Source organism: Neomonachus schauinslandi, chromosome 1 (genome assembly GCF_002201575.2).
Source record: "Neomonachus schauinslandi chromosome 1, ASM220157v2, whole genome shotgun sequence".
NCBI classification, from domain to species: Eukaryota; Metazoa; Chordata; class Mammalia; order Carnivora; family Phocidae; genus Neomonachus; species Neomonachus schauinslandi.
In genome coordinates, this window is record NC_058403.1 from 55920055 (window position 1) to 56062959 (window position 142905).

The 142905-nt window shown below is 37.1% G+C and overlaps 1 protein-coding gene across 1 annotated transcript; it reads left to right on the forward strand.

Annotated features, from left to right (window-relative positions):
* The first annotated feature begins 6384 nt into the window (after nt 1–6384).
* NECTIN3 (nectin cell adhesion molecule 3) lies at nt 6385–119757 on the forward strand. Its single transcript, XM_021692470.1, has 9 exons — nt 6385–6544; nt 48033–48374; nt 55516–55812; nt 58576–58693; nt 65251–65402; nt 82961–83099; nt 85273–85354; nt 118754–118816; nt 119578–119757. The coding sequence occupies exons 1-9, from the start codon at nt 6385–6387 to the stop codon at nt 119755–119757; spliced, it is 1533 nt and encodes a 510-aa protein (XP_021548145.1).
* Nucleotides 119758–142905: the final 23148 nt, after the last annotated feature.

The following is a 142905-nucleotide window of genomic DNA, read 5'->3' on the forward strand; positions in this document are numbered from 1 at the left end:
GCCTCCAAAGTTACCTCCATTACTACCTGTTAGCTAGCCACGTATACTCAGGCCACTGCAGGAATAGACAATTTTGTCTTAAAATGGTAAAATTCTTCTGAATTCATTTTCTCCTTTCCATCCACTTACCGCTGCTTGAGTTCAGACTTTCATTTGCTCTGCTCCTCACAACAACTTCCTTCTGGAATTTCTACTTATTTTTCCCAAGCCCCCTGAGAATCCATCCATCCGGCCTCACTTTCATACACCTGATTTTTCTAGAAAACCTAATGCTGTCATTGTCCTACTCAAAGTTCTTCGATTGTTCCTATGATCTACCAGATACAATCTAAACTTTTTTATAAGACCTCAAAACTCCCTGCCTATCTAACTTCATTTTTTACTCTTCCAGTTCCCCTTTGCAGGTTACCCTCTAGCAGCACAGTAATACTTGTGGTTTCTAAAACACATCATACCCTGTTATGCCTCCATATCCTTCCATCTCCTATTCCCTCTGTTGCTTTTATGCCATCTGTATGGAGAATTCCTAGTCATTCTTTAGGACTATTCAGATGAGATTGGGCACGTTCAGGGTGGTGTGGCCATAAACCTATAGGACTATTCAAATGTGATCTTTGCTTTTAGGGCTTTCCAGTCTCTTGCAGGCAGACCTGGGAGTTCCCTGCTCTCTCCTATAGTGTATATCCCTCCATTGCTTATAAGAACACTGTTACTGGTATTTGGGGTCAGGACTTGGTTTTCATCCCCAATACCTAACACATTGTAGTTCAATCATCTTTGCTAAATTAGCCTACCCTTTCACCTGACCTTCCATAATGCAATGGCATAGCTCTTCTTTCTGCCTCAATACCAGTTCCTTGAACTGTATTCTTTGGAACTCTGGTGATTCTACAGAAGAGTTGTATATTATAGAAGTAGGCTTTAGATAGCTATGTGAAATGTATGTTTGCTTTTACTGTAGGTTTAGGAGAGAAGTCCATTTCTTCTTTTCCCAAATAATCCTCTTATCTTTTAGTTCCATAATGATTCTCAAGTGCAAGCAAGTTCTGTGAAAGAAATAAATCACCTAAATCACCTAAAATTGGAAATTTCTATTTGTTTTCACCATAATCTAAAGAACACCACCAACAACAAAAGCAAGTCATATGTATATATGACTAAAACTCCAACGTAATTACCACCAAATTTACTTTTACTCAAACCCACCCCACTTAACCTGGATTATTGCCAATGAAATAGAACAAATTTTGTCCATTACCTTATTGTTTTTATTTACATTAATTAACAGATTGACATTGGCTCTGTTATTTTAAACAGTTTGACTTAGAGAAAAGTAACCGTTACAAGGGAAAGTTTTGGGAAATAGTCACTGAAGAAACAGACCACCAATTAAGGCCCAGTCAGGAACACAGGAAGCATACTATAGTACTGAGGGAATTTAATAATAGGGTATTGTTACACAGGGGTTTGGAGGGAGTCTCCACACCAAAAAGAGGAACACTGAGGTAATCCAGCAATGTAAACTATAAGGAGCCATTATCATCTTTAGAGTGGGGTAAACAAAGAGAAAAGTTTGGGTTATTAGAGCTCAGAAGCTCAGAGGTTAGGGTCCCTGCTGAGCGAGGGCTCAAACCTCTGAGAAGTGGGCACAGCCTGGCCAGTGCTGGTACCTCTGCGGAGATAGGAGGAGTCTGGTTCTTAGAATGTAAAAGTGGGAGGCTGGAGCCAACTGCTGTTGACAATGGAAAGGGCTGTTACTGCTGATGGGATGCTGGTAGGAGCAGGAAGCAAACAGAAAGGATCAAGTCTCTTTGCCGCTACTCCTGCCTTCCACCATCCCTCCAGGGACTTCTACTGATAGAACTCACCAGGAAGCCAGCTGGTAAAGGAAAGAGAGTTTGCAGAGCCCCAAACCCAGTATTACAAACGTGGAGTGTGGAAATGTCAATACGGATTAGAGAGAGGAGAGATTAATAAACAGCACTAGGAGTAATTAGAGTGTTGTTTTTTTTTTTAATTATTTGAGAGAGAGAGAGAGAGAAAAAGAGAGAACAAGCAGGGGGTGGGGGAGGGGAAGAGGGAGAAGTAGACTCCTTGCTGAGCAGGGAGCCCAACACAGGGCTCAATCCCAGGACCCTGGGATCATGACCTGAGCCGAAGGCAGACGTTTAACCAACTGAGCCACCCAGGTCCCCCTAAATAGAAAGTCTTAAGCAATGGTCAGCTAATCATCTTCCAGCTTAAATAACTCAATATGATCATATGCTCAAGGCCTTAAAAAATTAATAAATTAATATTCTTCTGTTGACTTCGTGATTAGACACACACTTGAGTATGCTATGTCACTATAGTTATCACTTAGTCATCCGGTCTGGGACTTACATGGCAGATGCTGTTCTGGGCGGTTGGGTTTCAACAGTGAAAAAATAGATAGGTCCCCGCCCACCCTCATGGAACTTTCATTCTAGTGAAGGGAAAACAGACAATAAATAAAAACACAACGTGTCAGATGGTGAGTACAATTAATAAAGCCAAGTCAAGGGGGATAGGAATTGGGGGTAGGGGAGCTCTTTATATGGGGTCGTGATATAAGACCTCAATAATAGAGTGAAACTTGAGCAAAGATCCAAAGGAAATATGAGGGAGAAATCAGTATGAATATATAGGGGGAATCTTTTTAGTAGAAAATGGTTGCATTTGATAAATGTGAGACTGGTGAAGATTTTGCAAGTGGGTGGACTTTTTTGTGGGTTTGCAGTTTGATTTTAACTATTTGCATACTTTTGCTTTAGAAGACTGTGATTCTAGTAGAGTGACATCAACTTATTATCAAATATAGTACCAAGTTCAAACATTCCACAAAGCATTGCTCATCTCTTCCACTGAGGGAAAAGCTATACTTCTTCACGCAGCAGGTTATAAAAAATTCGCTGATGGTAAGGGGAATGAGCTGAGTACATAATGGCCCACCTTCACTATAAAGTACTTTCTTTGTTTCAGAGTCAGCTATGAAATTATTATAATAGTCTCAAACCTTTAATTTGGATTATTTGAGTAAATGTAAAATGCCCAGTACTGTACATAATTACTTCTTTGTTAAGATGTCAACCTTTGTTTTTTAGTTAAGAGTTAATGAACCTCGATAATTAGCCAACAGTCTTTGAGGCAGAAAGTGGGATGGACACCATCAGTACTCTTAACCCAAAACAATGAAATCATCGTTGGCAGTAGGATCTGTTGCCTTTTGTTCAGATAATCTTCTTCTTGGAAAATACATGCATATTTTGGATTTAATGGTGCCAGAAATATTAATAAGTTAGCTATAATTATTCCTGAACCCGTTTGTCACTCAAACAATAAAAGTGAACTTATCTATAAAGTTAGACAACTAAAATGGTATAAAACACAGTAATACTTTCATGATAAAGGTTTTTTTTTTTAAGTCAACAGTAATTCTGGCCCTTGAAAGAAAATGAACTGTATCATATAAAATCTCATTCTGTAGCTAGTAATACTTTCCAATAGGAAGGCTTGGGGTGAGTATGTCTTCATTTGAGAACAATGTAATTTAAGACTGGACACTTAGAAAGTAGAAATTTGAGTTACCTCAGCAAATTTGTTTTTAACGTTAAAAGGAATCTTGGGAGGTCAGTGGTGCCCAGTGGAAGGCAAGAACTTGGATCAGGCAGGAAAACCACCCACATGTGGCTTGTAGTATTTTCAATTAACCTCTCTGCCTAGGTTCCTCTCCTTGTCAGGTGGGAATAATAGTAATTGCTACCTTCCATGGGAAGTAAGCCTGTGCTTTGACATCTCTGGCCAAAGATGCTATATCAACACAAATGATTAATATTAGGACATAATGCATGTATGCACATAAAACACCAGCATAGTGCTCTTTTAATGCTTATATAATATCTATAAATACTGCTCTTCCATGCTCTCTCTTCACTTTAGGTCAGAGAAGAATAATCATAGCATGTCACTAATCCAATTTCTCAAAATATGGAGGAAATACATTTTTTAAAGCTCCATATCATCCTTTTGAGAAGCACTAAACCTGCTAATCCCTCCTGGTCTCTGTAGCAATTGCACAATGGCCCCCCATATTAAGCCTTTGGCACCTTTTCAAATGTTAGCTAAATTACTTTTTCTGGAAACTGGAACCATCAGGGGAAGGCCAGGGGAATGAAACTGGCTAGCGATATTAAAATTTTGGTTGTTTAATATTTAACTGGCTCTCAACAACGTGTTGAAGTGCTATCTAAACAGATAATTAGCTAGTCGCTGCACAGTGGGCTTTATCTAAATTTAGCAGTGAAATTAGGTTTAGAGAATGAGAAAATAGGAAAAGAAATTTTCTCAAGGGAAACGGTGGTGTCAGCACAGCTGAGGAATGTCACAATAGCTACATTTCGTCAATTATGATCATCATCAGGGGATCTCCGGGAGAGACGCAGGACAAGGTTTATTCATAAGTGCATCCTGAGGATAGGCGATGGAAAAGAGTGGCCGCAGGAGACAGGCTGGATGAGAGACAGAGATAGAAAGAGAGAAAAAGAAGAACAGAGGATGGAGGAAGAGAGGTACTAAGCCGAGCGCTGGGAGACAGGATGGGAGGCGGAAGTTGAGAAAGAAAAAAGAGCGGTAGGCAGGGGTAGAATGGTGTGTAGCTTTGGAGGTGAGTAAAACACTGTAAACCAGGGCTGGGGGGGGAGGCTAGTGATGGAAGGGGTGTGATCTTGGCGGCAGGCAAGCATTAGTTTAGCTGCGACAGGCGGCTAAATCCTTGTTCGACTTTCCTTCTTATTGTGAGCACATTTCTGGCTATCTGGTGGAGATGCCAGGACCTACATAAAATTGTGTCCGGACTGAGGACGTGTGTCCTCTGCCTCCAGTCCCTCTCGGGACAGTCCAAACTGTCCTCCGCCCCTGCAGAACCGCCAGTGGCTGTGGCTTCAAGGTCAGGCCACCAGGGCTGTGGGTGGCGGGCGGATGAAGAGAGCAGGGCGCGTAGCCACCTGGGGTGAGGGAGGGTCGTGGTGGATCCCAGACCTCTTACCGGCAAATGCTTAACACTTCCCGAGGTTGCTTTACCGCGATCAGTTCAGAGGAAAACAGGCAATGAAAATAAAATTACACGTGCGAACATGCAAATGAAACAAAACCAAAGAAAAACACCACCGCACTCGAGGCACTCCGATGGGGGAAATCCATGGCCTCCTGTTACCAGTTGCCCGGCGAGGACAGCGGACAGCTCGGCGGCCGGAGAAGCAAGGGCGAAAAAGCAAACCTTCTGGGGCCCCTCTTCTCGCCTGCCTCCGTTGACCCTTCCACCAAGTCGCCCTCCCAAGAGAAAGGAGCAAGAAAAATGCCTGTGCAAACAAGCCTCGGAGGGCTGGGGGAAGTGGAGCTGGAAAGAAGGGAGGAATTCGGAGAGCGCCGCTGTCCCGGGAAGCAGGAAGGAGAGTCTCTCCTTTCAGCCCCCGGCGTCCCCGGCGAAGAGGGAGATGCCTAGTTCTGCAGGCTATGTACAGCCTCCTAGACAGGGACCTTTAGCGTGGGCAACGGAAGGGCAGCCCCATCCTGCCTTCCCCTCCTAACTCCCCCCCCTCCTGTCCCGGCTCCCCGCCAGAGGGAGAGCGCGGCCCGGGCGAGGCGAGCAGCCAGCACGATTGTCCCGCCGCCCTCCGCCTCCGTCTGCGCCCGGGCCGCGGTGGACCCGCGAGGGGCGGAGTGGGCGAGACCATTGGAAACGTTGGGAAGGGGGGAACGAGGCGGGGACAAGGCAGGAACGAGGGGCGGGGCCTACTAACCTATTCCAGATTTCCCTGTCCTTTTGAAAGCCCTGCTTTGGGAGAAACCCGTTATCAAAGTGGAGAGAAGAGATTTTTTTTTTTTTTGAAGTGGGAGGAGCGTGTGCAGGAGGGCGGGGTGGGAGGAGACGCTGCATGCAGTCCGCGATCAGACGGGAGCTGGAGTTGTGCGGGGAGGGCGGGCGAGTCCTAGCGCCGGCTCTGAGGGTCCGCTTCCTCTCCCCCTCCCGTGCGGGGCGGGGTGGTGCGTTCCGAGTTCCCAGGAGTTCGAGGCGGGCGGGTGCCTGGGGGAGGGGAGTGGCGGCGGCGGCGGCGGCGGGCGGCTCCCGCCTCAGCCTCGGCAGTGGCGTCGGCGACGGCGGAGTCGAGGCAGCCGTGAGCGCTCCGCTCAGTGTCAGCCGGCGGCGACGGCTCAAGAACTGGGAATTGGGGACCCGTGCGCCGGACCTTCCGCCGTCGCCGCCGCGTCGCGGCCGCTGCTGCCGCCGCCCAGAGCCTAAGGCGCCGGGGCCGGGGGAGTCGGGGGGGGGGGGGCGGGGGGGCCCGGGGGCCGGGGGGGGGGGGGGGGATGGCGCGGACCCCGGGGCCGGCCCCGCTGTGTCCCGGAGGCGGCAAAGCACAACTTTCCTCCGCTTCTCCCCCCGGGGCCGGACTCCTGCTGCCGCCCCCGACGCCACCACCGCTACTGCTGCTGCTCTTCCCGCTGCTGCTCTTCTCCCGGCTCTGTGGTAGGTGAACCTCGGCGTCCGGCGCGGGCTGAGGGAGGCGCGACCTAGGGTCCCGGCGCCGTGGCCGGCCGGCGCGGGCCGCTCTCCGAGGCGGCGAGGCAGTTGTGCTTGGCGGTTGGCTGCGCGAGCGGGTGCTGCGGACTTTGGCTGGAAACTTTTCGCCGCGCCCGGGGCGAGGCCGGGGAAGGGCCGGGGCCAGCGGGTGCAGCGCCGGCCGCCCGCTCCGTTCCCCTCCCCCGCTCACCGCGCCGTTGCCCGACGCCGAGTGCTGGGTGCGTTGGGAGCTCCTCAGTGTTTGCTCCGGGGACCGTTACCTCCTCTCTCTTTCGCGGAGGAAGCCGAGAGCGCGGACTTCTGGGCTGGGGCGAAGGTGCCTGGCTGCACGGTACTGCCTCCTTTCCCTCCCTCCCTCTCGCCGTGAAACTTGAGCTCTGAGCCCGGATACCTTTTGGGACCAGAGCCCGACGGATGAAACCTTTGGCTCCCAACTCCTCATCGCCTTCCACCCTGGAGAAGGCACCATGTTAGCCCACCCTACAGCATCCCCTGCAGTCAGTTTTCTGCGATCGCCCGGCCCGGTTCTGCCCTCGCAGCCTCTGGGTCGCGTTGCATTGAGCCCGTCGCTGCCTTCCAGTTTGTGGGACGTCTCTCACACTGTCCATGTTTATTTTAGAGAACCCTGTTTGTCTTCGGGACTTCGATTTATGTGTTAAATACCTGATTGCATCTACTGTGCCCTGGCTGTTCTGATCAAAACAAACCCCACGCCTCTTCCCGTCTCTTTCTTCCCTCGTTTTGTGTTACAGCTTTCCTGTCACATTTGGGAGTTAGTCTCTTTGTAGATTCTGTTCCTAGGTATCGGAGACTAGAAGTACACTTGTTAAGGATAGTGTTAAAAAAAAAAATCTGATCTCTCTTAAGGATCGTGTAAAAAAATCTGATCTCACGCAAGAGAGATGGACGTAAGTGATCATTAGTGGAAGGCGGTGATTTGGGAAAGTAAGGTCACCAGTCTTTGGGGATTAGCTCTGTGTGTCTTTTGATAATACTGAAATACTGCAGGAAGTTATTCATTTCTAAGACACTTACTTGGTGAGGAAGGTGGAGAAGCAAAAACTTAACGCTTGCTAAAGATTGGTTTACCCAAGACATTTTTATTGGCACATTAAGGCTGCTGTTGGATCTGTGTTTAATGAAATCATAAATGAAACCAGAAGTTTCATCAGTATTTATTGAAAGGAGAGATGTGTGCAGATTTCTCGGATGGTGTGATTTAGAAGAAAGAGCGTCCTGTTCGAGGAGGTGTGTCAGGGTAGTTGGTTATGAGGGAGGCAGAGTTTTCAAGAGATTGAGTGCCCCTTATAGGCTGAGAATTTCCTCTACCAGTTCACCACCACGTTTCAAGCATTGTAATGAAAGTTTCTGATTTACAGAGTATAGTCTGATAAACTGCTTGTTATCTAATCTACATTGTTTCTGTAGCTCCACTCCCCAGCTGTTTGGTTCCACAACACAGTTCTTAATGCTGTTACCTCTTTAAATTGATTTAAGATTCTAGGTTGAATTTGTGTACTGTTCTTTTCCATTAGGGAGGATTGTGGATTACAGTTGGGTGGGAGAAAAGTTGGAGGGGGTGTTAACAGTTTACTAGCCTGATTTAGATTGTGTTAAGGACCCAGTGAATAGTACTTGTATCTCCAATAAAGGCTTATCTAGCTAGGCGAAGCCTTATAGAAGACTGAAACTGGGTGGTATGTGCGGATAATCAAGGATATAGAATTTGAGTAATAATTTCATAGTGCTTGTACAAGTGAAGTGTTGATTACTTTTGAAGGAATGCATTGGTTTTCATGTGGAAGAAGAAAGGAGCTTTTTTTTTTTTTTTAAACTCTTCAGTAATGTCCTATCGGAGGGGCTATGATATTTTTACTTTAGGTCCTAAAAATTCACGTAAAACAGGCAAATGGATTGTGATTTAGAGCAGGTGTAAATTGAAGTTTTTAGAGTCAATTCTGCTTGTAGTTGTAGGGACAGGCACTAGCTTTGTGTTACTCTGTGCCCTGTTCTTTTAAAAAGCTTCCTTTTCTGGCTTATAGTGTTAATAACACCCTAATTTGTGAACCCTTATGACAAGTTTTTTTTTCCATCAACCTCTCTCTGTTTTAGACAGTCTTTGAGTAGGGCACAGTTGTCCTGACTTACGGATGTTTAATAAGTATGGAAGTAGAATTTTCTTCATGTAACCTGTTTGTTGATCTGACATTCATAGTACTACTGACAAGGTTTTATGTGTACTGTTGTTTGAGTAGTCAGTTTTAGAGTTGAAAAGATTTTTAGGCTTTAAAGAGATGATTATCTGATTTGTTAATCAGAATCCTTTACTTGTTCAACATTTACGGATATTTTTTCCTTTTTGCTCTTATTTTTGATACGCTGCTTATGTAAATTTAGCACGACCTTAGCTATGCTTAATATCTGCAGTATCATTTATTAGTGCAAGGTAATTTTTATACCATGTTCATTTGCTTAAAAAAAAAAAAGAAAACCCTTGCAAATGGTAGACTTGATACTCTGAAAGCTGTAAAAAATGACATCATTTATGTTGTTTGGCGGGTGTACACTGTCTTATATGAAGAACTGAACTTTTAAAATGTTTACAAACTGTCGAGTTTTTTGCTTTTTGAAGCCTAAGAAATTCTTAGGTATAAAGGTCAAGGGGACTAGATTTGCAATACCATGTGACTTCGTAAATCTCATTTATTTAAAGCTCATTATTTGGGAATTCCGTATATATTTTTTTAACTGAAGTAGAGTTAACACACGATGTTATATTAGTTTCAGCCATATTTTTCTATGATGGCAATAATTAATTCATAGGTGGTTAGATTTATCTCACTTTCCTTCCACCATTTTTCTTGAAAGGTAGAGAATACTACCTGGGATATGGTATCAATGAAGGAAGGAGAAGGTAAAGGCTTCTTGACCTTTGTCAATTCCTATTTGAAACTAGGATTCTATGACTTTGCATTTTCATCAAGGTTTTATCTGAGGAAGAATGTTAGAAGGTGATAAAAAAGAAGATCTAATATTATATTGAACCTTGAACAGCACTTAATAGTACTTTCTGTATTCCGGCACTTGTTAGGCACGTGGGGACATAAAACATGAGTATGGCAGAGTCCTGGCTTCAAGGAACTTACAGCATTGTGATGATAGACATGAAAGAAATAGTTGTTCATAGGACAGTGCAGTGTTTATGATAGAGATCTGTATGAGGTACTGTGGGGTTGCCCAGAAGAGGGATACCTAACTCATTAGGTAAAGATTCATGAATGTGAACTGAGGAAAAAAAAAAAGAGAATTACTTTTTAAAATATCAGTTGAGGGGCACCTAGGTGGTTCAGTTGGTTGAGCATCCGACTCTTGATTTCAGCTCAGGTCATGGATCTCAGGGTCCTGGGTTCTAGCGGATTCTGCTTCTCTCCCTCTCCTTCTGCCCCCGCCTCTCAAATAAATAAATAAATCTTTAAAAAAAAGTAAAAAATCAGTTGAGTCAGATCTTATTGAGATTAGGCATTGTGGTAGGTGGTACAAGTTTGCTTTCTCTGTCTCTGCTCTTTATGGTTTAGATACTAAATAGGCAGTTTGATTCTGAAAAAAGGCTGTCACTTACTAGCTTTTGAATCCTTGGCAAGCTGTTTAACCTCAGTAAACTTAAGGTTTTTCATCTTTAAAAAAAAAAAGATGTTATCACCTTGCCTATAGAGTTGTTGAGAGGATTAAATCAAAGCATAAAACAGGGTGCGTGGAATATAATGAACATTCAAATGTTAGCATTTATTAGATTGCACCTTATAAACTAACCTGCCTAGTGTTTGTCATTCTTAAATTCTACTCTGGATGTCTTGAATAATTGGGTTTTCAAGGTAATTGACTTACTCTATTTGCACTTTACATCTTTATTTTGAGTGTATAATGCAGTCAGTGTTCTTCAAATATTTGTTAAATTTACTTCAGATAAATATTCAGAAGACCAATTTTGAGAATATTAGGATACAGTGAAATTAACTAACTTGTGTAATTGTATGGAACCAAGTTGAATCTTCCCTTGGTGATGTAGAATGCCTTTTAAGATTGGCAGTTCCATAAGGTTGCTTGGAATGTTAGTGTTCATACTGAAAATGTAGAGTTGGAGAAAAGTGTCACAATTAAGTTTATCAAGTTATCAGATTGGGGCCTATAATACACACTGCCTATATAAATCTTTCTGCATCCTAAACAGATATAATTGGAAAGTGAACCAAATTTAGAAGCAAGCTAAAAGACCCAAATCTTTCATTCTTGCATTTAGCTATAGCATCAGAAATAGGAATTGGAAAAAGCTGGGCAATTATATATTTGTGTGTGCATGTATGTGTTTACAGTCTTGCCCTGTTTATTTCACCTATGCTTCCATATATTTATATATGTTTAATTTAGTGATTCAGCAACTCTGATGTACACTTTGTATCAGTGCAGTAAGAAGTAAAACTTATGGCTTATTGCCTATTATTTCAAAATTACTGAAAAGAAGCTGGATGGGATACCCTTTTTAAAAAATAGAGTATTTTGACATTTTGTAATTTGGCCCTTTAAAATTAGAGAGTAAATAACATTTTTATAGCATATTCTATACTCTGTTAAGGTGCTCATAACAATTCATAGTAAAGACAAACTAGTTTGTGAAAGATGTGACATTTAATTAATAATGGCTATTAATATATAAATTTAGGATAAAATCAAATAATCCTTAAGTTAGTAATGGGATGACTACTAGATGATTTTATGTACCAGGCATTCAGATCCAAAAATCTAAGTACGATAAATGTCATACTTTTGATTACCTTTTGTATTTTTATCTAAAATTATTTAAAATCTTGAATATCATTTCCTGAATATTATAAAACTTAAGATTTCTATTTTTATATAGGTTCTGACATATTTAATCATTTATTTAAATAAAATTTGTTGTGAATCTTTATCAAGGATGAGCTTTAAGTTTTACCCTAAATGACTCACTTATTATACCATAGGTCATTAATTTAAAATTTTAGTGAGAGCTGCCCCTTATGAGTTTAGGTACAGCCATTTTGCAAGTACTGTAGTTATTTTAGAAAGGATATTGTATTGCAGATTTATTCTGAATTTTACATATTCTCTCTAATATAGCATCTAGGGAGATTGTTTTTCTTGCAATTCCCCAACAGTCGTCTGCTAATTAAGATGAGTAGGAAAAAACTCCCTGTTGTATCGTGAGTAGATATTCATAAACTGGAGTTTTAGGCATGTGTGAAAATATGCCAGCTTATAACTGGATTAAGTGGCTAAGATTGGCAGTATGCTTTTCAGTACTTTTTTAGGTGTAAGATAGTAAATTATACATGTGGCTCTATAGATAGGAAAGTTTTAAAAACTTTGATTTTAATGGTTAAAAAGAATCAAAGTTATTTTAAATAGGTTGGCTTTGCACTGAGTGGAGGCTTTTTAGGCTCTCAGGTTATTCAGGGTTATTCAGAAGAAATAAAGGTGGGGGGACTATAAATCACTGTTCTCAGCTGGCCAGGGTCAGCAGAAGTAGGGCGTGCAGGTGCATTCATATCTTAGTTACTAGGAAATCTTCTTGAAACAACATTCTGGGCCCCACTGTGGACTTCCTGGATTGACAATTTTTGCAAGAGGGGTGGATATGGAGCCTGGGAATTGGGGCCATTTGTATTTTGAGAGACATCTTCAGATGATTCTTTCTTTCCTTGATGAATGCTATTTATTATATTTTAATTTATGATTTGACCAGATGTCAATATATTCCACTTGTTTTGTGCACTCATGTTTCAGAAGTGCTTGGCATGTAGTAGGCACTCAAATTTCTTTATTTCAAGATTTTAACAGCAAAATCAAATTTAATCTAATCCAGCACTGTCCAACAGAAATATAATGAGCCATATACATAATTTTAAGTTATTCTGATACCACATTAAAAATAATAAAAGGAACAGGTGAAATTAACCTTAATAATATATTTTATTTAACACAACATAACCAAAATATCACTTCATCATGCAATTTGATATTAAAAAGTTGAGATGTTTTACATTTTCTTTCCTAGTAAGTCTTTGAAATTTGGTGTGTATTTTATACTTACCAATCGTTATTTAAACTAGCTATATTTCATGTGCTCAGTAGTCAGTTGTGGCTGGAGGCTACCATATTGGTCAGTGCAGGTCTAAACCATACATGTCTCTGAAGTAGGTTGTGCCCTTTTTTGGTCCTTACTTACAAGGCCTAAAATGACATTGCTTTTCCTGCCTGTCAACTCAAATTCTGAAGTACCTGGTTTAAGGTTAATTTTCTCTGTGAAGCCTTCTATGACCACTTCTTGCCTAAAGTGAGCAAATTCTTTGTAAAGTAATTAGTCTTTGTAATTGTTATGTAGTATTTAATTATAAGTTGTTTTGTGATATGTGCTCTTTGCCTAAAGATCTTGCCTCAGGCTTCATTGTATGTATCATAACACATATCACAGAATAAACAAATTATTTTTCAAACTATATAGATTTTAACATTTGCTTTTTTTTTCCTGTTTAAGAAACTGACCAAATTTGCTATACTGTAAATGGCATCAAGAGAATACTTGGTTTATGATTTCATCTTTCATGTTGAAATGAAATAATAGAATAATAGCTATACTAAGTAACTATGAAACTTTTCTGAACTTGATTTTATTTCTTATCTGATCCTAGGTATCTTTTATTCCTTAGTCCTTGGATGCCTGCCCTCTTCGGTGTTTAATAATGTGACATGCAGTCATTAGAGGGAAAAACATGCACACTCTATTCACTTTTTTTTTTTTTTTTTTTTCATGTTTTTAGGTTTAGAGCAATGTTTGCCAAAGTGTTTCTGTGGAACTTAAGTCTCAGAAGATATGTTTCTGGGAGAAAGTACCATGGTGAAGTAGACTTGGGAATGGGAAAAACTAACCATATAACCCCCTCATGTAAAGTTAGTTTGTTAATAGTCTAAGAAATTCTTCCATAAGATATCCTGTTTTACAAATTAAATTTTTTTGTGTAATATCTGTTAATGTTGAAGAAACTATATTTTACAAAACACACTAGAAAATCTATCCTTAGAGAGATTTGTGTATTTGATATTATTCCTATTTTGACATTCCTATTCCTACCTTCCAAGATAGGGGCAATGTATGTATGTGTGTGTGTGTGTGTGTGTATATATGTGTATATGTATAATGTATATGTGTGTATATTTATTTATATTTATATAAATTTATTATATATTATTATGTATAAAACTAGAAGAGGTTGTTAGGTTTTAAAGATGTTGCTTGATGAGGTAGTTCTTTATTGGTTTTTCTTTTTTCTAAAAATTCCTTTTGCTTTCTTTAGTTCTGTCTCTCTATTCACCATTGTCTTATCCATTTTAAATCTGAGATGTTTGCAAAATCGACCTAGGAGGAATGCAATTTTTTTTTCCTTTGGTATTGCAAAATCAGTTGTGTATTATTTATCCCAGGACATATGTAGTTTAAGCAGCTTCTGTGTGACATGCCTCACTTTATATATAACATATCTCACTCTGGGTTTGAATTTTTGAAATAAGTTGGGTAAATTTAAGATAGCCAATTGTTTTGTAATGGAAATATGTCAATGCTGTTATTGGGAAGGACATGAAAAAACCAGGAGGCAATTACAAAAATAGGTGCATACAGTGAGGACTCCAACTCAGTGTTGAGAACATTGTATAAAATGAAGAGTGTACTCGACTTTTCTAATGGCTTCAATTTAGAGGAAAAACAAAAATATTAATGAAATGTTAGTATTGCTAAACTCTGGCAAGACCATTTTCATATAGTAATTATTTCTGTGTGTTATCCACGATAAACATTATTGTCATTAAAATATTTTAGGCCACTGTTTTTGAAATTTATTAATATGATTTCTAGTTTAGTCATAGCTGTTGCGGGCTAGATTAAGATTCATTTCACAAGTGTCCTGTCATTATGAACTCCAAATTCCCTTCTAATTTGATTTAGATTAGAGATAATCATTCATGGCTATAAGTTCAATTTAATATTGACTGAGTCACACCATTAAACTGTCTAGGTTTTAAATCTGCTTAGAGATACCCTGGTTCATTTATTTTAAATGCAAAATTTTAAAAAAGCTTCTCTGTTTACTTTTTACTGAAGAGATTCAAGTGGAAGAAGGTACTTAGCTACAGTTCTATCCTTCTCATTAAGGGCACAGGGCTAGAACATCATAGCATTTTTCACTAAACCATGAGTCTGCATATGTTAATGGCTCTAGCAGCTGCTCTAAATCTCTGATTTCTGCTTGTTAAAACTTAAAAGAGATTTAAAAAAATTACCACAAAGAAAAGCCTTGAGTAACATGTGCAAGTAATGCAGTTGTATCAACTTTTATAGTAGTTTCACCATCCTTGTAAGCATTGTAACTATCTGATTATAAATATAATTATAAGCATATGATTGTTTTATGATACAGTTTTGGCTAATTCATATTAAAACCAGAATGAACTTTAATATTAAAGTATAATGGTAGGAACTCCTATTCTCTTTCAAGTTGTTACCTTCTGTTTGTTGTACACGAGTGCGATGTCAGAGATTTATTATTTTTTTCTTTGAAAACTGGTATAGCTCCTGTGGTTGCCTGACTGATTTTGAATAACAAAAAGAAGGCATATCAAGGCTAGAATGAATAACACTAATGATGACATCTATCCTTAGCAAGAAATAAGACTGTTTAGACTATTGACATTCTTTTCTGTATTTAAGATAGATTATTTTTACACTTTTTAATGAAAAAGTATTTCAACTTTTAGATTCATAAGAATTAGCAATTATGGTGGCTATTTTGAAGCCATGCATTATTGTTCATCAAAAACTTATTTTTCATATTGTATATAAAAGGATCTGGACATTGACACAGTTTTGTTATATTTATAACTGCTAGTGAAAATGTTTAAATACATAAGTAGTTGGTGAAATTTGTATAGAGGATGCAGAAATGTCTCTTGCCTTCTAAAAACTTTAATCCTAACAACATCTGTTAAAATAAAAAAATCTGAAATTGCCTAAGAAATATACGTAGCTTTCTTTGGGGATACTACTGTTGCTTTGCTGCCCTCTACAGTCATCTAAAATAGTCACTCTAGATTTTTCTTCCAGCAGATGATTAAAATACTTACTTGACATGTGAACTTTAAATTTCAGGAGTGGATTGAGTAATATTTACTGTTAAAATATAATGTTTAGTCACAATAGTTGATCCATACCTGTAATGCAAAAAATAAAGGACTTAGAAATTAGAGCAGGGGATAGAGAGGGGACTATTGAGCATCAATCAGGAAATAGGTAATATAGCACCAACCGACTGCTAGGTAGTTTAGAGGATACCTCAGTCAAATAAGATATGGTGGTTGGTGCCAAGTTTATAAACCCATTAGTAAGACTAACTGCATGCTAAAATATAAACAAAGATATTTGTAAAAAACATTGCAAGTAGTATGATACAACCTTAAAAAAAGATTAGTAGGGCCTAGAAGAGTCAAGGAAAGCTAATTAGAGGAGATGAAACTTCTGAGCTCTGTCTTCAAGAATGGATTAAGTTCGGACAAATAAAACAGGGTTATTTCAAACAGGGAAAAGAATATTAAAACACAAAGCATCTGTTACACAGAAAGGACTATGTATGCAAGGGGCTTTGGACTCTTTCTTAATAAATGTAAAACTTAATTGTTAGGAGATTTGGAATTAGAAGTGTGTGTGTGTGTGTGTGTGTGTGTGTGTGTGTGTTAAATCCAGTTACTTAGCCTCTCTGCCTGTTTCACTCCCTATAAAGGTGGCTAAATCATTTACAGAGTTGCTGTGAAAATTAAATGAAATCCTTATTAAACTGCAATAAAGTGTTTTGTAAATACAACTAACAATAATGCAAGGGAAAATGAATTGTCTTATATTAGAAATATAAGAGTATTGTGGGATTATAGAAGAAGGAGCAGTTTTATTGGCAATGGAGGAAGACTTAATAGAAGATCTAATTCTGTAGCTGAACCTTTCAGGAAGAATTTAGATTTCCATTTGCGAGGAAAAGTCAAAGAAAAGGGGCATTCCAGGCTGAAAAAAAATCACTGGACTGAGAACTCTGTGGAAGGAATGTTTCCATGTGGTTCAAGCATGAGCTTTTTGTAGGGAAGTCATGGATTTTTAAATATTTTGCTGATGCTGAGGAGAGTAGACTTTGTATGGTAGGCAGTGAGGAGCTTTTGAAGCCAGGTAACTAACTACTGAATCTTTCTGTGATTTGAGGATATTGTATAGCTCTGACAGCAATGTATAAGATATATTGGAGATATGAGAGACAAAAGGGAAAACCGTTGCAATTGTCCATGGAAAACAAGGTTGTGGAGACAAATGACAATTTGGCAAAAGGCTTGAATGGAGAGATGGATCTGAGCAGAATACCTGGTGTTTGGATATCATAGTGGGTGAAGAAGGAAGAGTTGGATATGTACTTAATGCTTGTCTTTTGAATGGCTAGAAAAGGATAGTAAAAGGATTGATTTAGTCCCGTAACTTATTCAGAGGCATTTAAATTGTGGTGCCTCAGGGATATATTTTAGAGCTGTAGTTGGAAATTTATTATGAGATGGTGGGGGTAGTATGTGGAATTGGGAATTATTGGGATTGAGGTATTTGGAATAGATGAATTGTTTGAGGCAGAGGGGGAGGAGGGGGGAGGAAAAAGGGAGAAGAGAAGGAAGAAGAGAGGAAAGGGAAGTGGGTAGGGGACTGGGAACATTTTTCAAGATTGCGGTATTTTAATTGCATAAGAAGGGGGAGGGAGGTTAATCTAGAAAAAAAATTACTTGATAAATAGACCAAAATATTTAGTAGTTAAGAGGAGTCCACCGATGACTCAGTAATTTAGTAAAAGTGGTTAGAAGTCAAATTCCAAAAAATCAACAAATGAGGGGATAGTTAAGAAGTAGTAGGGTAGGGCCTACTCTTGGGAAAGATGGAAAAGAGAATGAGTAATTTGAAGGGGAAGAATAATGTATCAGTTGTTATGGGCTGAATGTTTGTCATCCCAAAATTGATACGTTGAAGCCCTAACTCCCAATGTGATGGTATTAGAAAGGGTTCTTTGGGAGGTAATTAGATTTAGATGAGGTTCTTGAGGTTAGACCCCCATAATGAGATTAGTGGCCTTATAAGCAGAGGAAGAGACATCAGAGTTTCCTTTCTACATTATGTTGTGGATACAGTAAGAAGTCAGCCATCTGTAAGCCAGGAAGAGAGTTTTCACCAGAACTAATCATGCTAGCACCCTGATCTTGGATTTCCTATCCTCTGAACTATGAGAAATGTTTGCTGTTTAAGTTACCTAGTCTGTGGTATTTTGTTATAGCAGCCTGAGTTGACTAAGACATCAGTCAAGGTTCTGAATTACAAATATTAGAAATTTAACTTTCATTAAAAGGAAGTCTTTTGAGGGATATCAGGTGGTTCAGGTATGGAAATTAAGACCAAAGGAGGCTAGGCATCTAGAACCATATCCAGAACTACAGCCAAGATAATGTCAAGGGGCAGTCTGTCAAGGTCATTGCTTTTTGCTTCTTGAGACACTGGATGTTATAGCTTTGCCTCTTAGACTGGCATTGCTGTTCTTAGAAACCGGAAATTGTTATCATAGCACAGGGGAATATACTTTCTAATGGTGTCACTACAAAAAGTTGAAGAGAAGCTTTTTTTAAAAAAATGATGTATAGTTGACATATACAGTATTCTTTTTTTAATTTTATTTTATTATGTTATATTAATCACCATACATTATATCATTAGTTTTTGATGTAGTGTTCCATGATTCATTGTTTGCGTATAACACCCAGTGCTCCATGCAGAACGTGCCCTCCTTAATATACCCATCACCAGGCTAGCCCATCCCCCCACCCCCTCCCCTCTAGAACCCTCAGTTTGTTTCTCAGAGTCCATAGTCTCTCATGGTTCATCTCCCCCTCTGATTTCATTTTTCCCTTCCTACTATTTTTTTTTTTAACATATAATGTATTATTTGTTTCAGAGGTACAGGTCTGTGATTCAACAGTCTTACACAATTCACAGCATATACAGTATTCTATTAGTTTCAGATGTACAACATAGTGACTCGACAATTCTATACATTATTAGGCTATGTTTACCACAGTAGGTATAGTTACCATTTGTCACCCTGCAATGTTATTATAATAGTATTGACTTTTTTATTCCCTATGCTGTAGTTATCCCCATGACTTATTTTATAACTGGAAGTTTATACCTCTTATCTCCTTTACCTGTTTCACCCATCCCTCCCACCCCCTACTGTCTGGCAACCACCAGTTTGTTCTCTGTATTTGTGATTCTATTTGTTTCTTCATTTTTTTTAGATTTTATATATAAGTGGAATCATATGGTATTTGTCTTCTTTGTCTGACATATTTTACTTAGCATAGTACTCTCTAGGTCCATCCATGTTGTCACAAATGGCGAGATCTCATTCTTTTTTATGGCTGAATAATATTCCATTGTTGTGTGTGTGTGTGTGTGTGTGTGTGTGTGTGTGTGTGTGTGTGTGTATACATATGTACCACACCTTCTTTATCCATTCATCTACTGATGGACACTCAGGTTGCTTCCTTAACAACTGCAGTAAATTTAGTGTTTTTGTTTTCTTTGGGTAAATACCCCGTAGTGGAATTACTGAATCATGGTATTTCTATTTTTAACTTTTTAAGGAACCTCTGTACTGTTTTCCACAAGAGTTTCACCAGTTTACATTCCCACCAGCAGTGCTATATAGTTCCTTTTCTCCACGTCCTTGCCAACACTTGTTATATCTCCACTTTGTGATACTAGCCATTCTGACAGGTGTAAGGAGATACAGCTCATTGTGGTTTTGATTTGCATTTTCCTGATGATTAATGATGTTGAGTATCTTTTCATGTGTCTTTTGGCCCTCTATATCTTCTTTGGAAAAAAGTGTGTTCAGGTTGTCTGCCCATTTTTAATTGGATTATTTGTTTTGGTCCTGAGTTGTGTAAGTTCTTTACATATTTTGAATATTAACCTCTTACAAGATACATGATTTGTAAATATCTGCTCCCACGCAGTTAAGTAGTCTTTCTGTTTTGTTGATGGTTTTCTTAGCTGTGCAAAAGTTTTTTATTTGGGTGTTGTCCTAATAAGGTTTATTTTTGCTTTTTTGTTTCCTTTGAGGAGACATATCTAGAAAAATGTTGCTAAGGCCAGTGTCCGATAGATTACTGCCTCTGTCTTATTTAAGGAGTTGTATGGTTTCAGGTCTAACATTTAGGTCGTTAAATCCATTTTATTTTTGTGTATGCTGTAAGAAAATGGTCCAGTTTCATTTTTTTTTTTTTTTGCATGTGGGTGTTCTGTTTTTTCAACATCCTTTATTGAAGAGACTTTTTTCCCCCCTGTTATAACTCTTGTCTCCTTTGTCATAGATTAATGACCATGTAAGTGTGGGGCTATTTTGGGGCTCTCTATCCTGTTCTGTTAATCTATATGTCTGTTTTTGTGCCAGTACTATACTTTTTTAATTAATACAGCTTTTGTAGTCTATCTTGAAATCTGAGATTTCAATACCTCAAGCTTTGTTCTTTTTAAGATTGCTTTGGCTATTCAAGGTCTTTTATGGTTCTATACAAGTTTTAGGATTTTTTATTCTAGTTCTATGAAAAATACTGTTTTTTTTAAAATAGAGATTGCATTGAATCTGTAGATTGCTTTGGGTGGTATGGACATTTTAACAATACTAATTTTTCCAATTTATGAGCATGGTATAGCTTTTCATGTATTTTTGTGTTATCTTCACTTTCATCACTGTATGTCAGTTTTCAGAGCACAGGTCTTTCATCTCTTTGATTAAATTTATTCCTAGGTATTTTATTCTTTTTGAAGCAATTATAAATGGGATTGTTTCCTTAATTTCTCTTAAAATCTTTTTTAGTTTTTATGATGATATTTGTCTGTCTTTGATGAGGCGGGGGGGTGGGGCACAGTGGGAGAAGCACACTGATAATGGTAAGGTCCAGGAACAGAAAGTAAGTAGAAAGATAAGATCACAGATGAGAGAGGGTAGCCTTAGAAATGATGAGCAGTTCTTCTTTCTACTAGATAGGGGATAATAAAATGATGGGTGAAGATACAGAGAGACATGTCAAGGTCTAAGAAAGGGAGGTTGTGGCAAGGCTTGGATCTTTATGATATAAGTGATATATTTTGAGAATAAATGAGTGTAGGGTAATATGGGACTTCATAGTAGAATTTTTGGGGCAAAAATGGAATAAGATATTAACTAAGAATGAATAAAATAATGGGTATTTGAAAGCATGAGTTGGCATAACGTGACCTTGTAAAATACAATGGTGTGGAGGTATTGATAAGTTTATGTTGGTGGTTAGTATTTAATTGAGCAGTGTCTACTAGAATTATTCTAGGTACTGAGAAAAACTAGCTGGTAAAGAATAGAACGTGGGGGTGCCTGGGTGGCTCAGCTGGTTAAGCGTCTGCCTTCGGCTCAGGTATGATCTCACAGTCCTGGGATCGAGCCCCACATTAGGCTCCCTGCTCAGCGGGGAGTCTGCTTCTCCCTCTCCCTCTGTCACTCCCCCTGCTTGTGCTCTCTTGCTCTCAAATAAAATCTTTAAAAAAATGTGTTTTTGAGGACCAATTGTGTTTATGTATTGAAAAAAGTAGAATAGAGCCAGACTGCCAAGCACCTTTTGAATATGATGTAATAGAGTGTTACTGAAAGTTTGGGAACAGAAAAAATGACACAGGAAAGTAGTATTTAAGCAATACTTATCATAAGTGGGATAGTCTAGTTGTGGAGTTATTAAGGCCTGAATTAGGATGGCAGTGGTAGAAATGAAAGGGAAAAGTTTAAAAACAATAGATAATTAAAAGGCAAAATATCTTTTGATGATCCCAGTATATGAGGAGTGCATTTGGAGTTTGTGTATTAGATAGATGGGAGAATAGTGTAAATATTGCTGAAAGGGAGGTTGAGGTAAGAATTAAGATATTACATGGAAGGGTATATTAGTTTCCTAGGGCTGCCACAACAAAATATCACAAACTGGGTGGCTTACAACAACAGAAATTTATTCTCTCACAGTTCTGGAGGCTAGAAAGTCTGAAATCAAAATGTCAGAAGGACCACATTCCCTCTGAGACTCTGGGTAGAACTCTTTGTTGTCTCATCCTAGCTTCTGATGGTGGCCATCAGTCTGTAGCTTTCCTTGGGTTGCATTACTACAATCTCTTCCTCTAGTGTCATATGGCATTTCTGTCATGGCGTTTTCCTTTTTGTATAAAGATAGCAGTCACATTGGATTAAGCCTACCCTCCTCCAGTATGACCTTATCTTAACTTACATTTTGATTACATATGCAAAGACCGTATTTCCAAGGTCTTTGGAATCTTGGTTCCTAAAGTCACATTCACACGTACTTGGAATTAAGGGTTTCGTTGTATCTTAAGGGGAACACAACTCAACTCATAACAAAGGGGTAATGATTTTGGTTTTGATTGTGTTAACTGAGATTTTGAGGCTTGATTTGAATCAAAGTACCAAGTAAACACAGCATTAGAAGACGTGAGGTATGAGTTAGTTTGAACAAGGCTGGAGACATAGATTCATGAATTATTAAAACTTTTTATTGACATACATACAGAAAAGTATTCATGCTAAGTGTGCAGTTGGATGAACTGTTGCAAAGTGAGCATGTCCATGAAACCATCACCCTGGTCAAGAAATAAATCTTTACTGGCACTCCAGAAGCCCCCTCACACTTTCACACTCTTTCCAATCACAAATCTCTCTGTCTTCCTTAGTAATAACCACAATTCTGACTTCTAACGCCATAAATTAGTTTTATCTGTTTTTGAGCTTTATATATAATACTTTTTTGTTGACGTTGTGAAATTCATTCATCTTGTTAGATGTAGCATTTTTTTAACACTGCTGTGCAGTATTCTGTCCATCACTGATCCATAATTTATCAGTTTTAATGTTGGGCAGACGTTTGGGTTGTGTTCACTTTGAGGCTTTTATGAACAGTACTGCTATGAACATCACCGTACTTCTCTTTTAGTGGTGGAATTTCTGGCTCATTTTGTGCATGTTTTTGTTGAATAAGTTCTCAAAGAATACCAATTTATACTTCCTATCAGTAGCTTATAAATTTCAGTTCCTTCACATCTTCACCAGCCCTTTGTAATGTCAGTATTTTTTTTGTAACCATTCTGAGCAGTATGCAATGGTATAACATTGTGATTGTAATTGGTATTTCCCTGATGGCTGGGATCTAAGGATTATGGGCCATTTGAATATCCTTTTGTGAAGTGTCTCTTAATTCTTTTTCCATTTTATTCAGTTGTATTGTCTTTGTCTTCTTATGGATTTGTTGGAATTGTTTATGTATGCTAGGTTTGAACCCTTATATGTATTGCAAATTTCTCCTATTCTGGCCTTTTCATTCTATTAATGGTGTCTGTAGATGAACAGAAGTTCCTTAATAATTATCCAGGTAGTCAAAACCAATCTTTGTCTTTGTAATTAATTCCTTGCCTTATTTACAAAATCTTTTTCTAGTGCATCATCATGAAAACATTTTTCCCCAGGGATCTTTATCATTTTGCCTTTGCTATGATTCATCCAGAGTTTGTTTTTGTGATTATGAAGTAGGGCCCATATTTTTTCTTCATTTACTATCCAGTTGACCATCACCATTTATGGAAGAGAGCTTCTGCTCTGCCGTGCTGCCTTTATAATAAATCAAGTAACTGCCCGTGCCTGGGTGCCCGTGCCTGGGTTTATTTTTGGACTCTCTTTGTTCTGTTGGTCCACTTTGCTATCTTGGCATAAATGTCACAATATCTCATTATAGATTTATGATATATCCTGGTATTGGGTAGAGGAAGTCCACCTACTTGTTCAAGTTTAATGTGGCTAGTCTTTGTCCTTTTCCTTTCTATATACATTTTAGTAGCAGTTTATCAATTGCCACAAAAAACCTGCAGGGATTTTTTTATTGTGAGTGCATTAAATCTATAGAATTAATGTGGGGCTAAATTGACATCTTTATAAAATACTGAATCTTTCAATCTGTGAATCTGGTTTATCTTGCCATTGACTGAGGTTTTCTTTACTTTTTTTCCCCCATAAAACTTTCTAGTTTTTTCTGTGTGTAGCGATCTTGCATAACTATAAATTTTTTATTAAATTTAATCTAAGTTATTCCTTTTTTTCAGATTTTATTTATTCAGAGAGAGAGAGCGAGTGAATGAACATGAGTGGGGGTGGAGCAGGGATGGGGGGAGAGAGAGAATCTTAAGCAGACTCTGCCCTAAGTGCAGAGCCCTTGAGGGACCTGAGATCATGACCTAAACTGAAATCCAGTCAGTCGCTTTACCAACTGAGCCACCCGGGTGCCCCTAATCCAAGTTATTAAAGATTTCAAATTATTTGTTTTTTGATGTTATTATTATAAATCATATTTTAAAATATTACTCATTATTTGCAGGCATATAAAAATCTGATGATTTAGATATCATGACCTTATATCCAGAGACCTGTTAACTTCATTTATTTCTAATACTTTGTCGAATCTTTTCGATTCTCCATCTACACAGTCATGCCATCTGTGAAAAAAGAAAGCCTTATTTCTCTCCAATCCCTTTATTTTTGTTTTTCTTTTCCTTTGTTTATTGCTCTGGCTAGGACCTCCACTTTGATGTTGAATTAAAAGTGGTGATCACAGGCATCGTTGTCTCATTCCTAATCTCAGAGTTAAAAAAAAAAAAAAAGTGTTCAACATTTCATAATTAAGTATGATGTTCTTTGTAGTTTTTTTTTTAATAGAATCCTTATCAGATTAGGAAATTTTCTATTCCTAATTTGCTAAGAAATTTTATCATGAATGGTGTTTAATTTTATCAAGTACTATATCTTAATTTTGAGGTGATTGGATGATTTTTCCCCCTTTTTTAATAATGTGTTGAATTCCATTTTTTAAAAATGTTAAACCATCTTTGTGTTTCTGGAATAATCACAGTTTGGTTTTGATGAATATATCTCTTATTATATCACTGGATTCAGTTTACTGTTATTTTCTTGATTTTCCTTTCTTCATCTATATTTATCCATTGTCTTGGAATATTCCTTTCTTATGATCTTGCCAAGTTTTGGTATCAAGGTTATGCTGGGCTCAAAAAAAACTGAGTAGTATTGCATCTTTTTCTATCCTGTGTATGAATTTAAGATTGGTACTATTTTTCTCTTTAACTGTTTGATGGAATTAATAGGTAAAGCCATCTGAGCCTGGAGTATTTTTTTATGGGAAGGGTTTTTGGTTATAGGTTCAATTTCTTAATAATTATGGTACTACTTAGATTTTCTTTATTCTGTGTCACTTAGGACCCATTCTGTTTTTGTAGGTATTTGTCAATTTCGTGCTTTTAAATCTAATGACATGAAGCTTTTTTTATAATGTCCTTTTATTACCTTTTTTTTTTTTTAATATCTGAAGGATCTGCAGTGATGATCCCCTTTTCATTCCTTATATTTATAATTTGTGTCAGCTTGGTTTTTGGATCAGTCTTGCAGGGAGTTTTATCAATTTTATTAGACCTACCAAAGAACTCGCCTTTGATTCATGATTGATCCTCTCTGTTTTATGTTGTTGTTGTTGTTTTCTGTTTCACTATTTTCTTCTACTTTTTTTGGAGAGTTTATTTCCTGTTCCTTTTCTATTTCTTGAAATGAATGGATATTGATTTGCAGCCTTTCTCTTTTTCTTATATATACATTTGAGCCTATTTTTTTCCCTTTAGTCATGACTTTGTCTGCATTGTGTGCAGATAAATGTAAAAAAATTTCCATGTGATCTTTTTTGGAGTCTTGGATTATTTTGAAAATTATTATTGGGGTGTCTGGGTAGCTCATTGGTTGAGCATCCAACTCTTGGTTGCAGCTCAGGCCATGATCTCAAGGTTGTGAGATCGAGCCCCGTGCCAGGCCCCACGTCAGGCTCCACACTCAGCTTGGAGTCTGCTTGAGAAATTCTCTCCATCTCCCTTCCCCTCTGCCCCTCCCCCTGCTGTGTGGGCACTTGTGCTCTCTCTCTCTTTCTGAAATAAATAAAACCTTAAAAAAAAAGAAAATTATTACTTAACTAAACATATGAAGATATTTTAGTGACCTTAGTTTTTGATTTTTAGCTTAATTACATTGTGTCAAAGAACTTGTGTCTGATTTCAGTCTTTGGGCGCAACATTAGGTCAATGTTGACAATTCCATGTATACTTGAAAAGACTGTACATTGCCCTTCTTCAGTTAATTGTTTTCTCTGTGTGTTATATATCAATTAGGTCAAGTTGGTTGCATTGTTCAATCTTTATCTCTTTTGATTTTTTCTCTACTTTTTCAGTTAATTACTGAGGGGTCTTAAAATGATATTCCATGATGTGGATTTGTCTTTTTTTTATTTTGATTCTCTGAAGTTTTGCTGTGTATACTTTGAGGCTGAATTATCAAGTACAGTTAAATTTGGAATTGTTTTGGCTCCTGGCCCTTTTATCATTAAATAGCCCACTATCTCTCGCAATACTTCTTTCCTTAAAGTCTACTTTGTCTGATTTTAGTATAGCTACGTTAGGTATATTTTGGTTAGTGTTTGCATTTTATCTTTTCCCCAACCTTTACTTTCAACCTTTCTGTGCTCTTAAATTTAAGGCATGTCCCTTGTAAACAGCATGTAATTTTTAAATCGAAGCTGCTAAGCTTTGTCTTTTATTTGGCATATTTATTTATAATTAATTATCACTTACATATTTGGGCTTAAATGTTATGTTACATTTTAATTTCTACTTGTGCATATGTTCTTTGCTTTATTCATTTATTCATTGCTTTTCTTTCTTTACTTTTCTTTCTGTTTTCCCCCTTATTAAATTGTTAGTATTGTAGTTTTTTGCTGTTCATTCAATGGCTACTTTAGAGATTATAAAAGACATTCTTGACTTTATTAAAGTTCGATATAAATTAGTATGTATATTATTCCTTTTTAGACAATACAGGAGACTGTCAAACCCTTCAACTCTAGCCTTATTCTGCTATTAATGCTAGCATCTGTGTCTGTGTATGTATATCCTATAAGACATTAATGTTTTATACAGTAAATATTTCGTTTTTGCAGTATGTTTACCTTTTCTATAGTTCTTTCTCTCTGCATCTTGTTTCTGCCTGGAATCCTTTTCTTCTGCCTAAAGAACATCCTTTGTATTTTCTTTAGTGAGAATCTGCTGATTAATTTCTTTCTTTTTCTTTTTTGCCTGAAATTTCTCTACTTTCTTTTAAAATGTATAACAGCTTTATTGATATAGTTTGCATACCATATACTTCACTAATTTAAAGTGCATAATTCATGGTTTTTAGTATATTTAGAGCTGTTCAACCATAATCAGTCAATTTTAGAATATTTTCATCACTGTCTGCTCCCCCCAAAGCAGTCATTCTCCCATTTCCCCTCTCCTCTCTCAGTACTAGGCAATCATTAATATACTTTGTTTTTATAGATTTACTTATTCTGTACATTTCATGTAGATGTTATATAATATGTAGTCTTATATGTCTGATTTATTTCATTTAGCATAACGATTTGAAGGTTCATCCATATACATATATCGGTACTTCATTCTTTTTTATTGCCACATAATCCGTTGTGTGGATATATCACATTTATTCATCAGTTGATGGACATTTGCATTATTTATGCTTTTTGGCTCTTATGAATAGTGTTGCTGTATACATTCATGTATTAGTTTTTGTGTGGACGTATATTTTTATTTCACTTGGGTATTTACCTAGGATTGGAACTGTGGTAACCGTAACCTTTGAGGAATTACCAGTTTGTTTTCCAGAGTGGCTGTACTGTTACACATTCCTACTAGCATTGTAGGGGGCTTTTCCAGGTCCTTAACAAACACTTATTATTTGGCTTTTTTTTTTTTTTTTTTAGGTTTTTTTTTTTTCACTTGAGAGAGAGCAAGTACAAGCGGGGGGAGGGGGAGAGGGAAAGGGACAAGCAGACTCCCTGCTGAGTACAGAGCCAAGAGGCAGGCTTGATCCCAGGACCCTGAGATTATGACCTGAGCCCAAGTCATTCGCTTAACCAACTGAGCCACCCATGCATCCCTATCTGACTTTTTGATTGTAGCCATCATAGTGGGTGTGAGGTGGTATGTCATTGTTGTTTTAATTTGCATTTTCCTGATGGCTAATGATGTTCACCTTTAAGATGTGCTTATTGGCCATTTGTGTATCTTCTTTCAAGACATGTCTGTTTAGGTCCTTTGCTCATTTTTCAATTGGATTATTTGTAATTTTACTATTGAGTTATAAGAGTTCTTTTTCTATTCTAGATACAAATACTTTTGATCTATGACCTGCAACTTTTTTCTTCCAATCTGTAGGCTGTATTTTTACACTCTTGATGTTGTTCACTTAAACACAGAAGTTTTTGTTTTTAATTAAGTCCAGTTTATCTCCTTTTTTATCCTTTTGTTGCTTGTGCTTTCAGTGTCCTATCTAACTAAAAAGGTTTTGCCTAACATAAGTTCATGAAAATTTGCTACTATATTATAGGAGTTTTATAGTTTCACTCTTACATTTATGTCTATGATCTGTTTTGGATTAATTTTTATGTATGCTGTGACGTTTTTTATGTGGGTATTCAGTTGTCCCAGGACTGTTTGTTGAAAGATTATTCTTTGCCCATTGAATTATACAGGCACCTTTGTTGAAAATCAATTGACCTTAAGTGTAATAAACTTGTCACTGGACTCTCCATACTATTCCATTGATTTCTGTGTCTATCTTACACTAGTTTCACACAGTTTTGATTACTGTATACAGTTTTGCCACATGTTTTTCATTACTATATAGTTTTGCATAGTCTTGAAATTTAGAAGGTGTTAGTCTTCCAACTTTGTTCCTTTTTTTTTTGGTTTGGATATCCCTACTCACTTTAATTTCCATATGCATTTAAGGTAACCTTATCAGTTTCAGCAGTGATGCCAGAAACTACACAATAGGTTAATCAGGGAGAGTTTGACTTAAAGAATTATTAACTTTGATTAAAAAAAAAAAAAAAGCAAAAAAACCCCATACAATATAAGGAGACTGTGTGGTATGGGAAGGCTGTGAGGGAGTGTACCCAAGGAAGGACAAACTTGGAAGGGGCTCAGACTTTGTTGAGAAAGTATAGTTCAGGCCACCTGATAGTAGAGAAGGCTGGAGGTTGTCTGGAATTATTAGGCAAGGAATAAGCTATTTTCTGGGAGTAAAAGTGGTGGAGTGTGTAGTGGGATTTCTGGTGCTAGTGGGGGAGTAGACTTCTGAGAACATTTGGCTGCATGGAGTCTGGTTTCTGTGTTATGAAGACTGAGGAATGGTTATTGCCTGGCTGAGGCTGCAATTTGTAGGGGGACTGAGTCTGGACACATGGCTGGGGCTGGCTTTTCCCAATATCCTCACATCCATGCTGCTCACTCCTAGTCTGCATTGGACATAGTAGGAGAGCCTCTCCCTGCAGAGTTCCTATAGTGCCATGTTCTGAGAAAGCTTAACACCATATTTACATGAAAGGAGAAGTGCTTAAAGCAATTCCATTTATCAGAGAGCATATATGGATGGTGCATTTGGAGTTGACAGACAATAAATTGGATAACACATTCGTCTCCATAGTGTAAAGGCACTTTAAAGGTATATGAGATTAGAAGCTAAATATTATGTGTTTTGTTGTCCTCTTAAGCCAATTGAAATGGAACATGTCTATATGAACTATCCATTCATGTAAATAAAACATTTTAATTTAAATATTTAGAAAGTATATGGAATGTAGAAACAACATAAATATAATTTTTAAAATTTCTACTAGTCTGTTTTTTTGAATGTTGTAATTTGCATTAATTTCTGACTTATGTGAGATACTTATTCTGCAGATGCTGATTTACTGCTTTAACGTATCAAATTTTGACAGTTATCATATTTCATCAAATATAAGAGGTCATTGATTAAGAGATACACTGATTTTATAGACCATTAAGAAGAAAACAACCTATGACAGTACTTTCCTATCAACCTGGAATTTTTATTTTATGGGTATTGACTTATTTTTATTTATTGGACTTTTATTTCATACTTACCAGTATTCATAGATTTTTAGAAATCATCATAACTTATGTGCATCCATGAAAAGCAAAATGTAAGTGGAAAAATGGTTAAGGTATTTCTAGTCTTCAAATTCAGACTCCTTCTTTATATTGTTTTTGCCTCTGTGCTGTGAAGAGCTCTTTGATGCAGTCTTTCTTAAAAGATGTGTTTGTAGCATAGGGAATATAGTTAATGGTATTTTGATAACTTTATATGATGACAGCTGGTAACATTTACCATGGTGAGCATTTTGTAAGGTATGCAATTGTCAAATGACTATGTTGTATACCTGAAAGTAATATATTATTGTATGTCAATAATACTTCAAAAAAAAAAAAAAGATGTGTTGTAGAGTTACAAGACCACCCTTAGATTCAGTAATTCTCTAAGATTTCTAGGACTCAGCATATATTTGTACTCAAGGTTATGATTTATTACAGTAAAAGCTCCCACACTAAACAAAAGGTCACAATGCAAAGTCTGGGGAAAATCAGGCACAAGCTTCCAGAGCCCTCTCCCAGTGGAGTTGAACAGCATATACTTAGTTCCCCCAGGAATGACTTGTAACAACATGTCTTGTTGCTAGCCATGGAAGTTCATTAGAGACTCCATGAACAGAATTTTATTGGAGATTGATCATGTAGGCCTAGCACATATCCAAATTCCAGATTCTTAGAAGGAAAGTAGGTGTTTGTCATAAACCTATTGTTTGTACAGAACAATTTAGGCACAGTGAGCCACTATTACCAATTAATGGTGAGAACTTTACTCAGATCTTTTAAGTTACCCACCATTAGCCAAAGGCCATCCTTGCATGAAGGCCTTTTTAAGGATACCAGTTTAGGCTCACTATGTTAACTCTTTATTGCACAGAAGTACATTGTCTCAGATTTTTCTTACAAGCCTCTAATATCCATTCTGCAAGTTTTCATTCTAGTGCTATCCTCATCTTACTAAAAAGATACAGTGGAACATATAATTCTTGCTTTAAAGGTCATAGGTCATAGGGTTGCCTATCATCAGTCATGCCACCAGGAATAATAACCAAGTTTGCATATACATAGGCCACTTGTGACCCAGTTTTAGAGGTGGAAAAGATCTGCATCTTGGAGACAGTGGAAAAAAAGTGACCTAAAAATGGCTTTTTTTTTTTGAGATTGCTTGCTATATTGAATGGTATATTAAAGAGCTTAACTAGATTCAAAGGATAGTGAATATTTTCATTGAGATGGTTTTTATGGAAATTAGGATGGAAGAGATTATGGTGGGTGGTAGGATTATAGTACAAATCGTGGGAGTCTAGTTTTGTCCATCTTTTGACAATGCAGAAGAAGGGCCAAATCGCCAAACAGTGCTGAAAATGACTCTAGACATATAGTCTGGTAATATTCAGCCCCCTTACTTTTTCCATTTTCTTTCCCCTTCAACAGTTTTACATGTGTAAGATTGGAGCTGCTCTGATAGAAGTTCTAAGCACTGTCCTTTGTAATTTTCCCCCATAAGTCTTTTCTGTTTGCATCTGTATTCTCACTACTCTTGTTCTGGGCATTTATGTCTCATGCTTAGTTTAGTGCAGTGGCCTCCTATTATAGTTTCCTAGGGCTGCCATAACGAATTATCATAAACTTGGCTTAAAACAAAGATTTATTCTTTCATAGTTGTGGACAATAGAAGACCATGCTACAAGTGTCTACAGGGCCACATTCCCTCCAGAAAGCTCTAGGGGAGATTCTGTTCCTTCCTTCTCCCAGCTTCTGGTGGTCACAGACATTCCTTGGCTGCATAACTCCAGTCTCTGCCTCAGTTTTAACATGGTCTTTGCCACTCTTTTCCATGTTTGTTACTTAAAAGGACACTTGTCACTGGATTTAGGGCCTACTTGGGTAATCCAGGATGTTCTCATCCTGAGATTTTTAATTATATCTGCAGAGACCCCTTTTCCAAATAAGGTCATAATCAGAGTTTTATACTCCTAATTGCTCTTTCTGTATCTGTGCTTTTTTTTCCCCCACTATAACAAGTGAACTTCTGCTAGATGAATTTCCTAGCTTATTTTTTGGCTTCCTAAACCTTCACTCTATGATGTTACTTCTTTTTTTCCTTCTGCTTGTTTACACTTTCTCTGATTTGGCTTTAAGCTTCTGAAGAGTAAGGAATGTTCCTCCTTGTCCTTCCTCAGCATTAAGCCTGGTCAATACAGGTAGCTGTTAAATAAGTGTTAATGAACAAAATGGATGCACACATAAACTGAATTAAGAATTTGCCTTTCTGGCTTCATCTCTGTTATTTTTTAATTTTTTATTTTTATCAGTACCTGGATTTTTTCTGGTTTCCCAGACTCTCCTTGCATTTTCTGTTTCTGTGAATCTCTTTATTTTTGTTTTTCTATAGTGCCTTCTCTCTGCTTGGAAAAACTCCCCTTGCCTAAGATGCAGCTTAAATTCCACTATTCTTCCACAAATCTACTGAAATAAAATTAGAATTACTAGTTTATGCTTAGCTAAAAGAAAATTTCACTTTTTCGATGGAGCTTTTCTCACTGTACACATGTCTCTCATTCCTTCTCCCAAGTTACTATACATTGGCACCCTTGACTGGGGTGACTCTCATAAATGTGATATATCCCATTTTGTCTCGGAATGCCTAGGTAACTGTTATTCTGGCATAATTATCAATAATGCTCTTTCACTTCCCGTTCACTGTAAAAAATTTATGTTTTGGCTAGGATAACAAATTATATGGTCACTCTACCCATAATATTCATTGCCTTAGAAGCATTATTTTCTCGTCTAAATTCTTAGCTCTTGGGAATCTCGGGGTATACTGTTTTCTACCTGATAGTACCTAGTACTTAATATTCAGTGAATGAAACTCAGTAAATATTTTAACTCTTACTATGTGCCATACCTACTGTATTTTGGTCCATATTAGCTCACTTCCTTTTTCAATCTAGATTTGTCTTATAATATCGAATCCTTTTCCCCAATATTTTTCACTTACACCAGCCTTGTAAAACCTTAACTCTAAATCAGTATAGCTGTACAGATGTTTTATGCTTACCTCTCAGCTACTAGAGGTGCTTGGGGGGCATACAGATTGGTGCCACTATAGAATTAGGTGTTAGCTTTAACTGGATCTAAAACAATTCTAGCAGAGTTTCCTTTGGTGCTGTATGTTTTGAATTTTTTGAAAAAATTTAGCGAAATCTTGTTAATTAGGTGATAATAGTCCCATTTTATAGGTGATAAAACAGGCTGTCAAGTACCCAGGGTCATACTGATAAAAATTTAGACATCTGTGTGTTCTTGAATCTAGGTTAGTCTGGCTCCAAAGTTCTTGCTTTTTCGTTCCACCCTCTCATCGTTCACAATTTAAGTCTCATTCTCAGTTCTGAGAAGTACTGTACTACTGAACCATAGGCTCCACATAATTGTTTAGAGATGTCTCTTAAAACAATAAATTTGAGATTTCTGGATTATTAATGCATGTTGTATAAATGTGTGTATACATTTTTACTTGGGTCTGGCTGTCCTTTATGAGAATTGATAATAGATCAGTGTCTTTGAAGCACCTGTTCTTTACAATGTCTACTTCATCTGAGAGTACATTTCATAGGTCTTCTGTTTTTATGTATCACTTATAAGGTTAAAGTAAATTAAAGGATCAGAAATAAATTCATTAGTATGGTTAAAAAACAATTCTTTTGGTTGAAAAATTGCTTAATATTATAAATTTTACTGCTGGAATAGCAGTAAAGCTTAATATAATTACTATAGTATTTGGGGAAATAAATGTTATTAGGATTAAAACTCATAATTTCATTGGTGTTTAAAACTTGCCACAATTTCACAGGTTGCAATGGGATTGAAAGAGCAAATTCTTAGTAATTGTTAGGAAAATCCATTCTCCCAAGAGCGTTTCACCTCTAGTAGGAGTAGTACGGACTTAAGAACTTAGCCCCCCCCCCTTTTATTTTGAAAATCACTGAGCTTTTGAATGTCCCCATTAATAGCCTTTCTAGATATTCTTTCTGTAAAACATTTAGAATTTATTTATAATGTGCTCAGCATGATGGAGTTGGAAAGATTACTTTTTGAAGCCAGAAGGCTTCTGGTCTCTCTTTTGCCACTAGCTATATGTTAAGGGCAAATCACCTCAAATGTCTCTCTAAAATGAGATTAGATTAGATGTTCTCTGAATTCTCTTCCAGATCTAAGATTTTGTGCTTCTGTTCTGAAAATATGAAGAAACTGTGCTTTTAAGCATAAAGTAAACTTAACTAAAGAGAACCTTTATTTATGTTGGTTAAATCAAGATATTTTCTTTATTTGAAATTGAAAGGTGTGATTGAGAATAGATGGTGGAAACAACATTTTAGAGCATTTTGTAAAGGCTGAAATTACTACTTAAAGGTAAGATGATATGATACAATGGGATAAAATTTATAGTTAGTGTTAATATATGGAAATATTGTAGTAGAACGTTTGCCATCTCTTGCACCCGTTATTCCCTGTGTTTGGTTACATGTAAATCATTATAACTCTTTTTGGCTGATTTTTTTGTTGAGTTTTATAGAAAACTCAGACCTGTAGTTAGAAGTTTTATTAAACTTCCATTCTAGAACTGTACCTCATGAAACAAATGTTATATAGCTGTACTCGAACTGTAGTCATTGGCCACATGTGGCAATTGAGCTATTCTAGGAATTGTTAAACACTGTGCCAAAGCATAATTAGAAGTTTTAATTTTAGTTTAGTTCTCTACTCTGTCATTTCTGATTACTGCCCTTTACTCATTTTGGATTCAGCCTTCCCTCTCGTCTTATTTTCTGTATTTTGGCCTAATACTGGATCTTTGATTAACCTGCATTGGTATACCTAGCCTATGAAAATCTTGGTTTTCAAGGCACAGCTTAAATTCCACCTGTTGCAAAGCTTTCCCTGATTCTACTATGGCAGATGGCACTGTCTCTTATTGTTTGTATGACCTTGGGTAAGTTTTTTTTTTCTTGATGTGTCATATGGGGAAAAAAATTACCTCTCTACCTCACAATGTGCTTTTTTTGTGGGGAGGGATAGGGTGTGGGGATCAAATGAAATGGTTAAATGAAAATCTAATAAAATGGTATGTAAAAACTGACAATTTTCAGGAATGTACAACTGTAAGGTGATGAGACATCTTATAAATGTGAAAACTAAGTCTCAGAGAAATTGACTTCCCTACCATCTCACATTATCCACCTCACTTTGCTTAGAACTTTAATTCCTACAATCTTTATCTACATTGGTTTCTATAACCCTTTATTTGATCGTATTTCCTTTTCTTCTTTTCTTGACGAGCTGAAAGTCTATGTATGGCCTATCATTGAACTCACTTCTTTGTACCATCAGCCCCTTGTTCATCTTTTATCTGTGCTAGCCTGGTAAAACTCTCAACCTAGGTTAAATCTTACATACTATTTGCCTTTTCCATGCCTCCACTCAGGCAGCTGCATTGATTCTTGGTACTACCCTGAAATATACGTTTTCCTAGTCAGTGGTTCTTTTTTCTACTCTTAAAAAAATTATTGAGGACTACAGTGAGCTTTTGTTAGTGTGGATCTTATCTGCCAGTATTTACTTGATTAAAAATTAAAACAGTAATTTTTTTTTTAAAGATTTTATTTATTTATTCATGAGAGACAGAGAGAGAGAGGCAGAGGGAGAAGCAGGCTCCCAAGGAGCAGAGAGCCCGATGCGGGACTCGATCCCAGGACCCTGGGATCATGACCTGAGCCAAAGGCAGACGCTTAACCATCTGAGCCACCCAGGCGCCCCAAACTGAGTAATTTTTAAATGCTTTAATTCCTTCAAAAATAATCATTATATGTTAACAAATATTTTTATGAAAATAAGTATTTTCTATTAAAAATAATGATGTGGTATACTTCTTTATTTTGCAAATGTTTTTAACATCTATCTTAGTAACAACTGGATTTTCATACCTGCTTCTGTATTTAACCTGCTGAATAACATATGTTCTGGAATATCCACTGTATACTTATGACAGAAGGGAATGAAAAAGATGGTTACCTAGAACGACTGTGACCTTAGTTTTGATTTTATTAACCACCTTAAAAGGTCTTGGGGACTCTCAAGAGTCACACTTTGAATACTACTATGTTCCGTCTACTCTTCCCCCACAGCTATTTTATACCTTATGTCTTTTTAAGCCTCTAGACATCCTCTCTTATTCTCACATGAAATCCTTGCTTTCTATTTTAAAGAGCAAACACAAGTAGTTAGAAAAGAACTTTCACTACCATACGTACCCATCTGTAAAGGTAGACTGCAAGCTACAACTGAGGTACAATCAATGGCTAACGATATCCCTCAAGAGTCCTGTCCCACACTGTGTTTTCTCAAAGATATCACTTTTAACAACTGTGCCTTTTCTTGTCTCATATATTTTCCTTTTCAGTCATTTCAGTCAGCATGAAAATATGTTATAATATTTCTCATTAAGAAAAGACTTTCCGTGATGCATAATCTCTCTTGAGCTACTGTCTGATCTCTTTGTCTTTATAGTAAAAATCATCTTGAGTTATCTATATACAAAATGTTCTCGCATTCTTCTCCTAGTCTCATTTTTATATAAAACAGTTTTATTAGGTGTAAATGACATATAATAAGCTGCACTACTTAAGGTTTACAATTTGATAAGTTTTAACAAAGATGTTGCCTGTTAAAACATCACTACAGTGAAGATATTGAATATTATCTATCTCTCCCAAAAGTTTCCTTGTATTGTCTGTGAATCATCCATCCCATCCTTTCCTATCCACCTTCCCCTAAGCAAGCACCTACCTGCTTTTTGTCATTGTAGTTTGCATTTTCTGGAGTTTTATATAAATGGAATTATATTTTATGTACTCTTGCTTTCTTCTTTCAGCATAATTACTTTGAAATTTAACCATATTGTCGCATGTATCAGTTTATTTCCTTTTATTGTGAGTAGTATTTGGTTATATAAGTATTCCTTTTTAAAATTTTTAATAGACTTCACTTTTTAAGAGCAGTTTCAGCTCATAGCAAAATTGAATGGACAGAGAGTTCCCATATGCCCTCTAGTCACCCTTCCCCTCAGCAACCCCCATCAGCATCTTCTACCAGAGTGATACATTTGTTGAAATTGATGAACTACTTTGACACTTCATCATCATCACCCAAAGGCCATAGTTTACATTAGGGCTTATTCTTAGTATTGTGCATTCCATGGGTTTTGACAATTGCATGACATGGATTCACCATTATAGTATTATGCAGAGTAATTTTACTGCCCTAAAAATTCTTGATATTTTACAGCTGTTCATTTCCCCCTTCCCTCCAACTCCTGGCAACCACTGATCTTTTTACGGTCTCCATAGTTTAGCCTTTTCCAACATATCACATAATTGGAATCATTCAGTATATGGCCTTTACAGATTGGCTTTTTTTTAACTATATACTTTTTAAAGTTCCTCCATGTCTTTTTGTGGCTTGATACCTCATTTCTTTTTAGTGCTGGATAATATTCCATTGTCTGAATGTACCACAGTTTATTCATTCATCCCCTGAAGGACACCTTGGTTGCTTCCAAATTTTGGCAATTCTTAATAAAGCTGCCATAAACATCCATTTGTAGGTTTGTTTGTACATAGAGGTAAGTTTTCTACTTGTTTGGGTAAATACAAAGGAACACAGTTGCTGGTTTATAGCATAAGAGTATATCTAGTTTTCTAAGAAACTGCCAAACTGTCTTCCATAGTGGCTGTACCATTTTTCATTTCCACCAGTAATGAACGGTAGTTCCTGTTGCTCCATGTCTTTGTAAGCATTTGGTATTGGCAGTGTTTGGATTTTAGCCATTTTAATAGGTGTGTGGTGATATCTAATTGTTGTTTTAATTTGCAATTACTTAATAATATGATGCTGAGCATCTTTTCATAAGTTTCTTTGCCATTGATACCGCTTTGGTAATGTGTCTGTTAAAGTCTTTGGCTCATTTTTTAATTGGGTTGTTTCTTTTCTTACTGTTGAGTTTTAAAAGTTCTGTATGTATTTTGGGTATTAGCCCTTTATTAGGATATTTCTTTTGCAAACATATGTATTCTCCCAGTCTGTGGCCTGTCTTCTCATTCTCTTGATAGTGTTGTTTGCAGAGCAGAAATTTTTATTTTGATGATGTCCAGCTTGTCCATTATTTCTTGGATCATATCTTTGGTGTCGTGTCTAAAAAATGATCACCATCCCCAACATCATCTAGGTTTCTTCCTGTGTTATCTTCTAGGAATTTTATAGTTTTGCATTTTACATTTACATTTGTGATCCATTTTGAGTTAATTTTTGTGAAGGGTGTAAGGTTGGTCTAGATTCATATTTTTCCATGTGGATGTCCAGTTGTTCCAGCACCATTTCCTGAAAATATTCTCTTTGCTCTATTATGTTGCCTTTGCTCCTTTGTTAGAATCTATTGATTATAGTCATCTACTTCTGGGCTCTCTATTCTGTTTTAATTGATCTGTTTGTCTGTTCTTTCATCAGTGCCACACTTTCTTGGTTACTATAGCTTTATACTAAGTCTTGAAGTCATGTGGTGATAGTCCTCTGATTTTGTTCTTCTTTTTCAATGTTGTGTGGGCTATTCTGGGTCTTCCATTTCTCCCAAGAATCAGTGTGTTGATGTCCACAAAGTAACTTGCTGGGATTTTGCCTAGGACTATGTTGAATGTATAGATCAAGTGGGAAGAACTGACATCTTGACAATATTGAGTCTTCCTATCCATGAACATGGAATATGTTTACATTTACTTAGTTCTTTGATAACTTTGGTCAGTTTTGTAGTTTTCCTCACGTAGATCTTGTACATATTTTGTTAAGATTTATATCCAGGGGTGCCTGGGTGGCTCATTCGTTAAGCGTCTGCCGTCGGCTCAGGTCATGATCCCAGGGTCCTGGGATCTAGCCCCGCATTGGGCTACCTGCTCCATGGGGAGCCTGCTTCTCCCTCCCCCACTCCCCCTGCTTGTGTTCCCTCTGTCGCTGTGTCTCGCTCTGTCAAATAAATAAATAAAAATCTTAAAAAAAAAGATATATATCCAGATATTTCATTTTGGGGGTACTAATGTAAATGATACTGTGTTTTTAATTTGAAATTATACTTTTCATTGTTAGCATATAGGAAAATGATTGTATCCTACAGCTTTGCTATAACCGCTTATTAGTTTGAAGAGGGTTTTTATTTTTTTTGGTCATTTCTTTCTGATTTTCTATGTAGACAATCATGTCATCTGTGAACAAAGTTTTATTTCTTCTTTCCTAATCACTATATGTTTCATTTCCCTTTCTTCTAACATTAGCTAGAATTTCTAGTATAATGCTGAAAAGCTACAACGGAGGGGGGGCATCCTTGCCTTGTTCCTGATCTTACTGGGAAAGCAGCTAGTTTCTCACCATTAGTATAACGTTAACTGTAGATTTTTAAAAAGTAAGTGTTCTTTTTCAAGTTGAAGATGATCCCCTCTGTTCCTATTTGGGTTTTCCCCTTTGTTGCTGAATAATATTTTATTGTATGGCTGTGCTACAATGTGTTTCTTCATTCACTTGTTAATGGACATTTGGGTTGGTTCCAGTTTTTGGCTGTTAAAAATAAAAGTTGCTGTGGGAGCACCTGGGTAGCTCAATTGGTTAAGCATCTGCCTTCAATTTAGGTCATGATCCCAGGGTCCTGGGATTGAGCCCCACATCAGTCTCCCTGCCCAGCAGGGAGTCTGCTTCTCCATTCTCCCTCTACCCCACTCATGCTCTCTCCCTCCTTCACTCTCTGTCTCAAATAAATAAATAAAATCTTAAAAAATAAATAAAGTTGCTGTGAACATTTGTGTACAGGTCTTTGTATAGACACATGTTTTCCTTTCTAATGAGTGAAGACACAAGAATGAAATGGGTGAATGATATGGTGCTTGTATATTTAACTTTTAAGAAACTGCTGGTGTGTTCCAGTGTGATTGTACCATTTTGCAGTTCAGCCAGCAATGAAGAGCTCCAGTTCCTCCACATTCTCTCTAACATTTGGTATTTCAGTCTTTTTGATTTTAGCCTCTCTAATGGATGAGTAGTGGTATCTTATTGTGGTCTTAATTTGCATTTCTCTAATGATGTTGAGCACCTATTCATGTACTATTGGGTGATGTGTCTGTTCAGATCTTTTGCTCATTTTTTTTATTGGCTTGTTTGTTTTCTTTTTATGAAGTTTTAAGAGGTCTTCATGTATTTTGCATTCGAGTTCTTTATCAGATATAAATCCTTTATCAGATATGTTCTGCAAAGTTTTTTTCCCCATTAAATGGCTTGTCTTAAGAGTGTGTTTTGAAGAGTAGAAAATTTTTTATGAAATCCACCAATTGAGGGCGCCTGGGTGGCTCAGTTGGTTAAGCGACTGCTTTCGGCTCAGGTCATGATCCTGGAGTCCCTGGATCGAGTCCCGCATCGGGCTCCCTGCTCGGCAGGGAGCCTGCTTCTCCCTCTGACCCTCCCCCCTCTCATGTGCTCTCTCTCTCTCATTCTCTCTGTCTCAAATAAATAAATAAAATCTTTAAAAAAAAAAAAATCCACCAATTGTGCTTTTGGGTAACATACCTAAGAAATATTTGCCAACCTAAAGTCACAAAAATTTACATTTGCACGTCCATGTGAATTTTAAGAAAAAAAAACTTGTGACTTTTTAAAAAAATCTGCTTGGATTCAGATTGGGATTGTGTTTAATCAGTAGCTCAATTTAGAAAAAATTAATATTTTAAGAATATTGAGTTCTAACCTATGAGAAAAGTTTATCTTTCCATTTATTTAGGTCTTTAATTTCTCTTAGCAAATTTTGTAGTTTTAACTGTAGGTTTTTCATACCTTTTGTCAGATCTGTACCCATTTCATCTTTTTTTTCTTTTGATGTTATTTTATAACAGCAGTGTTTTAAATTTTTTTTCCCCAATTTTTCACTGTTAACACATGGAAATAAAATTGATATTGATCTTAGGTGCTATATAAGAACTACTGTCCTTGCTAAATACCCTTGTTGTAGTAGCTTTCTTGTAGAAAATCCATCAGATTTTTCACACAGATGATTGTTTTCTGCAAATACATTTTTTTCCCCCCTAATCTAGATGCCTTTTATTTCTTTTTCTTCTTGATTGTACAGTGTTGGATAGAACTCAGGGAGATTTCTTGGCTGTTAGATTCTCTCTCCCTATGTTAAGGGCTTGGAATTCATGCCAGGTGGTAAGCTGAGGCCAATTACTGGGCTTACCTTGTATGTTTACTGTCCCTCAGGATCAATATTCTTTGTTGCCTGTTGATTGTTGTCTTGAAATGGTGGTTTCAAGAAGGAGGGGGGTAAATCCCTTTACTGCTCCTTGTCTACAAGCAGAGGTCTCTGTACTATTATAAATCTATTCCAGTCAGGCATTTATCCTCACCACTCACTAAGACAGTTGCTAAATTCATTGGTTACTTCCTGGTTCTTCTTTTTTGGCCAGTTGGTAATATTTGGAATAACTGATCACTCTCTCTTTCAAGGTGCTTGCTTCACTAACAGTGCAGGATTCTTCTTTCTTCCCTGACTAGTCTTTGTCATCTTTTTTTGAATTCTACTCAACTTCCAAATCTTTAAATGTTTGAATGCACCATGGATGCTTGGTCTGAATGCTGTTATAATACTTTGTAGGTGGTTTCATTCAGTCTCATGACTTTATATACCTTTTATGTGATGATTGGTCTAAATTTATATCTTCAGTCTCTCACTTTCTCCAGAAAGTTATATTCTTATATCTTATAACAGCGTATTCTTATATAGCCAGCTGCTTATTCAACAGTACGCATTTGGTTGTGAAATAGGCAAGTCCAAAACTACTTCTGAATTCCTGTCTACCTCTAACCCTTAAAAATGTTCCGCTTGCTAGTTCTCATTTTGGTAAATGGCCAACTCTTTTCGTTTCACTTGCTCAGGTCAAAAACTTTGGAGTAATTTTGGCTTCTCTATTTCTCTCAGACCCAGTTTTTTTGTTCCACCAGCAATCCTGTTTTGTTTTGCTGTTTTTTTTGTTTTTGTTTTACAATACAGTATATCCAGAATCTGACTACTGCTTACCACTACCACTTTGATTATCCTGATTCAAATCCCATCTTCTCTCTCCTGCATCAAAAAAAGCTATGCTAGTGCCCTTAAAAAAGCTACGGTGGTACCCTAAACCAATCACTGTTACCTCCATAGTTCTTACTATCTGATATCTTTTTATTTTAATTCTTTCTCTCCAATTAGAATGTAAACTGCATAAAGACAGGGGCAGCTGTTCAGTACTATACCCAGTACTTAGAACAGTACCTGGTACAAAAGCGTGTACCTAATTCATACTGATAAATGAATGGTCTTGGGTTTTCTCCATCATTTTTAGTATGTAATCCAGTTTCTTCTTTAGGCTGTAGGACCTCCTGTGATCTCAGAGTTAATTTTTCTAATTAAAACATGACAAGAAGTTAGAGATTCTCTCATATTCTAATAGTATTTGAGTTTGCCATTATAGTTAGTCCTTACATTATATTATTTAATTCACTTGGCTTCACTCTTCTGTGCTTATTTCTGTTTTGAGTGTTGTTTGGGGATGTTGTTGAAAAGACTTTTTTATATTTTTAAAGCTCATGTGACTTAAACACTTAAAACAATTCAAATTAATTTTTGAATGTGCTAGTGATAAATCTGATTCATCTAAAATTTAAGTATGCCGAAATTATTGAGAATACCTAGACACTGTGATTTTGCTAGTTTCTTGAAAATGTATACTACTTCAGTTGTTGCTTTAAAAATTAGTCTAAATTTGAGGAGTCTGAAAGGGTCCATACCTTAGAGATTTTTGGAGGTTTTATTTGTATTTGGACATAGAGTACAGTAAAGTTTGATTTGTAGAATATTTGCGTATACCTATTTTGTAGATCGTAACGTTTGAAAGATCCTGGGACCTAAAATGTCCAAGATGCCTGCCGTTTCCATAGTTTGAAAATGAGATATGGTTAAAAAAATAATAACAAAGTACCAAAAAAGGTAGTATTAAAGATAGATTTGTGATAACTTCTATTACTTTTTGGTTCATTGTTGGTAGTGGGAGAGGTAGGAAAGTGAACTGTTGTCACTTTATACTTGCATTTCAGACACTTCAATGTGCTCTCTAATATGAATGTCAATCATTTTGTTTTTGTTTTTAAATAACCCATAGAAGTTATCATACACGAATCATTACATTTTATTTTTCTGTCACAATTCCTTTTGAATATTTTCAAATGATTTGTGTTCTCTGTACGCTCTAAAACCTGACTGACTGTTCAAATATACATGAAAAATCCAGACAGTTTTATTTTCATGGTTCTAGTGTTTTCATGGGAGCTACAGGTAGGAAGAAAACACTCATTTCTCTCTCTTTCTCTCTAAAAGGATGATAAGGTCAATTAATTAGTTAATGGTACAAATGGAATGTTTTTCTTTGGCCTCTAGAGTGTATAGTAGCCAGGAACGCCTTCTGACAATGTCAGGTAGGGTCTTGCCAGATATGAAAAGTTCAAGTCTTTGCTGTTCCTTAGCCTCTTTATATTCTAGACTTATATCACTCTTAATGAAGAACTTACTTCAGGGGCGCATGGGTGGCTCAGTCGTTAAGCGTCTGCCTTCGGCTCAGGTCATGATCCCAGGGTCCTGGGATCAAGTCCCGCATCGGGCTCCCTGCTCCGCGGGAAGCCTGCCTCTCCCTCTCCCACTCCCCCTGCTTGTGTTCCTGCTCTCGCTCTCTCTCTCTGTCAAATAAATAAATAAAATCTTAAAAAAAAAAAAAAAAAGAACTTCAAATAATTTAGGTCTTTAGAAACAAACATTTATGTTTCTCCAGGATACACTTCTGCTCTCCTGTCAAAGTCCACTTAATATGGGGAAGTGGGGGGAAGGGGTAGTCTCAGTGTTTGGGAGACCTTGATAAGTGAGGCATTCGAATAGTGACTTTGGTCTAAGAAGCATGGTGGAGAATCTGTTTCTCCACAGTTTTAAGATTCCATGGGGGAAAATCTTACTTAGAAGTGGTTTTTAACTTTTGGGTTTTGTCTAGGATTGGAAATGTATTATACACTTGTTTACAGGCAACAGAAACTCACTTTGGCTGACTAAAACACAAAAAGGGAGATACATTATTAGAAGCTCATGGAATCTAAGGGAGAGCCAAACTATCAAAACTTGCTCAGAGCTTTAAGGATTGAAACAACAGAAAATTGTGCCAAAGTTTACTTTTGCAAAAACTACCCAGAATAATTTTGTAGAAAAATTGGAAAGTAAAAATTACTCATTATCTCCTAGATACTAAAACAAAAGATGAAAAAGTAAAACCTGATAGTTATGTTAATACTTATGAGTAAAATTAAACACTTACTAAAAAATAGCCATTTGTAGTTTTTTTAATCTACTCAAGCTCTTTACTAGGGGGTCAGTTTTCCTGGTCAAATCTATCAACCCTTTTCTAGGTGGTTTTTCTATCTTTTCTTTTATGCTGAGAGTGGCTTTCCCTATTTAAATATTGTAGAGTGTATTTAAATAATGTAAATATGTTTTTGAGTCAGTGGATTCATTTTTTCTTTTTCCTTTCTCCCAATACATCCCCCTTCAGTAATGGTGGCTCACTAGGCCATACTTCTTACCAGTTGTAAGGAGTTAGGATTTAGCACTATCCCTCCCAGGTTATTTTGATACTTAATGTCTTAGATCAGATTGCTGTAACAAAGCACTATAGACTGGGTGGCTTAAACAACAGATATTTATTTCGCACAGTTCTGGAGGCTGAGCAGTCCAAGATCAAGGTGTGAGCAGATTCAGTTCCTGGTGAGGACCCTCTTCTTGACTTGTAGATAGCCACCTTCTTGCTTTGTCCTCACATGGTAGAAAGAGAGAGAGCTTGTCTTTCTTCCTTTTCTCATATGAACACTAATGTCACCATAGGGGCTCTACCCTCATGACCTCATAAACCTGATTACCACACAAGGGCCCCATCTACAGACATTATCACTTTAGAGATTAGGGCTGTAATATAAAAATTTGGGGAAGTGCAAATACTCAGTCCATAACACCTTATCCTATCTCTTTTCCATTTCTACCTGAGGAGGATTTAATTGTTTATTTTTATTTTTAATTTGCTTTTATTATGAACATTACTTATAAATGATTTTGACATCAAAGAGGAACACAAAGTAAAAACTGAAAGTTCTTTCCTTAATCCTCAGTATCACACTCTCTAGGAGTAACTAACATTATTTGCCAGAATATACAAAGTTATTGTCAGTATATGTGCAGGCATATGTGCCTGTTTTTTACATTTTGATCTTCAGTCCTTGTGTGTGTGTGTATGTGTGTGTGCGTGTGCGCGTGCACGCACTTAGTGTGAAGCGGGGATCTATTTCCAAGTATTTAGCTCTTCTCCTTTCAGCATCTTGACGAATTTGCTATTTCCCCACTCATACAAAATACTTTGTTGTATATCAGTATTTTTTTTGTGTGTGTGTGTGTGTGTGTGTATATATAGGTCAGTTTGTGTACTTTAAATTGTTTTCAGATACTAATAGTAAGCTTTTTATTATTTTTATTTTAGCATTTCCCCTCCCTCCTACTGGGCCATTGTTGTTTTTGAAATATTTCTTAGCTATTGTCACTAGTCTAGTTTCAAGAATTTTTATCAGAGATTTCACTGCAGTTGCTTTGAAATTTGTGTGATATGGGGCGATATGATGTCTAAATAGTATTAAGTTTTCCTACAGGAACATGACATATCTTACATTTATTCAAGTCAGTTGCTCAGGTTTATAGTTCTTTACAACTTTATTCATGGGCATTTGAAATATTAATGTTTTACAAATATTGTCTTCTCTATAATAAATTTGTAAAGGTTATCACCTATCCTAACATGCTGATTATATATTTTGGATATATTTTGCATGTTTTATATGCACCCATATTATTTGTTCTAATAGCCTTTTTAGATTTTTCAGGTAATAGGTTTTTCAAATAATAATTCTGTCTGTTCCTTTCTAATGCTTTACCTTCCCTGTTTCTTTCTTTCTTTCTTTTTTACCTCATTGCACTGGAATTTCCATTGTCAGTTGAACAGTGATAATGATACTGCACCATTTTGTCTTGATCTTTTTTTAATAGCAATGCCCCCTTTTTCTATTTTAGTGTTGTGGTGATGGCCACTGATTTGAAAATAATCTACTCTATTATTAAGAATCCTTCTTTTCTCAGTTGTTAGAGTTTTCTAAAAAATCAGATAATGAATGCTAAACTTTATAAAATGCCTTTTCAGCATCAAATGAGAAAGTCATTGTGAGCTTTCAGTGTGATAAATAGTTTAAAAATATCCTTACAGTCTTGGAATATCCTACTTTGTCATTGTGTCTTTTTCTTTAAACACAAAGCTGGGTATTATTTCATAATATGTGAAAATTTTAATATTCATAAATTGTCCTTTGTATATTTTTGGTTTAGTACTAGGCTTATGATAGCTTGCTAAAATACATTACAGTACTTATAAAATGTATATGTCTTGGATTAATTTTAAAAGCTTAGTAATTATCTACACTTGAAAGCATGATAGAACACAATGGTAAATTTTGAGAACTTGATACTTTTTTGGGACAATGGTTAAAAAAACCTTTTTCTTCCATAACTGTTAAGTATAGTCAGTGTGAATTGTCTATCCTTTTTTGTTTTGTTTTGTTTTTATGATTATTTTTTTATTTTTATTTTTTTTTATTATGTTATCCTTTTTTGTAATACATCTTCAGTCATTTCCTAGATGGTACAGTTTGCTCTCTTGTTTGTTTACTTACTATTTTTTAATTCATTTACAATTTGGATGGTATAGTTTGTCTATTTCTTTATATTTTACTTATACATTTATGGTTTTTTTCTCCCAAAAAGGGCTGGTGGAAATAATAATTTGTAAAGTTTTTGTTGTTGTTTAGATCTCCTTGAACATGTTTAAACACATTTTTCTTGGTTATTTTTAAAGTGATACCCTCTACATTTTTGTATTTAAGAATATTAATAAGACATAACTTTAAATTTCAAAGATGATATTTATACAATGTATTGTTTTTACAGTTTCCATGTTTGAGTGTTTATATTGATTTACTTCTGAATTTGAATATTTATTTTGTCAGGAGACATGTGAGTCATAAACTCTCCAAGGGCTTATATATATGTTCCAATATACTTGTCACTGAGCAGCATCTTGCTTGACTTTAGTATTTATAAATATTAGTCTTATTTGTCCTAAAATAATTTAGATTTGGCCCAAGGAAGTCAGTATTACAGGGGAGAAGTTTGATGTCATTTCATTTTAACTTTTGCTCGTGGGATTTTATTCTTCATCCACGAAATAGGAAAAAAAAATTGATTTCACATTTACATAAATGTTTTTTAAATTAATGCTTTCTGGTAGTTGGTCTGTCTTAAATGAAGTTTTTTATAGAGCTTCTTGATAGAGGAACCCTCCAGAAGATACTTTAGTATTATATTTGGTTTGACAGATCCTTCATGTATTAGTGATCTACTGTGAAGTAATAAATTACCCTAAAGTTCAGTGGCTTTAAAACGACATGCATTTATTATCCCTCTTTGTGTCAGAAATTCATGCATGGCTCAGCTAGTTTCTTTGCCTAAGAGTCTTTCACAAGACTGCAGTCAAGGTGTCAGTTAGGGCTGGGATCTCTTCTGGAGGCTTGACTGGGGAATAATCTCCTTCCAAGCTTATTCTTGGTCCAATCTAGTGCTTTTTCCACTGCGACACATATTGGCAGGTATTTGATTTATCTGAGAGTCACTCTTTGGGTCTAACATTCAGCCCTGGGAACATCTGCCTCTTTTGAGTCCTTCCTATTATTTAGTCATAAATGTATGTTTGTATGTGAATGTGCATGGACACGCAGGTGAGCACCTATAGAAGGGCTTGTGGGAGGGACAGAGGGAAAGAAGAAGGGAGGGAGAATGATATATGTTAGTATAACTTTTTTCTATTTTAAGAACTATTTTTTCCCCCATAGGTGCCTTAGCTGGGCCAATTATTGTGGAGCCACATGTCACAGCAGTATGGGGAAAGAATGTTTCACTGAAGTGTTTAATTGAAGTAAATGAAACTATAACACAAATTTCATGGGAGAAGATCCATGGCAAAAGTTCACAGACTGTTGCAGTTCATCATCCTCAGTATGGATTCTCTGTTCAAGGAGAGTATCAGGGAAGAGTCTTATTTAAAAACTATTCACTTAATGATGCAACAATTACTCTACATAACATAGGATTCTCTGATTCTGGAAAATACATATGCAAAGCTGTTACATTCCCGCTTGGAAATGCTCAGTCCTCTACAACTGTAACTGTATTAGGTAGGTATGCTTGAATTGTATATTTTGGTGGTAGTGGCAAGGATTATAGGAAAAGTTTTTTCAAGATTTTAAAGTAATTGTATATATATAAATCTAGATTTGAAATAATTCAAATGTGATTTTTCAAGTTTTGTCTTAAAAATCTGTGATTCTCGGCTGTCTCAATTTAAACAAAATTTTGTATCTACCTACCTATCTATATAATGCTATGTGGTTCTTAGTTATTTTACTTTCTTCATGAAAAATTGTTTTTTATTTATAATCCTAAGTGCTCAGTGTTTTTGACATTTTTAGTATTCTTTCTCAAAATTTCAAACCTTCCTTTTTAAATAACCTTTTCCATTTATTTAAATGACTTGTTTTAGAGCCATTGATAAACTTCATGTTTGTTTCTGAAATGAAATTTTATTTCTGCTACTGTGCATTTCATAGCTGTTAAATCTTGGGCCATTGCTCATAATTATGGAGCAATTATTATTCTTGTATTTAACTGCCATTTATCTGCTTTTTCCTATCTGATAACAGTTAGAATTTATGGTGGAATTTAAAATGAGCTTATCAGCATTAAGATAGCCACTTGCAGTGAAAGGTATACCAATTTGGAAATACTGGCTTGTACTTTTAGAATAATAGAGTAAAGATTAATAGCAACCTTAGCCATTTCCACTCACAGTAGGACTCCTTTAATGGGCAGTCTGCTCTGCATCTACCTGTTTGTCTGTTGGGGACTTGGTTGGATCTGCTGATAGCTCCCCTCCCTAACCCTCCTTCACTCTCCTCCTGGGTGTTACACTCCAGTAAAAAGCCCTTTGTGCTCCTCACTTGGTCTTAGTTTCTGCTTCCCGAGCAGTGAACAAGTTCACAGCCCCTAAGATTTAAAGGCATCATTTCAGGGTCTCTGACATGCAGGAGAGCCGTTTCGTCCAGCTCTGTCAGATATTTTTTCATGTTGAAAGATACTATTTAAAAATAGAAATAAAATTACATATTTGAGGACTTCATATGTTTATGACACTGCCCGAACAGCTGTGGGAAAATATAACTCATGTTTATGGAATTGATACTTTTGAGAAACATTTTGATGAGAAGGCAAGGCATAAAATAAATATCTGAAAAATCAAGTGCAGGCCATCAGGGTAAAAAAGGTCACAAAAGAAGTTCATTGGCTAGAAAATAATAGTTTGTGTGTGGAAAAGGGAACCCATGGGAGTAAAGGCTTTTTTTGCCATAAATTTTAGTAATTCCCCCTAAATTAATACAGTACTCAGTGGTTTAAAACTTAAGACTGTTTATAGTACAAGACTACTCATGATTTTACCCATGCCTATGTCTCTAGCTTCATGTATTTCATCTCTTGCTCCACTTTTCCTAATAACACAAATTTAATAATCATGATGAACTATTTGCAGTTCTGGTAATACCTGTTTATGTTTTACATGTGTTTTTCTTTCTTCTTGGATTGCTTTCTTTTTCTTCCTGTCTCTCTTCCTACATTCTTGTATTTAACTGCTATTTATCAAACCTCAGCCTTTTAGAAGCCATTGTTGAAATATATACCCACTTGCAGTTTGATGTTTTTTTTTTTCTTTTTTCTTTTTTGGCTCTTTTGCCATTGTATCTTGAACTTAGCTATTGCTGCAGTTACCATACTATTTGTTGTGTGTTTTCTCCATTATAAACACATGGTGGACTGCAACTCTCTACTTCAAAATTTAACTGTATCTCTCTCAGGCCTACAAGAGTTCCTAGTATTTAGCAGTCATACACCATTTAAGTGTTATTTAAGTAGGGTGTAGGAATGGATTGGTGAAACTTAGTAGTCTACAAAAGTCCTTGGATTTTGGGCAGGTTTGGGGTAAGCAAAAGGGAAGTAAGTATAGGGAGAATAAATGAGCCAGTGCAGGGAGGCAGAAAACAACATACATTAGGGCAGAGTTCTTTTTAGCGTCAGCATTGTTGACATTTTGGGCTGGAATTCTTTGTTGTAGTGAGCTGTCATGTCCATTGTAGACTCTTTGGTAGCATCCATGACCTCTACCCACCAGATGCTAGTAGCAGTTATGACAGCTTAGAATGTCTCCAGACATTGCCAGGTGTCCTCTGGAAGAGGAGGGGAGAGATCACTCATTGTTGAGAACCTTCATTAATGGAACCACTGAATAATTTGTTGATTGTTCAGAGGATTTATATAAAGTACCAGAATTGAAGGCTAGAAAGGTTGAGTAGGACTGCATTAAAGTAACTTGAATGTTATGATAGGGAATTTGAGCTTTGTATTACTAAGAAATGCCAAGTTGGTGTAAGGTGTAAGGTCAGGTCTTTTACCCTCAGACTCTTGCTATGTGAAGTGTGGTTGCTGAACCAGCAGCATTGGCAGCACTTGGGAGTTTGTTAGAAATACAGAATTTCAGGCTCCTCCCAAACTTACTGAATGATAAGTCTACGTTTTAGCAGGATTTCTAAGTGATTTGTATGCAGAATAAAGTTTGAGAAACACTGCTTTGATCACCTTCTCACCTTGCTTGGAGGGATATTTAAGTCATAGTAGATGAGATTCAGGGAGTAATGTGATAAAAGTTGTGATTTATGAAGATTAGTCTGGTGTTTTTGATGGATTTAAATGAAGTCCTAAAATCATAATCCCTCAGTCATGTGGCCATGAAAGCTTGAAATTAATTTTCTGATTTCTGCCACTTGAGGGAAGAAGGGAGCTATTACAAAGGAATAGCTGTCAAGACTTCGTAACTGATTGGATACAAGAAACAAAGGAGGTTTGAACATAAACAGGTTTTGAACCTTGGTGATTGAGTAAATTGTGTTATTAATTCCAATGGACGTGTCTGAATGAAAACCAGGTGTTGGGACTGGGAGGCTAAGATTGGGAGGCATTTGCTTTATTGAGTTTGAGGATATATAGGCAGACAACACCAGGCAGGTGGTTAGAAACTGTGGAGTCAGGCCTTGTATCAAAATTGAAGAAAATTAGAGATCATGTAGATAGTAGTGTGTATCAGATAAAAATTTCTAAGGGAGATGCAAACAGTAATTGAAGGCCCAGAACCCAGTATTTATTAGGGCAAAGGTTAGAAGAAATAGAGATGAAGAGCTCAACGAGAGCTTTGAGAAAAACTCAGGCAAAATACTACTACTTGTAACAGGAGAAGATAAAAGTTTTAAGATTATTCTAGCAGTTTTTTTTCCACAGTGAGTATTAAGCCCTATAGAACATGATTTGAATAACCATTTTTTCAGTTTTCCTAAGAATGGTGCACAGCTCGTATTCTAAATGTACAGCCCAGATGACAATTCATTACTTAGAACAGGTACCTTAAGGCATTAGTACTTAATTCTTTTGGAACTGAATGTGAAGAACTGTGTCAAAGTTTGAATTTCTACCAAATTAGTCAAAGAGAATGGCAGACAAAAATATTAAGCCTGTAGATTACATGGTAACATTAGAGTTTCAGTGGAGTGGTATTAATAGAAACCAAATTAAGGGAATGTGATCTAACAAAAAAGCTTTGGGAAAATTTAGCAACAAATGCCCCACAGTAGAACAGTTGTTTTGCAATTGCTTACTTCTCTTGATGGGATACTTTATAGTTGTTAAAATTATGGTTAAGAGAAGTGTTGCTGCCTGAGGAGAAGACCCAAAAAATTGTAGGTATGCCAAGAAAATGATAATAACTGCATTAGGATATTGTCGTTGTGGGTAATTTTTCCCCATTTTCCCAATTTTTAGAAATACTGCTTTTGCAGTAAAAATATAGACTTCCACTATATGTTGGCTAACTGAACATAATTTAAAAAAAAATAGACTTCCCTTGCTGTGGATGATGGAATACAGGGACTGGATTTACCCTCTCTCTAAGAACAAGAAACCAGGCAAATAAGAAACAGTTTTTAGTCATTGGACAATAAGCAGTGTAGGATTATGATCCCTGAAAGAAGGAAAACAAACAAGGTGAGTCGCTATAATGTTCTAGCTTCCTCCTTAGGCAATTTCCAGGCTCAGTGACAAGGATTTGAAGCAGAGAATGATGGTGTCAGGGAGTAAAAGAGACATACTGGAATTCAGGGAGCACAGGTGATTCGAATTCGTGGAGCAGAAATACTGGAAAGCAGAGAGCATCAGAGAGTGTGTGTTTTAGAGATCTACAGAAGGACCCTCTGAAGTCTTTGGGTTAGTACTGATCTGTGTCCATGGGAGAGGAAACTTTTGAGGTTTGGGGAAAGAACCAGCAGAAAGCATTAGATCTAAGTAACAATCCTGGTGTTCACACAGGGCTGGGAAAACCATGTTCCCTCCATTCAAGTACACGGCATTGGTAGCATCTTAAGAGGAAGCAACAGCAAAACTGCTAGACAGGGAAGGTTATAGAGAAGTTAACTAAAATATTGAAATATATGAGAAAAGTAACTTTAGAAAGCAAATAAAGTCTACAACCAGATTGATTCCCTTCAGAAGAAACAGAAATAACGTAACTTAAAATTGACTTTAAAAGTTTCTCTTAATGATGGCATAAGTTGTTCAGACCAACTCTCCCATGGGAGTGAAATATAAAATACCATCGAAAGCTTCAAGGAAGTAAGAACATAGTGAGAAATATAAGTAGATCAAAATCTAGGAGTAGGTAAAAACAGAAATAAGCCTAGCACTGAAAGTTGCATTCAACCTGAGGACTTTTGATAATTGAGAAGGAACACCTGAGATGCTAAGCTGCGATTTTGAAAGCCTTGAGAAGACAGAGACAAATTTCTAAGTGTAGTTCCGCTCAAGATGGGGGATGTCTAATAACTCTTCTCTTATTCACCTGGTATCCAAAGGCTTACATTTTTGGAATAGTAGGAAACTAGAAATAAACCAGCCTTCTTATAGACTTACAGGTGTATAATGACCTAAGTGGTTTGATCTTAAATTCAGGAGATCCTGGACTGGTTAGTGATTTCGGGAGTTTGGCAGAAGAAAACTCAGATCTTTTCTAGAGGAAAAGTATCTTTATTCTAGACCTCACATTATTTCTACCTTAGTTATTCAAACACAGGCATATAGTCTCCTTCAATCCGCAGGTATACAAGTAAGGAAGACCTCACAAGGAGCAGCCAGCACAAATAAGACAACAGAAACAGACATGCAAAGATATAGGATATTGGAATTATCAGATACAGACTATTAAACAGCATCATTTAACATTTGAAGAGATAAGTCAATCTATAAAATTTCTGCAGGAAACTATAAAAAAATCACATAGTAATTGGCCTTAAAGTATCGAAGTAATTTTTAGTGTATAAAAGCAGTTAAAAATAAAAGAAATTAAAAACTGATCAATTTTAGTACATTTGAATTAAAAACTTCTGCTCATCAAAACACACCATTGGGCAAAAAGATAAGCCCTAAACTGGTAGAGAGGATATTTTTACCACATGTCATTTAAAAAAGGGCTCTCCTTCCAAATCAATAAGAAAAAGCAGTTGGCTTTAATAGGCATTTTGCAGAAGAAATTCCAAATGGCCTAAACATGGAAAGACCTTTAACCTCATTCATAATATGAGAAATTAAAAAATACAGTCGCGACAATACGCCATTATATATAAGGTGGACAGACAATGAGAAGTCAGACAGTATAAACTGTGGTGCGTGTCTGAACTGATAGGATCTCTAAGATTGGGAGTAAATTGTTACTTTGGAAAGCCTTTTGGCATTATCTCGTAAAGTTGAAATTAAAGAGTAGTAGCAATTCCACTCCAAGGGACAAACTAGAGAAACACCCGTACAAATATACCACGATACACCAATGAGAACGTGTCTTGTAAAATTGTTTATACTCAACAGGAAATAGCACCAATGTCCAATGGTAAATAAACTGTATAGCAGTTGATAATTTATAGAATTGCGTGGAAATTTAAATGATTTAAAAATTAAAAGTAAAAAGAACCCCGAATTCCAAAATAATAAATTAAGTCTGATTATTCTCAAATAAATTAATCTCAGGAGCACAAAGTTGAGTCAAAGAAAAATGCATATAGTTCAATACCATTCATGTAAAGTTCAGAAACAGGTAAAATGCCATTGTTGTTTAGCTTCGTAGTTGTTGCTTGTAGACCTGTCATGGAAAGTAAGCAAAAATTTATTTCCAAAGTCAGTATAATGATTTCATACTAGGGCAGGTAGGTGTTAAGATCAAGAAGCATGTTGAGTGACCTGGAAGGTACTAATGTTTTTCATTAAGATGTGTGTTGTTTACAATATAAAGTATTCATTACATGTGTTGTATGTACTTTCCCCTTTGTTATTTTACAATAATACATCTTATACAATACATAAGGAAATACATAAGGAAAATATTAGTATCTCGAGTAGATTATGAAACAAAAAATAGTTAGACACAAATCAAGAACAGATGGCATTGAAAACCGGTTGGAAACTTTGGAAATAAGTAAGTTATTGAGATAAAAACTTAATATACAGAATAAACTGTAGGCTTGAGACAATTTATGAGGTGAGACTGAGGAATTTATGTAGAAAGAAGCACATGAAATTTGCTGGAAAATATGAAGAGATAGGTAGGATATATGGAAAGTAGATTGAAAGGTCTAAACATTAAGGTTACTTTCACTTGCTAAGGACCTTTCTTATACTAGAATAAGATAATGGGATACACATTCTAATAAATGTAACTATTATTGACATTACATTTAACAGTGTAGGTTCCATACTGGTAACTTAATTTATATTTTCTATAAGCATTTTTGCTGCAAAATGAAGCACTGTGTCTTAAAACTACATCTTTTCCCCTTTCAGAGTAATATTTAAAATCTCATAATGAAAATTATCCAATTTACAGGAATTTTTCATATACTAACTTTGGGGCAAACTCATCGGTCCCTATAAAGAAAAATCGTACCTCTCCTAGGGAGAACCTTCTTTAAGGGTTTCGAGTCTTGCTGAGCTTCTTATTTGTCTTGCCTCATGATCTTCTCTTCCAAGAATCCAGCTGATGTTGGGATTACTTAAAAGCGTATGTGTAGATTTTATATGCATTTGCCTCTAAGTTTATGAAATATGGCTAGATACGGCTTGGAAAGATGTAAATATATTCTTCTCTGAAATGTGACTAATTATTTTTTAAAATTTGAACAGTTGAGCCCACTGTGAGCCTGATAAAAGGGCCAGATTCTTTAATTGATGGAGGAAATGAAACAGTAGCAGCCATCTGTATCGCAGCCACTGGAAAACCAGTTGCACATATTGACTGGGAAGGTGATCTTGGTGAAATGGAATCCACTACAACTTCTTTTCCAAATGAAACGGCAACAATTGTCAGCCAGTACAAGCTGTTTCCAACCAGATTTGCTAGAGGAAGGCGGATTACCTGTGTTGTAAAACATCCAGCCTTGGAAAAGGACATCCGATATTCTTTCATATTAGATATACAGTGTAAGTAAACAATAACATTTGCTTTTTAAGCATGTCATGCATTTTATTTTAACTTTCTCCCTGTGACATAATTCTATGTCAGACTTGTTAGTTTGAATATTTAATATTCAGATATTCTTACATCTTTTCCTTATTGACTTTTTTTTCTTAATTTTTAAAAATACCTTCATGGAAATTTCGTTTAACCAGAACATTTTTATTAGTTTGTAAAGATGGACAGTGACTTTAAAGTCGCTCTCCAACCTAAAATTATTTAGCCTTCTCCTTTTTAGATCTTAAAAATAGGCTGGACTTAAGCAAATTGTGGAAATTTATACCTCAAAATGTGCAATACTTAGAGACAAACAACTACTTTGCCAGTTCGATTAATTTATTACTCAGTTTTATTCATGCTACCCATGATGTTTTCAGCAAGAATCTTTTACTGCCTAGATGCATATTAATTAGTTTGAAAATCTTTGTTTTTCCAGGACTGTTTCTCATCTGATTTTACTGTTCATGTTGTAAGATTCTCATATAGTAAGACAGTATTTTAAAGACATCATTGGGATAATAACCATTGTAGATAAGGTTCAAAGCTTGGCCCATCTCCTATTTTTCTTTTTTTGTTAAGGGTTGCTCCCTTGTGTGTAAAGTTTGTATGTGTATATACGTATGTGTATATACTTTTTCCTATACGTTAGCTCAGTTGTTGACACATTCTTTGTGTTGCATTTAAAAATTTTGAGCAGAAGAAAAAGTGATAATGCACGTAACTTAAAACAAGGATAATGAAAATTAATAGGTTTTTAAAAGGCGTTACAGTTTTTGTTCTTAGTGTTTTATTTTTTGATACGACATACATGGAATTTTAAATTGCACATATTCGTTACGCTTGATGTAATGGTTTCTAAAACTAATTCTAAGAATCTTTTTCAACATTTATAGGGTTGAACTTGGGAAGTTATCTTACGTGAATGTTACTACCATTTTATTCTTGAGTGCAGATACCTTCTTTTCACTTCTCTGGAGAATCCAATTAAAATTTCTCTTTTTCCTTTTCCTACCTTACTTTCACAGACTCTTAACTTTTTCCTTTTTCTTGTAAAATTCAGATCCCAATTGTAAGTACTATTAATATTTTTCTTAAATATAATGTCCTTCCTTGTATCTAGTAATTGACTGAAATTTTCTTCATTTGTATTATGTACATTATGCTTTTTTGGTTGTTTGATTGAATGCAATCCTAAATATATAAAAATATTTCTTTTAATGTAAGACTTATATAATTATGGCTTAGATTTATTGCCTTGCTCCTAAAATATTCTTAGAGTACTCATGATTTTTTTCCTCTTTGTAATTGGGACCTATAAAACATGTGAATAAAGTTTAAGGAGATAAAATCTTATATCCAAAGTTCAGATCTCAAAATTTAGAGGTTTTCTTTGGGGATACCTTACCTTAATACCTATTCCCTCCTCCTATTAAAAGAAATTAAACTCACAGATCTCTCTACTGTTCTTTCAGCAACATTTTTTAGTACCAATTGTAAGTTACAAAAATGTTAATTCTTGTCATTTATGAGGCAGGCATTTCTTTCTTAAAATTACTAAGGTAATTAATTGTACTTTAGTGTAAGTTTAATTTTTTACTACTCTTTTTTGTAAACATTGCTTGATAATAGATCAAGCTTACCTGACAGAATTGAACTGATCTGGTCTCTAACTTCCCATCTGATCCTGTACTCTTTATCTAGTTTACTGTGGTAACTCACAGGAGGGTCCCTGTACTATGCATAAGTGACGTTTCCTTAGGGAAGCTTTCATGACCTTCCTCACCCTCATCCCCAGTCTAAATTAGGTTCTTCTTCTCTATATCATCCTGTTCTTTTCCTTCTTGCTCTCATAACAGGTTTTAGTTTAATACTTTTAAAATATTCTCTTCCTTATTAAAAACTATGGGAAAATAAATTTTACGAATACAGAGTCTGTATTTATACCAAATGCCTAAAACAGTGCCTGCCACTTATTAGGAGTTAAACAATATGATGTTGAATGAATGATTCGTATTGGATTGTATGGTGTAAATGCATAAATTTATATTGCTGGTAAATATGGATAATTGCTTATTTAACTAACTATATTGCACATATACCAAAAGACGTTTGGGTGCATTGAATGGTTAAAATTTAATGTTTTAGAACAGTTGAGGCCACAGATAACTTACTTTAGTTGTAGTTATAGCCTTAGAAAGTTTGTGTCACATCTCTCCTTACCCATAGAATATTAATTAATTGTAATACAGGGAATCTAATCTCTGTAATTGACTTTGTATCTCTCAGGAGATACTTTGTTTCCGATTAAACATTTCTTGAAGACAGTTTTATATGGTGACTTGGAACTTAAATGCCATGTCTCATCAAATTAAATAGTATAATGTATTTCCTTTGTTCATAAATCTACACTTCTCATAATAGGACTCTTATATTTTGTTCTTGGTGATTATATGTTTGTGAATATCCTTATATTCAGTGTCCATAATAACTAGAACTGTACTTGGTATAGTTACCTAGTGTTTGGGTACTCATTGTCCATTCATGCACTTATTCTTTCAGTCAACTAATATTTATTAACTACTGTCTTCCACAATGGTTATGTATATTGACAGAAGGAAAAATGATTTCTGTTCTTCTGAAGTTTAGTCATTATGTTAATGCTTTGTCATTACATGTTGCATTTATCATTAACAAAAGATAATTTGTACTGTTATGCATTTATTTTATAGATGCTCCAGAAGTTTCGGTAACAGGCTATGATGGGAATTGGTTTGTAGGAAGAAAAGGTGTTAATCTCAAGTGTAATGCTGATGCAAATCCACCACCCTTCAAATCTGTGTGGAGCAGGTAATAATATCACATACTTCTAAAGGGAAATTATTTAGTGAAAAGCATTCTTTTTTTTTTAATTTAATTCAATTATGTTATGTTAATCACCATACAATACATCATTAGTTTTTGATGTAGTGATCCACGATCCATTGTTTGCGTATAACATCCAGTGCTCCATGTAGTACATGCCCTCCTTAATACCCATCACCGGGCTAGCCCATCCCCCCACCCCATCCCCTCTAAAACCCTCAGTTTGTTTCTCGGAGTCCATAGTCTCTCATGGTTCGTCTCCCCCTCCAATTTCCCCCCCCCCTTCATTTTTCCCTTCCTTCTCCTAATGTCCTCCATGCTATTCCTTATTTCCACAAATAAGGGAAACCATATAATTGACTTTCTCTGCTTGACTTATTTCACTTAGCATAATCTCCTCCAGTCCCATCCATGTTGATGTAAAAGTTGGGGATTCATCCTTTCTGATGGCGGAGTAATTTTCCATTGTATATATGGACCACATTTTCTTTATCCATTCATCTCTTGAGGAGCATCTGGACTCTTTCCACTGTTTGGCTATTGCAGACATTGCTGCTATGAACATTGGGGTGCATATGGCCCTTCTTTTCACTACATCTGTGGCTTTGTGGTAAATACCCAGTAGTGCGATTGCTGGGTCATAGGGTAGCTCTATTTTTAATTTTTTGAGGAACCTCCACACTGTTTTCTGAAGTGTCTGTACCAACTTGCATTCCCACCAACAGCGTAAGAGGGTTCCCCTTTCTCCACAACCTCTCCAACATCTGTTGTTTCTTGCCTTGCCAGTTTTTGCCATTCTAATTGATGTAAGGTGGTATCTCAGTGTGGTTTTGATTTGAATTTCCCTGATGGCTAATGATGATGAACATTTTTTCATGTGTCTGTTAGCTATTTGTGGGTCTTTGGAGAAGTGTCTGTTCATGTCTTCTGCCCATTTTTTGACTTGATTATTTGTTTTTTGGATGTTGAGTTTGAGAAGTTCTTTATAGATCTTGGAAATCAGCGCTTTGTCTGTAGTGTCATTTGCAAATATCTTCTCCCATTCTGTGGGTTGCCTCTTTGTTTTGTTGACTGTTTCCTTTGCTGTGCAGAAGCTTTTTATCTTGATGAAGTCCCAAAAGTTCATTTTTGCTTTTGTTTCACTAGCCTTTGGAGATGTATCTTGGAAGAAGTTGCTGTGGGCGATGTCAAAGAGGTTACTGCCTATGTTCTCCTCTAGGATTTTGATGGTTTCCTGTCTCGTATTGAGGTCTTTCATCCATTTTGAGTTTATCTTTGTGTATGGTGTTAGAGAATGGTCGAGTTTCATTCTTCTGCATGTGGCTGTCCAATTTTCCCAGCACCATTTATTGAAGAGACTGTCTTTTTTCCATTGCATATTTTTTCCTGCTTTGTTGAAGATTATTTGACCATAGAGTTGAGGGTCCATATCTGGGTCTCTATTCTGTTCCATTGGTCTTTGTGTCTGTTTTTGTGCCAGTATCATGCTGTCTTGGTGATCACTGCTTTGTAATAATAGCTTGAAATCTGACATCGTGATGCCCCCAGCTTTGTTTTTGTTTTTCCACATTTCCTTGGCGATTTGGGGGCTTTTCTGATTCCATACAAATTTTAGGATTGTTTGTTCCAGCACTTTGAAAAATGTCATTGGAATTTTGATTGGGATGGCGTTGAAGGTATAGACTGCTCTGGGCAGCATAGACATTTTAACAATGTTTATTCTTCCGACCCATGAGCATGGAATGTTTTTCCATCTTTTTGTGTCATCTTCAATTTCTTTCATGAGTGTTCTGTAGTTCCTAGAGTATAGATCCTTTACCTCTTTGGTTAGGTTTATTCCGAGGTATCTTATGGTTTTTGGTGCTATTGTAAATGGAATTGTTTCTCTAATTTCTCTTTCTGCAGTTGCATTGTTAATGTATAAGAAAGCAACTGATTTCTGTGCATTGATTTTGAATCCTGCCACATTACTGAATTGCTGTATGAGTTCTAGTAATTTGGGGGTGGAGTCTTGGATTTTCCACATAAAGTATCATGTCATCTGCGAAGAGAGAGAGTTTGACTTCTTCTTTGCCAATTTGAATACCTTTTATTTCTTTTTGTTGTCTGATTGCTGTTGCTAGGACTTCTAGTACTATGTTGAACAGTAGTGGTGAGAGTGGGCATCCTTGTCGTGTTCCTGATCTTAAGGGAAAGGCTCTCAGCTTTTCCCCATTGAGGATGATACTCGCTGTGGGATTTTCATAGATGGATTTTATGAACTTGAGGAATGTTCCCTCTATCCCTATATGAAGAGTTTTAATCAGGAAAGGATGATGTATTTTGTCAAATGCTTTTTCCATATCAGTTGAGAGGACCATATGGTTCTTCTCTCTCCTCTTACTGTGTTCTATCACATTGATTTGCGAATGTTGAACCACCCTTGTATCCCAGAGACAAATCCCACTTGATGATCCTTTTAATGTACTGTTGGATCCTATTAGCAGGATTTTGTTGAGAATTTTGGAATCTATATTCTTTAGGGATATTGGTCTGAAATTCTCCTTTTTGATGGGGTCTTTGCCTGGTTTGGGGATTAAGGTAATGCTGGCCTCATAGAATGAGTCTGGAGGCTTTCCTTCTGTTTCTGTTTTTTGAAACAGCTTCAGGAGAATAGGTATTATTTCTTCTTTGAATATTTGGTAGAATTCCCCAGGGAATCCATCAGGCCCCGGACTCTTGTTTTTTGGGAGGTTTTTGATCACTGCTTCAATCTCATTACTGGTTATTGGCCTATTCAGGTTGTCAATTTCCTCCTTTTTTAGTCTTGGTAGTTTATAGGTTTCCAGTAAGGCATCCATTTCTTCCAGGTTGCTTAATTTATTGGCATATAGTTGTTGATAATAATTTCTAATAATTGTTTCTATTTTCTTGGTGTTAGTCATGATCTCTCCCCTTTCATTCATAATTTTATTAATTTGGGTCCTGTCTCTTTTCTTTTGGCTAAGTCTGGCCAGTGGTTTATCAGTCTTATTAATTCTTTCAAAGAACCAGCTTCTGGTTTCGTTGATCTGCCTCCCTATGACAGGTAAATATTATTTACTGCCAGTAGTATACTGGAATTCTGTTTTCTTGTGTCTAAGATCTTTGTTTTCCCTAAGCCTAATAATTCTTAGCCTCAAAGAATATCCTTAATTCTCTTTATCTGTAAAATTTCAAACTGTTATACTAAGGTTTTCATTTGTATTTCTTAGTATTTGGGGCCCGCCTTTAGTCTTGAGACTTGTATCTATCAACTGTGTATAATTTTGTCATTTTTTTTATCATTTCCCCTCTTTTTTTAATTTGCTTTTACTAGACCTCCTATTTATTGTGTACTAAACATGCTTTCTTATTTTTCAAACAGTTTTTTGTTTTGTTTTGTTTTTCCTAGGAAATTTCCTTGACTTTTTTCCCCATTGACTTAATTGATTTAAAACATTTTTGGGGCATGCATATTTTTAATTTCTTTTTTTAAGATTTATTTAGGGGGGTAGGGGGAGGGGCTGAGGGGGAGAGAGAGAGAGAGAGAGAATCCTCAGGCAGACTCCCGCAGAGCCCAGTCCCAGGACACGAACATCATGGCCTGAGTCAAAATCAAGAGTTGGCAACTTAACTGATTGAGCCACCCAGGAGCCCCCATACTTTTAATTTCTAAGAGCATTTTCTTATTTCTCTTTCATTTCATTGCATTTTTTCTTATTTTATGGATGTAATGTTTTGTTTCTTCCTAGGAACACAGTACTAAAGTTATTTCCTCTTCAGAGAGTTTTTACTGCTTCTTATTGTCTCTTCTTCCTTTGTTTTTTTTGTTTGGTTTTTTATTTTGTAGATATTCCTTAATTTTCTCAGTTGTCCAGTCATTTCACGGTGATGCATTAAAATATTAAAATGTATTAAAATTCTGAGTGGAAACTCTGTCTTTATAGTGGGGACTACTCATTAGTAGATACCATTTAGAATTATCAGGTAGAGAGTTATTTCCCTGGGGAAGCTTCAGATGTCACTCAGGAGGAGTGGAAGTCCTCTTTGGTGGCCATTCAGTTTATTTATTGAATTAACCTTCATTCTTCTTTTTAAAACATAAATGCCTAGTATTTGTACAAAGTTGAGAGGAGTCTATTTTTTCAACTTTCAACTAATGTCCATAATTCTAGCCCTCTGCTTCACTCTGGTCTTCTGTAGTAGTACAGTGAGTCAGACTCCAAATCTTGGGTTCCTTGGACCAAATTGGCTGCATTCCCATTCATACGCCTCTTGGAAGCACTTCTTCAGCCCAACGTGGAGCTTTTCATCCTTGGCACTGTTGACATGTTGAGCTGGATAAACCTTTGTTGGGGGAGGCAATCCTATGAATTGCAGGATGTTTAGCAGCATCCCTGGCCTCATACCCCATTGTGAAAACCAAAAATGTCTCCAGACTTGCATGTTGTCTCCTGGAGACAAAATCACTCTTGACTGAGAAACAGTGGCTCATAGCATATATTGTTTCCTCAGTCTGTTTTCTGTCTTCTAAAAGTTTGTTGAAACATCTTATCTGATGAATTCTGCCTCCTGTTCTCTTTCTCTTAGTGGGTTTTTAATAGCTTTTAATTCCTTTACTCTTGTTTTAGGTGGGATTTTGTGGGAGTAAGGAAACAGTGTATTTGGTCAATCTGTTGTCTTTAAGCAAAGATGCAGTTTTTAAAGTAGAGAAGGTTTTTTTCATTTACATTTTCTTAAAAGTGGGAAGCAGTCATTGGTTAAGATGTGTGATATGTTATTTCTAAAAGTCATACAATTTCAAGTTCCCTTCCTAGTATCTGTACTTGGAAATGTCTTTTTGAATAAGACATCTAACCTCTCTAATCCTTTGTTTCCTCACTGATAATAGTAAATTATAGAGTTGTAAGGGTAGAGACAATGAATATAAACCAGGTAACATAGGTAAAAGAGTATATAGAAGGTGCTTAGCATGTCATTTGCTGTGAGTTTAATGTGATATTTAGGTTTTTTTTTTTGACTGTGGCTTGTTTGAATAAGCAACTTTAAAGGATTATAAGCCATTTTTATATTTCTCAGAATTAAAGGGATTAGAATTTGGGCCTCAAAATGTAGAGAGATAATTGGTATTTATATACTCCATATTCATTCTCATCCTCCTAGAAGTTCATCTTTTGAAAGTCGGTGCTTGTACAAATGTTCTTATCAAAGTTTTTTAGAAGGTTGGGTGTTTTTGTTTTTTAAACCATGTAAGAATATTACCTTTTTCTTCAATGTAAATTGAAGTTCCTGCACTGTAAAAGATTTTATTGACTGTTCTTCCACCTACGACCTTTAGATTTGCAGAACAAAATCATTCCTCCTATTGTCCAGTGTTGGTTTTGTTTCTTTCTACCTTTTTATTATTTTTTGTTCTTATTCTCTTCGTAATTAGTTGTCAGTCTTCTGTGTACTTAGATCATTGAAAGCAAATACAGTATCTTATTTACTTCTGTATCTCAGCAACACCAGCAGAGCAGAGTATGGTTAATATTAAGCTCCTGGCAATTAAATAATGGATGGCTGAGTGAATGAATAAATGAACCTTTTGAAAATCTGCTTAGCTCAAACTGTAATAGTTGAGTGCCTGGTTTACTTGACTTTTTGTTCCCCTAAAAAATAATGGGCTTTAAAAATAATTTCAAAATAAATGCCTCTTGGTGTGTTTTTTGGTACCCTAAGGTTGGCAGTATGATGCATAACAGTATACTTAGTTCCTTTGCAATGAATGGCTTTAGAGTTGTCATAGTGGGATTTTATTCCTATTGTGGTTTATAGTAATGCATACACTAGACCTCTTAGCCAAATTAGTATAGACACCATTTTTAAAAATTGTTAATTGGTGCAGAATGGCACGTTGGTTTTTACCGTCACAGATGCCCACTTTACAAATGAGATTATTTTATAAGAAGACCCTTTTTGATGCTTTAGAAACTGTCTTTGAATGGGGCACAGTATAGATTTGCTCAGTATGAATTGAATATGTTAAATATTTAATATGTTACATAAAAGTATTTAAATATGTTATGGAAGGTGCTAAAACATTATCATGTACTTAAGTGGCTTTTATCTTAAATTTCTTAAAAAATTTGTAGATATATCATGAATAGATCTATTCACTGAGAGTTATTTTTAATTCTTTTGATACTGTAGGTCTTCAAATAATATATTTTTCTAGTTTTCCAGTTTTCTGAATATAATTCTTTAAAATCACCTAATTTTTTTTCTTTCCTTCCCTCCCGTTCTAATATGCTGGCCTTCTTGCACTTATGTCAATTGCTATTTTGAAAAAATGGGTATTCTTAATGGATTTTATCAATTACTTCATTCTTATTGAAATGAAAATTCATATCTTACATATTTCCATTTCATAGTGAATTCTACCTAAGGAATGCCAGTTCTTGAATCACTAACATCTCAAAAGTATAATATTTTATTTAAATAGCTATCAATGAATAAAGTCTGAAGCTGCTTAAAATAATTTCATGCTTTTTAAAATCTAGGTTGGATGGACAGTGGCCTGATGGTTTATTGGCTTCAGACAATACTCTTCATTTTGTCCATCCCTTGACTTTCAATTATTCTGGTGTTTATGTCTGTAAAGTGACCAATTCCCTTGGTCAAAGAAGTGATCAAAAGGTCATCTACATTTCAGGTAAGTTACTATCTACTCGCAAAATGAGTTACTTAAATTATTCCTATAACAACAGTCATAATAACACTGTGTTCTAGTTGTAATTTATATTTGCTAATATACAGATTCCTCACTGTGAGGTTTTCCAAATAATCAAAATGAAATATAATAAAGTAACCCTACCTGAACCACATATGTAAAGTGGTGTTACTTTACTTGAATAAATGTCAAAATGTCTGTGTAGCAAGCTTATATACATTTTAATTAAGATCTTTGCTTATAGTTAATTTTTCAGTTACATAGTATTAAGTATTCCTTTTATAGGTAGTGTGTACTTTTCTAGGTTCTCTCATTTTTACACCCGAGAGCAAACACTGGGTTGGTTTGTGTGTTTTTTTGGTGGCTACTCTTGACACAGGTGTCTCATAAATAAAATGGGATATTGACTTTGATGACCTGGGTTATTAAATAACATAGTTTGTCACTCGATATGGAACTATATCATACTGAGTTACTGAGAGTGAAGTAGGAATGCTACTGAAAATGTTCTAATGAAATAAAATTTAAGATGTTTCTTATTGTCAGTCCTTAAGCCACTAAGAACTTACCATTAGTTTTGCTATGAATGTTTTATTAATTTGAGTATATAAATTCGGTACTCACAAAATACATTTAGAGCTAAAAATATATTTTTCGTGGGTGTGGCTATAAATAACAAATTATCAATGTAATGCTCATTTATAAAAATTATATAAAATATTTTGAGCATCTACTTACTGACTACAAGAATATAGCAATCTTCATGTCTAAACAATGGAAAATTAAAGGAAAAAGGAAGAGAACCTTGAGAAAAGCAGGTTTGTATGGCAATTATGTAATTATGTAAAACTGAATAGTTAGATTTTTAGAGAAATTTTAAGCTTGCTTTCATGTTATATTCTTTGTATGATCACTCAATCTAAGAACAGTCCCCCATATTATGTTCTCATGGCATTTCCCACAATTTGTAGTTGTATACTTACTTGTGTACTTTTTATCCATCCTCATATTTAAGCAATTTATGTTTGCTTCATTTACCGTTGAATACTCAGTACTTACTTAGTGCCTGGCACATGATAGGGATGATGCAAATATATTTTTGCATGAATCTCACAAGAAGCTTAGAGCTGTGTACATCCCTAGCCAGCCCTTTCTGCCAGTAGCAGTGCTTTGGTGGAAATCAGAATGAGATTAAATATTAGTCTATTAGTCTCCCTTTCTTCCCTTAAATGTCTCTCCCTTTCCTTTTCCTTTTCCTTTTCCTTTTCCCTTACTTCTTGGATCTTAAAGCCACAGGGAATGTATATTTAGAATGTAGTTACCTAAGGATGCTTACTTTTTGTTTCTGTTGTACAAAATTTGGTGTGGGATATTACTTGTAAATCTCAGGCTCAATGTATTATTATGTAATCATTTAAATATCAAGGCTCAATTTGGGCATTCTTATATATACTGATTCTGTTGATGATATCCTAAATTTATTATATCTTTTGGCATTCTGGATCCTTTTCCCAGTATTTTCGACTTATGTGTCCAACTGCCTATTAAAATCACTAACTCTGTGTAGAGGTATAATAAGCATTTATGGGTTAACATTCAAAACCGAGGTCCTGATTTTTCTTCTGCCCCTTGCCACCATACCTCTTCCTCCAACAGTTTCCCTCCTTTCTGTCATTGGTAACTCCATCCTTATATTTGCTCAGGGTTTAATCCCTGATGCTTATTCTTGATTTCAGTTGTTCTCTCATAACCCATCCAATCCATCAATAAATCCATGGCAGCTCTTCCATTACGTTATATGTAGAACCTTACTATTTTTCCACTTCTGCTGTGAGTATTCTGACCCAAGCCATCAGCAACCCTTACTTCATTATTAAAAGAGCCATTTAATCTTCCTACTTTTAATTTATCCTCAAAAGAGCAGCCAGAATGATCCTTGTAAAGGGCATGTCAGATCAGGTCACTTCTTTCCTGCAGACCTTTCACGAACTTCTCATTTGACCCACAATGAAAACCAATTCTTGCAACGACTTACAACGGTCTATACATGCTCTGGTCCTAGATGACCTCATCTCTTATTATATCCCTTGCTCACTTGGCCTTGTTGCTGGCTTCCTTGCTGTTCTTTGAACATAACAGGAACATTGCTACCTCAGAGTCCTTGACTTGCTGTTTCTCCAGCTGGAAAGCTCTTCAGATATCCTTATAGCTCTTTCCCTCACTTCCTTTAGGTCTTTGCTCAAGTTTCACTTTCATGACTATAATTAAAATTGAAAATTGAGACTTCTCTTTTCTAATCCCTTTACTCCTGTCTCCTTTTCTGCCTTATTTTTCTTTACAGTATTTATGGCCACACACCATCTACATGTTTTATTTATATGCTTTTCTGTTTATACTTCTACTAGAACATAAGTCCTTTCATCTGCTTTAATCACTACTGTATTTCCACCATCTGCAGTAATGTTTGGCATGTGATAGGTGTTCAGTAAACTTTTCTTGCATGAATGAAAATATTTGAGAAGAAAACAATCAGGAAAGAATTAAAAATCTAGAATGTGCTTTTATATAGCTTTATTTTCTTTGACAAGGGAAATAACGTAACACTGGTGATAAACTTCACGCATTGTTTGATCAACCTCTACTAAGTCCTAAAAGAGGAAATAAAATTTTGAGTAAATATGAAAAAATCAGTTAATTACCACTAAGTGATTCAGAAAGATAGCATTATATAAGATGATTTTCTTTAAGTAATCATTAGAATTAGACTTTACCTTTCTATCCAGCGTCTTTAATGTTTAATACAGTACACTACGTTGAGTTTAGTTATCCCTGAGAGCTTCTTGGAGGACATGAAATATCCTAGATATAATAACTGCCTTTCCAGAATGACTAGTAAATCCTAGTAGGCTTTTATCAGAACGAAAGGCTATAATTCACCCAGAGTAAACAATCAAGCTGTTGATCTTTTTTATTGTAAATTATATGTACCCTTTTTCCTCTAGAAAATTTTTTTTACCTCAGTATTAAAATTGATAAAAAAAATTTAGGAAATGATTTTTAAAAATATTTCTAAAGTGAATGCATCTTATGACTGGAGACTAAAAGATCTACTCAGAACAGAGTTAGCAACTCTGTTTGAGGGAAACTATAATTTTATTCTACATTTTTTCCACATTGGTAAGTGTGAGATTTGGACAAAAGGTGATTGATCCAAGATTACAATATTCAACTTCAATTACTAGTCATGGAGGTACAGTGAATCTTTGTCCATTACTAAATGACTGCTGCAAATTGTGATTTTTCTAGTTGTTCTTGGTGTGTTTTCCCCTGATATTTTGTACTTTTCTTTGAGAGTAGAGGAACAAATTTTTATATATCATGTAAGTTCTCCCATGCCTAAAATTCAAAGTATATTCCTGTGCAAATCTTGAATTTTGAATCCTATTGATTTTAGGAATTAGGTGTAATATTTGGCATAAGAATCCACACTTAATTAGGAAACTATAAAATTCATAGATTTTGGTTATGTAAGTAATTCATATGAAGTCTAAAAGAAAAAAATCAATTCATTTATTTTTTTAATATATTAGGCTAAAATACACTTTATAGCTACAAATGCCTTACTGGACTATTTGTTTTCCTGTTTGACAGAACTCATTAATTTGAAAAAAAAAAAAAACTTCATTTGGTTGTAGAGAACTCACAGTGTCTACCAGTTCATTACATTCATTACATACTGATTTATTACACATTCTGCAAATAATATCAAAAAACAGTGAAGAAATAAGGAATGCTGTGGGAAAGGATTTTAAATTATGATAAGTAACTATTAGTGATTACAAAATAGTCCATTTGATTCCTTATGCAAATTCTTACTCTCAGTGTAATTATTTTGGAGTGGGGCAAGAATTCGGAAATGTGAATAAATATCTTGTGTGCATTGTCCTATATATGTGCATTGCTTAAAATACAAAATAATTATTAACAATAGCCCCTCTTCCATGGAATCATATTAATAGTGAGGCTATGCTATCTTTATCTGGTTGAGGAGGAGATGGCAGGTTAAAAAATTTCTAAACCACTGACAAAATTATATAAGATTTTAAAATAGGGACTTTTTTTTGTTTGGTTTGTTTTTGTTTTTGTTTTGTTGGTTACTCTTTTTTTTAGTTAGATTTTCTGAAAGTTAAATCTGAGTTAATTAGTGGCCATCCCTCTGTGTTTACATAAAGAACATTGCAAGTAGAAATAAAAAATACCAATGTGTTTTTTTTTTTAAGGGATACTTGATAAAAATAATGAGTTCTATATCTTATACTGGGTGAGCGTTCAGGGGCATACACTGTTTTGAGAAAAATAGCATTCGATTAAGAGCTGTCAAAAAGTTTTAAAATCTTATGTGCACAAAAATGTGTGAATTACAAATAATTATTTAGGTGATTTGTACTTAACGTTTAAACATGCTGATGCCAGTTTATTGTAATTTTTTTCCTTTGGAAATCATTGTAAAGATAACATTTAATAATTATTTAAAACTTTTCCATTAGTCCTACCACCTCAGAAAATACATGGGTTGTCTTACAGATGATATATTTTTATTTCTTTAGTATCCTGGTTCTCTGAAGTTGCATTCTATGATAGGCTTTACTACTTTTATACTAGAAATGATCCTACAATTCCACAATTTTTTTTAAGATGGAATTTGTTCAGCTAGTGAATAATATGTTCTTACAAATTAAAACCCTTCCTTGATTCTACATATAATATGATAACTAATATTCACTTCAAAGTACTTGGCAGGATTGCCTGTTATATTGGTTTAAATTCATAGGAAATTAGTTATACTGTACTTGTTAAATTTTATATTGTACTTGCTAAATTTTTACCACATTCTGTACATATGGCATTCCGTGATGAAACCTGTTTCAGTAAGTATTTTTCTTTAGCTTGTAATTTTAGAATAACTTACCCCATGTAGATTTAGCATTTTTCTAACAATCATTTTTTAAAAGCTCTATCAGTACCACTCATTTAAAAATTAATTATAGGAAATTACCATTCGGGTCATTTATTTTTATCAAAGAAGAAATTCAAGATTTTTTAACTCATCCTTTCTTCAACTCTAGAGTTTTGTGTAACATGACCTACAAATACCACTTAATTGATAATTAACCAATCTTTAATTTTTACTATTTATGTTTAGTTGCTTTTTAATATTAATGGCTATTTACTCTGTAATCTAATGGCAATACACAGGATCATCTGCATCTAATATTTAAGTATTATTAGAATGTTCTCTCTAAAATATTAGCTACTCTTTGAGACTCCATACTAAAGCAATGTGACACTAAATTTTGCAGATACAGTTGAAATTCTTCAACTTCCTAAATGTTCAGATATCTTACCCATGGGATATAGACATGGTGATGACATTTTTATAACACTTGGTAACATGTTTTTACTTTGTCTTTGTCTGTTAGTCTCATTTGATAATATAGCCCATTTGGCTAACACAGTTTAAACATACGCTTTTTATTTTAAATTACTAAATAATGGTATGTACTACATATGTCCTTTCTAAAAATTGAAGAGTTCTCTTTACTTAAGGAAAATATTTTTGAGAGAATTATTAAACCAACAGCTTATACTATGGCCACTTAACAAGAATCTATAGTTTTTCATTCTTTTAAAGATAAGTTCAGATCTTATAAAAGTAAATGAAATTAGGTAAAGGTGTATATTAAGAAAACATTAATTTTTTTTTATTCTTTCATTTTATTTCTTTGTTCTTCTGGCTAAGAAAATGTATATTTGGATTACTTAATCTTTTTGTCTGATAATTCTTAAGCCAGCTGTGTATAGGACACTTAAGTAATGCTCTTCATTAAAAAAAAGAAAAAAAAAAAAGTATTCCTTGAAGTACAATACCATGCTTAAACTTGGAATAGAATAATTTAGGATTTACACCATAGGTAATTTTTCATTCCTTTTACTTCATTGGTAACTGGCTAAATGTCAGTTTTGTTATTTTTTAAAAATACATAATACCACTACATTCTGATCTTAAGAATGAAAAACTATTGTTACTATGAATATATATTCATTAACTGTGCTGTCTTTTCAACTTGCCGCTGAATCAGCCTGCATTGACATTCTTTGCCTTTCTGTGTCTTGTCTATCTTTACTGTTTCCATTAGATCCTCCTACTACTACCACCCTTCAGCCTACAGTTCAGTGGCAGCCCTCAACAGCTGACATCGAGGATCTAGCAACAGAACCAAAAAAGTTGCCCTTCCCATTGTCAACTTTGGCAACAATTAAGGATGACACAATTGGCACAATCATTGCTAGTGTAGTGGGTGGGGCTCTCTTCATAGTACTTGTAAGTGTTTTGGCTGGAATATTCTGCTATAGGAGAAGACGGACGTTTCGTGGAGACTACTTTGCCAAGAACTACATTCCGCCATCAGATATGCAAAAAGAATCACAAATAGATGTTCTTCAACAAGATGAGCTTGATTCCTACCCAGACAGTGTGAAAAAAGAAAATAAAAATCCAGTGAACAATCTAATACGGAAAGACTATTTAGAAGAGCCTGAAAAAATGCAGTGGAACAATGTAGAAAATCTCAGTAGGTTTGAAAGACCAATGGATTATTATGAAGATCTAAAAATGGGAATGAAGTTCGTCAGCGATGAACATTACGACGACAATGAAGATGACTTAGTTTCACACGTAGATGGTTCGGTAATTTCCAGGAGGGAGTGGTATGTTTAGCAACCACTAAATGTGACTTATCTATGTACAATGTTTCATTCATACTAGTTGATCATTTTCAGATTGTTCATACTTTTTCTTGAGGAAGAATAAGCTTTTTCAACTTGATTTTCAAGCTTACTTTTTATATTCTAATTTGACAAATGAAAATGTAAAATCTGGGTTCAATGTATCTGAGCTGCTTTACAATTTTTTTTTTCAATGCTGTACTACTGTCTCAAGATTTAAATTTTAATGCAGAGTACTTTATTGGTCTGAGGCACACAGGTAAGAAGAAATGTCAACATTAAATGTATGACTTTTTTGGTACAGAAATTAAAAAGAAAAAAAAAAAGGAAACTACCTTGGCATTGTGTATTAAATGTTTACCTAAGACTATAATCTCAAGTATAATGTTTGTTAAACATATACCTCTCAAAATTTATCACCACTAAATGATACTGCATCAAAATTGACTATAAAACTAATTCAAGAAATGTTTATATATATTTTTAGTATACAAAAAAATATTCAGCCTGATGAAACACCTTTCCTTTTCAAACATTATTTTCTAAGTTTCTATACAAATGGAATCTTTACCTCTGCATTTTAATGAGCCTTGCCATAATTACTGTAGAGTGGCTTTTCAAAGATATTTTGTTGCACTAAAACTGTGGTAGTAAACTCAGTGAACATGATGTGTGGAAGAGCATAATTAGCTGGTCAGTATTTTTGTCCAAAATACATACAAGAGTTATAATAAAAACATGCCTTTTAAACATAATTATTACAATTTTTTTCATCTCTGGAGGACAATTCTTAAATGTTGTATAAACATGGATTTTGGTATGTTAAGTGGCATAGTTTTGTTTGAATGCTTTATGTCCTAAATATAAGAATAATAATGAAAAGATGGTATGCATTTAATAAAGTTCAGAGAGGGCATTTCAGTATATGGAACAACGTGGGTAAACTAGCATTGGAGTACTGGTTTTCAGAAATGAGGCATGTCAGCCAAGAAACTATACAAAAAATTTTTTAGCCCATCTTGTTTTAGTCATCTAATAGTGATGTTGTTCAAACGGGTAAATATATAGAAAAATTAGTACAAACTTGTAAATTTGAGGTTTAATGAGAAAAGTCTGAATTATAGAACCAGTCGCTAACACTTGCTAATAGATATTGGCAAACCATCCTCCTTTTCCTCCTAAATGTATGTATTTGTTTCAAGGTTTTTGTTTTTCCAATTAAAACTGGAAACATCATAAGGTTTTATGTTTTGTTTTTGTTTTTTGCATAATTCATTAAGTATATTCTTTCCAGAAATCATGTATCTTTTGAAAAAGAAATGTTATCTAAATCTTCAAATGTGGATCTTCTTTGTGAGGTAATTAAATTGCTTCTACGGTAGAGTCCTATAAAATTGTAATAATGACAACTATTTTGAAGCCCGAAGAATATGTTTATTCTGTTGATGATTCATTTGAAAAAGGACTGTGTAGAATTGCCTTAGGTGTTTTGCCAGGGAATTGAAGTGGAAGTTAGTAGGAAAATCATAAATAAATTATTTTGTTAATAAAAAGGCAAAGTAGGTACTTTTTTTTTACCCCCCAACCACCCAAATCCTGATGATTCTCATCAAATCTAAAGGAATGTTTTATAAGGCAAAGTTCTAACATGTTCATAGAATTTTGCAAGTAGTCAAGGCCTTATTCTAAACGATTATAACAATTTCCTTTCTTTGAACTAGCAGTATTTTGTGGAAATTAGGAGCCTATTTTATTTCTCTTCCCAAACATTCACACACTTAGTCTAAAACTATAATATATCAGCTAAGGATACAGGTAAGCTAACTGATACATTGTTAAGACTATCTGGCTTTAATATACTTAACCACTGATATACAAATATTAAGACTGTTTGGTCCAAGTCATTGGAAGCAAAACTTTATTGGTAATACCCTGTGATTGAAGTAGAGTTTATGTTTTAATTTAAATACCAGCACTAATATGGCCACAAGAAAGATGGATCTAAAATTCTTGCCATGGAAGATGTGAATTTGTGGCTTTTTGTTCACAATTTCATCTTTAGAGCAATGGTTTGAAATGCTACATGAATCTGAGCAGGATAATCACTGTATAAATCTCAACTTGAGTATTATTTGAAGGAAGTTAGCAATGTATTTTAAGAACTGCATTTCAAAAATATAAATACTTAGTGATTAAGACCTTCCTTTATATTGTGGCCATTATGTGTTTAGGGTGGGCTTTTTTGTTTTTGTTTGTTTGTTTTGTTTTGTTTTTTGATGGCAGAGGGGAGAGGTTGACATGGAAAACTACAAGTGAGTGATACATTCTGTATCCTTAAACTAAATCATTTGGCAAACTAAAAGATTTCAAAATTGTAAGAATCTGATACTAGTTAAGACTTTTTGAAGCATTGCACTGCTGTTTATTAGAACTTTGTTTACTGTACATATAAACTTATTTGTGAACATGAATAGTCATTAAACATTTTTGTTAAATTAATTTTTTAATATCCGTGATATACACAACTAATTGATAGGTACATATGAAAATCCTTTTCTTTTTCTGGAAAAGATGGAAGAATGTTTTATTTTGACCATGTTCATTTTTGTTTCTTTATTCTTTGAACTGACTTTTCATTTTTGTATTCACTTTAGGGTTTTCTTTCACACTGGTTAAAATATTTCAGTAATGCAGGGATGATGAATGCAACTTTTATTTTTTCCTGCCATTTTTATTAAAATATATTAAAACTTTAATAGGCTAGGGGTTAACTTTAAAAGTGACATTTGAGTAATACATTATAGTTGAAATATTTAGTATTTTACCATGTGCCTAAAAGGTTTCTATTTGATAAGTCTAACATTTAAAGAAACCATTAAGGTTTTTTTTCAGTAGTAAGTATTGCTTCTGATAGCCATATATAGGAACATTTTCTAAAGATAACCCTAGCTAAATGTGTAGCAGAAGGGCTTGTAGGAAGTACAATGTATGAGTGCAAAAATTGAGATAAATATAACAATTTTATATGTGAAAACATCTGATTTGAGTTTAATTTTGTTTTTGATAAATACTAAAGGTATATGAATAAGAAGTTATGAATGTGTGGAGGTATGATCAGTGTAAAATATAAGAAAGGAAAAAATGGTACACATATTGAATTTTTAATTCTAATAGAGGAATGATATACAGATTTAATTGTTCTTTCTGTTTACTTGTTAATTGGAAATGTATCATCCCTAAGAATCTCCTTTTTCAAATTTTTGGTGTATTGGGTTTGGATTTAACTTTAATTTGTACTAGTGGTATTTTTTACCAAGTTATTTATCAGGTGGTAGCCCTAATAGCCATGCAACAAATCTTTAAATAAAAGTTTTTTAAAAATTCTTTAGAGGCATATTTCTATAACAAACCTATGTCTCTGTATTACCTTCTTTGTCCTCGTTATGTTATTTGATGGAGTGTGTGTGTGTGTGTGTGTGTGTGTGTTGTATGTATAACCTAGTTCTTATATTTTAATTAAGTTTTTGTGGGAATTTGAAATCTATTTTATTTCTCTTACCAAATAAGACTCTATCAGGTTAAGGATACAGTTAAATAAAGTTTGAGAGAGCATCTAAGTTTGTAGGTTAGCCATTATAGAATTTGCTTTTAATTGACCATTTAATTCCTATTTCCTATCTACACATTATGAATAGCATTCTCCACAATCATGAATTATCTGTTTCTCTAGTCTTAGCAGTTAAAACAAATTTTGAATGTTTTTGCTGTTGTGAGTTTGACATAAGTTAAATTATATATATTGGCTTTCATTTGGATGAACATATTTCACGAAATATTTTGTAAGTTGGCATTTAGTGTTTTTCACTTATAAACGTTATAATGGCTTTCTTTATAAATGCCATTGTTTCTAATTGTAATTACCTCCGTGTTTTCTATCTCTGATGTTTAAAATTATACTTGTTTTCCTAAACTTTATCTTAAAGCAAGCAGCAGTTTTTTTGTTTGTTTTTGTTTTTAAATAGCATACAGTTTGACTGGATTAAGCTTGGTTTCCCTCTTGTTATACCAATGGAAATTCATGCATGAAAGAATATCTGGAATAGTGTACATGGCATATCACCTTTTCTATGTTCTGAAAAATGCTTTCTGTTTAATATTTGTTTTCTCCTATTCCAGTAAGCTGCAAGTTTTTTTGTTTTTGTTTGGTTTGGTTTGGTTTGGAACCTATGTACTTTGAGTTGAGTAGTGATAGGTTTGCTTACAAAAGCTTTCACTGTATATATCCTTAGGGGTCATTTTCTTGAACCTTGATGATAGTTATTTTATCATGTTCATTTCAATTTATGAGGCTAAAACTTGATTCAATTTTGGGTTGTCCTAGTTCACTTACCTTTTCTGCTGTTCTGGCTGGATGCTATGGGTGAAGCAGAGTGAAAGTGAGTTTAGTAGGATAAGTTTATAATCTTAAAAACTTGAAAGAATAATTCAAGGCCCCATTTCCCTACATGTATAATATTTCTATAGAGATATGATATCTAATTTCACAGTTTCATTTATGAGAAATATCTCAGGAAGCACCTAGTCTTAAAGGGACAGCGTGATCTAAAAGCCAGAGGTAACTAAATCTAGAAGGCTGGCCTCCCTTTAAAAAAAAAACAAAACACTGTATTTTGGGAAATTATGCAAAAGTAGGATAGAATAATGAAATGAACCTTCATGTACCTCCTTCAATTATTATCAATTCATGGTCAATCTTGTTCCATTTAAACTCTTACCCACATAATACCTCCTGCCATTAATTCATCTATAAATGTATCAACACACAGCTCTAAAAGAGAAGGAACATTTAGGAAAAGTAACCACAAATTTATTATTACACAAAAAATTAATCTGCAGTTTTATTTAGTATCTGAATGTAATCCATATATTGTATCTTTCAATCTATATATTCTCTGTGAGGCACTCCCCTCCTCCCTTGATTTTTGCCTTGTGATTTATTTGTTGAGGAAATGGCTTCATGTGTGTCCTGCAGTTTCCTGGTTTGGATTGTGCCAGTTGTACCTCTCTATTTTCTGTAAATTGTCAGGTCTGGAAACTTTATAAGGTTAAGGTTTAATTTGGGGTGGGGGGCAGTTACTTAAGTGGTGGTATCTTCTGTCGGAGGGCACATCATACCTGCTTTTCTTTTGATATTAAGCAGTCATTAGATGCTCAAAGCCTAGATCTAAGCGGGAACCTACTTAATGTCTAGATTTGTTAACTGTTTTTCTTACCATACCATGTGCTTTGATGTCTGAATAATTACGTCCATGCTGCTTTTACCTGAGCTTTCCTTTCCACCCTTTTCCATATTCAAGGTCCAGCTCAAACCATATGATTGTTCATTTGTTTTGTTTTTTTTTATCTTGGTTTTAGACTTTTGATTCAGTGATTCAGGGATTTGATTCCATATTCAGTATATTTTGATATATGGTTTTTATTTTGATACTTAGTAGCTAAAATGCTACCTCTCAAAAACAAGTAGATTTAAGTGGAAGAAGTACACTGTTGGGGACCTTAACAGTTTTAATCCCAACTACTGTTTTTAGAGCTAGTCTCCTGTTCAGAATGTTTGGTTTTTTCAATGTTTTGCTAATCAAATAACCTCACCCCTCATATTACCTACTACTTTAGCACAGTATGTGTCTAGTGTGAGGTTTATCATTAATAAGAGTGAATGTAAACCTTTATCTTATTTTATTTGGTCTTCTAATGTGTTTCAGTTTTTTTGGTTGACCCATCACATCTGATTATATGGCTATGGTTTTACTTCATAATGTAACTGATCAAGTTTATGCATTAAGAGTTAGATATTTGCATTGCTGTTTTGGGGGGGTTTTGTCACTGTCTGCATCTTCATTATTGGTGTTCTCTTCATTCTGCCAGTTCCTTGCAGGAATGACATCTACTGGGAATAAATGTTTACTAATATATAACATGGATTAGCACCATACCCTCATTTGGTCTATGTGTCAGATGTTCACCTGTCACCCAGGGCACCCATGTCATGCCTCCTTTACATTCTTGACCTCTCGTTAAATCGAGGGTGGTTACTAGTTCACTCATGAGCTCTCATATATCACAGTGGGTCACAGTATGCTGACTGTGCTGAGAGGGAACAACCACATGTCTATTGGATTTCGTTCTGGAACTATCCCACCCCACACTTCCCACAGGATTTTGTGGGTGCTTTGTGTAGCACGTGAACTCCTGACATTTGGACAAAGTGGGGCTACAAGTGCCAGTCCACATATTAATGTGCTAGTACACATGTATTTTGTAATTATCACTTATCCTAAAAAAAAAAAAAAAGGACAGGATAAATGATGATAATCCCTATGTTGGAAAATATACATGTATGGATTCTGTGACCCCACTTTGGGGATTTTGCTCTCTACGGTGAAGATAGGGACTATGTAAAATTCATCCTTGCCTTCTTGGCACTTAGCACGTGCCTGACACATATTAGGTTACTATTGAGAATTTGTTGAATGAGATGCTGACAACGTTGTTCTGACCCAGAGAGAGGACTTTTATTAAAAGTAGTGAGATAAATATTTGGATGGATATAAAGAACTAGATATATTGAAAAGGTAAGCATTAAAGAGGCTATTGAAAAATAAAAATAAGATATATTCATGGGGAAAATCTGTAATACAGTGATAGATATGGGAGCAAATAGAAGTTTGTAGATAATTCACATTAATGTGTGAATCATGTGATGACATCACTGAAGTTTTGGTGAAGGGAATGAAATAATGAAACAATGTTTCAATTAATTGTTAGGACCTAGTGTTTGAATGTAAGTGTGAAAAGTGCCTGTAGATTTCTGTACCCACCCATTTTAAGTGGTTTTAGCAAATAGCTCTATTTTACTGTATAGAGTAGAATTTCTTTTTCAAATCTTGTGAGATGTGAATTAGGTGAACACATGTTCGAAAGCTTTCACATATTTTTTATTCATATGTATCAGTAATAAAGACAAACTTAAATTCAGTTTAGTAGTTATATGTATATTTTTTCAAAAAGTAATGAAATTTCTTCTATCTATATTGTTTCTTTTGGTATGATGTGTTAACAGATTTTTGAACGTTTTCGCCTTGAGGCATAGGCATGATACTTCTGGTTATGGGCTGTAAGTTTTTTGTTGTATTGGGGAGTGCTATTTCTTTTGTTTTTGTGGATGAGTTTCCAATATATGTGGGTTGATATAGATGCCATGATAATAGGAAGCTATTCTTTTGAGATACACATACAGCAATCCTTTAATGTCAAATATTTTAACGCTTTTGTCTTATTTTCTACTGATTGTAAGCCTATTGTTAAGATTTAGTAGGCCATTTCCTTGGGTGATAGTAATGTTGCTTCATATCAGTCACTCAGTAAATTAGCTGAATGTTTGAGAATGCCAAATTTTTATACATTTGCTTTTTTTCTATTTTGTTACAGAGTCTGTGTAGATTATGTGGGCAGATGTGGAGGAGACAGTGTTAGAACTAAATTCTCAATTTTCATTAAAATTCTTTTTGAATGCAAGAAATTTCAGCCCTTCCTTCCATACTAGTGTTCATCACCTGTTAATACCCTTAAATATATTCTTTAGTTTTTTTGTCAATTAGTAGAAAAATCAGAAAGGGAAATATGAAATGTATCCCATATATGTATTTAACATAGTCAGTTTACCTATATAGAATATCCAATTGGTAAATGGATTCATACCCAGCTTTTCTTTCAATTGCTCTTTTCAGCACTTGCTAGACTGTTCTGATACTAAGAAGAGGTATACAAAAAAGAAAAGATAATTATGAATAAAGAATGAATGGAACCCGGTGAAATAAGTATGCCCAATTAAGACAGAAGGAAGAGTTATGGTCAACATGCAGTCAACTCTGTTACAGAGTCCTAGAGCTAGGAATTATAAGGCTAATGGGACAGAAGTAGATAAGTAGACTGTAACTTAAATGTTTAAAAATAGTGTCTATTTGGACTTGAGAATTACTTAAGAATATGAAAAATAGTGTATAGAGTTGGGAATTACTTTAGGGTATGAAAAGTATGTGATTATGTTTTATTACAAGCACTATCAAATTTAATATCTTTGCTAAGATTAACTGAAAGGTTTTCTTGGAGGTGTGCAGTTTGATGAATATATAATGACCTGTACATTGAAAATCTTACATTCAAAGAGTAACCTGAGTTTTTCAAAAATAATTTTGGAAGTATTACTATACATATGGTATTAACTTTGTCCTTACCATCAAGATAACCCTCAAATTTGAATTCAGTACTCTTGGGCAAAAATGATAGGGCTGCTTTTTATCCTTTAGCAAAATCAAGATTTCCTTTAAAGGGAAACCTTTAGAATAATTAGTGTGGCATAAGTAGCGTATTTGACATGTTGGGATTTTTTATTTGTGCCACTGACAATGTATATGGCCTTGGTCACATAACCTCAGGCACGTAACCTTAATAGGTTTCAAATGACCTATTGTTAAAGACTGAATACAAAGCTATAATTTATACAGTGGGAAAAGTGATAGTGTAGAGTAGAAATTATTCCTAGGTCATTCCAAATCTTTAAACATTTACAAGAGCAGAATAATATTTGACTGGCTTGGATTTCAGAGCTTTCCTCGTATAGCACATATTCAAATGGAGATAGTGGGGATTAGAGAAATGAGCAGTAATAGGAAGATAAACTAGGCATGTATTAGCAAATAAGGGTAAGATCCCGAATGAGTAAGCTGGTTATATTGCTTAAAATAATTGTATTATCTAAGGACATCCGGGTGGCTCAGTCGGTTAAGTGTCCTACTCTGATCTCAACTCAGGTCTTGGTCTCAGGGTCATGAGTTCAAGCCCCGCATTGGGCTCCACTCCATGGCGCCTATTTAAAAAAAAAAAAAAAGTGTATCTTACTATTTTTAGATTCTTTTTTTTTTTTTTTTAAAGATTTTATTTATTTATTTGAGAGAGAGAGAATGAGAGACAGCATGAGAGGGAGGAGGGTCAGAGGGAGAAGCAGACTCCCTGCTGAGCAGGAAGCCCGATGCGGGACTCGATCCCAGGACTCCAGGATCATGACCTGAGCCGAAGGCAGTCGCTTAACCAACTGAGCCACCCAGGCGCCCCTATTTTTAGATTCTAACCAGTGTTTGAAAGGTTACTGAAATGGGTTACTTATACTGGCGTAAGGTTCTTAGTGTAGAATGAGACTAATAAAATGACTCATTAATAAACAGGATTGATAGTTTGCTAAGGAAATTTTTATAATTGAGAAAAAAGTAAAACATTTTTTAAGCAATCTAAAACACCATGCAACTCACATTTTAATAGAAACAGAGTTGGAAAATACTTCTAAATATATATTTATATAGAAATACGATGGTAAGTTGGTGAAACATATTTCAAAACTGATAGTGCTTTAATTTCCTTTAAATTTGCCATGTCTGGTTCCAGCGGTCATTGCAGTTATTTAGAAGTTTATGTGAATGTCCATTTAAGTGAAAGCTAAGAGTTCTTCGTTTCCAAGTGGGGGCCCAAAAGGAGAGTCTACATTAGGTATTGCAAAAACCATTTTCTCCCAACAAGGGCATAATGGTGAGGGTTTCTAGCCTACCCCAGCTAGCTTTATTTTACTCTTTGTTCTGTACTAGTTGTTGATTGAATGAGCTTGGGCAGAATATTTAACTTTAGAACTGCAGTATTTTCATTTTTACAATATTATCTTAAACATCTTATTGGTTAGAAAATAAAACAAAATTGTGTATATTGATGGTACTTGGTTGTTACTCAAAAAGTTTAATGTCGCTGAAATTATCAAAATACTTACACATAAGGATTGATTGTACTGTCATATCCAAATATTTATACTTGAAAATACATAGATACAATAGTTTTAGGTAAATTCCCTTATTTGAATGTTCATAAAGTAGACTGACTTAATTTTTCAGGATCGTATGAAGTGATAATTGCTAAATATGTTTTTAAAATCCTTAACAAAATTTATGGTGCAGGCTGGGAAAGAGAAATTGGTATTTAGAAATTATGTAGTATGTTTACAGCCAAGGGATAGGGATGATTTTCCATTTAATTTTGTACTAAAGACACTATCTTCAGTGTACTTTGTATTAAATGTTCATGAATTAAGGGAAATTATCTGCAACAAGTGCTGTTTTTATAATACCTCTATTTAAAAACATATACAGTGTCATTTTTGACTGTATTTATTAGATCTGGGGTATTTTTTATGTCTTTGGTTTGCCCCTTCTTGAAACCCTTTGGTTTCCTTAATAGAATTTCTTTTATATCTTACTAGTATAAAAATGGTAAATGTGTATATTGTTGGTTAACTCAAAGAATAATGAAAAAAATTGTTTTATCTTTTAGAGTAAGAATTTAAAATAGTTTTCATCCTTTTCTCCTCCAGACATTCTTTGCCCATAGAAAATAGATTCACTTGTTGCTATCTGACTGGGAATATTATTTTCATAGCTTGAAAAAAAGCAAAGCTGAAGTGCTAAGGTGACATCTTGGCAAGGAAGAAGGGTCTTAGCATAATCCTACAAAAAGTAATGAATCCAATTAGGGGTTCTCTAAGCTTGCTGTTGGGTAACATGCTTCAATCAGTCTTTGAACATTTTAGAAATTAGGGTATGCAAATTTAAGAACTTTTAAAAAATTGTTTGAAAGGCCTAATTTTTGTTGCTTTACAGATGTCCCATTTAAGCAGACCTCTTCCGTAGCCGTAGCTGGAGCTGTAATCGGAGCTGTTCTTGCTCTCTTCATCATTGCTGTCTTTGTGATTGTCCTGCTGACTCCTCGAAAAAAGAGACCATCCTATCTTGACAAAGTGTAAGTAACTTTTTTGCTCATGTTCAACATTCAGTATGAGTCAGTCTTTATCTTTATAGCTACTTGTGTAAAATGTCTGAGGGATGGGAGTAAAGACACAGATCTTTGTGAGATGACCATGGTTGCATCAGAATGTACTGTTTTGGTAAATAGTGTCAAGGAGCCGTTGGAGACAAATACATTAGACACCTTTTTCACCTACAAATACATTGGACATCTTTCCAGATGATAACGTAATGACACTTTATTTTGTCCTGCCTTGTGAATAAAAATGCAGGCCTTTGATGGAGTGTGGTTGAAAGAGAGATTCAAAATAGCTTAGAAGTTTAATTGCTTCTCCAGATTGTATATGCCAGTCTTATGTCTAGATAGATCTTATTAATGTTCAACTGCCAAGAATTATCAAATAAAGTTTTAAAGCTTTTTTCCTTAAACAATTTTGGTTTTGGTGAGTTACAAAATGTGCAACTTTTTTATTTAAAGAGAAAGCAGTATTTTGGGCCTAGTCATTGAGCCAGAATGTTAAAGCATAAATTGCACTTCGCTGTAGAATCAAAAGACCAATGTCCCAATTCACTGAATTCCATCAACAGCTTTGTTGCTTCATCTGTGAAATGTGAATAATATTTTTCCTATTTACCTTCCATGGTTGTGATGAGTAGAATAAGATGTTGCTTATGAACTGTGGCGTTTTATACAAATGGCATTATTTCTTATGTAGTTACTAATATTTTTATATCAGGACATGAGGCTGTCTCTCAAAGAATATATTTCTTCTGTCTTCATAAATGCCTTGTATATGTCTCTGCCTCTCTAATCTGGCACAGGTATAGCATAGATCTTCTTAGATTAAAGACAACTGAGTGTTAGTCTCAGCTCTATCATGATCAAAGTAGTGGTGTGATCCTGAACAAGTCACATCACCTCCATGGGCCTGTTTTCTCACCCAAATGACTGATGGAACCTTGGAGCTATAAATTTGCTGTGATTTTCATTAGATGAAGGGAAATAATTACCTTTAAATAAGAACTGCAAAGTACCTTTTCAATGCAACACCTGTAACACTGATTCTTTAATATTTATAGTTAAAATATTTATATGTAGTAATAATCTGTATAGTTCTTTACTATTTCAGGAGTAGCATGTGGCTAACTTCATTTTAGTTTCCAAGTTATCTCAGGCTTTTCTATAATTTCAAAAACATAATTTACTAGTAGGCTAAATAATTACATCCATGTAACCATTTTATTTGTTATTTGAATTCTGTTCATTTAAAATTATTATTTCATGCCCACATTGAAAAGTTATTAGGCCACAGAGAATTTGTAATTACTTTGGCCTTTATAGATTTCATTCTTTTTATTTTTTAATATAGGTAACATTTCTGTTTGATTTAGTCATCACATGTATTGAAAATTAGTTATCTTTGAACTTCAAAAGTATGAGAATATATAAAAAAATTGTTCTCTAAAATTCAGAGCCACCAGATATACTTAATTTTATTTTTATTATAACAGCAATACTTAAATACATGAAAATATGTTTTTTAAAAGTTTATTAGGTTATTTTGGCAAAAATAAATGTATTCCCTGAGGATGTAATGGCCTCTTTATTTCATGTGACAAGATTTATAATGGTCTTTAGATTGAAAAATCTTAATTTGCATGATGGATATTCTAAGAGTAACCATGGGTTTTGAAAATTAGTTTGGAAGTATTTCCAAAAAGCAGTATAATTTTTTTTCATTATCATTTTAAGATATGGTTTTTTAAATTACTTTTATGACACGTTGCCTTCCATTGCACACGTTTGACTATCTTTAAAATGATGGTAGGCATAGTCAGATGGAAAAATGTGTAATACTGAAGTAAATTGGTTATGTACTAGGTTACTTAATAATTTTCAGAAAAATGCTTCCATTTGAGTTACTTCTTTAAATGAATCAATTAGATTGGTTTTAAACATTGGAAGTTTAAAACCAGGTTTTTTTTTTTCCCCCATCTGTGATAGGTTAATGGAAATATAAGAACTCAGTGTGTACACTAATATAAATATTAGTGTGAGGTTCTCAAAACTTAAGAGAACCTTGTTTTCCCCCTTTTTCTTTCTTTTCTTTCTTTCTTTTTTTTCTTGCTAAATGTTGCAGTCACATTTATTAACATTTTTAATGCAGGATCGACCTTCCACCCACACATAAACCACCTCCCATGTATGAGGAACGATCCCCACCCTTGCCTCAAAAAGATCTATATCAGGTATGTGTTCATGGTTATACTTAAAATAAAATGAAATAAAAAATAGTAAGCAGTGTATTTTATTTGAGTATTATCTAGTCATTATACATTAAATGTTGCATAATAACACATAATCATTTCTCTGAAACACTTAAAGGATCAAACTTTGTCGACAAATTGGTAAGAAAAGATGTGATAGCCAGTGTGGATGGAACAAAGTAACACTGTATTAAGAGTAGAGATTTTTACTAAAAATTTATGGCCAAAGACTTACTGTTAATATAGTTTTATTGACATATAGACTCATTGTAAAATATGCATTTTTATATAAAATAAAAGAAAAATTGAATGCCTTTGGTAGGGTGTGTTTCTTTTCAGTATACTCAAGGTCTAAATTTTAGCATTCTTTATTTAGCAGCAAAAGGTTTATATTCCAGTTTAAAATTCTGGGTACGAATATTGGTCCTCATATTACATTTATGATAACTTTTAAATTTTCTTTTGGAATTAGTTTGTAATAATTCATGTGAAGGTATTGATTAAATGCTTCTATCTCATGTTCTGTACCTAGATTAATATGCTCTCTTAGGGAAAGTTGAAACCATCAGAATATTTGAATACTTTTACTCGTAGCATTAGTAGTTTCGTTTTTCCATGTAACCTTTTGGGGCTCTGACCCTATATTGGATTTGTTTGTTTGTTTGTTTTTACCTGTGGGAATATTCTATAGTATTTTCCTCCAAAGATATGTTTCGTATCTTCAGCTCAAATAAGGCAAATTATTTGCCCACCAATTAATTTAATTTGGTGGGAAAACTCCAAGGGAATATATGTGTTAAGATGTTGTTAGCTGGGCGCCTGGGTGGCTCAGTTGGTTAAGCGACTGCCTTCGGCTCAGGTCATGATCCTGGAGTCCCAGGATCGAGTCCCGCATCGGGCTCCCTGCTCTGCGGGGAGTCTGCTTCTCCCTCTGACCCTCCTCCCTCTCATGCTCTCTGTCTCTCATTCTCTCTCTCTCAAATAAATAAATAAAATCTTAAAAAAAAAAAAAAAAGATGTTGTTAGCTGCTATATCTTAGTTGACCAGATAGTCTCCTGCCTGAGAACGGGGCGGGGAGGAACATTCGTTCCCTGGCTTTCGCAGTCATTGCCAGGGGTCACCTGCTCTGTTGTCTTAACAGAAGCTGGTGTCTGAGGGGTGAGACGTGCCATCTTTTCAGACCCCTTGTTTTCACAGAAAGAGTGTAGCCTCACATCTCTCTTGGCAAATAAATGAACTTGACAAGTAGTGTGGAATGTCAACAAAATATTTAGCTAGAGCTGTTGTTAACTGCTGCAGAAAGAAAGCTGTCTTCCTCCCTCCACAAAGCTAGTAATTAATCAGAGGATTTCTAGGTTTAGTTTTGGGCATTCTCTTAGAATGTTGTTGGTAATTTTCTAGGACGACCCTAACTGTGTATAATTTCATTCCTGTCTATAAAACCAACTGACTATATAACTTACTATTTAATATCTTCAAATTAAATATTTATAAAAGCTTATGAATCGGGGGAAAATTATTTGGTTTTGATCATCATCTGTCCTTGGTTTTCGTTTAAAAAATATGATTGCTATATATGTATTTAGCTACCAAATAAACACAAAAGGAAGATTTTTCTTGGGTGATTTGAGTTGACAGTGCTAGAAACTACAATTTTTAGAATCCTTAGAGTTAGGGAAGGCTTCCTGGCTTTTGGAGGTAGGAGTTATGATGCGTGTGATGCAATTACTCAGTTGTTGATTAGAGTAATTTGATTTATAGTAAATTGCATACTCAAAAGCATAAACCTGGGTAGAAATAAGAGCCATATGGAAAAGTAATGAAAAGTTTAGAAAGAAAATTGGTGGGAGAGCACCTGCAATGAGTAACAAACATTAGACTTGGAAATCAGAGACCATTTAGTAACATTGTGACTTTTTCCTCATCTTGAAATTAGGTGAAAAATGTGATTGTTTTTCTCTTCTAGCTATAAAACTGGTTTTATAAAATATTGCTGAGGGTTAGCTATTTGCTGTCATTTTGCTTAAGAGAGTCAGAACTTGAGTTGGAGATGAAATAATTCCTAATTCTATAAAGCTTTTAAGAATAAGTTAGGCTAGGGGCGCCTGGGTGGCTCAGTCGTTAAGCGTCTGCCTTTGGCTCAGGTCATGGTCCCAGGGTCCTGGGATCAAGCCCCGCATTGGGCTCCCTGCTCTGCGGGAAGCCTGCTTCTCCCTCTCCCACTCCCGCTGCTTGTGTTCCCTCTCTCGCTGTATCTCTCTCTGTCAAATAAATAAAATCTTTAAAAAAAAAAAAATAAGTTAGGCTAGGGGTGCCTAGGTGGCTCAGTCATTTAAGTGCCTGACTCTTGATTTAGGCTCAGGTTATGATCTTAGGGTCATGATCTCAGGATCGTGAGATCAAACCCTGCTTCAGGCTCTGCCCTGGGCTTGGAGCCTGCTTAAAATTTTCTCTCTCCCCTGCGCCTCCAACGGCTCGCATGGGCGCACTTGCGCATGGGCGCACTTGCGCACGCAATCTCCCTCAAAAAAAAAAAATAGGCTAAAATCATTATCCATCAGTGAGATAATTTGTTATAATTCATGCATTATAATGTCATGTGTGATCTCAAAATGTAAAATACACAGAACTGTGTCTCGGTTACCAAGAAATATGTAAGTGTGTCATTACCATCTGATTAGGTTTGTGCAGTGATAGCATGTTGTAATACTAAATGCCTTTGTAATGTTCCACTTCACTAGGTAACTTGTCACCTTTAAAGTGATGTGGTAATTCCTGCTTGAAGTCATTAGCCCTCAGCCTTCCTAGATAACTAGGTCACAAGGCCATGCTCCCAAATGCCTACATGGCTTTAAGGAACAGAGTCCCACTTGTTCTACCCATCAGTGTTCTACCCTTGGGAAGCCACAGAAGGAAGCACTTCCTCACTACCCACATTTGTCCACCTTGTATGATTATTGCTTTTTGTGGTAATGGTGCCAACACTCATCCCTGAGAAGTTTTCTTCTCAGTGTAAATTAGGAGAATGAGGCCTGGTACTGTGAGGAGGCAGTTTGCTTGAATGGGAGCTATTACCATACTGCAGAGAAGATGCATGGAGGCATGCATATAAGTGTGAGGGAAATAAAAAGGAATGTCTTGCCTGAAGGCAAAGGTTAATTAAGAAATACCACCCGCTTGTCATGTATTAGGTAATCTACGAAAGTTGAGTCTTCATTTAGGAAACAAATATTAACTTAATGACATTAAAGTATATTTTACCTTTTTGTTACGTTGATTAACATTATATAGGTAATCCGTAAGTATATTTTTGGAACAACAAAAAAAATCAGAAACTACAGAAATTTATAGTCAACTGTGAAAGCCCTTTTTCATTGCTCCATCACCAAATACATAATTTCCTTCTCCAGCAATCACCACTTTTATGAATTTAAATATTCTCCCACACTTTTTTCCATGAATTTATGTTCATGTGTATATCATCCATATTTACATCTGCAAATATTTTTTTAACACAAATGTGATCATAGAATACATATTGTTCTAGAAATTGCTTTCCCACTCTTATAGACCAGTATTTTTCAGACTGGCCAGTGTTGCTTACAGTTTAGTGGGTTTCTTTATCTCATTCAGCTTCAAATCCAGTACAAAATACTGAACACTGATATAAAATTTCTTTGTATTACAATTTTGGGCAACAATTTCCATTTTATGAATAATGCTGTATTTTAGCCTTGTATTGGGAGAGTTGTATACTCTGATGTGAAAAAATATTTCCCAAATCAACAATCATTTTCAGGAAAAATATACATAACAAATAGAGTTTGATGTCTGATATGGAAAAAATCTGGATGTAAATGTAGATCTTTTAGAATACTCTGGTTCAGTCTAAAATAGCATTTATTCTTGGAAAGTCAGGGCTAGTAGATTCCATGAAGTAGATACCGTTACTTGACTTTACTGAGGATCATAGCAGGAATTTCAGTCAAGCAGTAATACTGTAGGGAGTGTGGCTCTTGAAGTTATTTGCACAATGCTGACATATTATTAAAAGCTTTCTAATCTCTTGAAATATCATGAGATTTTTTTCCTCCTTGGTAATCACATACGCAAAAGTAACCATATGTCAGTGGATTTTTGGTAACTTAAAAAGTTTTTAGCAACCTGGAAAATGTTTTATGAACAGTATTTCAGGTGTTGGAATACACAGATCAGTTTTCAAGATTTCAAACACTTGGTTTGTATATGTAAATATATGTGTGTGTATTAATATTCTGTGTGATTAGATTGGATATATGCATAAAGTGCTTGTGTGCTTGAATTCCAAGCTGAAATTAGGTGCCTTTTTGTGGAACACCATTTTTACTTAAAAGAATGACTAACAAACTGTGCCATTCAGGCTTGAATAATTTGCAGACATTTTCTCACAAATCAATGAACTGAACCTGTCACTCAAGGCAAATAACTGACAGTGTTTGTTGCCAATGAAAAAAACTTAAGGTTCCACGTAAAAATTATAATTTCTATAAAACCTGTATCTACAATCATGGGATTGACATTGGTGGGGAAATTAGTAAATATTTTTTTTATATTGAATAACAAAAAGTACCAATGTTTGGAATAATCAAGCTTGCTTCTTTTGACTCGGATATTAAAAGGATTTGCAGGGCGCCTGGGTGGCTCAGTCGTTAAGCGTCTGCCTTCGGCTCAGGTCATGATCCCAGGGTCCTGGGATCGAGTCCCACATCGGGCTCGCTGCTCGACAGGAAGCCTGCTTCTCCCTCTCCCACTCCCACTCCCCCTGCTTGTGTTCCTGCTCTCGCTGTCTCTCTCTCTGTCAAATAAATAAATACAAAATCTTTAAAAAAAAAAATTGTTTGTGAAATCAGAATTTCCCAAGCTAGCTGAGGATAGTTCCAGGAATTTGAGGGAACAGGGAAGATATCAGAATTTATATACAGTGTTACCTCATCCTTCTGCCTGTGTAATACCTAGAAAATTTATTTTAAACAGGAATTTTATAGTCAGTCTATCATTGTTTTTGAGCAAGATATGTAACAAGATCTCAGCCTGTAATATCATTTCCAAAGAATTATCACTATTAATTCATAATAACTGGAAATGAATCTCAACTTTTTAATGTTATCACCAAAATATTTTTAAAGTACCTCATAAACCATGTTAAAGTCTGAAGCATTAACTCAGATGTAATGCTAAACTTTGGGGAAACAAACTTTTAATGGCTCAATGCTACTTGCAACCCAGGTAGAAAGGTATTATCGTAACCATTAATTTACTTAAATTGTGTTTTTTTCCTTGGTTTATGAAGAATTAAATTTAGACTATTCATACTTGAGATACAATCAGAACATGAAATCTTGAGTGGTTTATTTGAGACCTGTGTTAAATTCATATTGCCATCAGGGAACTATAAGTCTTAATTAGGGGTGACTCTTGATTGACTCATGGGTAAGTAAAAGTAAAAGAACTATTGAAATTAAATGCATTAAGCTGAGTACAGTGAAATTTCCTCCCAAATTTTAGAGGACCTAATAGTTGCCTTTATATAAAAGGTCATGATTTCCTTTATTGGAAGTGATTCCTTTTTTTTTTTAAAGATTTTATTTATTTATGAGAGAGAGAGAGCACACGAGTAGGGGGAGAGGGGCGGAGGGAGAGGGAAACAGACTCCCCACCGAGCAGGGAGCTCCAGGTGGGACTCGATCCCAAGACCCTGGGATCATGACCTGAGCCAAAGGCAGATGCTTGACCAACTGAGCCACCCAGGCACCCTGGAAGTGATTCCTCCTTAGGTAAAGAAGTTTGGACAGAGAACTGAATTATTTTAAATGTTCAGAACAAAGCAACTAAATTGTTTTCAGAGAATAGACTTTTTCATTATTTGTGAATTAAATTTTACATGGACATTATCAATCTAATTTTACTTTGAATTTGGCTACTTAGTCTTGATTTTAGTCCTGGCCAATTGTTGTTTGGTTTTGGTTTTTTTGTTTGTTTGTTTGTTTTTTTTCCTTGAAGTTTTATTGACAAGTTACAAGAAATGGGTAAAGGCTCCGTATGGACTTTTGAGAGAATAATGTAAATAATATATTACCTAAGTTAAATGTTATCCCTATGTCTAAACTTACAATGTTCATTCATTCATTCAGTGAATTATAGTAAGCATTGCTGAGTGACTTTTTCCCCCTTTTTTTAAGACTCTTCCTTTAGAGTAGATTCAATTACGGAGTCCATGGTTAAATCAAGCTGACTTAAATGGAGAGTCGTTTTAGGCAGCTACCTTCATATTGTGAAGTGTGCAATGCCAGTGGGGTCTTGATGCCCACCCCAGTGCTTGATTTCCCAGCAGAGAATAGTAATAGAGATTAATAATAGAAAATAGAGATTAATAATAGAAAATTAATAGAAATAATAGAAAATTGACATGAAAATACTATGAGGAGACTCTCTCAGGCTATTGATTATTATCAAAACTCTCCTAGGTATTGGCATAGCAATCTTTTATCCCAGCATTTCCAGGAAGGTCTTTATTTCACATATTTGTGCCCTAATATTAGTTAATATATAAGTGCACCTACCCCAATTTTGAGACTTCTGTTTGAGAGATCTCCCTAGTACATCTGACTTCTGTTATTCCCATGCCTTTACCCCAGTTCTTTAATAGCCTCCTTCTCCATTTCTGATTATTAAACTTCAAAGTGCTTTCTTCCCATAGTCAAAATGGCTCTTACATCTCAGCCTCCTCTAAAAAATCTTCCTAAGCTGATAAGAAGAATATTTAATTTAGAATAAAATGTACCAGTGTGAACTATGGTAAAAGTACTTGTATTGTGATAGTCACTTTCCAAAGTGTAATTGGAGACAGTAATCTTATTTGGAGAACTCTAAGAAATGGAGTGTAACCTAGGGTTCTAATTTTGTGATTTGCTATAAATTATATCATTTATTTAATATTTTTATTGTTTCATAAAATGGTGGAGTAACTACGGAGCAAGAATTCCTGTCCCCTCAAAGGTCCTAGTAGCTGGACTAAGAATCAAATTGACATGAAACAGATTAACAGGAGAAAATAAAATTTAATAGTGTATGTACAGGGAATCCCCATAAACATGGAAGTTCCAAAGATAGACAAAATGAGGTTTATGTCATTCTAGACTAAGGAGAAAGGGAGTAGGGGTCTGCGACTTAAAGGGAAGCAGTGCAATTTACAGGAAGATGAAAAAGAGTTAATGTTTGTAAAAAAATATTTGTCCTGACATAAAAATGGATTACTCAGATAAAATCTATCTCTGGTAATAACCCTTATTCTAGAAAGACTGTACAATTTATATTCTTCTATATAGTTAAGGGAGGGTCAGACTTTTCTCTTGAGGCCCCAGGGTGTTGATAGCCTTCACTTCAAAATAATCCACATGCCAAAATGGCCCATCTCAGGGCAGTCTACCCTCAGCCCCTACACTAGAAAACAGCATGATATTTTTAGGAAAAACCAGAACCTGGGTAATTAGTCACTTCATTTAAAACCAGTTCATTTCATGACAGATTTACTGAATACATACTTTTTTTTTTTTTTTAAGATTCATTTATTTTAGAGGAAGAACACACACGGGGCAGGGGAGGGGCAAAGGGAGAGGGAGAGAGAGAGAATCTTGAGCAGACTCCCCACTGAGTGTGGAGCCTGATGCAGGGCTTGATGTGGGGCTAAATCTCACGATCCTGAGATCATGGCCTGAGCTGAAATCAAGTCAGACGTTCAACCAACTGAGCCACCTAAGTACCCCCCTGAACACTAAATGTACTTTTGATTGTTTTTGAATCTATTCAGATATCTTAGATAAAATTAGAATGAACATTCGCATTAATATAAAAATTTGTTTGAAACCTCTTGAATTTGAAGAAAGCATGTTTGAATGAACTAATTTAAATGTTTCTGAAGTTCATTTGGTTTAAAAAAAAGCTTACTAATAAAACACAGGCCCTGATTTTTAAAAAAATGCTCCAGGTTAGAATATCAGTTTAGAAATACTAAATTAAATTTGAGATGCTTGTTGTTTTAGTAGTCTTTAAAATGCCAAAAATTAAGACATTTAAAAAAATCTAATAGATGGAAAAACATCCAGAAGGGTTTGTTTTGGGTAGTCAAGACCACAATTTATCCTTGGGTGAGTTACCCTTAGTCATTTGACCTAGAGCCACTAAATTATTCTGTTATCTTATAGGAGTATGGGAATCTTCCACCCAGTCTGTCTTGGCAACTTGTCAGATAACTTTCCATAGTTACAAGCTACCATAGTGCAAATTTTCTGTTCCTGGGCCTCCTAGTAAATAGGATTACCACTTTCTTTCCCCAGAGCCATGTTTTCACCACTGGTTTGGTTAAGTTTGGTTGTGGCATGATTCCAAATTCCAAATTTATTTTGTTGATTCTTTGGCACATATTTTCAACCAAGATGTTTGTTCCCTCAGTTTTATGTACGGTAATCTCCCTTTGCTTGCTTTACTAATATTTGCTTAATTAGAAATAAGTGCAGGGCAAGCAATTAGCCTGTTGTTGACTCCATGTTTTTGTTTTTGTTTTTTAAATATATTGCTTGCTATTTGAGAATCAGATTCTAAGAAGAAATAAGCCTCATAGTAGCATGTGTTTCCTTGGACATGTGAATTAAATGTTTAATCTTGTATTTCAGAGTAAACAGCATTTTATTATTGGGGAATTAATAAGACGTTGTTGGGAGGGATGGGGAACTTATCTGGAGTGGCACGTTAGTTTGAATCTTTGATACCTTACAAGTATTTTTTAAAAAATATTTGACGCCTATTAAAATCATTTCCGTATTTACAGACACCTCCCATTCCATATCTTTGTGTGCTGATTACTAGCAAATGCATGTGTAACATAGGATCACTCCTTATGATGAATTCTTTAGGTCTGTTTCTTGTTTTTTGAGACCCAGCTTGAGTTTATTCAGGAGGAAAAATTTTCTTTACCCTTCAAGGTTCTTGTAACTGGACTAAGAATTAAATTGACTTGAGATCGATTAACAGGAGAAAATCAAATTTAATTTTGTATGTACCAGGAATCCATGCAAATATGAAATTACAAGGACAGGTAACATGAGGTATACGTGTCATTTTCAGCTAAGGAGAAGTGGGAGGGGTCTGGGACTTCAAAGGGAAGGAAAGCAATTCACAGGAAGATGAAAAAGAGTAAATGCTTGGTAAACAAATATTTGTTGGGCCACTTAGAAACAGTGGGACATAGAGGACTTTGATCAAAGAGGCCTTGCTTGCTAAGTTCCTCCCTATCTGCTATATCTATGGTGATAGCTATCTTCCTATCTAAATTCTTTTAGGCGCCTGGGTGGCTCAGATGGTTAAGCATCTGCCTTCGGCTCCGAGGTCCTGGGATCAGCCCCACTTCTGGCTCCTGGCTTAGCGGGGAGCCTGCTTCTCCCTCTGCTTCTCCCTCTGCCTCTCCCCCTGCTCGTGCTCTCTCTCTCTGTATCTCTGTGTCTCGAATGAATAAATAAAATCTTTTTTAAAATAAATACATAAATAAATTCTTTTAGGCAGCTGGAGGGGACTGGGAAGACAAAGTTTTCTTCCTGAGTCTTTTGGGCCTTGATTGTTTTCACTTCAAAATAATCTGCATGCCAAAGTGGCACATTTTGGGGCAGCCTGTCCTTGGCCCCAAGTTCATTTAGCATTTCTATGATTACATAGTTGCTTTTCTGTTTTTTGTTTTTTGTTTTTTTTTTCCACAGAGCTAAACTCCATGATTATTTCCTGTTCAATTGATTTTGAGAGTGTAATTTTTCTTTGTAGTTTTAGACAACAGAACTAGGATCAGAAGGTGATAGGAAGATAGATTTGAATACTTACTCTAAAGAAGACCTTTCCAATAATTAGGTCTATCTGATGATGGGGCTGATACTCAAGAAGTCCTATGTATTTCCTAATTGGCCTTGTTTAAAGGACTCAGCTGTTGTCTTTTGTTGTATGTTATAGGAGGCATTTCTGCATTGGGAATCAAGTTTAATTTTAAGCCCCTCCTAGTCCTTTTCTCTTGATTCTTTTTTCCCCTAAGAAAATAATATAGGTGGTAGATTAAAAAGTAACATTGGAGTTACTTGGGACCCATCTTCTATATAGATATCTTAATGTGATTCTGAGTGTATATATAAAATATATATGTATAGTTAACATTTTATATATATATTTATATATATATATAGTTAATGAGTTACTAAAAGTACATACGTTAGAGGTAACCAACTCTATTCTGTACATGTTTTCATTGAGTTTAATTTCAGGGTCTTTTGGCATTTCCAGATATTACTGAGTCTTTATGAAAAGCAGTTTGATGTAAGCAAAAATTACTTTAAAATATTTTTTTGCCCCTTTTTAAAGAAGAAAAAGGTTTTCTTCTGTAAATGGAAATTATACATTGTTTTATGGTTGGTTTACAATTATAACTGACCGCTCACATAGATACTAAAGCTTTGAATATCTTTATAGCAGCTTTAACTACAATGAAAATTAGATGAGATATAAAACTTGCTAACTGCAGAATATTTCATACACATAAGTAACTTTAGAAGAATGAGAATTGTTAAAGGTCTTTAAAAGGAAATACTTAGCTTTATAATGATTCCTACTTTAAATTCATTGGCACTTACAAAAGGTAATAATCTCAATTTCAGCTTTTTGGCGGGCACTAATTATTTAGGCTATCAATCCTGTTTATTAAAAGAGATGCCATGTAAATGTATTTGTTTGAAACATTTTAAATGCCTCATTACTGATGTATATGTTCCCATGGAAACCACAAATATCCCTTTAGAAAAATGATGTAAAATAGCAGCTTTACTTTTAAGTAGAACGTGAGAAATTGCAGGCTCTATTCAAGGAAAGGTAGCTGCAAAGTTGAAAATGTTACTGTGATTCTATACCGCTGAGCTAGGAGCTGCAGGTAAAATACGTCAGGTGCACACACATACACCAAACAGGTTAATTGTACGAGAACAGAAAAACGTGGCATGTAAAAGAATAATAAGTGATAAATTAGACCTTATTAAAGTTAAAAAATGTTTGCTCTTCTAAAGATACCATTAAGAAGACAAAGAGAAACCACGGGTTGGGGAAAAAATACTTGTAACACATAGATCAGACAAAGGAATTGTATCCAGAATAAATAAATAAATTTTACAATTCAGTAATAGGAAGACAACAACTCAATTTTAAAAAAATGGACAGAAGAGTTATACAGACTTTTCATCAAAGAAGATATGCTGATGGCCAATTAACACAGGAAAAGAAGCTTGACATCATTAGTACTCAGAGAAATACAGATTAAACCACAGTGAAATGTCACTACCCTCCCATTAGATTGGCTAAAGTTAAAAAGACTGTACTAAATGTCGACATAATTAGTAATAATTCCTACTTATAAGTCTACTTTTGTATTTAATTATATAAAAGCAATTTATACTTAAATTATTTTCCATTTTTGCTCTTCTAGTTAATTTTCATTATTTTCTGTTCTTATAGTACTATTTAACTATATTAGGAGTCCAAACACCAAAAACTGTCTCAGAGAATATTCCCTCATCCACATCCCCATTAAAATTCTTATAAAAAGGATTTATAATGAATATGTGGTATGGTTCTTGGCTCTACAAGAAGTGACTCATTTATATTTTTATTTTAAAGTCCTCTGTAACTGAGTAATCCTGTGCTTGACGGTAGTTTTTTTTTCCCCCCATAATGAACTGCCTATGATCTACATGGTACTTACTTTAAAAAACAACAACAACAAAATGGGGAATGTGACATTATGGGTCAGCTAAGTTGCCAAGGAAGAGAGTTGTCCGGGTGGCATAAAGCAAATGTGAGTTGTTGCCCTGGAGCTGAAAATGTCATTTGAGGTTTTGTAGCCTGGACTCCCACCCAAGACAAAATTTCCTTTAATAATATCTAAGAAGATAGTTATCCAGCCTCAACTTAAAACGTTAGCAATTTCACTACCTCACAAGGTACTAGATTTCATTTTTGATAGCTAAAATTGCTAGAAAATTAGAAAATTGCATTAGCAATTTCACTACCTCACAAGGTACTAGATTTCATTTTTGATAGCTAAAATTGCTAGAAAATTAGAAATCTAGGCTTAATTAGTCCTGATTCTGATTTCTATAATTCTTAAAATTCCTTTCAGCATTTAAAGCTGCATCGATTAAGAACATATTTCTTTTAATCCAGATGCTTTTCGTACATAACCTCAAATGTTTACAACAACCCTTCCAGGAATTGTTTTATAGCTTTTCCAATATTTCAAGCTCTCTGACTTGCTTCCACTATTTTCTACAACCAACTGGAGTGTGTCCCAGTATCTTTCACTATTTCTTTTAGGATATAGTTTATCTTCCCTCACTGGTCTCTCTCCTCTGAGAAAATTCTAGTTTAATATTTCTCATGAAATATATTCTCTGGAACAAAATGCAGTATTCCAGGATGGCAAGTATCAAGTGAATTTAGATTATAATCTCTGTCTTACCCCCTACATCAATTAAAATGGTTTGCTTCCATTCGTGTGTGTATGAGTGTGTTTTATTAATCCAGACATCTTTCTTGCAGTTATATTGATTTTCTTAACCCAATTATTTTTCTGTTAAGTTTAACCTTTATTTTATTTATTTTTTTAAAGATTTTGTTTATTTATTTGACCCAGAGAGAGAGAGCACAAGCAGGCGGAGCGGCAGGCAGAGGGAGAGGGAGAAGCAGGCTCCCCGCTGAGCAGAGAGCCTGATGTGGGGCTCGAACCCAGGACCCCGGGATCATGACCTGAGCCAAAGGCAGACGCTTAACTGACTGAACCACCCAGGCATCCCTAACCTTTATTTTAGATCAAAATTCCGAACTACCGCAAATATTTTACCTAATACAGTCAAAATTCAGAAATTTTGATTCTTTAATATCCTGAACTGGTGTGAGAAGTAGGTAGCCAAAGTGATATGACTCAAAACAAATAAAAGGAGATGACCTTGTTGGATTATCAAAATCCGTTATTGTAACATTCATGCCTCCATATCTGAAGACAATCTCCTGCTCTTTTCCTTATGGGTCACATCAATCTTTTTTATGATTTTTTTTTTACCTTAAATAGTTTATACTGTGTAGATTTTTCAGATAGTGGGCACGTATTTTCTGATTTAAATTTTTTTTCTAAGACATTGGAACTCATAGAAAAACATTAGATTGGGACATAGGGAGGAGCAACTGTTGAGAACAGAGCTGGGGAAAGAATGAACGTATATCTCTTGTAATCTTGAAAGTAAGAATGTCTGAGGGTGTGGAGTAAAAATGGGGTGGGGAGAACTGTAAAATGTGTATGGATTCTATATTGGCATCAGTATCCACTGTCACTCTTGGCTTACAGAGAAGAGCCACCACAGGACTCTTCAAGGATGCCAGAGCTCCCTTCATGAATGCATTTCATGCGGAAGTTGGTTAAGAAATGTTCTCAGGATGCTCCTGGAGGGTACAGTTGAGGGGTGGTTAAAACAGGCATTACGTGATAAATCAACTTTAGTATCTGGTCTCCTTAAGCCCGTAGATACTTTCCTCTTTCGTATCCCAAGGAAATTTAGAATTTCACCTTCATTTAGTGTAGCCCACCTTTGGGCCTAGATTTCAGTCATCTAACTGAACTCTTACAGCTACTAGTAGCCACTCAAATTAATATATTGAATCAAGAATCTTGACATAGTACATCTGTATGAACAAGTTTTGTTTGATTCATTATATTCCATCCACCTGATCTAAAACCCTTAAGATCTATTTCCATGTAGGTTTCTCAGGATTTTGTCTCTATAAACTATCAAAATCTTGCAATTTGGGGGAGGGGGCACACTTTGCAGTTTACCCTAGGGTAAATTGATGTAGAATATTAAATAATTACTTTAATAAAAAGTAATCTCTCGCCATATGCAGCTTAAAGAAAACTTAGTAGGCACTTAGAGTAGTCTGCCTAGAAATCTCCTTATGTAAATATACCACTTCATTATATATATAATTTTTGCCATATCATCAGAGGCAACAATGCTGCTGAACTTTATCCCACTATATGGTAGGATTCCCTTTCCTTCAGCTTCGATAGGGTTTTCCTAACCTTCCTTTAAATGTGTACCAAAGCCACCTTGAAGGCTGTCAAGCTTTGTCATTAGCTCTCTCTTCAGAGCCCTTCCAGTGGTTGCATGGAGCTTGGGCCTAAAGCCACTGTCATGTTTTAGGGTGTGTTAAAGTAGCACCCTACTTCCAAGTACTAAAATCTGTTGGTTTCCTATTGCTGCATAACAGATCTTCCAAACTTAACAGCTTACATGAACAGCAACCATTTATTACTAGCATGTTCTATGATCTGATTCTAGTGGTGGTTCTTGCTCAGGGTTTCTCACAAAATTTCACTCAGATGGTGGCTGGAACTGCAGACATCTGAATGCTCATTCACTTGTCTGGTTCATGGGCTGGAAAGACTCAAACAGCTGGGGGCTGGAACTGTTTGCAGTCCTGTCTCAGGAAGATCTCTCTCTCTCTCTCTCCCTCTTTATTTTCCCTGCATGGGCCCTCCAGCATGGCAAATTCAGGGCAGCAAGTTTTCTTACGTAGCAGCTCAAGATTCAAAGATACAAGGCAAGACGGTGACACAGACTCCACCTCTTATTGGGATGTCGCTATATTCTGGAAAAGCATATGTGCTCTTTTTGGAAAATAAAATTTGCTTTCTCTATGTGTTTTCTTGTATCCAGAGCCTTTTGAAACATGTAAGTATAAAACTAAGAGTGAAGTAGATATCAGTATAGGAAAGTAAGTCTTTGTAAGACTTATCACTTTATAATCTATTTGACATTATATTTGCATTGTATTTGCCATACATTATTGGGTGGTCACAACATTTCATGACCAATGCAAGACTAAAGGCAAAGATTTTAATGCTGGATGAAATGGGATTAAGTAGGGAAAGATGTTTGAGTAGAAATTCATTTTATAGGTGGTTATTTGATTAATGAATACTTTCATGTCACAGTGACTTTTTCAAATCCTTTGTGCAGTCATGATCAGTTACTTGGATAAATAATATTTTGAAAAAGAGTGTTGCTTCTTTTTCACATATGGGTAGAAGGGATCTATAAAGTAAATGGACAATTCAAAATCAGGAAAAGATTGCCCAATGGAAGAGAGAACAAGTAAGAGCTAGGGACTCTATCAAAGTAATCTTAAAAAAAAAAAAAAAGTACAATAAGAATAAAGAATTACTATCTGTAAAACAAAAAGGAAAGTTAATTACAAAAGTATAAAATGTGAAAAGTAGTTGTATTTCAGAAGTGATTGCGCCTGACATCAAAGATTAGTCAAACTTCTTGACTGGAATGAGTATTAGAGATAACTAAGATACCATTGTTCCAAGAAAGGCATCTGAAACTCTGTTAAACCTGTTGTTCCTTGTAGCTATTTTTAAAAATCTGAAACTTGTGTTCATTTATAATTTTTTAAATCATTTTACTTTTTTAAGTGTACTCTTTAATCCTCATCACCTATTTAACCCATCACCCCACCCACTTCCTTTCTGGTAACCGTCAGTTCTCTATAGTTAAGAGTTGTTTTCATGTTTGTCTTTTTCTCTCTCTTTTTTTTTCCTTTGCTTGTTTTCTTTCTTAACTTCCACATGAGTGAGATCATATGAGATTTGTTTTTCTCTGACTGACTTATTTCACTCAGCATTATATTCTCCAGATGGCCATGGTGTTATAAATGGCAAGATTTCTTTCTTTTTTATGGCTGGATAATTGTCCATTGTGTATATATAACACATTTTCTCTGTCCATTCATTAATCAGTGGACACGGGCTGCTTCCATAGTTTGGCGATTGTAAATGATGCTGCAGTAAACATTGGTGTGCATGTATCCCTTTGAATTAGTGTTTTTGTATTCTTTGGGTAAATACCTAGTAGTGTAGTTCCTGGGTCATAGGGTAATTCTATTTTTAATTTTTTGAGGAACCTCCATATTGTTTTCCACAGTGGCTGTCCCAGTTTGCATTTCCAACAGTGTACGAAAATTCCTTTTTCTCCACATCCTCACCAACACTTGTTGTTTCTTGCCTTTTTGATTTTAGCCATTCTGATAGGTATGAGATGATATCTCATTGTGGTTTTGATTTTCATTTCCCTAATGATCAGTGATATTGAGTGTGTGTTGGCCATCTGGATGTCTTCTTTGGAGAAATGTCTGTTCATTTCTTCTGCCCATTTGTAATCGGATTATATGTTTTTTGGGTGTTGAGAATGAAACTTGACTACTTTCTTACACCATAAACAAAAATAAACTCAAAATGGATTAAGGACCTAAATACGAGACCTGAAACCATAAAAATCCCAGAAGAGAGCACAGGCAGTAATGTCTCTGACATCAGCCATAGCAGCTTTTTTCTAGATATGTCTCCTAAGGCAAGGGAAACAAAAGCAAAAATAAACTATTGGGACTACATCAAAATGAAAAGCTTCTGCACAGCAAAGGAAACAGTCAGAAAAACTAAAAGACAACCTATCGAATGGGAGATATTTCCAAATGACAAATCTCATAAAGGGTTAGTATCCAAAATATATAAAGAAATTATACAACTCAACACCCAAAAAAGAAATAGGCCATGGTTTTTTTCAGCCACAAAAGCTGTTGGGGTCCTCTTCAGTGCTGGTCACTGAGAACCTTGGTTGCTCCCGCTGTGTGGCTGATATTAACCCCTTCTCTTCCTTGTTCCTAGCCGGCTCTGCCTCTCAGTTTTGCCTGTCTCTGGGTGGGGTAAAACTCAGACAGATCCTTCCTGTGGTACTCCAAAACCCTGGGGGAGCTGGTTGTTCATCCCACCCTCCTTTCCCAGCAAGGAGAATTCTTTGTAGCTGGGACATTCCTTCCAGGGACTCAGTGAGCAGAGCCAGCCTAGGGGATGGGATGATGCAGGCAAAATGAAGCTGTTCTTCTTTCTGTTTGTGTGTGGTTATTCTCAGGTTTTTTGTTCCACTGTTACTGAAATGTGTTAAATGGACTCCTGAGCTCTCCTAGAGCTGTTTTGAGAGAACATATGTTAACACTAATTAGAGCTTACATTTATTTAGCATTTGTTAAATGAAAGGCATTGCCCTAAGTGCTTTATATGTATTAACTCATGTAGTCCTCGTAACAACCTGGTGAGGCACATGCTAGGATTATCCTCATCTTTCACATGAACGGACTGAAGCTCACAACATTAACTAACTTCACCAGCATCACCCGGCTCTGAGAGCCAGGATTAGAACCCAGGCAGTCTAGCTTGAGAGTTCACACTGGATTGCAGGTAAGTAATGGAAAGATCACCAGCCTGGGCATCAAGAAGTATGGATCTAGATTTTTGTTCCAGCTCTGCCATGAGTGAATCCTTGCAGAAATACCTTTACTTCTCTGGAACTCTGTTCGCTCCTATGTGAAAGGAGGGCATTTGTTTCTGGATAATTTCTGAGGCCCCTCTTGCACTAACATTTTAGAATTCCTCAGATGGAAAGGGCCAAGCAAGTCTGCTGTTTCTGATTCGCCAATTATTAAGGACAATCAGACTTTAGCAGCTAGGTTGTCCCACAGCCTCTGGGATCATACCCAGAAGATGCTCAGATGCTGCAATTTAATACATCATCCTTTCCCTACACATCAGGTGACTTTGCATCTGTATAGAACAGAGCTCTATACTCCAGTGCCTATTGCCATTTGAAAGCTATTTATAAGGAGATATCATAAGACCCCACTGCACATATGGGTGGAACCTCATAAGGAAGAAACCATCTTAAATTAAAAGCGGTTGAAATACATATATATATATGTCATCTCCTGTTAAGTTAGAAAAACAGTTTAGCTACACTGAAGTGCATGTATTTTCCTAGAACACCTCACTTTGTCATCCATCTTATTCTGTTAAAGGTCTGTTGCACAGATTTGTAGCCAAGTACTTGAGTAGATGTTTTTTTGTCAACATTTCACAAAATAGGGAAACATTCAGGCATCTTGCTGGCATTATTCATCTAAATATTCTGAGCCTTTTCTTGTTTTGAACTGAGTGCAGAGTGAACTAAAATGATATTCTAAAATAAACAAATTGAGGGCTTTGTACTATTACACGCCTTTTTTCTTTTTGGGTACTTGCCATACGTTATGACTTTTCTCCATGAGTTCTACATGTAGATTTTAAGCCCTCTGCTCTTGATGCTTTTCTCTTTGCCTGTGTGTGTGTGGCAGCTGCTTTCCATGCTTCCCTCCCTCCCTCCCTCCCTCCCTCCTTCCCTTCCTTCCTTCCTTCCTTCTCGCCATCATTCCGCACCCAGACACACATCCACTCAGCGTGTACACACATCATGGGTCCTTCTGGGCCCTTTAGCTTGGTGCAGAAACTGAAACGATGCTAAGCTAAAATATATATTCATTCGTAAAGGAACATGAACTATCACAGACATGTTTAAGTCTAAATGAGGAAGGATGGAAATAAAAACATGATCCTTTCTATTTAATTTTATACATTTAAAGGATCTAAAGTTAGTCTGGATTCTATTTCACAGAAAAGAAATTTGAACTATCTAGCTGCTTCACGTACATATTTTTTAAAAATTTATATTTCCCCAAACCATACTAAATATAAGATGATATGGTATTCAAACTTGATTTGAATTAGAAGGAGGAAAATAAAATGGGTCCTTAGGTTCAATTGTTGAACATACTAAGTGAATCTTTCGTCCTTAACGGTGCCATGATATCTGTTAGAGAATTCTCCACACACAAACTGTCATCAGGAGGATATCTTTCCTGTGATCTGCCTTGTACCATGCACGTGGGCTGGAGGCCTCATTTGTTCTGTGAACACAGTAGAGCACCCAGACTTACAGTGAGATCTTGCACAAGTCTTTCTAAGAATGTCTGTCCTACCTATATTGCTGAGTTTCACCAAATCCTTTTGAACTAAAAATGAGATTCTAGCAAAGACTGTGAGCTTCTTTGGAGGAAAAATGATAAAAGATTTTTGCAGCTTTTGAAGCTACTTGCATTGAGTATGTTCTTTCCCTCCTCTCCTCCAAGCAACTTACATAGAAATGCAATTTAAAAAAAGGGGGGGAGGCCTACAATCAAAAGCAAACATTGTCTTTTCCTTTAATACACAGATGTGCTTTTACTCTGTTTGATATGTTACCTATTCTGGGGCTGTTAGGAGAACACGACTTCTCTTCCAAGTGCATGCCACCCTTCCTTAATACAACATGCTTCATCTCTATGAACAAGGGAGGTCTATTTCTGAGCTTGCAGCAGCTGCTCATCTTCACGTGAGCAGCGGTGTTTTCCTCCATGTGAGAACATTTAACCCCTCCCATTTTGTTGCATCTTGTCATTTTCAGGCCTCAAGGGGCTTTCACCCTTCTGGATCTTTCACCGGCAATCATGTGTGATCCTTTCAATCAGAATCCCTTGATTCAACTCTGATTCACCTCAGTCTTTTGTTGGGGCCTAGAAAGTCTTACCTACCGCTTCGGTGCATAGCCGCCCCATCCCTTCTACTCCTCCTCCCCAGCCTCACAATTGGTTCATTGTAACAGGAGCTGCTCACTCCCTGGGGATTTTATAGTCTTTGTCTTGTCATCAAGTGCTGTCATTGCGCCCCTAACCCAGCCCCTCTAATACACTCTCTCCTACCATTGAGTGGGTATTTTTCTCCTTTCACTGTGCTTTTAAAAAATGTATGTTCTGTTTTCTTGGACAAAATGCGATCATTCTCACAATTCCACTCAATCTGTGGTGGTAATCTCTGCTGTTATCCACACTGTTATCCTTTTCACAGACAAATACAGCTTTTGTCCTATAAGCCTTCATGAAGTATATGGCCTATCCTTATTCTCTTTTTCTCCTATTTTCGGTCTTTATACAAATTTCTAGGATCCGCAGACTTGACTTAGGTCTGTAGATCTGTTGGCATTTTCTGCCTTCTCTTTCCCCCTTCTCTGCTCTCTACTATTGGTATCCAAATCCTGGATCCTCCTGTGCTCTAGAAATACCTAGAGCTCTAGAAGCTGTTCTGTGCTTGGGAAGAAGAATCTAAATAATGTAGCCACACTCACCATCATCGTTACGATCAGTATCATTGGCTAGTTAGTATTTCTCACACCCTGCTTTCACCATGTTGCTTCATAACCTAGGATCTGTGTGGCTCCAGAGGCTTAGGACTCCCAGTCTGGTGCTCTGTGATTGGACCCACCTTACCTAACCCAGGGCCTTCAGAGTGGTCACGTGAGTCCCCCCATCCCACCAGTAAAGTCTGGGTCCTCCCTAACACTGTTTAACCTCCACCTCTCCATAGCTTATCTTGACTTCTAGCCTCTGAATTCCTGTATTGCAGGTGTATACTGTTATCTACATTTCCAAAAATCTCTAAACATCTAAAATTTTTCCTAACTCATTGTACACCAAAATTTGACCTGAATTGCTGACTCTCATGCGCTTAAATATAGTCATTTCTTTCTTCACTTAATGTGAATACTCATCTTTTCCCCTGAAAAGCTTGATTATGGGGTTCTGTATCGGATCCTGCTGGAGATGTTTTACAAATATGTGGAATTAGTAACTATCATTTTTCTAAAAATCTGAAAAATTCAGAATTCCAAAATGTACCTGTTCCTGAAAGTTTCAGATAAGAAATTGTGGACCCATAGCTATTGGAGGTTAAAATCAGATCAGATCAGCAGGTGGTTATATGGTTCTACACCCACGTGCACTGAGTACTGTGGTAGAAAAGAAAAAGTAAAAGCGTAAGATAGGTTTCCCACTTTTAAGGTGCTTGCATTCAAACTACCTTGCTTTGTTGTTTAAACTGGAAGACAAGCCACATGAAACAAGACTGTAAATTCCTGGAGGGCAGTGGCCCATAAATTCTTTTGCATCCCCATTAGTAGAGCATTGCTAATGATGAGGTTATTTCAGAGGACAGACTGTTTCCAGGCCATTTAGGAGAAGACTTAACTTCACCTTTGTAAAGCTCAGTTGTCATTGACAACAGACCCCAAATTCCCATCCCATCGCTGGGCAGACATTTCCAAACACGATGGCATGCCTTGTAAACACCGTGTCTGAACTAACTGCATGGGACTGGGGAAAGAGCTCTTGCCGCCTGGGACACCCTCTGATGGCTCTCGAGGAGGCAGTTCCAGCCAGGGTCACCCACAGCCTGGGGCCATCCCAGCTTGGGCAGGAGTTACATAACTTTTGTCACCGTAAATACTGTTGATAGTTAATTTCTATATTCTTTTAGAATTATGTGTGCATGAACACAAAAGGTTATTTTAACCGCTGTTAACCTCTAGTAAGCAGTGTTTCTTGCCTCAACGAAAGAGTAGCATCTAATAAGAGCATATCACTATGTAAACATCCAGTACTGACAGTGTAGAGTGAATTGAAAACATAAAAAAGATCCTTGACTCATTTTATTAGCTAAGCCACATATCTCCCCTGGACGGATTTCCCTCCTTTTGTAGCTAACTTACTTCCGTTGCCTCCTCAGACCACTGGTGCTGTGAACTTTCATGCCAGTCGCTGATGTGTTCTGGTTGTGCTTAATTCATGAGTGGGATTCTTCCTCAGATGCCTTCACACAGTTGGCTGAAGACTTTAGTACCCGTGTGCAGGGAAGTGCCAAGCTGGGATTACAGTTACTTTTCTAATTCAAACAAAACTGCCTACTCTGGGTTTTATATTCACAAAATTGCTGTCCCTGAAGGTTAATATTAGTTTTCCATAGCAGATGATTTCTCTTTCTGTCTAACCTTCTTTATTGCTATTGGATTATCTTCCTTCAGAGGAAGAAACAGGGCATGCTATCTATATTTTCTATTTTCCTTCCAGGAAAATGGTGCAAAATACTATTCAATTAAATTTAAGACCCCAAAGGAAAATACATGTGATTATTAACTAAATATGTTCAAGGGATCCCTTCGATGGTTTATGGGATAAGTAACCAATAAGCAAACAGATAAGACCTTTCCGTGTTTTATTTTCAACTTTTTAATGACACCCTCAATGGAAAAAGGAGATGATTGGTAAGGGAAATGACTCCTATATTATCTCACCTTTCAATAGGAAAGAATAAGATGATAGTGATGTTCTACATTTAGTATGTTTCCTTTTGTCTCACAATCTAAAATATGTTCAGTATTGAAGATTTTAGGAGGCTCTTTTTAGTTTTTTTTTAATCTTTTTTCCTAAGAATAGCATAATTATCAACCACAAAGTTTTGCGAGATATCTTTTTTTCAGGGCTACGGGTTAAGGAACTTAGATGCTGGATTAAATAGGAGATTGGGGAGGCCCATATTAATAGTTTCTAGAGAGGAGTTGGAGTTTGGTTCTTATTTTAGCATGTAGAATTTTGACCATTACAACAACTAAACCAGAAATGGGACCATTTTTGTCATGTTTTCTCTGAGAACGCATCTTTTCACAAGGTATATATGACAGTATGATGGATAATATTTCTGCAGAGTGGCTTGGGGTACAGTACTGTGCCTGACATAAAACAATATCTTCTTTGAGGGTGTTTGGTATGTGGATGAAATTACACTAACAGTCCTAAATTGAAGGATTACCTTGTGGGCAAATTTGGAGATGAAGTGGTGTGAGTGGGTAATAATGGTACAGCATTAGGGCAAGGGGTTGAAGATCAAAGATGCCCATTGTGGCAAGGACAGCATAGCATTCTGATGTTAAAATATTTAGTTAGGGAAAATAGTACATATGAATGCATAATCATTTGATTTGTGTCCTGGAAATGGGTAGGATTTATGATCAGGGACATATGTGGGTGTCTAGTTTGCTCACAAATAATTTTCCATCACCTTTATCATCTGTCTGCTTTAATTAGATGCTTGGCTGTGCATACACGTTATAATTTAGGTGAAGTATCACTGTCTTGGTATTTTAATGTAAGGATTAAGTGAGACCAAAACCAAGATAAGAATTTTCATTAAAATGTGTCATATCAAATTTCACTTTGAAAAATTAAAATCTAGAATGTATACTCAGTAGAAGTAATGAAATTTATTTACCAGTGATAAGGAGGAACACTGTCTCCCTTTTGGATCATACAACATTTTCAACAACAACCTGGCTGTTCTAATTTTCTGGTGACTTGAGAAAAATTCAGTGCTACCTTGTGAGATAAATAATCTAATATTCTTCTATCGTATAAATAAACCTCATGATTTAAGCACACATTTGAAGAGTTTGCCATAAGGACATTCTGTAGGCATTTCTTCCTGTACCTGCCTCACTGAAGTCTTTGATATAAGGTATTAGAGGAGTGGACATTGCATTTTAAGGTACTAACTATATTACTGAAGAATATAAACAAACAATAAAACTGGAGGGAAGATGCCCTCTGAATTAATTTTAAAGGGTATTATCCCATAGTGGATGACCATTCTGTGTTCAGCGCTGGGCTGGAGCCGATTAAAAACTCTGAGAGTCTCAAGGAAAGCCTTGTCTTTGTTTTCCTTTAATCGAGGCTGGAGCCCAAGCAGGAAGTGAAGTAACACAGGCTGTAGCTTTTATTTGACCAGGTCAGATGCAGATAACCCAGAGCAGGTGGCAAAGCCGGCAAGTACTGAGAATCGTGACTCTTTTCTCTGGTTTCTGTCCTCTCCCCTAACAGATGCTCAGTGTCCTCCTGCTTTTCATTCCCCCTCTGCAGTCACATTAGGAAGAGACCAGATATACTATCTTAGGCAACTTTGTGTGACAGTGTAAGACACAGACTTTGGAATTACGTAAATGTAGATTTGAATCTTAGCTCTACAAACATGGAAACATTGCTGCTTCTCTCCAAGCCTAGCTTCCTCATCTCTCTTATGGGAACAGTGATTGAATTACTTCAGGGAGATAGAATAAGAACATGAGCACATCTAAAGCATCTTGTACAATACCTACCTTAAGCAGCAGGGAGTAGGGGAAGAGTATTTGGTCAGTCCTTACAAGTTACAGTTCTTTTGCCTACGCTGAATTGAACAATGTCTTTTCACCATGTTGACAGTATTGAGCCAACTTCTTTCTAGACCTTCTCCTTCGGTCTTTCTTTACAAGATTGCTGCGTACTACGGATCTAGCACCTATTTGCATGGTGCTCACTCCCTTCTCGTGAACCAATTCAGATATAAATTTGCCCAGCTCCTTGAAGTTAGGAAGTCAGACCCCGGGGTGTTTCAGTCCAGCTGGCCCAGGTTTCCCAACATGGGCTAGCACCCAAGACCTCTGTGGGGACCACCTACTAAGAGTAAGATTCCAAGGAGATCCTGTGCATGGCATGCATCATACATCAGCCAGTGTTTATTGAGCATCTGCTGTGTGATAGCACCATATGAGGTTTGGAGAAGACCTCCCTGTCTCTTAGGGGGTTAACAGGAAAGGAATTATAGGACGATGTACAGACAGAACATAGGAATGAACCTTACTTCCCAGGCACTGGGAAAGAGGAGTTGTAAGTATGTTTTAGGGAATAAGATCCAGACCGACTTCATATATTTAACCTGTATAATGTATAGTGGCAATCTGCATTGATCATGATTGATTATAGATGCTGCAGAAATAAGAATTAACTAAAAAAATAAGGAACCATTTCTAAATTTCAAAGGAAAAGGTTGATTAATAATACAGTACTCCTCATTGACATTCATAGAGGATACTTCACAAGCTTTTGAGAAACCCTACATTCTTAAATACCCCTATCTTTTTATAAAACTCATAAGAGTTGAGAATAACAAAGACACATTGAAAAGTGGATATTGAAGCAGTTGCTAAGCTCATTAACTAGCTAAATGATTATCCCATCACAGAAGCCTCCCCAATCTTGATTCAAATTTGTGTCTCAACAAAATTACAAATTACAGCCTTACAACCTGTTATAACCTTTTTAAATTCACTCATGAATGGTTAAAACCAGCAATGTTAAATCTGTGAATGCCAAGGGTCTACTGTAATAATAAGAGACATTCATGTGAATAGCTTACCCTTATGGTTAATTATCATGGAGAACAGTAACAATTATTTATCTCATTAAACAAGTACCTAATTAATGTTGTAAATTTCACTTGATGAGAACACACTCTTTATAGTTGTTGCTCACGCAACATGTCAACACTCTCACAGTTATTAAAAATGAAGTAAAAGGGAAAATTGACTTTTGGTTCATGGTTTTAGTAATACAAGTTCTTTCAGAGAGGTACTTAATAGGAATGTAATATCCTTGATGCCTTAGGAACCCATATTTTGTGAATTATGTACGGTAGCTATTTCTTCATGTGTTCCTCCTTTAGTGTGGTGAAATCATCCCTAATAGAATGGGACTCAGTCACTAGAACAAAGTAAGCAGTTGGATACTACCATGAGACAACTGCATCAAGGACAATCTGTGATGAAGTATTTATTGAGAAATTACTAGGTTCTTGTATCACAGATTCCAGACTGCATCAGTGACTTCTCATTCTACTTTGCCTCCCCACACATGTTCCTTCAAAATAGAATAACTAGGATAAAATGGAAAGTATAGGTTTTTTTTAAATATTCAACTTTATTGAGATTTAACTTACATAATACTGTGCTCCATTTTAAGTGTACTGTTTGATAAGTTTAGCCAAATGTATACATTCGTGTGAACACTACCCCAATTAACATTTCTGTGACCTGAAAAATTTGTCATACATACCCTCTACCACCATCCCTCCCAACACCTCCTGCCTCAGGCAACCATTAATATTATTTCTATCCCAGTATGTTAGTTATGCTTTTAAAAAAGAACTTCACATAAAGAGAATCACAGCATGCTCTTTTGTGTCTAATTTCTTTTGCTCAGCATAATGTTCTTGAGATCCATGTTGTTGCATGAATAAATTTCCTTTCATGGTTGTGTAGTATACCATTTTATGAACATACCATGATTTGTTTATTCATTCCACTGTTGAGGGCTGTTTTTATTTCAGGTTTGGGGATTTATGAATAAAAATCTTTAGTTTTCTTTTTTTTTTTGTAATATTTTTGGTTTTGGTACTAGGGTGATGCTAATTTCATAAAAGGAGTTACAACGTATTCTCACCCCCCCCCCCATTTGCAGAAAGAATTTAAGATGCTTTTAATTGTTTGATAGAATTTACTAGTGATTCCATCTGGGCCTGGAGTTTTTCTGTGGAAAGGATTTTAATTGTGTCTTTCAAGACATTTGTCCATTTCATCTAGGTTTTTGAGATTGTCATCAAATGGTTCATAGCACATCTATCTTATTCTTTTAATTTATATGAGATCAGTTATAGTGTCACCTTTTTCATTTTGATATTGGTTTGTGTTTTCTCTTTTTTTTTACGAGAGGTTTTGCAATTTTATTGAAATTTTAAGAACCAGCTTTTCGGGTTTTGTAGAATGTTTGCCCATTGTTTATTTATTGATTTTTCACTCTTTCTTTCAACTTCCATTGGATGTAATTTGCACTTCTTGTTTCAGCTTTTTTTTTTTTTTTTTTTTTTGATTTTTTTATTTATTTGACAGAGACACGGCGAGAGAGGGAACAAACACAAGCAGGGGGAGAGGGAGAAGCAGGCTTCCCGCAGAGCAGGGAGCCCGATGCGGGGCTTGATCCCAGGACCCTGGGATCATGACCTGAGCGGAAGGCAGATGCTTAACGTCTGAGCCACCCAGGCACCCCTTGTTTCAGCTTCTTGAAGAAGTTTAAACTCGATCATTAGTTTGGGACTTTCTTGTTTTCTAATACGAGCCATTTAAAGCTATAAACTTTTCTTTAAGGAGTTCTTTTTTCAAAATCTCAGAAGTTTGGTATGTTATAATTTCATTTTCATTCAATTCAAAACACTTTCTGGTTTCCCTTATTATTTCTCCTTTGGCCATGGAGTTATTTAAAAGTATGTTCTTTAGTTTCTAAACACTTTTGAGTTTTCCAAGTATGTTTTTGTTATTGACTACTCACTAAATTCTGTTATTATTTAAAAATACATCTATAGGATTTCAAGCCTTTTAAATATTTTCAGACCTCTTTTATTGCCCAGCATATGGTCCATCTTACTGAATGTTCCATGTGCACTAAACAAATATATATTCTGTTGTTGAGTGTAGTAATCTATAAATGTCAATTAGGTCATGTTGGCTGGTCATGTCATTCAAGTATTCTTTATACATAAATGATTTTCAGTTTACATTTTTATCAGTTACTGAGAGAAGAGTGGTATTTCCAGCTGTATTTGTATTTGTTCTGTCAGTTAGTTACTCATGTGTTTTTACTGGGTGTATACACATTTAAGATTGTTATGCTATGTTGTCCTCTTGATCCTGTGATCATTATGGAAGATTCTTTTTTTTTTTTTAAGATTTTTTATTATTTGAGAGAGAGCAGAGCATTTGAGAATATGAGTGGGGGGAAGGGGGGGGCAGAAGGAGAGGGAGAAGCAGGCTCCCTGCTAAGCGGGGAGCATGACATGGGTCTTGATACCAGAACCCCAAGATCATGACCTGAGCCGAAGGCAGATGCTTTATCGACTGAGCCACCCAGGCACCCCTAAAAGATTCTTGTCTCTGGTAATTTTCCTTGTCCTGTAGTCACTTTGATATTATAGCCACCCTGGTTTAAATTTCTTCTTAATGAATCATGCTTTCCTGGTACGTGTTTTTCCATTCCCTTACTTTTAACCTACCTAGATCTTTATATTTAAAATGCATTTCACATAGCTAACATCGAGTTGAGTTGCTTCTTTACCCAGTCTGAAAATCCCTGACTTTATTTTTTTTTTAAGATTTTGTTTATTTATTTGACAGAGAGAGAGAAAGAGAGCGAGTGCACGAGCAGGGGGAGCGGCAGGGAGAGGGAGAAGCAAGCTCCCCAATGAGCGGGGAGCCAGACACGGGACTCAATCCCAGGACCCCAGGATCATGACCTGAGCTGAATGCAGACACTTAATCAACTGAGCCACCCAGGCGCCCTGTTTAGTCTATTCTTATTAAATATATTTATTGTCATGGTTGGGTTTGAGTTCATTTTTTTTCTGGTGAATGGCCACTGTAATTCTTATCTTTATTTCTCTGTACATACTGTATCTTATTTTTTCCTCTGGCCACATCTTAGATTTTCTTTATTATTGTTTTCAGCAGTTCAAGTTTGACATGTATCGAAGTAGTTTCCTTTATGTTTACCCTTAGTGGAGTTCATTGAGCTTCTTAGAGTTATTGATGTATTTTTCATCTAATTTGGAAAATTTTAGCAATTCTTCAAATATTTTTTCCTGACTTGCCTTCCTTCTGTGATTCCAGTTATCGACAAATGGTAGATCTCTTTATATTATTCCACAGATCACTAAAGCTATATTTAATTTTTCTTTTTAAGCTTTTTTCCCATCTGTTCTTTGTATGGATAGTTTCTGTCTTCAAGTGCATTGGGCTTTTCTTTTGTGGTGTCTATTAAGACCCTGCAGTGACTTTTTCAATTCAGATATTGTATTTTTTCAGTCCTAGAAATTCTTTTCAGTTCTTTCATAGTTTTTGATTCTCCTATTCTGTTCATAATTTTTACATCCTTACCCATATTTATAATAAGTGTTATAAAGTTCTTGTCTATTAATTCCCTATTTGTCACTTTTGGGTTCGGTTCTACTGACTTATTTTTTCCCTGTTTTTTTTTTTTTTTCATGTTCAGTACATTTTAATTGGATGTTGGACATTGTGAATGTTATCCTGTCAATTATTTGAATTTTGCTGTCATTCCTTAATGAGGATTGAGTTGTTTTTTTGTCACTCCGTTAATTTAAGATCAACTTGTTCTTCTGGAAGCTTGTTTTTAAGCTTTGTTAGGGTTGTTCTAGAATACTCTCTGCCTTAGAGCTATTTTAACCTTACTCTTAAAGCATGACCTTGGGGTCTCGACTGAATGTCTCACATGTCCAGTGAGGATTTTCCATCTTTTCAATACCCTGTCCCACAGATTACAGTCACCTCAGCTTGCCTGAGTGTTGAACTCTGTCCCCTCAGCTCAGCAAGGTTCTGTGCTCTTCTTGGGTTTTCTCTTCCCAGATCAGAAAAATCAGATAGTTGCCAGGGCTATTATAGGATCACCATCTGTTTTTCTGTCTCTTGAGATCCCAGTCCTGTGCAGCACAGTTATCCACTGTCTGAAAGCTGTTGTTTATGTATTTTGTCCAGTTTTCTGGTGTATCTTTCATGACAGGAGGGGCTAGTCTGGTATTAGTTCTCCATCATGACTGGAAGCAGAAGTAAAAAATGTATCATTTGTCATTATAAGGAAGAAGCATTAGAGCAAGAAAGTCTAAAGACTTAAGAAATGAGCAAAGTGCTTATGGATAGAAGTTGTTACAAGATAGTACACGCCAGTAAGGAAATCAAAATATGTATTGAGATTCAGAGTAGCCCAAGGCTTTGTAGGGAAAAAAATGTAAGAGTAATAGAATAATATATGCTGTGTATCCATTAATTAAAATATTGTAAGTTAATTTAGTACATATATATTAAGCACCAAACATAAGTAAGGTATTATGCAAGACACTTTGCAATATACTGGTGATTAACCTTTTTTTAAAGTCAGATATTCAACATTTCAGGTAGTTTAGGGAGTGCAGAAATAGAACACGTATACCACCCACCATTAGATTAAATGAAATTCCTTATGTATCTTGTCAGAAATTGGATGGCTGCACAGTGCAGAAGCAAGGGCGGCATGCTTTTCCATAACCCCTGATCCCTAATGCAGGGCCATCTCTAGGATGTGTGGTACTTCTTTTCATAGAATTTGGTTCAATATTATATTACAAAATTCAGGGGCGCCCATGAAGGATAGTGGTTTGTTTGTGATAGTTTACAATATTGGGTAGAGAAAAGGACCTTACACGTATGCTTGTCATCCATTCAGTGCAAGTGAAGATTATTCATAGAGTCCTGCTCAGTTCTAGAAACTCTCTCTTCTTGTCCTTTATTTTCACATGTACCACTTCTGGCTAATTATATATCTTCTACTATGAGACAAATGTAGCAATGCTGTTATTACTCATAAAGTCACGGCTCTTTGAAATCTCTTAATTGAAATGAAATAAACAGATTTTCTTGCCTCTGTAATGCTCGAACACTATTAATTTATTACTGGCTATATTGTTACTCAGGATGCTGAATGGTTCATCCTGCCCACAATGAACACTGGCTTCCAAAGGCTTTTGGTTGTTGCTGTGTTTCACTGACAATGACCAAATATAAGTATTATCCTGAGTGTTCAGGAAAATCTGGATGGTAATTTATTTTCTAGTCATATTAAATTTGCCATTTGGAATTTTATAGCGTAAACATAGAACAGCACATATTCCAACCAAATGTTTTCTTGAACTCTTGAGGCTGTAATCACTGTATTTCTAGAACATTGTCTCTTTTCAGTGTTGACTGCACCCTTGCTTTCTGCACTCTGCCACTAGTGGGAAGAAAGGCACTTGCCCTTTCTACACAGAAGCTTCTGTCTGCCGCTTGTTGAATTAGATAACAGCACTGATGCAGAATAATTTCTCAGTTACCTGTATTGATAGAAGGGGAGAACAGCAACCAGGATCATCTAAAACAGCAAACAAAATGGCAGTTTAGTTTTAGGTATTTTTTTCGTTAAATCCATTTTCCTTGGACCAGGACCAGCCACATAATTTGTGAGGCTCAGCATAAAATGAAAATGCAGGGCCTCTTGTTGAAAATTAACAATGTCAGGACGGTGATGTCAGGTTCCTAGATCAGGGTGAAAGACTTGTCCTCACTGAAACGTGTCCTCTAGTCACCTGCCAGAAATACCATGATGTGGGGGGCATGCAGTCCTGACCCCAGCCTTCCCTGTACCAGCACTCGGGCCCCTGCCAGGGCAAAGGACAGCACAGTCACTGGACAGGGACAGGGAGGGGAAAGCGAGGGGGATCTGGGACACCAGGGTAAGGGGGTGGGGGCCAAGAACCAAATCAAACACAAGCAGCAGGAGAGGACATCCTTGAGTGGAGGCTACAGGTCACTGAGGCATGCTCCACTGTTTCATAAGACCACTTACAAAACACAGAATCTAAGATGGCAACAACCACTGAGCATTAAGCCCCAAAGTGGGACCTTCTAAACACAAGGCCCTGTGTGACTGGTCACACTCCATGAGGCTGGCCCTGCCTTGGACTTTTACCAGTGTGTACTGTCCATCTCATGTGGTCATGTGGGAAGCACCCTAGAATCATGCAGAACGTGACAAGAGGAACAAATTTGTCAGACATATTTATAATTTGGATAACCTTAATATGGGATATCAAGAATTAATAGTTTAGAGTTCAGTAAATTCATTAGTTAACTGTTGACTTCCTACTGTTGCAGAACCACAGGCTAGGGTTTGGAGCTGGAAAAGGAGGGCCAGAAAACCTCTCACTCTTCACTAGGGTCGAAAGGTACAGATGTTGTCAGATAGATCAATGGTGTGTGCTATTATAAAGATATAAACAAGAACAGTAAGAAAACTTACTAGGAGTAAAGAAATGAACTTTGATGGGCCTTGTAGGAGGAAAAAAAAAAAATGACTTCAGCCAGGCCAAGATGGATGGGGTAGTATTTCAACTGTCAGAGACTAAGGGGCAGACCTTCCAGGCCAAAAGGACAGCATGAGGAAAGGAAGTGAAAAGGAGAACATGTTGATAGATATGCCTACATGCTGGGACTTTCGGGCCTTCTTCTGTTATAGTTATTAAACGTCTATTTTCCAGACACTGAGCTAGAGGCAGGGGATATAGGAATATAGGATTAGGATTCAGACAAAGCCACGTGTGAATCACAATCCACTACTCCCCAGCTGTGTGACTGGAGACACCTTACTGAACCACTCTAAGGTTCGGTTTTAGTCATCCATAAAGTAAAAACATCAGTTTTATAGAATTTTTAGATTATGAAGGAGGTAATTTTTTTTTAAGATTTTATTTATTTATTTGAGAGAGAGAATGAGAGAGAGAGCACATGAGAGGGGGGAGGGTCAGAGGGAGAAGCAGGCTCCCTGCCGAGCAGGGAGCCCGATGCGGGACTCGATCCAGGGACTCCAGGATCATGACCTGAGCCGAAGGCAGTCGCTTAACCAACTGAGCCACCCAGGAGCCCGAAGGAGGTAATGTTTGTAAAATACTCCAACTAGCACCCTCAATCCTAGTGAAGGAGACAAGCAAATATAAACAAATAATTGCAATAATATATGCTTTATGCAAGGCTTCTTGGAAGAGCTAATATTTGACCGGGGGGCTGAAGGGTAAGAATGCATTTATAAGCCAAGGGGAAGCTGAGAAGGATTCTTCCTAGGGTGAGGTTTGAAAATGAGGAATCCGGGCGCCTGGGTGGCTCAGTTGGTTAAGCGACTGCCTTCAGCTCAGGTCATGATCCTGGAGTCCCTGGATCGAGTCCCGCATCGGGCTCCCTGCTCGGCAGGGAGTCTGCTTCTCCCTCTGACCCTCCCCCCTCTCATGTGCTCTCTCTCATTCTCTCTCAAATAAATAAATAAAATCTTTAAAAAAAATAAAATAAATAAATAAATAAATAAATAAAAGAAAATGAGGAATCCCCTTGGGCGCCTGGGTGGCTCAGTTGGTTAAGCGAGTGCCTTCGGCTCAGATCATGATCCTGGAGTCCCAGGATCGAGTCCCACATCAGGGTCCCTGCTCAGCAGGGAGTCTGCTTCTCCCTCTGACCCTCCTCCCTCTCATGCTCTCTGTCTCTCATTCTCTCTCTCTCAGATAAATAAATAAAATCTTTAAAAAAAAAAAAAATGAGGAATCCCTTTTCTGATCTGTGAGGGGGTGGAAGGCAGGGAGTAGGTATCAGGAAGAAAAGGGTGACCATAGATATAGATAAGGACAAAAATAACTTTTCATTACCGCCCCCAAATCACTTTTAGCTGATTCAAAGTATCAGATTCTTCTGCAGAAAAGGTAAGTCCTCCCTCAGGTAAGATGTAAATAAGTTTGCATGAGAGGTTCTGCAGCAGATGCTCTGTATGTTTTCTTCCTTCCAGAAGTCTGGAGTTAGGAAAGAGAGAGACAAACTCAAGAAATGTATTTATTTATCCCCTCCTCAAATGGAACATTGCTTAGTTGGCATACATTTGACAAGACATGAAAGGCTCTTTTAAAAATAGGCATCTTCATGGTCTTGATTGATATATTTCACCATGTGTTTGGTGCTTTAAAGTGCATGTCTTGTTCTTTCTTCTTCCTCCAGACGGAACACTTGCCTTTGCAGACTCAGTTCAAAGAAAGAGAGGTTGGCGGTCTCCAGCACTCTGTAAGTAACGTGGTCCTGCTGCGGGGGTCTGCCCAGGTGGAGCTGGTGGCTACCATACTTATTAGAATATCACTTGATTTCCATGAAAAATTTTTTTTTCACCTCTCTGCTATCTGAGCATGCATAGTATGATTTTGTAAAGTCCTTGAGCTTGCTTGCCCATCTTAGAAGTAATTGAGTTTTATGAAACCAGTAACCGGGTAGAGGGGTCAGTACCAGAGACACCACAGAGCATCATGGGGGTTCATTTGATGGTGTCAGCTCTGACAGCGTTTCTGATTCTCAGTTACGTTGGGCATATGGTCAAATACAAGTTCATTTCACTGTCTTTTCCCTAATTCCCCAGCACTGAATCCTGAGGTTTCTTTTGGTTTTGTTTTGGCTGTTGGACGTAATTCTCTGTATATTTCCTGCACACATTCCAAGCTTGAGGCTTGCCAAGGGATTCCGGAAGTTCACAGCCTTGTTCTTCCCTAGTTTAACAGATACCAGTTCCAAATTTTGAAACCTGAAAATGACTATAGTTCCCGTTAGTCATAACTTTCTATTTAGGAACTGCTGCGACTTTTATTCAGGTATTGTAAGCAACGCAGGACTGGAAAATGGTAAGTTGTTGGACTTTACCTTGCCTTTCAGTAGCTTGTGGGATAATGAATCAGAGACACAGACTGTAATGAATTCAATTCTGGCCTGTTTTTACCAAAGTGCTAGAAAAATGCAAACAGCTGCTCTGTTAATGTAAGCAATATTTGAATTTTTAGAATGGACTAAATAGCAGGAGATTGGACTATGAAGATGAGAATCCCACGGGGGAAGATGGGATTCAGCAGCTGTACCCCCTTTACAGTCAGATATGCTACCAAGACCGGAGTCCTGGCAAACATCATGAAAGCAACGAGCCCGAGAGCATCTACATCAACCCACGAGAACACTACGTGTGATTTCCCTCTTTCCAGTGTATGTCCTCCTGACAAATGTTTAATCTTAGACTGGGGAGAGAAACTGAGGCCAATGGTTATGATTTTATTCTCTCGTATAAAATAATCCCAGTTTACCTGTATCAGAAGTCATGATGAATGGCTTGGAGCCAATAGCAAATTTCTTTCCTTCCTCAAGTTTCTTAGCCACCAGGTGTGTCTGGGAACTTGACAATAGCTTTGTCTGTCTCTGTGACGGTAGCGTTTAACTACTAACATTTGGCCCACAACGGCTCGTTCATTTAAATGTAGAGCATCTGCCTGTGATAGCAGCAGTGATTCTCCAGAAAGAAAGGCCCCGGCTGGGAATGTTGACCTTGCTGGGGCTTAGGAAGGCCAGCCTGTTCAGCTATAACTCAAATGAGCAGAAAAAGGAGTTCAGAATCCATCCCACTAATTATTTCATCGGGATTTGGCTTTCCCTGACATGCTTAATGCAATTACAGTACCTGTGCAAACAGGAGGCCTGAGGAAAGAGGCAAAATTTGCTCTTTATCCAAAACAACAACAACAACAAGAACAAAAAGCAGTTGAAGCCCTCAAGCCTGTTGGTTGCTTTTAAAGTCTTGTGATAACTGTAATCGGTGTTCTTTCGTGATCACTAAGGTCGGAGGGTTACATGTTTTGTGCCGTTCTCTGCCTAGGCTTGATTAGCTGCGTGCTCACCAGGGTTCTGCTCTCACTCTGTTGTTCCCACAGTTCTGTTCTTTCCTAGCCAGATTAGCCTATTTCCCACCTATGAAATTCTAAAAGCCTTGGCTAAGTGGTGGACAGCCTTGAGCCCTGTCCCTCTTTTCTGTAGTATTGCATATGACAAGCTCAGCTTTCACTTCTGAAATTCCTTTCAAACTAATCCTAACCACACAGGCTTTGGCCACCCTCTGCTTCTTCAGACTACTTCTCCTCCATGTTTTATCTACCTCAGAAAAGCCTGCTGGAAAATCACCATGAAATAACTCCTGCTCTTAAAAGCCAGGTAGAAAATGTGAATTTTTTTTTTTTAAGTGCCACTTCAGTATGGCATATATGCTAAACCCTCATGTTGTCCTTTATCCCCCCACCCTCTTTTACCTAGTCAAGAACAAGAGTCAAGGGATGCTAAAAAGCAAATAATATAGTGACTGACTTACCAGTGCAACATTTTGGTGCCTGCAAATATCTGTCTTGACTTTTCTCCGTCCCCTTTGCCAACGTAGCCTCACTGAGATTGAAGGTAGTAATTATAGCGGGGTGAGCAGAGGAGGGGGCCCAGGTACCCGCGCAAATGTCGATCACTCTCCTCACATCTTAAGGAAGGCATTGTTTTACCGTGTGTTCTGGAAGATGAGAGGTATGAAAAACACTGCAGACTTGTCGTGTATTAGGAAAGAATGACATAAGTACTAATAAAAGAGTACACGTTTCCACCCTAAGTTTCAGCGGGGACAGGAGAATATGGACCTAGATTTCTAATGAGATACCAAAGATACCTTGTGATTCATGTTGTGCCGGCTCTGGTTCCGGCTCGTGTGTGTGTTCCCTTGTTTTAGTCGCCACACTCTTTCAGGCGACTTTTCTTTCCTTTTTCCAGGTGGTTCCACAGTAGTCACGCGGTCTGCCCCTATTGCCTGGGGGACTGACAGTTCTAGGAGAAAAGATGCTTAAACTCTAACTCAGCACTTTAGCAATTGAAAAGGCTCTAGGGTTACATGGAACTCAAGGGTAAATCCCAAGGACCCTCCTTGCTGTATCACTGCGCTGCCTCAGAGTTTACTGCCCTTTGTTGCAAGATGGCATGGAAAGAACATATTTGATTATTACCTGGAATCCCATCAGTGAATTAGTGTAGCTGAAGGTGGAGGAATCCTTGCAATTGTTTCCCAACAGAAAGATGGCTGTGGTTGGAGTTCTCCTTGAGAATAAAGTGTTTTTATAAATACTAGATTTTACAAAGGAAGAGATATGGTGGTATGTCAGCTCCTTTAGAAAGCTTTAAAAATGCCTTACACACTAGGGATGGTTTCTAGGGTCCTGCTGGGAAGTGGGTTGATGAATTAGTATCACAAAAACTTATCTTGGACCTTGGAGGGGGTAGTAAAGAGGTCTTCATTTGCACTAGATTTGGAAGGGCTGGGTTTTCAGTGCCTTTTGGCCTGTCTTCAGAGCCCTCCCTACCAAGAAGAACCCACTATAAAATTTTTAACATTTTGATGTAGTTATGGAAAAGAAATTTCGTGGTGTAGACACCTCTCTTATAACCAGCTAGTTCACTATCCTCTTTGTTTCTCTGTCAGCTACAATAGTTCTCGAACAGACTGGTAGATTTTATAGCTGTTGGCCCTTTTCATGGGTCGGATAAGCTATATAATTGTTTATCCTGGTGTCTCCCTTCTGTTCTCTCTGAACACTGAGTGGAACAGAAAGGAGCTTTAAAAGGGTTTGATCAGCCAGCCCCCTCAAACAAAAAATGCCATCCGAAATTAGCCCATTGATTTCTAAATTTGGAGCTTAGACAACTTGATGATGGCTGTTTAAATTTGGAAGTTATACTCTTAAAGGTCAGTGAGTGATATAATCCACAGCTGATACTAGATACTCTTCCCATAACTGGTTTACTAGAACACACGGAAACAGAAAGAAATCCCCAGAGTGCTTATCTGCTTAAGGTCGAAGCTTAACGTTTCTGGGGGGGTTGGAGTGTGCGTGCTCCCTCTCAGAATTGCAGCCATGGTGGCCCGTTGCATAGGCAGCCCAGGCTCCAGGGTCACCAACCTTTGCACACCAAGCCAAAGTACAGCCTCTGGGCCGTCCAGGATTGGCCCGGCATAATGGGATATGAATTGACATTAATTCTTAAATGGCAGTGATTTGTTGCCTCTTCTGTGAGGGTTCTCCTATCCTTGGCCTTCTTATATTTTCTAAGTTTGAAGAAGTCCATGCTTTCTGATAAAATTCTTACCTGTGATAGATCTCCCTGTAACACACACATGGTAGATACTAAAGAAATAAATGCCCTCTAAACTAAATGAGCTGGTTCCTCATAAATCTTTTAGGGCCTTATTTACTCACAAGGGTAGCACAATTTCTTCATCCATCTTTTGGGGATGATTTCCTAAATGCTCTTCCATAGTAGTCTAAAATTGACTTCTGCTTTTCGTTGTACACTCTTTGCCTGCACTGGGCTGGCCTCGTGGTACTATTCTTTACATACAATAGAGCCTTCCTTCAAGCCTCTTATTCCCTGGGGTGTCGAGAACAGACCATCTACCAAGCACCAAAAGAACAGATTCTACTCCCAACCTCCCCCATTCTGGCTGCGAAAACCTGAACAAGTCACCTAACCTCGCTAGGGCATCAGCTGCCCATTATCCATAAAGTGGAGATTTTACCTTTCCTGTCAGCCTCTCAGAAATGTGAGAGTTAAACAAGATAATAATACATGGGAAGTTATAAGTTCTCTTCAAACTGAAAAAGCCTATGACTCTATTATTATTAAATGTTGAACCTAAATTCCCAGCGCCCTCACCAGCACTGGGGAGAACCAAGTGGTAACATGAAAACTTCAATTTGATCCAATTTGAGTATAGCCAAGTGCAAGAGGGACTTATACTGTCTTTTGCTGTAACACCTATTTTGTCTTATGGAAAGCTTGATATCTGGAGCTTAGCCTCTTAAGCTTTGTCTAAAATTGCAAATGCATGTTGTCATAACCAGGGGTGCTCTTGGTTTTCACATTACTACTAATAACAGCTACATTATTGAGTTTGTGATATGGACAGGATTCCCGGACAAGTTCCCTACATGAATCCCTTCACAGACTAGGACCAAACTCCTGTGTCATCTCCTTTCCAGGAGCCCCTGTGGGGATGGAAAGGCTCACACTCCTATGCTGCACACCCACAGACCATGCTAGTCACCAACCAGCTGTTACTTCTTTAAAATCTGCTTCTGGGGAGAGGAGTTAAGAATACATTTTCCTGATTGTTTTTGAATGGAGGTCTAAGAAAATACATAAGAAAAAAACCCATAAAAAACATTTATTAAAATGAAAGGAAGCACAAATGCTCATTTTTACTTGGTCTTTGAACTTCTCAAAATGCTCAGAAAGACTTATATCTGTTAGATAACCATAGCTGCAAAAACAATCAAATAATTAAAGCCACTCCATCCCAGTTGGTTCAAAATAATTTGGGCACAAACTTCTCTCTAACACCTTCACCTTAGTTCTTTGATACACCGATCACTCTGTTTGGTCTGGCCCACCTTTATTGAACTCCCAGGGAGAGGCGGATAGATGGAAAACTAGCTAGCTTTGGTAGAAAACCAGAAGAAGAATAGGAAGAGTGTGAAGTAGAGAAATGCCAGGGCCCCCACCAGTGGTTCAGCCGTGTGCTTAACTGACAAGGTTCTTCATCCTTGGACTCTTTGCAGATCTTCTAGGAGGACCAGGGACTTCAGTTCTTCTGATAAACCAGAAACTGCTATCAGCAAGCCTATTCAACTATAGATGCTGCCTGGATTAATTTTATTATACCTATAAGGAATTTCTATTTCTTCCATTAAAGACAATTGTTGTGAACTGGACTTGGCCAGTTTGGTCCCTTGCAGGGATTTGGTGGTTCTGGTAGCCTTCAGGAGGTAGAGGTGGGTGAGGGCTGTAGCTCTTCTCCCACCCCCATCCCCAACCTCACCAGGTGATTCTTTACACTGAAATCAGCGTTTGACCCATTTCTGCATCATTCATGTTGATAAGCAAGCAGGCATCCTGTAACAGTCAGCCTGTCCTGTAAGCTTGAAAATGTTCCAGTTCTGTTCTTTAGGGAATTCAACAATATCTTTTGCAAAAGGTTTATTAAAAGCAAATCCAATAATATTCCAATATTTAGTGTCAGGCGACCCAATTCTGTTTAACTGCTAGACACAGAAGAGGTTAGTAATCTAGGGATCCAGGGCTAGCGGGCTTGCTAGAGTCTCATACCCTATTGATGGAAGGGCTGGAGTGCCCTGCAGTATTTGGCCAGTCCCAGTCCACGTACCTGTAACACTACTAATATGGCCGTTGAAAATAATCATTTATTAACAGAGTCTCTGGTGTTAAACTATAGATAAAGCTCTTGTGGTAGAAGCCTCTGAAGAGACTAGAGTTTTTCAAATGCTAACAACCTTTGGAGGATGTTATTCCCCCAACAGGATTCTTCAAATGTTTACTCACCACTCCCAGAGTGTTTATTAAGACTAATTAAAGATTGCCAAAATAATTTAAATTACATAGAATATAACAGAATTTGTTAAGGATTCCTCAGGATATCACACCTTCTGACATTTCTCCTTAGTGACGACCTTTCCTTTCTTGGCGGGGAGGGGGCAGGGTCGGTATGTGAGAGAGACAGAGGGGAGAAGGGTCCACTTAAAATTCGCAGTTAAAAAAATTTTTTTCCATTCACACACACAAAAGAACCCTCACATCTGCAAACATTTCATTCTTTCAGACCCATTTTATCATATTTGCTTTAACATTATCTCTGCAAAAAAGGTTGGGGGGGAACAGAAAGGTCATATTTACCTTGATGGTCAAAATACATAAAACATTAGGTTTATTTCTACTGTATTTTCATTACTAGGTTAGTTATTCTCAAGTTTCAGTTTGATTGTGGTGCCGAGTAAACGAGAATGAGAGAATGTCAAAACCTCAGATGCCACTACATTACTGTTTTATCATACAGTATCAACTGAGAAGAGCATGATGTGGGAGTTCCTTCTACATACCAGGGAGAAGGGAAACCGCCATGGATAAATAAAAGGATTCTTCATGTCATCACTTGGGAATAGCTCCCTTCTATTGGTCCATTCCCAAGAATTTTCTAATCAGTGTTTGGGGTCTAAGGACATGATATGTATCGAGTTACATACCTCCCTGCACCAAAAAGAAGTAACTATATTCTGTATTCTTTACCAAACAGTTGCCCTCTTGAAGTTTTTTTCTAGCAGGATCCTTGGTATCATAGCCTACACTGGTTGTATTTATCATCATGACATGGGGTTGAGCTGTGACAGTCAATTAGAGGACACCTAGAGGGAAGACCTCCCTGGGAATCCAGAACATCAGATTTGCCACACTGGCTTAGAACTGTGACCCATCCTGCTACAACTGTGTCTGACAACCATGAAGGGATGCTTTATGAGTCTCCTCCAGAGGTTAGGAATAACCTCAAACATCCCTAATGTCCCAATAACTCACAGTAGATCTAGGAAGTGCAGGGTCACACAGGATTTTCCAAGTAACAGGGTGTCACTGCTTTTGGTTTTTAATAATGTTTCCAGTAACGACCAGTATTTTTCCTTAAATTAGCACATTGATCAGGCTAAATTAAATTCCTCTCTCAAGTCGTGTTGATAGCTCAGTGTCCCCCATATTTTGACTACAGCCAGCAGTATTTTGTCCTACATGTGGTAGTTTGCACTTACCCGCACTGTGGCTGTTATGCCTCTGCTTTTTCACGCAGTCTTATGAGAACTTACTGCGTATTTCAATACCCGGAAGAGCATTTGTCATCTTAGGTTTCATTGTGTACTTGAAATTCCAAGTCCTTTGTAAAAAAAAAAAAAAAAAGTTAAGTAGCTGGTGTGGCTACTGGATCCCTGGATTATTCCATTTGTCCATCTAGAAAAGTTCCTGTTTATCCTCTACCTTCTGTTTCTATTTCTAAGCCAATGCTTTAAGACATAACATCTGCTCCAGCCTATTCCCTCTCTATGTAGTCTTAACGTCTTAACTTCTGTACTCCTTAGTCTCACCGTGTAAGTTCATACTCTGTACCTCACAGGGCTTTATGGAGGGAAAAATAAGATACTTAAGGGTTGTCTTCAAGAGAGGTCCTACTTTTAAAGTGATTTTATAAAAGCCCCTAGGCTTAGAAATGAGAAACTCTATAGCTCTAATTCTTTTCCTATTCTTGTTTTGCTATTTTTATTTCTGGAAAGTGATCTCTGTCTGAATAGGCTTACTCTGGTTTTAACTTTCTTCCCATTAACACTTTTCATGCTGAAATTGTCCTTTATCTTATCCATGCTCAGAACTTTTTACTTACAGAGCCAAAACTAATTCTCCCACAGCAAATCCCACCTGCGTTTACTCCCATCATTAAACGAATGAATGTATTCCACAAACAAGCATTCAGCTCTGCACATAAGTCAGAAGCTAGTGAGACTTCACTCTGGCCCTGAGAAGATCTGACCATGTGCCTTGGTTTCCTTGCATAAACTGAGGTTAATTCTGCTATTTCACAGCACCTGGGGTCGTGAGTCTTGACTAATAAATGGTGAAAAGCATCTTGCAAATGTCCCGTACTGTATAAACGTGTAACGAATAATCTGGAGAGTCTTCAAGTAGAAATGTATTCTTGTGCAGCTCAGTTCAGAATACTAATCTACCCATTGTTTTCAAATAAAATGTTTTACTAACCTGTTTTCTCCTTTTTTTTCTTTTAAAAATATTTTTAGTAAAAATTAGTTTCTAGGAATTTGAACTATGTATAGGGACATAGGTCCCTGATAGAAGAAACCAATAGTATATATTCTTGCTTGTCAGAAAATGCTCAAGTTGTATTTTAAGTGTTAAAACTAAAAGGGTTGCATAACAATATAGTGGGGTAAGGAGGAGGATTTTTAGCTCAAATGTGGCAAAATATAGAAGTACAAAAATTAGCTTTGATTTTGAGATTGTATTATAAATAGTAGAGTTAATGTGGTTGTTATAGATACTCTTTATTTTTAAGTTACCAGAAATTATCTTTTATTTTTGAACTGTATGGTTCTTGACATGTTTTGAATAAAGTTTTTATCACCTAAAATTTTTCATTTACCTTATTATCAATAAATCAGTTATGTTTAAAATACATATAAAAAGTGATAACCTAATTACATGACTGCAAAATTCAAGATTTGAAGAACATCTTTTATAGAAATGGTAAATTTCTATACTGGAATCCATTTTAAAAAAAGATTTTAAAAATAGCAACAGAAGTACTTTCATACTTAAGGCAGTATTGGAAATGTTTTTGAAACGTGATCAGTTACACATTATTATAACTGCTTGTGAAAATTACTTTAATACCTTTTTTTTAGTGAAGCTAAATTTATTCCACTTAAAGAATTCTTCATTCCTTATTAATCCTTAGGTGTTAAAATATGCTTTCTTTTATGAAATGATATTAGTAGTAGAGAGTAACTAAAAAACTTTTTTTGAAGATTTTATTTATTTATTTGAAAGAGAGTGAGAGAGAGCATGGAGGGGGGAGGAGGGTCAGAGGGAGAAACAGACTCCCCACTGAGCAAGGAGCCTCATGATGCAGGGTCTGGATCCTGGGACTCTGGGATGGTGACCTGAGCTGAAGGCAGTTGCTTAACTGAGTGAGCTACCCAGGTGCCCCAGTAACTTTAAAAATATTATTACTTACCCCCCAAAAAGTTGGCATCTATCATAGGTCCCTGAATTTTGTTTTGGGAATGAATGCTTACTGGTCTGTGAAATGTCCAAGTCTGGGAACCACTTAGGAGATACCATAAAATTCATCCTTTTAAAGTATATTAACTCAGTGATTGATCAATTGATTGATTGACTTAAAAGATTTATTTATTTGAGAGAGCACGAGCAGGGGGAAGGGCAGAGGAAGAGGGAGAGAAACTCTCAAGCAGACTCCCCTGAGCACAGAGCCTGACATGGGTCTCCATCCCAGGATGCCGAGATCATGACCTGAGCGGAAATCAAGAGCCAGCCACTTAACCAACTGAGCCACCCAGGCGCCCCTCAGTGTTTGTTTTAGTATATTCCCAGAGTTATATAATCTTCACCACAATTTTAGAATATTTTCATCAACCCCAAAAGACACCCACTCCCATCTACTCTCCCCACCCCACCACTCCCCTTGCCCCTGGCAACTACTAGACTACTTTCTGTCTCTGTGGATTTGCCTGTTCTGTACATTTCCTATAAATAGAATCATATCGTGTGGTCCTTTGTGTCTGGCTTCTTTCACTTGACATGCTTTTAAGGTTCATCCATGCAGGCACCTGGGTGGCTCAGTTGGTTAAGCGACTGCCTTTGGCTCAGGTCATGATCCCCGAGTCGTGGGATCCAGTCCCCTCATAGGGCTCCCCTTGCTCTGTGGGGAGCCTGCTTCTCCCTCTCCCTCTGCCTGCCACTCCCCCTGCTTGTGCTCTCTCTCTGTCTGTCAAATAAATAAATAAAATCTTATTAAAAAATTTTAAAAAACAAAAAAAGTTTCATCCATGCTTTAGCATTTATCATTCACTTCTTTTTATTGCTGAATAATATTCCAGGAATGTTCCATTGTATGGAGAGACCACATTTTATCCATTCATTGGTTGATGGGCATTTTAGTTGTTTACAACTTGGGGAAGTAATTATGAATTATGAATAATGCTATGAACTGTCATGTACCAGTCTTTGAACATACGTGTTTATTTTTCTTACATATATATCTAAGAGTGCATTTGCTGGATTATATGGCAACTGGATGGCTTAACCTTTTGAGGAGCTGCCGAACTGTTTTCCAAAGCTGCTGCATTTTTTTACACTCCCATCAACAGTGTATGCAGGCTCCACTTTTTCCACAATCTCATTAATGCTTGTTATCTGTCTTTTTTGCTTATAGTTGTCCTGGTAAGGGTGAAGTGCTATCTCACTGTGTTTTTTATTTGAATTTTCCTGTTGGCTAATAATGTTTGTTTGTTGTCTACGACCCTCTAAATATGTAAAACCTTTCTTAGCTCATGGGCCATATAAAACCAGGATTTGGGCTGGATTTGACCCATAGTTGGCCAAACTTTCTGATCTAGAAGATAGAATTAGTAGATAGACACATTAGAATCGGTATTATAAATACATTCTCTATGTTCAAGAATGCAGAGGAAAGCATGAGCCTCTTCAAAGGAGATGTGGAGTGTTAAAAAGAATACAAGTGGTAATGGTGCTGATAAATCTGCATGCTGGATTTGGGGGGAAAAACCCAAAAACTTGGTCTATAACATTTTCTGATACCCACGGTGTGAATATCCACCCCACTGTGGTCAATTTTAAGCTACGGACACAACAGCACTGAAGTTGGGAAGGGACGTGCATAATTGGCGGCTGCAAACATGTCGCTGACCTAAGCCATCTCCAACTGGTATGACATGGGGTGATCAGCAACCGTGGCTACCACCCTCAAGGCTATCCTTGGTTTTCTCTTCCACTCCTGTAAGCAGCCAATGGGAGGGAGAATATCTGCCCGTCCCATTGTATTATTAGACCCCCAAACAGCCTTTGTCTCTGCCTTCATTACTCTGGGAGCATAGCTACATTTCCACAAGGCAGATGCATACACACGCACACTCCTTGGAATGTCAAAAAATGTGTTGGAATAAAACGATAACGTAACAAAGGGAAACATATTCTGATCCATCCAAAAGACTTCCTGGAAATATATTTTAGCTTGGTGTTGAATAGGTAGGAAATGGCCTGGTAAACAAAAGAGCAGACATATTCCACACATATAGATGGTTTGTGCCAGAGTACAAATGTGGGGAAGATTTATCTTGGTGGTTAGATATGCAATTGTGAACCCCTGTGATCAGGGATTTTCCCGCAAGTTTCTTCTTCCCAGAGGTTCTGGGAAAAGCCTCAACTTTAGATTTAGGCTTTTACCCAAAAGCACAATATAAGGGGGGAGAAAGTCCTTTTATACCTTCTGAAATTGCTATAAGAGAGAATTAGGTGGCGAATCATCCAGACAATAATTAGTTCATATCTCAGACTTTAAATGGCCCTTTGAATTTCTGGTCTCCTACATTTCCACATTGCTATCCGTTCGTGAACTGTTTTTAAGAAGAGCTCTGCCTTCTTGTCCACACTCTCCTGGGGCTCCCTCTCCCTTTTCTACACACTTCCCTTCCTAGGGTTGGTAAAACCCAAAGTGACAGTGTGGGGTTGGTGCTTTTGGCCTCTACTCGTCTGCTCAAATCAAAGAAAAGCAGCAGCTTTGCTGGGCAGAAGTGGGCATGCTGTTACCTTGCTCAGTAGAACAAGGGCTGGAGCTATTCATTGCTCAGAACTCACAATTGTTGATTACCCAAATACGACATTTCCTAAGTGGAAATGTGGGCGTAAAGGGACTTGAAGAATCTGTGACTTTTTGTAAACTCCTGTGCTTCTGTTGGCTAAAGAGAAAGCAAAGCCTTTTCTAAAATGCAGAGGACGTCCTAGCACAGATATCCCCTGGCAGAATTCATTCCAACTTCCTGGGTTTCCTGGCACGGCCCTGGTTTCCAAAGTCGGTCCTGTTAAAGCTGTGTTCTCTCCTGAGGTTCTCAGACTTCAGCTTGCATTGGAATCACCTGCACAGCTTGATGAAGTTCCGATTTTATCCCAGAGTTTCTGATTCAGTAGGTGTGGATGGAGTGGTGAGAAGTTGCATTTCTAAGACGTTCCTAGGTGCTGCTGCCGCTGGCCCAGGGATCCCGTAAGCTTCTCCACAACGCTGCAGGTCGGGCCCTGTGGCCGCCACTGTCGCCCAGCTCCTCACTGAGACCGTTGCATCCACCTGGCTTGCTGCAGGCCGTTTCCCACTTGGCCTCTGTTATTTGGGGGTCTTGCCATTTGGGGTCCTCTCCTATTACCATTTGGGGTCCTGTCGTCACTGCTGAACATTTTAGTGATGCTGGAGCCCTTCCCACTAGCGTGTTCCTGATGACCTTGGTAGATGGTATGTCCTCCAGGCCTTTCTGTGGAACTTAATCCTTCGGTTGGTTGCTGGGCCTCACATAATCTATATTATAATATATATGGAGACACTCTAAGCATGTCTACATCCCTGAGCCTTTGAATCCTTTCTTCCTCAATTGGCCAAGGAAATTCTGGCATTTCAGCTTTGCTTAGTGTAGGCCAGTGCTCTCTTCAGGCTCCTAGGAACCATCCTAGTAGCAAGGTGACGCCATCTCCCCGGGGAGGGGGGCTGTCTTGCCAAGGTCTGAATCCTGTATCTCTGGAGAATGCTCCCTACAGTCGTATGTCCCAACAGCTCTGGCTCGGGCAGCCTCAGAGTCCAGTGCCGATGGTGCTCCCTTGGCCTTGGCCAGTATATGTTGGTTAGGCCTTGCAGCTCCTTTGGACCAGAGCCCCTCTTCTCCTGTATTGTGCCCAGCCTGACCCCGGGGGAATCATGCTGTGACCTAATCCTCCCATCAGCCTTGTAGCCAGCAGAGGTGGGGGTAGCTCTTGAGTGGGGCACATAGCTCCTAAGGCCTACCTTGGTGGGATATTTAACGGTCTCTGGAGGTCAGCACTAGATTTAATTCTGGGCTTGGGCCTCAGCTGCAGGAGCTGAGAGTCTCTTTGTAACTACCAAGGAGACTCTCTGGCTCTCACATTTGGCTTTTATTTGCCTATTCATTGCCTGCAGCTTTTCATTACCTTTTGTGTATTAATGGCTTTTAGCAACACTCATCCAATTCCACTGTCTTTGTAATTACTCTTTCTCCCTTCTCAACACCTGATAAACCTCACCTGCTAGTTTGTTCCTTTCCGGAGATATACCTTTTCATTTAACCACCTATTGGAGCATCACCTTGGGCCAGGGGATGCTATGTTCTGTTTATCACCAACTGGGTCCTCATTGCCTGCCAGGTGGCTAGTGATTTGGCTCCAAAATCCCATCTTATTGACCACTTTCTAGGAGCACTCCTAGAAGAACTGTGGCAGGTTGGGGTCTTTAGAAGCAGATGCTGAGATGGATTTTGGTGTGCAGGGACTTCTTTAGAGAAGAATGCCTGTGGACGGGGGTGGAGGCGGGGCAGGGGAAGAGATGGAAAAACTGGGATGCAGGTCTGGGAAGCCTTGACCCACCCCACAGGGCGTGTTGGGCTCTCTACAGCCGGCACCCCAGAGGCCCCCCCACGCTGGGTGAAATAGCTGGGTTTCCATGCCCCTGACTCCCTCAGCCACTGGATGTGCCCCCGCCCGAGGCTCTTCGGTGAGGAGACGCCCGGCAGCAGGGTCAGCCTCGGAGGCTGAGGGCTAGGGCAGCGAGTTCTTCCTCCCTTTTCCCCTGCTCACACCAGGAGAGACATTGAAGGAAGCTAGTTACTTTCATTAGACCAGTTGCTCTTTATTTGTAGGCTAGGAAGGGGCTGCAGATGGTAAGGTGATGTTAAGTTATGTTCTCTGCCTGTATGTTGCCGCTCTCTTTTTCCCCATCAAGGGGGTGGTTTCCTCATGTCAGGGGAGGTTTATTCTGTTCTTTCCTGAAATTTCCCCCAAAAGCCTAAAACCATCGTTCTGAGAGTAGAGTTTGAAGAGAAGGCAATTTCTCTCAAACTGAAAAAGATGTTCTAGGATGGTAGGTCCTGTGAGAAATCTAGATGTCCATGTTGTTTCTGATATTTCTGCATTTGGAGTAGAGCTTCAGAGGGAATGGCCATCCAGTAATTAGGGACTTTGGACTGCCCTGTGTCCTAGTTCTGGCAAAGAAGAGCACGGTGGCGGGCCTGGAGTGACATGCTGCCACCACCACCATCACGTTGGCATCCACCCAGGACTTTGAAACAACCTTGAAATAGAAAAGGTAAGCAGAAGAGTGTTGCCAGAATAGCTTTGAATTTCCAACTCACCTGTTGGGATGGAAGCCTGGCTTTAGAAAAGTTGACTAGGAGAAAAGAGAGAGATGTGATATTTCTTGCACACCTGAGTGTGCGGACTGATTCAGACCTGCTGCACATCAGTAAGGGACCTGGTCATGTCGGTCTTCCTCCACACTCATAACTGCTGTGGTCCTCTCAGACCCCCAGCTCTTCCACATGTACTTTGTATGTGCTTAGGCACACGGCCAGACGGATGCTGAGAGGATGGGGAGCACTTCATGCAAAGCCCTGCTCTGGCTCCTCTCTTGCCCCACCCCACCCACTTGCCGGTTCTTGCATTGATCTAACCTTGACTCTAGTCCCACAAATATTTATTTATAGCAGCACTTTTGGAAAAATCTTAACTCAGTCTGTCTTTTGTTTTTATCCTCAGTTTTTTTCACCCTCACATTCATGTTCCTTTCCTTCGTATCACTCATCTCATAATCTTTTTTCTTCCTTATTTTCAATTTCCACATATGTGAGGGTCTTTGAGGGTTCTAATTATAAAACAATGGATTATAGTGTTTGTCATAAGACAGCTCAAAATGCTCTTTTAAAAATGAACTCTTAAAGTGTGTAGAACATGCTAATACTGAATTTAGAATTCTGAACAGTATTAAAATAGATTTTTTTTTGTAGTACTATCCAGCAGAATTAAAAATAGAAGGAGAAGTCCATGTTTCAAAACCTCATTGGGAATTTCCTGGAAAGATCGAGATTTATTCATGTAGCAGGTCACTTAATGGGTCTCATTTGGATGTTTATCATGCTTCAAAGATGATTCCCCTTTATAACCTAATCAGCCCAGGTTTTGGACACGGCAAGGAACAGGGGGGCTTCTGCTGAGAGGACATGTGTTTCCTTAACTCTTTGGGAATCCAGATGCTGTCAGCTTCATACAGTCGCTCATACAGTGATCCCCTTTTTCTCCATTCTTACAGCTCTCATCCACTGTGTACCCTCAACCCCTCTCAGCTTTCTGTGATATTCATTCACTCATTCATTCATTCATTCATTCAGTTCGTATGGTCGAGCCAAGTTCTGCTCTAGGTACTAAGACTATGACAATGAACAGAACAAATAAAAAGCTCTGTCTCATGGGGATAGAGGGGGAGAGAGACAATAAACAATTTAATTAAAAAATTGTATGTTAGAAGTATGGATGAAAAACAAAGTAGGGAAGGGAGTCAGTGTTGGGGGCATAGGGTTTACAGTTTAGATAGAGTGGCCAGGGAAGGCCTCACTGACAAGGTGATATTTAAGTAAAAGTGTGAAGGGGTGGAGGGCCATGCACCTGGAAGAAGAAACCATGCAGGCAGAGAGGGAGGAGCAGCAAGTGCAAAGGTCCTGTGGCAGGACTCTGGCCACCACATTTGAGAAATAGCAATGAGTGAGTGAGGGGAGAAGAGGTAGATGAGGTCTGAGAAGAAATGGGAGGTGAGCACTGGATCAGGTACTACTTTGTGGGGGCATTGTTAAGGACTTGGGCTTCTCCTTGCATGAGATAGGAGCCATTGGAGGGATCTATGACAGGAGAGAGGTATAATCCGCTTATGCTTTTAACAGGATCACTCTGGCTGCCATCTTGAACTGACCAAAGAGGGTCAAGGACAACATTGGGAGTCTAGTTTAGAGAGCATTTAATGGAGAGGTCTGGTGGCTTAGATCAGGGTGGTAGCAGGAAAAGTGGCTTTCTATTGAGGGCATACCCTTCTACTCATCTGTCCATGCTCTGATCCTGCCCGCATCCTCCAGGACTGAACATCTTTCTTGGAGTCCACTCTTCATGTCACTGTCTTGCTCAAGAATGCCACAAGAACTCCTTGCTGACCAAATCATGTTCTATTCTGTTTTCTAGTACTCTAACCTTTTGCAACTTGGCATTCTTCCTCTCTACTTTATCCCTTCCCACCTCCCAGCATGTGCTCTCTATTCCCACCAGCTAATGTACTATTCCCCCAGCATACACTACCCGCTGTTCTAACCTTTTCGGGGAGAGTCCACACTCTCTTCTTGCCTGGAATCTTTCTTATCCTTAAAGCCCCTTTCAAGTGCCCCCTCTGGATGTCTCCCCTAGTTGAAAGTCCATATGAGTGTGTTTTCTGGCATGGCCCTTAGGGCCTGCCCCACCCGTGCTGACAGTTTAGCTTATGCCATTTTGCGCTATTTCCTCATTTGGTCTGTGGTGCCTCCATAAGCTCATAAGCTCCAAAAAGTCGTAACCTATTTTTGCCTCCTCCATCGCTCCCCCAGAACAGATGAGGCATGTAATATGTATTTGTCAAATATTTGTGGGTTGAACAAAATGCAACATCTGCTCTTCAAAACTAAGATCGCTCTTTCCACTTCCACAGTGACCTGGCAACTGTCCTAAAGGTGTTAAAGACGCCCGAGAAAACATGAGGACGTTGACTCCCACCTGCAATTCCTTGCTCAAGCTCCAAACTACGTTTCCTACGGTATTTCCTAGAGTGGTAGCACACTACCATGCCTGCCTCGCAAGGCCGTGACGAGATCTCTCCTGTGTCTCTTGCATAACACCTACCCCCGCGGCGTGCTGCATGGCGCTCTTCAAGGGGTTCAGGAGCTGGCTGCCTTCCCCTGCCTTCCCCACTGCTCCCACCCACTCCCCACTCTGTCTAACCCTTTCCCCAAGTTGTGTGGACTATTTACAGGCGTTACTTCAAGGATGAATTTCATCAAGACCTGCTGAGCTGCATATTTACACAGTCTCCAGGTTTTTCTTACCAGCTGTGGACATTTTTTGCAAATTCTACATTATCACCTAATTGAAACGACTGCTTGGTTCCATTTTTCTTATTAAAGACAGATTAAGAAAATCAGTTCAATACCTTAGCCATTTTAAAGTCATCATTAATCTCATGCCCTTGATTTACAATCTGGCTTTAAAAAAAAATATGTCCCTACAAATCCTTTTCTTGCTTTTCAGTCCCCCCCCCCCCCCCACCTTGCTGGTATCAAAACCTACTCCATTTAACTGCTCATTCCACTCGGGTTAGCCTGCTTTACTGGTTAGTTTTTGCTCCTTCCCAATTGGGCCTCTTCTAGTACATGCTTTTTTTTTTCCTCACCCATAAATCTCTTGCAGTTTATCATTTGAAGTTTCCAGTTGTTCAAGAGCTTGCATGGTGAGAATGAAATGCAGTATTTTGAGTTTCATTTGGGGTGTCTTCAAGAGCTCTCTCCGTGTTTTCTCTGATGACATTCTTGGCCCCTCGCCACTTCCATCTGCCAGTCCCCACAGCTGAGACCTCTCAAGCCCCAACTGGAGGCAGCATCTGGACTTGGTCCCAGACCTTGCCAGGAGAATGTTCGGAGTTGGTACCTAGGTTTTGAGGATATTCCTGTCCAGCCAGGCCAAACCCTGCTTGTCAACTCTAATAACTGGCCTCCTGTTTGGATGTCGGGGCCCAAGGATCTGACCTAACTTGTCCAGATCCTCAGATCATCGAGGGTCCCCCTAGCCTTGCTGGTCTATCCCCTGAGCCACAGCTAAGGGCCCATGATCCACCTTTGCATGTTGCAACACCTTGATCTAGCCTCACATTTGGGCAGACAATATATTTAGCTCTCCATGCCCTATCAAGGTCAAGGACACCCACCAATGACCACTCAAAGAACTTGCTCAATGCCAAGTGCTGTCTACCTGAGCGACTGCCACCACCTTACACTCTGGATGCATCCTCTGCCTTCCTAGATGAACGTCTTTCCACTATCTGCTACCAGATGGGTAGGTCTGACCTCCATTTCTAGCCTGCATCTCGGTCTGACACGCACTGCTGGAGGCTTAATGATTCCTGCCCATCCCAGCATCCACTTGAGGCTTGCCTCCCAAAAGAAATGTCCTTAGGAAGAAAAACTATTACATAGTGTTTGTCTCCACACCTTCACATCCTCGAAGACTCTTTTCTGTCCTCCAGCACCTCCCTCCTGTGTCCAGAGTCCTCTTGCTGGGCAGCTCTGACCCAGCCTCCTCACTGTGGCTCTGCTCCAGGCTTGAGAGCTGCCCCCTTCCCCCAAACGGCCCCCTCCGCCCTCCCCCTTTTTGCAGGGGTTGCTCACATGATTCCATAAGGCATAGCTTCACAGACCAGTGAGTGTCTCTTGAAACTCTACCCTGAGAATACTATAGTTATCACTACATGGTTCCATTTATGATAGTTAAGGAAGGCTCTTTGGGTAGACCTACTATAGATGTTTTGAAGAAAATATGCCATATATGCAATCATGCTTTTTTTCCCTAGAAAAATGAAACCTCTTAGAAACTGTGAAACTTGAAACAACAATGATATGGCCATTTTTCACTCCTTATAGAGAATTTTTTAAATTATAATATTTAGTATTGAAAACAGGATATTAAAGTAATACTTTCATACACCACTTCTAGGAATATAAACTAACGCATCTTTCTAAAAAGAAACCCACGCTTTCTGACCTAATAATGTCCCATTCAGCACTCTACCCTGTGGATAGAGTAAAACAATTAGACAAAGATTCATGTGTTAAGATTTGTATTAAATTATTATTTAAAACAAATATTTGGAAGAAAATACAAAAATTCATGGAGAAAAGTTAATATGTAATTATACACTTATACTATGGAACGTTATGTATTCATTGAAATGTCTTCAAAGAATATTTTAAACCAAAGAAAATACTAACGATCTGTTATTAAGTGAAATGGTAAGATTCAAAATTCCATGTTCTGCGATCTCAGTTATGTCGCAGCTGCTGTGTGCCGTGTGATACACACATACCACCTAGTGTACGTGTGTATTGTATAAATAAGTCTGGGTAAATTCATATTAACAATGTAAATAAATGTTAACAGCCGTTCCTTCATGGGATTAGAATTGATTTTTATTTTATATCTATGTTTGCATGTTTTCTCAGGTTTTCTATAATAAACACGTATTACTTTAATGGTCTCAAAAACAGCATTAAACACACAAAGGCGGTTATACTTGCGTTCAAGGTAAACATTTTTAATGGCTGGAGGGTGGAGGCCTGGAGCACCTCTCTTGTTGACAGGGGGGGGAAGTCGGCAGAAAATAGGGCTTCTCTCAGTGAGTCTTCCCGCTTCCCCACTTGAGAAATCACACCCTTGCAGCTTCTTACCTTATGTGTGTAACATATTTTCTCATGTTCAAGAGGAACACGAGAGCAGAACAGTCATAATGCCTGGGTGGCTCAGTCGTTTAAGCGTCTGCCTTCACCTCAGGTCATGATCCCAGGGTCCTGGGATCGAGATCGAGCCCCGCATCGGGCTCCCTGCTCCGCGGGAAGCCTGCTTCTCCCTCTCCCACTCCCCCTGCTTGTGTTCCTGCTCTCGCTATCTCTCTCTGTCATATAAATATATAAAATCATTAAACAAATCATAACGGTGTAAAATTGTATTTGTTGAGATAAACTCCATGCAGGAAAAAGCCTCGAACTGCAACTGATCCTCTGCCCTTGACCACTGTATCCCCATGATGGGGCCCGCGGATGGGGCCCACGCCCCTGGAACCCCCCACCCCACCCCCCTCCCAGATACAAAATTGTGTGGACCGCGGAGCCTTTCACAAACTCAGGACACATACAGGAAGGCTGGAAGGAATTCTGAACTCCTAGAACGACTGGTGTCTTCTGAGTACTCAGAAATAAATAAATAAAAATTGTTGTCCCTGAAACGAACTTTCTTTCTTTGAGTGACTTCCTAGAGCAACCGCCCTGGAGTGTTCTGTTTGCGGGGGACGGGAACGCACCGCGGAGCGGCCGAGCCCAGGCAGCAAACCTCAGACGCCTTCCTGGGCTGGGCCCGCTGTGGTTTTGGTTTTTGGAGGCACAGCGCAGCTGTAGAGTAAACCGCGCCTTCGGGATGCCCCTGTTCTCCCTGTTCCGGCGGACCTGCCCCAGGTGGAAGGCCTCGCTGGGGGGCTTCTTGAACTCATTGCCGCCCCCCCCCCCCGCCCCCGCCCCAGGCTCTGGTCAGGTGAGGCGTGGCTCTGCCCCCACTCCGGCATCCGTCCGGGCTCCGGAGCTGTCAGCAGCTTCTCTTCCCTTGGCGGGACACAACGTTTCCCAGCTCTGACTTAGGCATTCCTTACTCGAAAGGCTGTATTTTCCTAACCTCAAACCAGAACATGTGGGACAGGACACTTTTTCCCAATTTGTCTTGGAAAAGTCTTTTCAATATAAAAATTAGATCATATTTAGTTATATTTAGCAAAATGCTGCTTTTGAGGAAAAAAAAAATGCATGACCTCGAACGGTCCCAGCACAGCTGGTTCCTGTGATCACTGTGTGTCTGGCTGGAGCATCAGTGGGGTCTGCCCTGCGACACCCCTCCCAGCCCAGGTCAGGTTACCCCAACCTCAGTGGGCAGCCTGGCTGCTTCTCTTTCATGTTGCTGCTCCCAGGAGAGCGTGGTGCAGAATTACTCAGTCACCTCTGAACTAACAGGCTAGCAGTAGTTAGCCACCTGCAAGCTCATTCCTAAAGGAACCTGAGTATTTTCACTGCTAAGCTTTTGAAACAGTCTCTATATTTGAAAAGCAGTAAAAACAAAACAAAACAAAAATTAGATCTGTCCTCTCCTATTTTTCAATGGTAGCCTTCAGTTTTTCAAAGGTCAGCTAAACACAGAAACAACTGATCTCAAATTTCAAGTTATTTGCAGTGCGGATCCGAGCAATCAGCTCCGAGGGGGGCGGAGCTGGGGAAGGAGGAACTTGGGGTGGGGGAGGGCTTCTCACAGTCTGGAGAGCCAAGCCAGTGGGCAGACACCCCCTCTGTAGGTTAGCTTTATCACTGAGATCCCTTTCTTTAAACTGGGTTTCCACGAGTTCCACGAGGGTTCAAGTGCCTCATAAATGTGTTGTGACTCAGCCTAGAAAATAGCATGAGAGCATAGAAATTTTTCTTAGGGAAGAAAGAGAAAATTCTCAGGATGTCTTTTTTATTTTATTTTATTTTATTTTTTTAAAGATTTTGTTTATTTATTTGACAGAGAGAGACGCAGTGAGAGCAGGAACACAAGCAGGGAGAGTGGGAGAGGGAGAAGCAGGCTTCCCGCGGAGCAGGGAGCCCAATGCGGGGCTCGATCCCAGGACGCTGGGATGGAGCTCCACATCTGCAAGCCTGCTTCTCCCTCTCTCGCTGTCTCTCTGTCAAATAAATAAATGAAATATTAAAAAAAAAATTACCTTGGTCAAAGAGAAGCAGAGCATAAGAGTATTCAGGAAGAGTGCAAATCCATTACCCCAACGCCAATTCACTCAAAATACATGTCCAACGGTGCCATCCTTCTCTCTGCAAAGGAGACCACTGCTACTAATCTGGGTTGTAGATGCTTTTATTTAATACAATTAAATATGCTGTTTCCCAAAAGTGGAAAGCAAGAAGGAAGCTTTGTAAAAGTTATCATGCTAGAATGGCCTTGAAATATATTACTGGACTCATCATTGAAGAAGAGAAGGGAGTAAGGGTGTCTTAGTTCCATTTTTATTATTCATTTCTTTCCCATGGAGATTTAGATAAACTTGTTTCTTTCTCCCTAATCATCTCCAAGAGTGGAAAAGGATTTCCTCACAGAATTTTAATGCAGGAAGGAACCCTAGAGAATGTCAAGCCCGAGGGTAGATTTACCAGAAAAATCCCCCTTTTTTCAGATATTCAAAAGAACCTTAGAGCCAGCTTCCCCTCCTGAGAGAGACTCATAAAGGTCATCGATTCCCTCATTTGAAGCCTAATTTCATGCAGGAAGACTTGATGAGGTGGGGAAATAAAAGAGCCAGATTTACTCAGGTATTTTTAATATAAAACAATGGGAAAAGAAATAAATCTATTAAATGACTGATTAAAAAAAAAAGCAGTCATTGCGAATAATAGACATGAGCCATGAAGTGTAGGTTTCCAAACAACACATGGTAATAGTACCACCTTATCCAGCGCTTGTGCAAGCCACATGTGCTCTGAGTGCTTTACATTTATATTAACTCATTTAAACCTTTTGAGGTAGGGGTGCTATCATCATCCATACTTCACAGATGAGAATCCTGCCGAAAAAGATGAAATATCTTGCCCCAAGTTATATATACGTAGAAAGTGCTAGAGCCTGGTATTCATAGCTTGGCAGTTTGGCTTCAGGATCTGCACTCTGAACCACTATGCATACAGTGCCTTGAAGTAACAGTTATTCCTGTTCAGTGGTTTCACTCTGTTACTCGAGAACATCTCAGTAAGGGACTAGAGCATTTATTGAGCACCTACTGTATGCCAACTCTTGGACCAGTTCTCACAACAACCCAAGGAGATCTGTTACTTAAGAAAAGCTCAGTGAAAGATTTGAGTGAGCATTTATCCTGCAACTGTGGCTTGTTGTTGGGTCAACTCTCACGCAACTTGGAGGGGTAGTTATCCTGTTTACAGATGAGGGAATAGACTCAGAGAGTGTGGTTCAGAGAGGTGTAGTAACTTGCCCGAATTACAGCAGGTCAAGAAAGACAGTAGATATTTGAACATGTGTCTGTCTGACTTCACATTGCATTTATTCCCCTATCCTACACGAAGAAGTACAGGCAAATAATCTATCTGAATTTGTTTTGCTCTCCAGAGGTTTAGTTTTAAAAATATATATATTTATTAAATCTTCCACATGAGATCTTTATAGAACAGAACAATGGCCAGTTCATAACAACGACTCTGTTTTGACCTCATATCTTTGGTGTATGACCTCATATCATACACCTTTGCTTTGAAAGCCAGGGCCTGTGAAATTGCCGAAAAGGTTAACCAGTGTCATTCGCCTTTTCGAGACACTACCTGGTTGAGTCATACAAGCATCAGAGATGTACATACAGTTGTATGTCCAATCTAACTTGAAGGACCTTCTAGAAAGCTTGCAGAAAGAGAGACCAGAGCCTGCAGCTTGAAATCAGCCATTTGCCACTCTCCTATGATTAGGGCTTCTCGCTTGACCAGTGATGAGCAGAAACTGAATTACGGACTTTGGCCTTTTCTGCAGGCCCTGTGATGCTAAAAAGCAGCTGATTTATCCGTCAGATCTGTGGACGAAATGAAACCGCCCAGATAAACAGATGGCCTGGCCCCAGTGGTATTTCACAGCAACATGTGTTTGTTTGAATAACATGGTCATGAACCTTTCACTCTGGGTCTAAAATTAAATTGTGGCTTTTGGATCTTACCTGGGGCTACTCAAGAGAGAGTGGATTCAAATGTCAAATTTATGGCTTGGTTTCATCAGTAAGTTCTATGTAATTTTCAACATTCATTTCTAAGAAGAACTTAAAACATGTGTCTCTTTTGAGTGTGTGTGTGTGTGTGTGTGTGTGTGTGTTGGGAGTGGGTATTGTATATGAAGATCCAAACCCTCCAATTCTGATTTTCAACTAAACAGATTACTGCCTCGGGTTCTTTTTTTTTTTTTTTTTT

Coding starts and splice junctions, on each gene's coding strand:
- NECTIN3 (XM_021692470.1), top strand. CDS start 6,385: ATGGCGCGGACCCCGGGGCCGGCCCCGCTGTGTCCCGGAGGCGGCAAA. Junction 65,403..82,960: donor AAAGGTCATCTACATTTCAG/GTAAGTTACTAT, acceptor GTTGCTTTACAG/ATGTCCCATTTAAGCAGACC. Junction 85,355..118,753: donor CTCAAAAAGATCTATATCAG/GTATGTGTTCAT, acceptor TTCTTCCTCCAG/ACGGAACACTTGCCTTTGCA.